The sequence below is a fragment of the Epargyreus clarus genome, unplaced genomic scaffold (genome assembly GCF_041222505.1).
Source record: "Epargyreus clarus isolate Ecla_fem2 unplaced genomic scaffold, WU_Ecla_fem_2.2 ptg000010l, whole genome shotgun sequence".
Lineage (NCBI taxonomy): Eukaryota > Metazoa > Arthropoda > Insecta > Lepidoptera > Hesperiidae > Epargyreus > Epargyreus clarus.
In genome coordinates, this window is record NW_027332218.1 from 6,889,571 (window position 1) to 6,998,350 (window position 108,780).

The 108,780-nt window shown below is 35.8% G+C and overlaps 1 long non-coding RNA gene across 1 annotated transcript; it reads right to left on the minus strand.

The window, feature by feature from the left end:
• Window positions 1–36,220: 36,220 nt before the first annotated feature.
• LOC140745423 (uncharacterized) lies at window positions 36,221–99,968 on the minus strand. The gene is made up of 3 exons (XR_012102664.1): window positions 99,678–99,968; window positions 94,991–95,097; window positions 36,221–36,514 (listed from the first exon to the last, which is right to left on the minus strand). It is a non-coding gene; the product is annotated as an uncharacterized LOC140745423 (long non-coding RNA).
• Window positions 99,969–108,780: the final 8,812 nt, after the last annotated feature.

The following is a 108,780-nucleotide window of genomic DNA, read 5'->3' on the forward strand; positions in this document are numbered from 1 at the left end:
TTCAGTATTTGATGACCTGCGTTGTTATTGAGGGTATTGATTTGCTAAACGGGTTCCGGGTTTGATTCTCGGTTAGGTAGACACGTGTTATGGCTCTTATGTATGATTTTGTATCTTTATATTCATAGATAATCCTTGAGAGGTGCAAATACCTTGTATATCATAAATTGAAGGTCGTAGAACGCTTAGGGGTTTGATTCCGGAGGCACCATCGCCACACCTGTTTCTGCTTAATAAAAAAAATTCTAAACGCTACTATGTTCAGTTTGAAAGGTGTGGAATAGAAGATACAATTATCCGGCGCGTTCCAGCTTAATTCCCAGAGGAAGCAATGTATCTGTAACCGACCTCAGAGTAAAATCTAGTCTTATCTGAGGTTGATGACAGACAGTTGATGACAGATGAGAGACAGTTGGAGATACCCACTTACTATGAGGTAGACTGCATGATTATTTTCTACATCAAACACATAAGAAACTAAATAATAAGGAGTGACATTATCTGACATAGGTATTCTGTGAAAGGGACACACTTTTAAAAATAAAGTACGAAATTTGAATATTCAATTTACTATTCTACGCCAAAATAAAAACTAAGTGAAAAGTTATTATGAGTCATGAATTAAAAACTTGTAGATCTCTTGAAAACACATTTAGATTTCTTAAAAAACTTGTAGATTTCTTAAAAAACTTTCGAAGTTCCCAAACAACTTAGATTAAATAAAATCTTCGAGAATGCTCGTGATTTTGTCAATTTCAAGTTCATACTAAATTTGCGTACGCTTCTCGGGAGTTGTGTGAAAATTGACAAATAAAATGTAAAATTATTAGTATGAAAATTGTTATAATATAGATCTACGAGATTTTGCCCGCGACTTCGCTCGCGTTATGAAGTAATATTTTCATCCCCTATTTTATCCCATTGGGGGTAAAATTGATCAAAATCCTTTCTTAGCGGATGCCTACGTCATAACATCTACCTGTATGCCAAATTTCAGCCTGATCCGTCCAGTGGTTTGGGCTGTGCGTTGATAGATCACTATGTCAGTCAGTCACCTTTGAGTTATATATATTTAGATTAAATAAACATTCACTTGTTGCCGTAAATGTAGGTTTTAATAATTAGGGCCAATCAAATTCCAAATTAGTGGGTCCTTAATAACTTTGTACAAAAATTTCGTTAAGGCTAACCTAACCTAACCGGTTTAAACCTGTAAATACATACTACAGTAATATAGTAGTATAGTAGTTTTGAAGGCGGTAGAACCCTTTGTGGTTCGACTCCGGCGGCACCACTGCCACACCTATTTCTACCTAATGACAACAGTGTTAAGTGCTGCTTGTGTTCTGGTTTGAAGGGTATGGTAAGGGAGACATACTTTTCCGAGGATTACATACTCGTCCTCAGGAGTAGCGGCGCATCTGCGGCCGACCTCGGGTAGGACTATCTAATCCTATCTGAGGTTGATTACAGATTTCCATGGGCGGCAGTAGCCACTTACCATCAGGTGGACTGCATGCTCGTCTGATACTCCTATATTATAAAAAAAAAAATATTTTTACATCTTACCCATTAGCGGATTAGCAGTATTATTTATATGAATATTTAAAGACCTTTTATGGTATACTTAACAAAATTTCATCAAGAGAAAAATAATATTTCCCGAGCGAAATATTCATAAAGCTATGAATAAACCTTTTTCATTCAGATCTGAACAATGCAACACGTTCCGAATTCGGTAGTTTCTGAACAAAACACGTGGACGTCTATGTAGATTCCATACTTCTAAGAGCCCGTATCCACTTGTCGGGTAGGACTCGGCAAAATATCGGATGTTCTAGTGGCTAAATATTTTTACAAGGCTCCTTTACATGTCTCCGCTTTTTGTCGGTTTCGCCAGATATTGTCGGATGCAACTACCAATCAGAAGTCGTGTTGGGTATCGCTCGAGCAGGATCTATGTCGCTGTTCACACTCGTCGGGTGTCGGGTGCCGCAAACTTTTCCATTCAATCTATAATCTTTGTCAACGTTCGTCACGTTAAGTAGCTTTTAGCTTTGCATTGGTGGTCCAGGATTAAAATGCGAAGCAAGCCATACAATACATATAGAAATAAATAATTAATAAGGAAAACATCAAAAGGAATCCTATACGCCCGGGATTGTGCAAAAAAGTTCACAAAATCTGTGAACTATGACCCAAGTCCTAAATCAAGGGTTGGCAATATTTTAGCGACGTGGGTTATATAGTCACTTATAAAATCAAAATATCTTCAAAAATAAATAATAGGGTTTATGAAGGTCCGTAGGTCGCAAAGAGAGTCTGTATCAAGACTCTTGGGTCGCGAGGAGTGTTCCTGGCCTCATATCCCTTAGTTTGCTGACTGTCCGCCTAAACCTATTTCACTCTGAGAGAAAATCCATACCCAGTAATCGTACAATCAATGGTTGATATGACTAGTATGAATGATCCGATATCCGAAGTACGGATCCGGCACTCAACGAGTGTATAGGGGCCGTTAAGTGGCTCTATTGTGGCATTGTGCACGCGCGCATGCAATGCGTCGGAACTGTGCATTGGTACTTTCAATTGGCTTTCAACTATAAATAGGTTTGCGCATGGCATTTTGCAAATGTACATGTAAATTGGTTGCCTGCATGCGCAATTGTTGCATTCAGATACAATTCAATAAGGTAGGTTTTATTTGTATATGTAAAATAGTTACTCGTAATAGCCGTGAGGTAAAATTTATAGAGATACTTATCAGGCTTACATTACTTACATTTGTGACTGGTTTTAGGTAGAAAGTGTCCCATACGGTTGAAGACATCAAATGAGCATGCAGTCCACCTGAAGGTAAGGTTCTGTCATGGACATGGCATTACCACTCCTAAGGACTAGAATTAGGCTAGAAATAGGTATAGAATTTCAGAAACCTGTACACTTTTATTAACATATCCATTCTCATTAAATAGTTGAAATAATTCTCATTTGCACATGTCTTCCGGTTCAATTCCCAAGTAGGCAAAAACTATTAATTGTTTGTCTATGATACTTACAACACGAAATCACAATGTTAGTTACTTTACTCCTTCCAAACGGCTCTACCGATTTTCACCAAATTTTTATGCATATTCAGTAGGTCTGAGAATCGGCTACTATCTATTTTTTATACCCCGAAGTGATAAGGGTTGTTCACCCTTAACATTTTTTTTATTTATATGGCAACACAACTTTTGCCGGGTTAGATACTAATGTTATAAATGTTTCAAAAACATTATCGAAAAAGCATATTAAACTATGTTCCTTACTTATACTTTATGATACACGTGTTAATATGAAACTTAAGAACATTGCACGTGAAGGCACGTAATAGGACTCTTAATAATGTCAGGAACAACACCGGCGCCCGTTATTTTCTTAGATAGATTACATTCTGTGTGTAAGAGCAAGGCTTTACCTAGCTTAAATCATTAGTAATTTATGAAGTATATTCTATTGAAATGAACAGGCAATGATAGCCTAGTGGTTAAGAAACCCGGCCTCTCGATCGAGGGGTCCGAGGTTCAAATCCCAGGCACCTCTGATTTTTCAAAGTTATGTGCGTATTAGAAATTAATTATCACTTGCTAAACGGTGAAGGAAAACATCGCGAGGAAACCTGCATACCTGAGAGATTTATAAAAAAAATAATCTCAAAGGTATGTGAAGTCTACCAATACACACTTGGCCAGCGCGGTGGACTATGGCCTAATCCTTCTCATTCTGAGAGGAGACCCGTGCCCAGCAGTGGGACAGTAATGGGTTGATGATGATGATGATGATGATGATGATGATTCTATTGAAATACGCTAAAATAAGCTTAAAATATAAAAGGATATGTTATGTTTATTTTAATCGAGGAGAATCTTTTGTGACTTGATTCCGGTAGCAACGTGGGCAAACCTACTTCCACTTTATAACAGCAGTTTTAAGCGCTGCTGTTTCTGGCTTGAAGAGAAAGGAATGGAGACGTTTCAACTAATTCCTCAGCGGTAGGGATGCATCTGTGGCTGACCCCAGGTAGGACTTCAACCTTATCAGGGGTGGATTATATCCATCGGCGGCTGTAGTCACTTACTGGTGGGCTGTAAGCTCCTATATTAAAAAAAACGGTTCACGTTAAACAACTTAAACAATTTTTCATAAAAAATGCATAGTCCAATGATATACAAAACAACTTAATTAAAAAATCTATCTAATTTAATAGAAATATTTTTAACGACGCAGTAATTATAGAATTTCAATTAAGACAAATGAATTCGTATATTAAGATTCCAAAAATACGTGTACACTCATATAACAGCAAAGTCTGAGTCTATTCTCGACTTTATTCTGTGAGATAAAACTTTTAATGACTTGGTTCACCTGCTGAGTTTTTAGGTTTCAAGAAATTGGAGTTTTACTAACTTTTTTGATAGCGGCAAGGACAAGTTGTTATAAAGGATGATAACAGCGATTACTTTGTTATAGGTTTTTGCTTCTTTCTAAGAGATTACGTGGAATAGGTAATCAAAGTATGAAAATGGAAAGTCTGGAGAGAATGGCAGTCTAGATGGATCCATTAGCTTTTAATAACAGAACTTCTCACTTTTAATAGTAAAAATATATTTTTATATACATAAAAATAGATTTTGACCATCATAGAAAAAATGTTATTGTCTTTGATGTTCGTACCAATAGCCTATGTGGTAAAAATATTGCTTTCAGGCAAGACAGATGAACCTGAGCAGACTGAAAATATTGATTAAAATTAAGTTCATCTCTTTCTTTTTTTCATTTAATTTTCAAAATAAACTTTAATAAAAATTTAAAGAAATTATGTGTAAATAAATGTAATACCTTACGCTAAACGACACATTACATAAACCCAATAATAAAACCTTTGTATAAAACCTTCCCGATTTACTTCCTGTAACACAACAAAAAGGTCTCCGTCATTTCCGTCCCAAGAATTATTTATAAAATAAATAGCGGTGAACGCTTTAAATCCGAAAAGCGATTAAAATGATCAAAGAAGCGGTCTGATTGATCGATACTCAGTAGAGTCTGTGATTAATTAGGGACCCCCATTAACTCTGCACTGAAATGCATTTTGTCTTAGAGCGTTGTCGCTTAAGCTTGGATTGTTATATATTTTTGAAATATAACGTTTGTAAAAAGTAGTAGAAGAACTAAAAGTAGAGACGAACGAAAGGTACTCGTAGCGAAAGTAGGAGAGACGTATAAGTGACGTTTTCGTAGCAAACGCTACACTTGCTACGGTCTATAATAGCTTAAACTCATTTTATGTATTTTTGATCAATAGATTTTTTTAAAGAAGTAATAAGAGAACTAAGAGTAGCAGTAAAAGAGGCATATAAAAGTACTCGTAGCAACTGCTACGCTCGCTACGCTCTACAATCGCTTAAGTTTAGATCTTTATTATATTCTGTACCTAAAGGATTCTATGTAAGTAATAGAAAAACTAAACCTAGAAGTAGGAGAGACGTAATAAAAGTATTCGTAGCGAGGACTAAGCTCGCTACGGTCTACTGGTGTTACTAACCCGCGTAGCACAGCGGTCATATTCGTAGAGGCCTCGGAATTGAATTTTTAGCTCGGCAGATGCGTTCAAATAATTTTTAACTGAGTTAACAATCAATAAACAAAAGTAAATATTATTGTACATGAAATACATTCTGATCTATTTTCTTGAATCAAGGAGGTCAAAAAAAGTGTTGAAAGATATTTAGCGTTCGCGTACCTTAAAATTCGATAAAAACGTTCGTGTCACATTTTTCTTGGATACCAAAACAGATCTATAAATATACCTCGCTAAATAGTCAATTAGTTTCCCGCCCACTAACTTCCCTATCCCTTCGTCGTGACTTATTGGAACAATTACTTTTTTCCGTCACTAAGCCTTACCGTCATTTTATTAAGTGTCGTCGACAGTGACGAATTTGCGACGTGGAGAGGCTCGTGATTTACAGAATCCGACGGAACGACTAACAAGTAAGTAGACAGTTACATCAGAACCTTTGCTGTCAGTCTCTCAAACGACTAGTGTCTAACGTTTAACGGAATTTTATCCTGGATCCTTCAAAGGCATCTGGGGTAAAATTAATGGTTGTGAATTTAAGACTTGTTTTAACGCTGATCTCAGAGTAATCGTTAGTATAGAGTGCGACTATACATTAACCTACAGTGTAAGCCTAGCGGTTAGAGCTGCTTCTAAATTTGGGGTGGTTGTTTCAAAGGTCTTCAGAGGCACTTATGATATGTTAAAGATTTTTGCGTTCTAAAAATAATTATCACTTGCTTAATGGGTGACGATGGGTATGGTGATGGGTGGGTGGTGGGGATGGGTGAAATCATTGCAATATGGTAGAAACATACATAAACATAAATACATATAAGCCCAATGTTTTGTGTTACCTTATCTGTTGAAAATTAAATCACACTAGCATCATAGTGAAATCTCGCGATGTTCCGATAGATAGTTGTAACTCAAATAAACTACCAACTCATTTCACTAAGTTGACATTAATCTTACACATAACTCTGTAATTCGCGGCAATAGGCACGTATTACAGGCACTTGTTTAATTACAGGCATGGTATGTTATAATATAGGCACTTTCGGGTAGCAGTAAGCAGTGATATCCTAACATAAAAGCTCGTCCTGTCAATCGTGGGGTTACGTGAAATCTCTCGATGTGCCGATAAATAGTTATAACTCAAATAAACTACCAACTTATTTCACTAAGTTGACATTAATCTTACACATAACCCTGTAATTCGCGGCAATAGGCACGCTTTATAGGCACTTAATGGTATGTTATAATACAGGCACTTTCGGGTGTTCAGTCGTTACCGTTCTCCGGTCAGTCGGAAGATTGGAACGGGCAACCAATGTTTCTTATTCGATAGTTTCAAAGACTTGTCGTATTACCAATGATTAGATGTTTCTTCGTCAAAAATGTTTTTGTCAACTCAATTTTTATTTTAACGATTAACATTATCATGCGTTAAGCGGGTTGTAATAAATTTAATTGGACCAAGAGACATAAGCTTATGTGCTTTTCAATTCTGAAGTAAGAATATTTATATCTCACATGTAACGTTAGTTTTATAGGTATTACTAGACATTGTAAGTGATATGTCGATATTACTTTTTATTTTGTTAATAATAAATGGTTTAACGTGAATATTTATTGACCTTGATCCTATAACGTACCGCTATATAATAATAATAATAATAATTACATCATTTATTTAAGACAATTGTAGCACACAGTACATTTTTTATATAAAAATACAAAGATGAAAAATAAAACAAATAAAAATAATCGAAAGAAAGACACAAAATAAACAGATAAATAATAAACACGTAAACAAAACATTTATATAATATGGTTATAATTTCCTAGTGTAATTAAAATAATATGCGCTGCAACAATCGCGAAAGGGAATCAGCATTATGGCATGAGCGGTTAAAACACAGTATGTACCGTACCGTACTTGTATCTATACTTGTATAATGTTGCATTCCCACGTAGATTCTATTTTTAGCCAAATAAATACTCCCACCGCGAAGTAATGAGGGTTGGAATACGAAATAATGGTATTATGCTCGGAATGTTTACTCAAAAAGTAGGAGTCCTGTAGCCATTATACTTGCGTGGGTCGTACGATGGATACATAAAATCTATTGAATGGAAAGTTATTTGTGATTTTCTTTTGTTAAAAACAAGGACACGTTGTTCGTATTCTCAGGTGCTTACTTATTTGATGTTGTCGTAAAATTGTAAAGGTTCTATGGCACTAATAGAGTCGGGAATATGTCCTGAGATAGAAAATGTGTCGACTTCAATACCACTAAAAGTATATGAAAGTGGTGAAGTAGTAAACGATCGGTAGCACTACCATGAGTTTACAAAAGTATTACTCGCTAGCGACTGCGTAAAATAAATGTATGAAAAATTGTACAGCGCCTCTGGTGGTTACTCGTAGAAGTAAAATCCGTAGTGGCGTAACTCGATACGTAAAAAACCTATCGAAATCAAATCGCTAGCGAATGTCATTATGATCTATTGCAATACAAATTCGGTCCCATGAGTCATTAATTTGACAGACGTTGTCAAGAAATACCGTAACGATAGTAGTTATGTTATTCACTAGCAAAATGACAATAGTTTTCTATTTACAATTTCTATAGTGGCGTTTCTATACCAACTCATGGTAGTGCTACTGATGAATAATATAATAGTAACACATACATGACAAACAGTCCCACGGACAAACATAGATTAATTCATATCATCATCAACCCATTACTGTCCCCCTGCTGGGCACTGGTCTCCTCTCAGAGTGAGAAGGATCAGGCCATAGTCCACCGCGCTGGCCAAGTGCGTATTGGTAGACTTCACATACCTTCGAGATTTCTTTTTTTTTATAAATCTCAGGTTTCTTCACGATGTTTTCCTCACCGTTTTCACCGTTTAGCTAGTGATAATTAATTTCTAATATGCACATAACTTTGAAAAATCAGAGGTGCGTGCCTGGGATTTGAACCTCAGACCCCTCGATCGAAAGGCCACGTTTCTTCACCACTAGGCTATCACTGCCTTAATTGATTCATACTTGTAACTGCCTTGATTAATTTATATAGTTATATTTTAATTTCACTCTTGGATAAAGGTCTCCCCTTGGCAAGGGAGGCCAGTAGTTTAAGTCCTATATATAAAATTCTCGTGTCACAATGTTAGTTACCGTACTCCTCCGAAACGGCTTTACCGATTTTCGCCAAATTTTATATGCATATTCAGTAGGTCTGAGAATCGGCTACTATCTATTTTTCATACCCGAAAGTGATAAGGGTTGGTCACCCTTAACATTTTTTTATTTATATGGCAACACAACGTTTGCCGGGTCAGCTAGTGATCACTAAAAACAATTGTCATCTAGGTAAGTCACATATTTTTGCTATGACTGATGACTAACTTTAGTGTGTGTATCAGCATTACAAACTGTACTAGTGCCATCTGTATATTTGTAAATACCTAAAACACCAAAACATCGTCCCAAAAGCAACGTTTTACGCGCAACTCAGTTTCCATAACATTTAATTTCCGTCGAAATAATTTCAAATAAAAATTACTTTTGCAACTTCCATGCATTTTAAACGAATGGTCGCCCATTTTTAAACACACCAGATAATGTGGAGTCTGGTTTTGTAATTTCCTGAAACATCACAACTCATATAAAGAGAATAAACGATTTAATTTAATATTTTGCGAGCGTAGAGTTCAAATAGTGGCAAGGGAAACTGGGAATTTATTACATGTTTTCACTAGGTTTTCGTGGTTTTGGTGAATAAATAGAAATGTAGAACATTTTTGGTAATGGCGTGTACTGTCTCAATGTTTTGTAACGAGTAGTAGGGTTCCGTTTTTTCGAAGATGCGCTTATGTGATATTGATAAGGGTCTTTTTGGTATGGTAAGCTTTAATCTTAATTCCACTCGTTCTGGGGTTCTGGGTCTGGTTCTGGTTCTGGGTCTCGATGCTTAGGTTCCATGACTTGGCGTGGGACTAATCTTTTTTTGGTGGTAATTTAAAACGCCACTTGTGGAAAATCAAATATGTCACTTTCACGGTATATTACCAATCTACTAACTGAGCAAATAATAATCTTCAAGGCATATTCAAAGTAAAGCATAATAAAATAGAAGCTGCACTTCTGGTAACTTGTTTAAGAACAGAAGCAATATTTTCTTAGAAGTGTTAAAGAAAATGTTCGTGCTTTATATAAAAATAGTACAGTGCTTATCCAATTTGCCGCAATTCCCTCGCTGTGAGGCAATCTTACGCGGCAATTTAAGTGATTCTCTATTAACCTGTTGAGCTAGGTAGCCGACTTCAGCTATGTTGCGCAATATTGAATTTTCTCACGAGGTATAATAACTTTAATAAAGGAAAACAAGTTTTATTAAGTAACATTTAAATAAAGGTTATGAAGTTTATTGTTGAAGTCAGAATCATTTATTTTATATTTAACTAGTTTTTTGCCCGTGGCTTCGCCCGCATTTAAAAGAAAATAACATGACATACTAACATACATAAAAATGAAAATTCGTACCTTCATTGGAATGACAGTGGCGCCATCTGGTCAATTGGTCGTACATAATATTTTCATAGATGTATTGACTATGTACCGTCAATATGTTAATAGTGGGAAACAGTTCTCTCAGGGACTCACCACGTCGCAGACTATATGTTGTATTATATAAAAAATCTTTCTGGCAACATTTATTTTAATTTTTGTTGCGTTTAAAACGTATATTTTAACTAAACAATAATAAATAACATTTTTACTTATTTGCTTATGTTAATATTAATATCTAAACCTATTACAGTGTAGGTGTTGTTGCCTTAGCAGCGATAAGTACTAATTAAAGTACATGGTAAGTACATAAAACGCCTACGCTTAGAACGCCTCGTGTGTTACATAATAACTTACACAACCTTGTAAGCTGCTTCTCACTAAAGTAATGTAGTAAGTGCTCCAGAACCGGTAAGAAACAAAGTCGTTTATAGTTATTGGATTACAGTGGCGCGTGTAGTCAATTACCCATCTTACACTCTCAGTCATAAAGTTTACATACCGTGCTTTAATGAACACGAAATGTTACAATGATGCGGTTTCCGCAAACCGGTTTATAGGTGCGGTTAGAGAACTCTTCGTGGAACTCTTTGTGGTTGACTCTGAAGGTACCACTGCCACGCCTATTTCTGTCTAATAACAGCAGAGTATATATAGCAGCACTATATAATAGCAGCAATAAAATTATTCGCTTTTTAAATAATATGTTGATTACAGATAGTACTAATGCCTGGAAAGAAAACTACACCTGTATTGTAGTAGTAGGTTTAGATATTAGTTGTAACTTAAACAAGTATGTATATATTATTAAAGTACGTGGAAAGTACATAATATAATGCCTACGCTATTAGAACGCCTCCTGTATTACATAACTAAGCTTACATAACATTGTAAGCTGCGTCTTACTAAAGTAATGCAGTAAGTGCTCCAGAACCGTTAAGAAACAAAGTCGTTTATAGTTATTGGATTACAGTGGCGCGTGGAGTCAATTACCCATCTTACACTCTCAGTCATAAAGTTTACATACCGTGCTTTTATGAACACGAAATGTTACAATGATGCGGTTTTCACAAACCGGTTTATAGGTGCGGTTAGAGAACTCTTCGTGGAACTCTTTGTGGTTGACTCTGAAGGTACCACTGCCACATTTATTTTTGTCTTATAACAGCAGCGTATATAAAGCAGCACTATATACTAGCAGCAAGAAAGTTATTCCGCTATAGAAGGTCGCTTTTTAAATAATATGTTAATTACAAAATTGTACTAATTCCTGGAAAGAAAACAACACCTGTATTGTAGTAATAGGTTTAGATATTAGTTGTAACTTAAACAAGTATGTATATATTATTAAAGTACGTGGAAAGTACATAATATAACGCCTACGCTATTAGAACGCCTCCTGTATTACGCCTCCTAACTAAGCTTACATAACATTGTAAGCTGCGTCTTACTAAAGTAACGTAGTAAGTGCTCCAGAACCGTTAAGAAACAAAGTCGTTTATAGTTATTGGATTACAGTGGCGCGTGGAGTCAATTACCCATCTTACACTCTCAGTCATAAAGTTTACATACCGTGCTTTTATGAACACGAAACGTTACAATGATGCGGTTTCTACAAACCGGTTTATAGGTGCGGTTAAAGAACTATTCGTGGAACTCTTTGTGGTTGATCCTGGAGGTACCACTGCCACGCCTATTTCTGTCTAATAACAGTAGCGTATATATAACAGGACTAAAATTAACATTTATAATGAAACTTTTCTGTCCGTTGAAACTAAAGCCAAGATTTTCTTGTTATTGTTATTTTTAGCCAGAATTTCAGAACATATTGTATGCCAAGCAAGTGCCAAGTACTAAAAGCTTTGTGAGAGCCTGAACACAATTTTAACTAAATTACTTAATATACAAAACGTAGGAAATATAAATGTGGCTCCCGACGTCAAGTATTTAATTAAATATATGAAAATTGTATGAAATACTTGAGTTAATATTATATAAAATAAGTTTACTATTTAATATTGGTGCATAAATAAATTACGTTCAATTCATATGAGACATTTATAAAATGAATGTTATGAACGAGTTTTGTAAAAGAAGCAAAATAATAATGCTGTCTTCTAGGTTTTTGCTTTTTCTGGATTCACAACACAAGGTTTTGAAAAATGGTAGAAACGATGTACCATCACCTAATATACTCGTGTTTCTATCGTAAATCAGTTATTAAACTTCGGTGGAAAGGTATTTATATATGTCCGGAGACTAACATAATTTGCGGGACATGGCGGTTAAATGCAAAATGATAGGTTGGAAGGGTCAGAAAAAGATTCATTGCTAATCTAACCCCTAATCACGAATTTGAAAGGCCTCGGATACCTATGTCTACCTTAAAGGTAACAGCAGTGTTAAATGCTGCTGTGTTCTGGTTTGCAGAGTGTGGTAAGGGAGACATACTTTTCCGAGGCGTTCCAGCTTAGTCCTCAGGGGTAGTGGCGCATCTGTGGCCGACCTCAGATAGGAATATCTGTCCGGGGTTCATCACATATGTCCATGGGCGGCAGTAGCCACTTGCCATCAGGTGGACTGCATGCTCGTCTGCTACTCCTATATTATAAAAAGTACTGATTGTTCCGTATATATTGACATCCATATGCGTAGGCTTAAATAACCTCCAATACACAAGGCCTGTTAACAGACCCTAGTTTAATATAAAAGCGGGGCGAAAAATGAAAGGAAAGAAAAAGGGCCCCAAGGGCTTTACCCACAAGTAAGTTTTATATAGAAAAGTTTAAAGAAAAGCTTTGTGTCACCGAGAGGCATTGTTGTACCAACTTTTGGGCATATCTACGTTAACAAACATTCAACCTTAGAGTTATAATAAGCATAGAGCCCGTACCGCAAACACTTGTACGAGTTGTAAGAAGATGTGCTATGATTGTTTAAAGTTTGTACGAGTCATAGGCAGATATTATATACTATAGCTGCGTACACTAGTTTAGTTGTGGAAAAAAATAATTATACTTCTAGTATTCACAGCATAATTCACCAGTATTCACCAAGTTCTGTTATAATCCGCGAGGGGCGCTGATTGGAATTGTATGGGCAAATACGTAAACAAATACCAAAACAGTCACATTTGTCAAAACGTAAAAACTCATGGTAAGGGTACAGGATATGTCCTATACCTGTTAGAAATGAGTTGAATAAAGGATGTATATTAATGAAAATGTGCATTTTCACTTGCATGTGAATTATTGTAAGGAAACCTACAGGCTGGGGGCACGTAAGTCTACCAACGGGCACTTGACTAGCCTAAACCCCTCTCACTCTAAGAGACCCGTGCCCAGTAGTAGGGAAGTAATAGGTTGATATCAAAGACAGTTAAAATTAGAACAGCGAAGCAGCTGATTTTATCAGCTTAAACTTAAAATAGGACTTTGTGCGACACTGCGTATACTGATGGTGTTCTCATCTATTTCAATTGTTCATATCCGGAAAAGCTCGCTCTATACTTCATCATTACTCTAAGTATTTATCGCGTAAAATATAATACTAAAGTTTTAAGTATCGGTTATTATAACAAAATAAAATTTAATTTAATAAATCATATTATTATTTTTCATCATTCGTTACTTTGTTGCGGCCTTAGAACGAAAGATGGATTTACTTGTATATTTTGTTTCAATAATTTAATATGTTTTACCAAGTCTGTATTTTCGTAGTATATCCAAATAATTTCAAACAATGTTTATTCTTGAATAAAATTTTATTTATCACCATTTTACTTAAGTCAAGTGGTCTTAATTCGATTTCGATAAAATTTATCAATATGTAACACACAAAAGAAAAACAATTATGTGGTAGTAATGAGCTGGTAAACAGGTAAAAGTGGAATTTATATATATTATTTTTTTCTGCTAAATATTTCCTATTCAATACACCGAATAAATAAAACTTTTTCTAGAATTGACATGAATAGATTGTTGACAAAAGCAGTTCAAGTGCTTAGAAACTTGTTAGCTCTTTCTTAACCTGTACGAACAACCATTATTTCCCATTCCAGTTCTAATTTTTATCTAGTAAGTTTTCTAAGTTTTTATTTACATAAATAGTTTATCCAATTTCTTATACTGGCTATTTTTTACATGATTCCGGAGGGTAATGTTATTCGAGCGCATGTATTTATATCTCATTCCTTGGCACGTCCTACGGCTAGATGACGCTGGATGCATCATTTTGGGAGTGACAGGTTATACTCGTAGGATTTTTAAGCAGTTGGGAATGATTGCGGAGGGTAATGTTATTCGAGCGCATGTATTTATGTCTCATTCCTTCGCACGCCCTACAGCTAGATGACGTTGGATTCATAATTTTGGGAGTGACAGGTTATAGTCGTAGGATTTTTGAGCAGTTGGGAATGATTGCGGAGGGTAATGTTATTTGAGCGCATGTATTTATGTCTCATTCCTTTGCACGCCCTACAGCTAGATGACGTTGGATTCATAATTTTGGGAGTGACAGGTTATACTCGTAGGATTTTTAAGCAGTTGGGAATGTTGCGGAGGGTAATGCTATTCGAGCGCATGTATTTATGTCTCATTCCTTGGCACGCCCTATAGTAAGATGACGCTGGATGCATCATTTTGGGAGTGACAGGTTATACTCGTAGGATTTTTAAGCAGTTGGGAATGATTGCGGAGGGTAATGTAATTCGAGCGCATGTATTTATATGTCTCATTCCTTGGCACGCCCTACGGCTAGATGACGCTGGATGCATCATTTTGGGAGTAACAGGTTATATTTTTAAACAGTTTGATTTTTTGTTTTTATGGGAATCTTTTAGAGATAAAATTGAAAACAGATAATATAATGTCATCATAAGTTTGTGTTGTCCGCGCCAAACTGCTAGTCCGCTCTGAAGTTGTTGCGAGCAGGTGTGATACAATTTGCTATGGCGACGCGATTCATTTCTATGTTCAGAGCGGACTAGCAGTTTTACGCGGACTATACCTGCCGGATGTCCCCTGCACTAAATACTAGTACTGTGATTTAGTCACACGTTACACGGGTATTACCAAAAAAAAATACATTAACTATGAACATTAATAATATACAGTACACAAGACTTGCACAAGACAAGCAGTGATAGCCTAGTGGTTAAGAAACTTCGCCTCTCGATCGAGGGGTCCGAGGTTCAAATCCCAGGCACGCACCTCTGATTTTTCAAAGTTATGTGCGTATTAGAAACTAATTATCACTTGCTAAACGGTGAAGGAAAACATCGTGAGGAAACCTACATACCTGAGAGATTTATAAAAAAAAAAAAAACTCAAAAGGTATGTGAAGTCTACCAATAAGCACTTGGCCAGCGCGGTGGACTATGGCCTAATCCTTCTCATTATGAGAGGAGACCCGTGCCCAGCAGTGGGACAGTAATGGGTTGTTGATGATGATGACACAAGACTTATAATAATAATGGGCTCTATACAAAATTCAAATTAACTGTAGAGTCATTTGAATAATAATCATATGTACTTACTGCACGTTTTGTCCCGATCAGTGTGACCAAGCTTACGTTGGTAACAGGACTGTCCTGATTTATTAACAAGACAATACAATAAAGTTTTCCCTGTTCAACCCCATTTCCCTTTACCTTTCTATAAGATTGAGGAAGCAAAGATCATATCTATCCATCTGAAGCTAGGTCCATTGTCACTCATCGACATCTGTAATCAACTCCATATTGTACAGAGGTACTGAAGCTGATCACAGATGCGTCACTCCTGAGGACTAAGATCTTCTCATATGTAAGTCAGCTGACATCCACACACTTTAAACAAAACTCATACAGCTTCACGCTAGAAATAGGTTTAGCGGTAGTATGAACCCCGGTCGAACTATACTGTTTCTACCAACTAACAAATAAAATAAAAAAAAAACATAACCGACTTCTATGTCACTACAAAGTAAAAAATAATTGAAATAAATGTTGGTTTAGTACATATTTCTGAAGTCGGCGCTCAATATATTTCGTTGGATAACGATGTAAACAGCGTGTCTAATAACCTCCTTTTTGAAGTCGGTTAAAAAAAATGTTAATTTTTACTTTTTGTCCTATTTTACTAGTTTTAAGGTAATATGAAAGGAAGCCAGTAAGATGTAAATTCCAGTGAAGTGTTTGATGAAAGTAAATTGTTTAAAGAAAATATTATTTTTGTCCTATTTTACTACTTTTTCCTGGTAACAATAGTCTTGGCTCCCAAGCCACCGCTATTTATGGTATAAAGGTAATTTGAAAGGAAGCCAATTAAGATGTAAATTCCAGTGGAAACGTCTCGGAATGTGAGTGCCATGTTCATGATATTTCCACTTACCTTTTTCTAAAGGACCCACGTATCATTATGGATAACTTGGTACTATATAATCTAAATTTATACTGGGTAATAAGACATTATAGTACCAATTTCGAATTTGTTTTTCAAATAATATTGTGTTTTCATTTGGTAACTGTAGACGAGCTTAAAGGTTCATTTACATCTACCGACGTTCAGACACAGAGCGTATCAGGCGCGTGCCGTGGCAGACAAATGTAGTCTTCTATTAATTTATTTATATCAACTGTAAGGAAATCGGGTAGACACGGGCTGTGCCTGTCAAACTATTTTACAGAAAATAGTTTGTCTGCTACGACCCGTGTCTGACACGTTTAGTAACTGTACCTCTAAAGGCCTTTAAATTTTAATAACCTTTAATTGTATCGTATTTTTGTGAATCCTAGTGAAAATAAAAATAGCTAGCAAATACCTCATTTAGTGTTATTTTTGCAGTAGCAGTCCACCTGATGGTAAGTGCCTACTTCCACCCATGGACATCTGTAATCAACTTCAGATTAGATTACAGACACAGCTGCTCCGCTCCCCTGAGGACTAAGCTGGAATGCCTGGAGTAGTATGTCTCCTTTACCACACCTGTCAAACCTGAATACAGCAGCGCTTAGCACTACTGTTATTATGTGCTCGCTGCTTCATATACGATTTTTTTTATTATGTATAAGTAGCAGACGAGCATGCTGTCTATCTGATGGTAAGTTGCTACTGCCGCTCATTCACATCTATAATCAACTCCAGTGAAGATTAGATTACTACCAGAGATCGACCACAAATGCGCCGCTACCATTGAGGACTAAGCTGGATTGCCTTAGAAAAGTATGTCTCCCTTACCACTTCAAACTTGAACACGATTACGCTTAATACTGTTGTTATTAGGCAGAAACAGGTGTGGTGGTGGTTTCATCGGAGTTGTACCACAGAGGGTTCTAACCTTCAAGATATTCCATGTTAATGTTCGAAGTCAGTCCACGGTTCATTATTCTCAGTGTAGGTATCATTGATCAACATTGCAGTGAATTTATAAAGTTGGTGAGACAGCGAGGCGTTAGTCACGTCACGCGGGGAACATGAATCTGAAGATGATCAATCGAATAGTCATAGACAGAAACCTCAATCAGACTCCTAAATCAAGATCTACAATCTGGAATAACGTGAATAGAAGCGCGCCAAGCTTTGTCTACGATTAATTGTTGGTGTATTTTTTTAGGATATTCGAGACAAACAACGTGTAATTTAAGCAATCAGTTATTTTAGAGTAATGTTATCGTGGAATTGGGACAATTTAATATGTAACGGGTACTCACAATATGCGATTTTTAATTTCTTTTCTGTCGATAAACCCAGTTACATGGATCGTAGTCACGGCGAAACTGCAAATAATTAAAAATCAGAATACAAGTTGAAGGCTTAGAGTAAAGATTTTGTGATTGTAGACAAACTATTTTTCAATTCGGTTTGCGCCCGTTGTCAATAACCAATCTATTTTTCAATAAATATATTATTAAATAAACATGTTTTTATAACCGACTAATTTAAACCAAATATATGAGGCGAATTCGATATGTAATTATTGGTTCATTAGAGATGTATACGTTATTTCTTCCATAGAATTCTACTTTTGAACCTGATAATAAAAAGAGTTACTTAAAAATATTTTTTCTTTGACAATTAATTTATGTTTTTTGTCTTCCAAATCGTAACTCACTTTGATTAAGCGCACTCTATAAATATTTATGACTTATGACCATCATATTTCAGTTGTAACTGTTCAGAGTGATCGATGGTCGCCCTTGGAGTGAGTTTCGAAGAATATGAAACAAGTAGCAATCGGAACTCGCTTACATTTGATAGATTGCTTACAGATCGCCTTTCCGTATTAAGTATACATTCATAGTTACATGTATAGGATATAATAATTAAACTTCTTTGTATATAACAATAAATATCTAACAAGCATGCAGCCCATTTGGTGGTAAATGACCACTCCTGCTCGTGGAAGTGTGTAATAATCTTTAGATTATCTGAGGATACCCATTACTGTCCCACTGCTGGGCATGAGTTTCCACTAAGAATGAATATTAGGCCATAGTCGACCATGCTGCCCTCAGTATTGGTAGACTTCACGTACCTGGGAGATTTTTAAAAAGTTTTTAAATTATGTGAAGTCTACCAAACCGGCTTTGGCCGGTACGGTCAACTATGGCCCAATCCTTCTCATTCTGAGAGGAGACCCGTCCCCAGCCGTGGGACATTGATGGGTTAATGTCAAAGACTCAAAACTAGGTAAGATTGAAATCCTACCTAAAGCCACTTACATACGAATTGCTCCTCCTAATGATCAAGTTTGGAATATCTCGTATGTGTCTTTCTAATTATTTAACTTTGATTATTATTTTTAATTTGTTTCTATTTGCGGTCATATAAATGCTCATGTAAATATTGTAATTTCGTATAATAACCTAGTACTACTGCAAGGAGTGATAGCCTCATGGTTAAGAAACTCGTCCACTCGATCGAGGGGTCCGAGGTTTAAATCCCTGGCGCGCACCTCTGATTTTTCAAAGTTATATGCGTTTTAGAAATTAATTATCACTTGCTTAAAACGGCGAAGGAAAACATCGTGAGGAAACCTGCATACCTGAGAGATTTATAAAAAAAATCTCAAAAGTATGTGAAGTCTATCAATACGCACTTGGCCAGCGCGGTGGACTATGGCCTAATCCTTCTCATTCTGTGAGGAGGCCCGTGCCCAGCAGTGGAATCAATAATGGGTTGTTGCTGACAAGTACCTAATTTTGTACACCCGAATAGGTAGGACATGAGTTTGACCCTGTAGTACCGGGACCAGAATAGGGCTACGGTATCCCTTGCCTGTCGTAAGAGGTGACTAAAAGGGGCTTCCGGGGTTGCGGGCGGCAAGAGTGGGAGCTCAAACTGTCCAGCAAGCGACCCCGGGAAGGACAGCGGTTTGTGTGGTCGCATATCGCTGTAATCACCAGGGGATGTGAGAGGAGCGTAAATTGCTCCTCCCAGGGCAGAGCCCGATAAAAGGGCATCGCGTTAGGTGGATTCCTGTTATGTTCCGTTGGAGATCCCGGAGTTCTCCACCAAACGCTAAGGACGGCCATCGAGGGGGTTTTAGTGCGGTAAAAATCCCACTTAACCCGGCGTCACTTCCATGGCGTCGGGTACCTTTTGAAGGTATCTCCCTCGTCAGCAAAAAAAAAAAAGGTAGGACATGAGTGGCTATATATGCTTTATAGGGAATTGAACCCGGAATTGATCCGCCAGGTAAACGACCTGGCGGATCAATTCACGGTGGTCAAAGTTTGCTAACTTCACTAAGGTCGTCTAAGTTTAACCGACAATTTAGCGTAATTGTAATTGCTACCACAACGTTTATAATGGTGAAGGCCCCATCAAAAGTTTGACAACTAAATAAACTTATAATGTCTGATAGTTAGGCTACTTTGAAACAACTAAATTACTTTCAAATGAGATCAAAGAAAACGAATAGTTTTGATTTTGGTTATTATAAGTGTATGTATATTCACATGTACCATAACGACATAAGAACGACAACTGTTTGGGCGGCTGCATAAGAAAATACATGGTTTTATATACACAGACCACATTTTGTAGTCCAAACCAAGAGTTTTTTTTTTTATAATATAGGAGTAGCAGACGAACATGCAGTCCACCTGATGGTAAGTGGCTCCTGCCGCCCATGGATATCTGTAATCAACCCCAGATAGGATAGATATTCCTACCTGAGGTCGGCCACAGATGCGCCGCTACCCCTGAGGACTAAGCTGGAACGCCTCGGAAAAGTCTGTCTCCCTTACCACACCCTTTAAACCGGAACACAGCAGCGCGTAACACTGCTGTTATTAGGCAGAAATAGGTGTGGCGGTGGTGCGCCGGAGTCGAACCACAAAGGCTTCTACCACCTTCAATACAAGATACAAGAGTGTGGATGGTACTGACACGAGTTCAACTACATTGGGATTTTATCATAAAAACGCCTTATCACAATATCACAACGCACGCAATTATCACAACGCACTATATAATTGGCCAAGTGCAAGTCGAACTATCATAAGTAATCTTCATTTTTTTAATTTATAGTATTTTTTATCTTAATATGATAGAATAGACATAAATGCATTGTGAAAACTCAAACTGTCTAATAATGTAATAATAGACATGGCAAAAAAAAAAACGCCGAAAAATAGCGATTTCTTGTATGACGACCCCCTACTTATTTTCAAACTATTTGTGATGTGGAGCTTAACCGTATTTTATAAGTGTTAGAGTACCATTAAGTTAGTCATAATAAAGACTTCATTAAATCCACTTATTTTTAATATTTTTTATTGTAGTGGCCAATTCTTTTCATAGTGTTTACAAAATTCATGTGTCTAATACGCTTCAAGAGGATTCACTGTGACAGACGGATAGATGGACAGACAGCGAAGTGTAGTAAAAGGGTTTCCTTTTTGCCCTTTGGGTACGGAAACCGAAAAAGTCACAAAAATGCAATTCACGTCCAACCGTTGTACCGACATTTAGTTGCTTCAATGTAGTGTAGTTGTGATACGTGTGAAGCGGCAATAAGTGTATAGTCTGATTCATAATTAGGTGTACAAAATGAAAACAAAGAAATGTCACTGTCAAAATTAACAAGAAACAAAACTTTAACAAACTCAACAAAAAACTAAAACTTTAACAAATATACACAATTTAACAAACGCGTTATGTAAACGAGAAAACATTCGAGTTCGATCACAATCACAAAAATGAATAATATCAACTACGAAACTTAAAAATAACGGCACAAGAAATGTTTTGGATTGTGTTACCATTATCACATTTTAATTTTCTACCATAAACTTTGTTTTTTTAGTATTATTACTGTATGTAACGAAATTGAGGTGATATAAATATTAGAAAACGTGAATTAATCTTAATTTATTTAGATTACAATTTTATTATTGTTGTATTATTTTAATATCGACAAAAATAAGAAACTACCATTTGAAACATATTTTCTTGATAGGTTAACACCTTTGTTTACATTTTGGACACCTAATTATGTATCAGACTATAGTTGACTCATTAAACGTATAACAGTACCTTGTTAAGGCTAACTTTATTGTATGCTAAAGTTCTAAGAATTACAATTGCGGTATAAGTTCGCGGAAAAAATGGAGCCCCGAGTTTAAATTGCACTTAATTATGCAATTTTAGATTTACTTCTTTTTTATACAAGCAAGTAGTCACGCGATCCAACATATGTTACAACAAAACTGGGTATCTTTGAATGAACTTTTTATATTAATTTTATACCTTGAACTTGCAAACGAGCTTGCAATCCATCCGATGGTACGTGGCTATTGCTACAGATCTGACTAGATTCCTATCTGAGTTGGCCATAGATGCGTAGAGTACTAATGTACAATGCTTTGTACGAAGTGTAACACAGCAGCGCTTAACACTGGTGCTATTAGGTGGAAATGGGTGTTGCGATGGTCCGTGGTAAAAATCACACAGGGTTTTTCTTCAGAACGGTTTTTCCCTTACTACGCCTTTAAACCAACACGTAGCAGTGCTTAACAGTGTTGTTATTAGGCGTAGACTATAATACTAATTTCGGTGTTTACTGACTCACTTCGAGCTTCTCGATAGGTGTAGCAGTGGTGCCTGGTCTGAAGTTGAACCCAGTATAGTTGACTACTAAACCATACTGTGAAACAATCAATATTCATCAATTATGAACAAAAGGTTCGAACCTTTTGATTACGTAGCTTCAACTTATATAATGAAGCATAAGACACATGACAGCTTGATAATAATGATATTTCGATGGGAATGACGTAATTCACGTATGTACTTGACTATTGACCTTAACAGTACCCTTAGTATGAGTTTTTACGTTTTTACAAAAAATACTTATTTGGTTACGTATTTGCCTATACAGTTGTAAAAACTCATACTAAGGGTACAGACTAGCTACTTAAAGTTGCTCAATGTTCGACCATTGGCTACTATCGCCTGGGCGATAGTTGTAAAGATGATTCTTCTCGCTTATGGAAAACGGTTACCGCATGCGGAACATATGGCATACTTAAACAGAAATCTCCCGTACCCCGAAAGCGGGTTCTAACGACCAATGAAAATGAGCCATTAAGATATTGAGTAGTTTCCTTAAGTTTGAACGATGGTCGATTATTACATGTTTGATTTTATTCAAAATTTGTCAACAGTTGATTGTCTTTACGATAAGCTACTAAATAGTCGCATAAGCTACTAAATAGTCGTCATCATACAGTCATCAGTCAGTAGGACTACCATGAGTTTACAAAAGTATTACTCGCTAGCGACTGCGTAAAATAAATGTATGAAAAATTGTACAGCGCCTCTGGTGGTTACTCGTAGAACTAAAATCCGTAGTGACGTAACTCGATACGTAAAAAACCTATCAAAATCAAATCGCTAGCGAATGTCATTATGATCTATTGCCATACAAATTCGGTCCCATGAGTCATTAATTTGACAGACGTTGTCAAGAAATACCGTAACGATAGTAGTTATGTTATTCACTAGCAAAATGGCAATAGTTTTCTATTTACCATTTCTATAGTGGCGTTTCTATGCCAACTCATGGTAATGCTACAGTAAAAGTCACATTTTTAAGCATATAGTTGGCAATGGTTAGTCCGCTTAAGCGATTCACGCTTTGGCGTATGTATCGAGGCTGCATCGCGTTTTAGCGACTTGCTAGGTTTGATCACGGAATGGGAAGGATGAGTTTTAGCGATTAAATAATACTGTATTACGTTTTTTGTGTGTTAAAATGAATTGCGACCGGCGTTTAAATGTGTGGGTTAATTACATTATGTTAATTACATTTAACACCGGTCTGACACGCAGAGAGTTCCGGGTTTGATCCCTGGAACTGCTTAGACAGTGAAAAAAATTTGTGAATTCTCCCAATCTGAAAGGATGCCAGCAGTGGTACAGTAATGGGTCGATGACAGACCAACTGATATAGAAATTAACGCATCATCAGGATTTTTCGATAGAAAATAGTTAAAAGCAATTCATATTTCTTCTTATTAAAGTTATGAAAAGTAGACCGTCTGAGTGAGCCTATCGTTAATAAAAAAACTTTTGCTATTTTGGAAGTTATATGAACGTCTGATTACCTCTTCGTTACGCAACTGAACGAACTTCGATTTAGTTCAACTTAGTTTTGATCGGTTGAACCAAAAGCCTACATTAAGGGATAGGTAATGTGTAAATATAGAGGTTTTTAGGGTTCTACATCCAAACGGTACAAACGGAACCCTATTACTACTACTGAAACGTAATAGATAGACACTTCGAATTTTCAGTGTTCGCACACAAACACAAATAATTCGCCAAGTACGAGTCGAACTCGCACATGGAGGCTTCCGTACTACCAAATGTTCATTATTTTAATTCATTTTAAGATTTTCAACAATACTTAGTTATATAACACACAAATAGATGGCGTTGGGGTGACAATGGGACGACGATTATACGTAATCAAAGTATAATAAAATTAAAATAAGTATATTAAAATATATTTTACGGTTCTTATTTGTATTTATTATAATACCAGTTATAGTAGTAAACGTATTATAAAAAATTCAACCGTCTTCCGAGTACAGTTTAACAGTTAGATCGAAATGTGCCGAAAAAATCCGGTTTGTTGTATGGAGACCCCCTTTAATATTCAATTTTATTTTATTTTTAGTATTTGTTGTTATAGCTGCCACCGTTATGCCTCCTCTGTCAAAATTTCATGTGTCTATCTATTACGGTTTAAGCGGTAGAGCCCTGTGACAGACGGACAGACGGACAGACGGACAGACAGCGAAGTCTTAGTAATAGGGTTCCGTTTTTACCCTTTGGGTACGGAACCCTAAAAACAGTGTTTCTATGGCTGCTATGACAGATAATAAAAATAAAAATTAATGAAAATTTGTTTGTACGAAACCCTCCGTGTGCTAGTCCGACTTGCACTTAGCCAATTATTTTATACTTGTAAAACTCGTATTGTTGGGACCAAATGTCCACTTTTGTAAAAAAATATAAAATAAATCAAAACGTCAAATTGTTGCTGTGTCCATTTTATTTCGAACAATGTAAAAAAAACATTACTATTATTTGTAAAACTCAAAAACAAACCAAAGTCTAGACCTTCTTTTAAACATATAAAACTTCCACTAAACACGTATGATCCTAAATGTACAGGAACCAAAATACATAATATTTTTTATCAATAATATATTATTATAGTTATTTTTAATATTTTTCTACTTCTTGATCCCCCACTGCCTCAAGTCTCCCGTCAAAATTAGAAGAGTATTATCATTTTTAAAATGTGTCTTAATAAAATGCCTAGTTTCTTTAATCGCAAGTTAATTCAAAACATTTCATATCTTATAAAAAATATCTTAATAGAATAGAATAGAATTTTCCATAATGGCAAGTTTATTCAAAACTTTTAATATCCACCTTAACACATCAACTCACTAGTTTTCTTTTAAATAGGCCAAGATAACCCACCGTATGTATATTCCCCGCCATTCATTAATCTTCCCGCGCTGACATTCTTGCTCGTTCGCATTACTTCACCTCACATGCTCTTCGCTTCACCTACCTTAACAAATAGTATGTATACTCAGAGTAATAAAATATAGAGCGGGTCTACTTGGGTACGAACATATGCAAAGGTGAGAACATCGAAATAAAAGCGGTCGAGGGCGAATCGTCGTTTAGGTTGAAATAAGTGAGTTTAGTAATTTGTTTTAAATGTAAAAATCGTAATGCTGGTCATATTTTGTTTGAAAACTAGTAGAATAGTCTTTAAATAGGCCAAGATAACCCACCGTATGTATATTCCCCGCCATTCATTAATCTTCCCGCGCTGACATTCTTGCTCGTTCGCATTACTTCACCTCACATGCTCCTCGCTTCACCTACCTTAACGTGAATAGTATGTATACTCAGAGTAATAAAATATAGAGCGAGTCTACTTGGGTACGATCATATGCAAAGGTGAGAACATTTTTTTTTTATAATATAGGAGTAGCAGACGAGCATGCGGTCCACCTGATGGTAAGTGGCTACTACCGCCCATGGACATCTGTAATCAACCCCAGATAGGATTAGGTATCCTACCTGTCGGCCACAGATGCGTCGCTACCCCTGAGGACTAAGCTGGAATGCCTCGGAAAAGTCTGTCTCCCTTACCACACCCTTCAAAATGGAACACAGCAGCGCCTACCACTGCTGTTATTAAGTAGAAATAGGTGTGACGGTGGTGCCGCCGGAGTCGAACCACAGAGAGTTTTACCACCTTCATAAATATATGCGGTATAGCACGAACTATCGTAATTTGCTCGCAAGCAGATTGAGTTAAGCAATTTGTTTGAATATAAATAACGTAAAGCTGGTAACATTTTATTTGACAACTAGTAGAATAATATTATAGCTAGTTTTAAAAAGTTAAGTCCTTTTTATATATAAATACATTTAACGTGTCAGACATAGGCCGTGGCAAACAATCAAGTGAAGTGGATTAGCTAATTCCGTTTAATAGGAAATTGACTTATAAAAAACGTTACATACTCAAGAGTTTATTTAAAACTTTTCATATGCACTCCCACTCTTGCCGCCCGCAACCCCAGTAGTCCTCTTACAGGCAGGGGATACCGTAGCCCCTAGCCCGCACCCTTACCATGAGTTTTTACGTTTTGACAAATATGCCTGTTTTGGTATTTGTTTACGTATTTGCCCATACAATTTCCAAGCAGCGCCTCTAGCGGATTGTATCAGAACTATAGTGTCAGTAACCTAACATTAAATGTCTAAATTGACAAAATGGCGCTTTATGTTTTGTCTCTCTTTTTTGCGAACATGTGAGGTCAAAAAGACTTGAACACTTACTTATTGTTACGTTTACTCAGTCTACTGAAGCAAACGGAACAGTAGCACTACCATGAGTTGGCATAGAAACGCGACTATAGAAATTGTAAATAGAAAACTATTGTTATTTTGCTAGTGAATAACATAACTACTATCGTTACGGTATTTCTTGACAACGTCTGTCAAATTAATGACTCATGGGACCGAATTTGTATGGCAATAGATCATAATGACATTCGCTAGCGATTTGATTTCGATAGGTTTATTACGTATCGAGTTACGCCACTACGGATTTTAGTTCTACGAGTAACCACCAGAGGCGCTGTACAATTTTTCATACATTTATTTTACGCAGTCGCTAGCGAGTAATACTTTTGTAAACTCATGGTAGTGCTACAGAATATTGGATTGAGTAAACGTAACGTAAAATTACGGGATGTTTTGAAAACTCATGTTAAAGGTACTGGTCTCGGAACTACAGAGACAAGATACGAACATCTGTCTTCATATTAATGTGTTTCTAGTATAGACGCACTCTATGTTTATTACTCTATGGTATATTAAAAGTAGCGAGGCGTTATGCAGCATGTTTTTAGCTACAAGTAGGCTGAATTTACCTGGTCGTAATTATACAAAAAGTTCTCTTCCATACTAATTATGAAATGTTTTTTTGGACCTCGGAACAGAGTTTTGTTAAACCAAATGTCATGTGGAGTGGATTTTTAATGAGATGTAGATACTTGCTGGAATACTGGGTGCACTTGAAGGCCTTTTTATGTTGTAATTTGAAGATGGTTTATATAAAGGTGGTAGAATTTGGGTACCACTGTCACATTAATTTCTAACGTGAATCCGTTATTTTCTTTTGGTGTAAGGGTAAGTGCTGGTTTTCATATAAGGCTATCTTAGACTTTAACAGTGCCGATGCATATGTGATTCAGATAGAATCCTTTTTTATATAGAGTTGGAGTTTTTAAAGTAACGTGCGTATTAGAAAATAATTATTGCTTGCTTTAACGGTGAAGGAAAACATCGTGAAGAAACACCTGAGAAATCTTTTAAAATAACAAAGATATGTGAAGTCTACCAATACATGGCCAGCGCAGTGGATTATGGCCTAATCCTTCTCACTCTGAGACCCGTGCCCTGCAGCAGGACAGTAATGGGTTGATAATGATCATGATAAAAGAAAATAAAGAATACGGTTTTCAACAAACCAACATTGAAATAGTAATAAAAAATCTGTAAATTTATAGTGAATGAAGTTGGCATCAGGCAGCGAGGGCATGCGAATGACATTTTTATTTTTCTAGCGCAGAAATAATTGTAATTTACGACCCGAAGAGCGCTGTTAGGCACTAGCGGACTATGAGTGATAGGAGTATCATTACGGCTTCTGTCATCATTGTTGAATTCTGTGCGAGGGCATATGTAAAGATCAGTAATGAAATGGATCATCATCATATAGGTATACAGTTATGTATAACATTGGTATATTACATGTAAATAATAAAAATAGTGCGTAAATAAAGCCTGTGCCACCTACATCGTAGGTAATTTGGACATAATAATAAATTAAATAATATTTATAATATATAATAAATTGTTTCTTTGACAAAATTTCAAAATAATAATATATTCATATATAATTGTAATAAGTGGATGATAATATATATTTTTTCAAGGAAATTGAAAATTTAACGTATCTCAGATCAGATCTCAGAGAAATATTACGTATATTTGTATTAACATAAATGTATTTTTCCGGATGGTTATATTTCAATATGTAACGGTTTGTAAATTTGTATATTTAAAGGCACCGCTATGAACATATGTCGATACGACTCACTTACAATACACAAACATGCATAAAATACACAAACGCCTAAAAATTTTATCACAAACTAGCTGACCCGGCAAACTTTGTACCGCCTTAAAATCTATTTATCAAATATATTTCATATAAAATATAGCCTATGTTACTCGTGGATAATGTAGCTTTCGAGCGGTGAAAGAATTTTTAAAATCGGTCCAGTAGTTTTTGAGCCCATTCATTACAATCAAACAAACAAACAAAGTTTTCCTCTTTATAATATTACTTAGTATAGAAAACATAACTCGTAGGTATGTCTGATTGCTTCAGTATAAAACTAAAAATCTTTAGTGGCCTTTATTAATATTTAATCTAATGTTTTACCTTTTAAAAATAGAAAATTCAATGTTTAGTATGAACAAATTGTCAAATGTCGATCTTTTGGAAGAGAAAAGATTAAATATTAATATGCGTAGGTCACCATCATTTTCACAGAATTATTTAAACCATTCAAATATAATATCAGGCTTTGACTGTATTTGGTATTTACTGTATCTATTCAACCCCTTTGTATCGTCGTATTGTTATCGATTCGAAAATCGTAGGGGCGGCGATTCGAAGAAATTGAACGTCGACGTCTTATAAGGAACTATTACAAAATTAATAACTTCGCCTATCTTGTTATTTATAAGTTTATAATGTCACGGCCATTATTTTAAAGCAACAATTTTAAATAATAGAAGTAGAGAAGTAAAAGCCAGCCGGTGGTTCGACCGGGGAGGTTTTTTTTTTATAATATAGTAGCAGACGAGCATGCACTCCACCTGATGAGTGGCTGCAGCTCATGGAAATCTGTAATCAATCCCAGATAGGATTAGATTCCTACTTGAGGTCGGCCACAGATGCGCCGCTACCCCTTAAGAGACGCTTTTTACACTCACAGCCCCACACTAAGATTCACTGTGTCGTAGCTGCCATGGACACACACTAATACGAATACACAAACACCCAGACCCAGAACAGAAATCTAAATTCATCGTTCAGATATCTGTCTGTATGGGGATCGAACCCGAACCCTCTGCGCTGACCGATATAGTGACCGATCTGCCACGGGGTCGTTATAATAGTATAATGATATAAATTATGCATATTGTAATACACCTCATCATCAACCCAATGTTCTCCCACTGCCGGGCACGGATAAAATGAGAAGGATTAGGCCATAGTCCACCTCGCTGGTTAAGTGGGAAAACTTCTTTTAAGATTAATCAGGCATGCATTCCTCACAACGTTTTTCTTCATAAAAATCAGGGGCGCATGCTTGGGATTTAAACCTCGGACCTCTTGATCAAGCACTACCACTGCTATTTATATAATATAATATATCTAAATATATGAGAATGAATATAACCCTCAAATGTACGAGTAAAGTTCGGTCGTCAAAGTATTGATTATTCATTAAACACATTTTAATAAGCGACATTCAAACTATTCATCGAATCGTTAAACCGCTTACGTGTCCATTAATGACATACTTAATCCTCTATGAGTTAATACTATTTTCAGTTTTCCACTTAAATTTATACATTGACTAACAATTTGTTTGTTAATGATAATGTTTTCATTTAGTTTTACACAAAAGTTTTATAATAACCAGTAGGACTACCATGAGTTTACAAAAGTATTACTCGCTAGCGACTGCGTAAAATAAATGTATGAAAAATTGTACAGCGCCTCTGGTGGTTACTCGTAGAACTAAAATCCGTAGTGACATAACTCGATACGTAAAAAACCTATCGAAATCAAATCGCTAGCGAATGTCATTATGATCTATTGCCATACAAATTCGGTCCCATGAGTCATTAATTTGACAGACGTTGTCAAGAAATACCGTAACGATAGTAGTTATGTTATTCACTAGCAAAATGACAATAGTTTTCTATTTACCATTTCTATAGTGGCGTTTCTATGCCAACTCATGGTAATGCTACAGTGAATGTATAGTGGTTCAATTTTGGCCTCTTTGTCGGCGGGTTTAAGGTTCGATCTCACGCACGCACCTGATTTTTTAAAGTTATATGCGTATTAGAAATTAACCATATTTTGTTATAATGGTGGACGAAAACATTGTGAAACAATCTACTGATGTAAGTCTAAGTAATCTGCCTGTAAGTCCTGAGGTAGAGAGAACCCATACCCAGCAGTAGACAGCATTGGTTGATGAAAAGTCTGACACACAAAAAAAAAATTAAGCAATTGTCAATGACTTCTGAAGTAATTTTCAATGATACTCCAATGCGGTTAAGATGTGATATTCGTCACGGTTGTTTCACATGTTTGTAAACCACATTTAGTTTTCTATTAATTGACCTATTTCTTCAAACAGACAGATAGTTTTCCAAGACATGAAGGCGACACTGGAAATGACCGCTAGCAGTTACTTCGCAAGGACCGATAGGGATTGTATGCAATTGAGATTTATGTGACAGTATCGGGTCAAGGATTTACTGGAGCTGTCATTTGAAAAATAAGAATAAACTCCTCTTGTAGCTAAGATATTTTCGGGAAATGTTTGTAATACAGTCCCAGAAGCGAAGAGGGAATAGTAAAAATATTCATTGCAATGGAGCTATTCATCATTATCAACCCATTTGTCCCACTGCTGGGCATAGTCCACCGCGCTGGCCAAGTGCGTATTGGTAGACTTCACATACCTTTGAGATTTTTTTTTTATCTCTCAGGTATGCAGGTTTCCTCACAATTGTCCCTGTAGTTCCGGGACTAGAATAGGGCTACGGTATCCCCTGCCTGTCGTAAGAGGCGACTAAAAGGGGGCTTCCGGGGTTGCCGGCAGCAAGAGTGGAAGCTCGAACCGTCCGGAGAACGGCGGCATGTGTGGTCGCATGCCGTCGTAAACACCAGGTGTGCGGGAGGAGCGCAAAGTGCTCACCCCAGGGCAGAGCCCGACCGGGGCATCGCGCTCGGAGGACTCCGGTTGTGTTCCATTGGAGATCCCGGAGTTTTCCACCAAGCGCTGAGGACGGCCACCGGGGGGGTTTTAGTGCGGTAAAAATTCCACATAAACCGGCGTCGCTCCACATCGTCGGGTACATTTTGAAGGTTTCCCCCTCGAAAACAAAAAAAAAAGGTTTCCTCACAATGTTTTCCTTCACCGTTTAGCAAGTGATAATTAATTTGTAATACTAACATAACTGTGAAAAATCAGAGGTGAGTGCCAGGGATTTGAACCTCGGACCCCTCGATCGAGAGGCCGGGTTTCTTAACCACTGGGCTATCACTGCCTTTTGGTCTATCACTGCCTTTTATGGAGCTATTAAAGAAACGTTATTTAAGCCTGAGGTAGCCAACGAGAATGAAATCAACGTGATAAAATAGGATCATCAGAACAAAAAGACTTGAACATTTACTTATTGTTACGTTTACTCAGTCTACTGAAGCAAACGGAACAGAATAATCGATTGAGTAAACGTAACGTAAATATGTGGGATGTTTTGAAAACTCATGGTAAGGGTACAGGTGCGTTGCGACTTATAGGGACTAAAATAGTCGACTCATGTAATACATAACTTCTAATGCATAACCAGAACTGCACGTTCAAATTTGTGAGTGGTGGTATTTCGTATTTTTATCCACTCACCCACCCGGCGGCCATCGTCAGCGCTGCATAGAAGAGAAGATTCTGAGATCTCCAGTGGGACATTTGGTGTACTCCGAGAGCGGTGCCTATATCGAGCTCTAGTCAAATATTTACGCTTACCATATCATCTGGTGCTTACGACGAGTTTGACCCTACATACGTCGTCCGTCCCGGGTTCACTGCTTTGATAGTTCGAGCTCTTGTCGCCCGCAACCCCGATATCCCCTTTTTAGTCGCCTTTTACACGTAGGATATCTCAGCTTTATTCTGATCCCAAGAATACAGGAACAACATTATACCTACACGTATTCTCACTTAGAACAAAGAGCGAATGTGAGGTAACATCAATTTACATAAACTAGAATAATGATGTCATTTTAAATTCCAAGTCGTATAAAATCATCTGAATGCCAGGAAAAACCATTTGAGCGAGGTGCCCCGCGGCTTGGCTGGTTACAAATGACGCGTTTTCTTATCTCTACTGGAGCTTTCCTCGACGCTTTCAATGTGAGAGCTTTGGAATTATACAAATGCTCTGTTTTGAATCCGCACAAATATGCCTTATTCGTTATAATTTCGGTTTACACGAAGATATTCTGATAAATTTCTGGCTTTTAATAACAGTGTTGAGCGCTCTTTTGGTTTAGTTAGGTTAGAGGTTAATGTGAAGCATTCTAACTTAGTCCCCAGGATCTAGATCTGTTTCTGAGCACTTATCTAGGACCCCAATCCGACTTGGAAAATATGTCACTTGTTCATCGTCATCAAAAAGCTATAAGTGTGCTAGTTCGAAATTATGAAAACACCCAGACCTCGGTGTGCACGGACGTTCTCGCCACGGACGTGTAAGATGTGGAATGATCTTCCTCCCGAGGTACTCCCGGAGCGCTATGACATGGGGCTCTTCAGAAAAGGTGCAAAAAGAGCTCTCCTTCAAAGCCGGCGTTGGATTGGCGACTCCTCTGTTGTTGCAAATGTCCATAGGCGACGTTAACTACTTTCTATCAGGTAGCACGTCTGCTTTATCGTCAGATTCAAATATATAAAAAAAGACCTAGGGAAAAGTCTAAATGCATTATTCAGATATTTCCTTGACGAAGGATTAAACCCGGCAACTTCCGCGTTTCAGACAAATATTTTACGTACAGTAGCATTACCATGAGTTGGCATAGAAACGCCACTATAGAAATGGTAAATAGAAAACTATTGTCATTTTGCTAGTGAATAACATAACTACTATCGTTACGGTATTTTTTGACAACGTCTGTCAAATTAATGACTCATGGGACCGAATTTGTATGGCAATAGATCATAATGACATTCGCTAGCGATTTGATTTCGATAGGTTTTTTACGTATCGAGTTACGTCACTACGGATTTTAGTTCTACGAGTAACCACCAGAGGCGCTGTACAATTTTTCATAAATTTATTTTACGCAGTCGCTAGCGAGTAATACTTTTGTAAACTCATGGTAGTCCTACAGTTTTGTATTAACCTAATAACATTACCATGAACTGTAATTATTTGTGTGTAGGGGTATATTTTCATTACACTACTTTTTAATTATTTTATGTTAATGAGAGTCTATTACTCTCGGCTTCTCGATCGAGGGGTCCGAGGTTCAAATCCCAGGCACACTTCTGATTTTCAAAGTTATGTACGTATTAGAAATTAATTAGCACTTGCTAAACGGTGAAAGAAAACATCGTGAGGAAACCTGCATACCTGAGAGATTTATAAAAAAAAAAAACTCAAAGGTATGTGATGTCTACCAATACGCACTTGGCCAGCGCGGTGGACTACAGACAAATCCTTCTCATTATGAGAGGAGACCAGTGCCCAGCAGTGGGACAGTAATGGGTTGATGATGATGATGATGAAGAGTCTATTTAATAGCTTGTGAGATTGCTATTAGATTATTATTATATGTTTAGAGAGACTAAGATGTCATAGAATGGGTTGTCACAAAAAAAACAAAGAATGGAGTCGTTATTGCATATCTTATTATATAAAAACCTCTGAGGATTAATGAGTTTACTGACTTCACACTTTGTTTAAAAGTTCAAATTACAGTAATTTTAACTTAATATACATAAATTACGAAACATAATAGCCATCATTTTATAATGCAGTCTCATTCAATTTTCGCGTCGAATAAAACGAACGTGTTCTGTAATTGCACAATTTGCTGTGTAATTTGAAAGGCTAGTTACAGTCACCGTTTGAACAAAGCTTTCAATACATGCCGTTTAATTTCAACAACAGATGCAAAGGCAAATAGATAATAATTTATTTGTGTTAAAAATCTGTGAATGTGAAAATAAAAACGCGATAATAGGTCTTCGCTTCCCAGAATGTTTAAAGGTAGAACACTTTGTACGACTCCGGCGGCACCCCCGCCACACCTATTCCTTAACAGCGACGTTAAGCGCTGCTGTGTTCTGTGAAGGTTGTGGTAAGGGAGACATACTTTTCTGAGGCGTTCCAGCTTAGTCCCCACGGATAGCGGCGCATTTGTGGCCGACCTCAGGTTTTTTTTTTTATATAATATGAGAGTAGCAGACGAGCATGCAGTCCACCTGATGGTAAGTGGCTACTGCCGCCCATGGACATCTGTAATCAACCCCAGATAGGATTAGATATTCCTACCTGAGGTCGGCCACAGATGCGCCGCTACCCCTGAGGACTAAGCTGGAACGCCTCGGAAAAGTCTATCTCCCTTACCACACCCTTCAAACCGGAACACAGCAGCGCCTAACACTGCTGTTATTAGGTAGAAATAGGTGTGGCGGTGGTGCCGCCGGAGTCGAACCACAAAGGGTTCTACCACCTTCAAAAAAGGTAGGAATATCTAATCCTATCTGGGGTTGATTACAGATTTCCATGTAGTAGCGGCAGTAGCCACTTACCATCAGGTGTACTGTATGGTCGTCTGCTACTCCTATATAATAAAAAAAAAAAAAAAACAAAAATCAGATACGCGGTATTCCGATGTGTAATGTGTAAACTAAGCGTTCGCTAAATGAACAAATCATTTAACTGAATGTTATAACGCAGTTCCATCACTACACAAATACATTGGTTGTCAATCCGATCAAAACTCTAAACCCTAAAGCGAATGTTGAGCATTTGATACTGCATAGAATTATTTAAATTTAGAATCGTATGTTGCATTTAATCATGCATTGAACATGAATTTAAATTTGGAATCATAATGTTTTGGATTTGAAATTAGAATCACATTTTGTACTTGATTCTGCATTGAATACTGATTTAAATTTAGAATCGGAATAACAGTTGAATTTTTCCAATAGTTATTACCCGACTGCCAAGGAAGGGTTATGTTTTTCGCGCGTATCTTGTATGTTTGTCTTTCTTTATTTGATCCGATCTAACAAACGGCTGGATGAATTTCAACAATTAAGGTGTCATTATATTTGTCTCTATGACCCGAGTGTCCTTAGATAGGTGTTAGTAAAAAAAAGTCAAAATGGCGGATTTTTGGCGCGAAATAGTAACACATTTAAAAAAAAAAGTTAACTGAACCTATCGAGTAGGGTATCAAATGAAAGGAAATTATACGGAGATTATAAAAACATATTTGTATATATATAAAACAGCAAGGTGACTGACTGACTGACTAACTAAATTACTTTTTCATTTTTCAGAAATCAACGTAAAGCCTAAACCAAGGACCTTACAGTTCTGAAATTTTGCACATAGGTTCTCTATATAGCGTGAATAAGTACTAAGAAAGGCCTTTTGGAAATTCTACCCTTAAGAGGGTAAAATAGGGGAAAACAGTTTTTTTGAAATCCTTTAATTTTGAAGCAACTACTATAAAATTTTGTATTTGGCTTTCTGGATAGGAACAAGGACGCACTTATTTACCCCGCTCCGAAAAATCAACCCCGTAGAGGGTAAAATAAGGGTTAAAAGTTCATTTGAACAATCGTCAATTTTGAAGCAAACACTATGAAATTTTGTATCAGGCTTGTTGGATAAAAATAATGAAATTCTACCACTAACGAGGTAAAATAATGACCAAAAGTTTGATTTACTAAAGTTATATATTTTATAGATCGAAAATGGTGGATTTTTTCGCGAAATAGTAACACGTTTTAAAAAAAGTTAACGAAACCTATCGAGTGGCGTGTCAAAATAAAGGAATTTAAGAGGAGATTACACATACATTATATATATATCTTATATATAAAATTCTCGGGTTAGTTACCGTATTCCTCCGAAACGGCTTCACCGATTTTCACCAAATTTTATATACATATTCAGTAGGTCTGAGAATCGGTCACTATCTATTTTGTTTTTACCCCTAAGTGATAAGGGTTGTTCACCCTTAACATTTTTTTATTATATGGCAACACAACGTTTGCCGGGTCAGCTAGTACATAAATACTCCTATATACACATCGAGATGACTGTCTGACTAAAGTCTGAATGAGTTGCTGTGCCAGAGATCAACGCAAAGGGAAACTGCTGAACTTAAGCGTGCTGGAATTTTAGTGCAGCCTTTTGGTGCAGTCGGGTTTTTGATTTTTTAAATTAATAACTTGTTTCATTGATAGTCATTGATAGTTGTACGTGTAATCCCGAATTACGTGATTTTGAAACCCTTTAGTAAATCGACTGATCTTATTCGACAGACAATCAGACTTAAGTATTTAAATTACCATTTAAAATGTAAATATTGACATCTGAAAGATAAAATTTATTCTAATAAATATTTTTATTATCTGGTGCGTGTACATACAAATGGTCCACCACACTATACTATACCTTAAAACTTCTTAAATAATATATTTTTATGAATCACCGCTTACAAAGCGAGTCGTACTGTTTCCGACCAATATATTATGCAGCTTTCTTTTTTTTTTTTTTGTTTACGAGGGGGAAACCTTCAAAACGTACCCGGAGCCGTGGGAGCGACACAGGGTTATGTCGGATTCTTACCGCACTAAAACCCCCCGGTGGCCGTCCTCAGCGTTGCCAAGAGGACTCCGGGATCTCCTACGGAACGCAACCGGAGTCCTCTGAACGCCTAGGTGAGCTTCAGGACTCACCACACCACATAGGCATCGTGGTGTAATGTGGCCTAAAACCATAATTTAAGGTCTTTGGCTGTTTCGGAAATATAAAAGAGGTCTCTCAAAAAGGCAAAATTTTAGGATTAAACTTCTACCCATTAGCAGAGCTTTTATATATGAGCTCATTACAAGCTTAGTAGTATGGATTGGATGTAATCAGATAAATGTTTATTTGGTAACGAGGTTGCAGTGATCAATGTGGTCATGTTAAACAGTGCGTTATTTGCAACTCTATGTAATTATCCCCACCGAGTTAGTGTACAATTGTTAGTATTTAGATAGACTGTAAGCTCATTATTATTATGCAATGTAGTAACCAACTACAATAAGCTAAACATAAGTGATACGTGGAGGTAATCAACTACAATTGGCTAAAAATAAGTTACACATAGTGGTAACCAATTACAGTCGGCTAAATACAAGTTACACCTAGTTGTGACCAATTACAGTCGGCTAAATACAAGTTACACCTAGTTGTGACCAATTACAGTCGGCTAAATACAAGTTACACCTAGTTGTGACCAATTACAGTCGGCTAAATACAAGTTACACCAAGTTGTGACCAATTACAGCCGGCTAAGCATAAGTTACACCTATTGGTAACCAACTACAATTGGCTAAAAATAAGTAACACATAGTGGTAACTTATACCAGTCGGCTAAATACAAGTTACACCAAGTTGTGACCAATTACAGTCGGCTAAATACAAGTTACACCTAGTTGTTACCAACTACAATTGGCTAAAATAAGTTACACCTATTGGTAACCAACTACAATTGCCTAAAAATAAGTTACACATAGTGGTAACCAATAACAGTCGGCTCAACATAAGTTACATCTAGTGGTAACCAATTACAGTCGGCTAAATACAAGTTACAACTCGCCACCGGAGTCCTCTTAGCGCGTTGTCCCGTCGGGCTCCGTCCAGGTGAGCATGTCGCTCGCCACACCGTCTGTTGTACACGACGGTATGCGACCACACATACCGCCGTCCTTCCCGGGGTTGCTTGCTGGACGGTTCGAGCTCCCACTCTTGCCGCTCGCAACACCGGAAGCCCCTTTTAGTCGCCTCTTACGACAGGCAGGGGATACCGTAGCCCTATTCTGGTCCCGGAACTACAGGGACAATACATAAGCTACACCTAGCGGTAAACATTTACAGTTCGCTAAGCATAAGATACATGTAGTGGTAACTAATTACACCTAGTTTTAACTAAAGTAGGCAATGGGTAATTTGGATCTTTACTGTGATAATACAAACGATAAAAAAATACACTCTTATAGAGAACTGATACCTTATACCTGAGAACTCAATCAAAAACTCAGCATAATGATTATTGCTTGTTCTCGGAAAGATTAGAAATTGAAATTGAAATTTCTAGGAAATGGGCCGACAAATAAAAGACCAAATTTCTATATAATACCTGAAATAATAAGTTAAGAGCCGTGGACTGGATTCCTATTGAAGCAACTGGGGCACGGTTCACAATAGACAAACCTCCTACAATAGAATAGCTGCTTCAGGTATCATCTTTCATTAGGGTGTTGTTCTTTTGCCCCCATTTCTAGAAATTATGGCAAAATTTCAATTTTAGTATTACTTTACTTTGTAAGGTTTAATCAAAGGTTTTAGTAAGAAGCATTTAATGTCATGTTCTGTTTATTATTCTTCTCAGAAAGACTTTTCATATAATACGCATATCATGAGGGTGCAAGTAAAGTAATTGGTCCGCCATATTAGTTCGTCATATTGGACTTAGAATGACGTCACTTCTAAGCATGCATTGTCATGCATACCAAACAATTGTCGCAGCCTATTGTCAGTAACAGTCAATGACTATTGTCGACTGTTGTTGATTGTTGTCGACTGTCTCCAACGAATGTCACGGACTGTTGTCTAAGCGACGACTACTGTACGCTTACCATGAGTTTTTACGATTTGACAAATATGACTGTTTTGGTATTTGTTTACGTATTTGCCCATACAAATTCCAATCAGCGCCCCTAGTGGATTGTAACAGAACTATAGTGTCAGTAACGTCACATTAAATGTCTTAATTGAAAAAATGGCGCTTTATGTTTTGTCTCTCTTTTTTGCGAACATGTGAGGTAGACAAAAATACTTGATCACTTACTTATTGTTACGATTACTCAGTCTACTAAGCAAACGGAACAGAATAATGGATTGAGTAAACGTAACGTAAAATTGTGGGATGTTTTGAAAACTCATGGTAAGGGTACTGTTGATTACGGAAGTAATAAAAGCGATAATAGACAACAACCCTAGCTGACGACAAGTTATTACAATCGCCGATCGTGTAATAGTTATATCTCTGTCTAATAAGCAGAGTTAAGCGCTGCTGTGTTCTGGTTTGAAGCGTGTGGTATGGAGACATACTTTTTCGAGACGTTCCAGCTTAATTGTCATGGGTAGCGGCGAATCTGTGCACGACCTCAGGTAGGAATATCTAATCCTATCTGAAGTTGAATACAGTCCATGGGCGGCAGTAGCCACTAACCATCTGGTGGACGGCATGCATCTGCTACTCCTATATTATAAACAATATTAGTTCATTGTTTGTGTGTACTTAAATATAAAACACCCTAAACTACCCTTATAAATATGTGGTACCAAATCGAACCTTTAATTAACCAAGTAGCGGAATGTTTGACAGTTTAACTAATTTGAATTGTTCCTGTTTTCAGCGTAAAGCCTGATTGACAGCAAGATTGACAGAATCTAAACCCTTTTTTAATTAATCCGACATGGGTATAAACCGCTGCCATTCAAAACACTTTTAGATTTTATAAACCAAAAAATATATTTTTTTTATATGGAAACATTGCTTAAAACACCCTGGAATTTGATTTAGGAGGGGATTGGTCACACCATTGGTGTTGTAAAAAATTGTAGCAAGATTAAACTTGTATGAATAAAGAATAGTAAAATCCTTTGTGGTACGATTTCTAAGGATTGCCATTCTTATTTCAGTCCCACTGCTGGGTACGAGTCTCCTTTCAGAATGAAAGAGGTTTAGGCCATTCAGCGCACTGGCCATATGCGAATTGGTAAACTTCACGCACTGTTAGAATTCTTAAATGAAGTTTCATTTAAGAATTCTCAGGTGTGTAAGTTCTCACAATGCTTTCATTCATCATCGAAAATTATAACTAATTTCTAAAAGGCACATAACTTATTAAATAATAGGAGCCTGGAATTCGAACCTCGGACTTTCTGACTGGGAGGACGTTCAAACCACTAGGCTATCACTACCTTTTATATTGTTACTAGCTAACCCGGCAAACGTTGTGTTGCCATATAAATAAAAAAAAATTAAGGTTGAACAACCCTTATCACTTAGGGGTACGAAAAATAGATAGTAGCTAATTCTCAGACCTACTGAATATACATATAAATTTGGTGAAAATCGGTAAAGCCGTTTCGGAGGAGTACGGTAACTAACATTGTGACACTAGAATTTTATATATAAGATTAATCTGAAAGTCTTATTTTACTTTTAAATCGCATTGAATAATTCACAAAGCTTTTATTATTACCATTAAATTCCCTAGAACAAGTATGCGCTTTTTTAATATTCATACAACAGAATATGAGGTCGCTAAACCTACATATGAGTTGATAAAAACAACGACTCGGAATATCCCAGCCTTAGATGAGTAAAATACATAGATTGATCACTCGTAACAAGAACGTGTAACCAGTTTTGAGAATTGAAATTGTTGCGTCAATAAAGTGTTGCCAAGTCTGCGTTCTAAAATGTCCCTAAAATATTTGTAATACTTATTTATCAATCATGTAAATTACGTTTAGTTATTTATACGTAGATTTTTCTAAAAATATTTTTATAATTGTCAAGAATTCAAACAATAAATGATAAAATCATCCTTTTGTAATTTTAATTTCAAGGCGGTGAAGTATCTTTGTAGTTTACTTATCAAAGATCCCAGCTGATAACTTTTTCAGCTCCAAAGCGCAATATGTTACGCTTTATTTACTGCGGACGATAAATTTACTTTTATGACTGTCTTATTTTCACAAGAAAGGTGAAAGGACCATCGGAGGATCGGAATCTCCCTTTTTATTCGAATTCGTCATCGTCTATAAACAATTTTATTGGATATTGGCGTCCGGAATTTTCCAGAAACCTCGGCTAATGTTGCACAATGACATGTTGACAGATTTTGAAATTTCCTTCTATAATGTAGGCGCGCGTGGCTGCTTTAGACCGAGAACGCACTGTGGTTAAACGCAGACTGAATAAAAACACAAAACGCTAAAACGCATACGAACACGCACTGCGGTTTTCTTTTGGCTTAATTTTATTTCAGTCTCATGATGGATTTCAGGCGAACAGCACGTGTTGTGGGGTTAGTTTCATCACTTGCCCATCGAGACTGAAAAAAACCCAATGTTATTTACAACTATAGATATGTTACCTGCCCACTAAACAACACAAAAAGTGAGCGAAACGTGAGCACATTAATACACAAATGCACGTTTTTCATTTTGCTTACTTGATATTTTATAAGTGACTGAGCTATTGGAACAATGTGATAAAAAAGACAACTAGTGTTTGCGTTTCAAGATTCATTCATACGTAAATATCTACGTAAATTTTGCTTCTCTATCACTACTTGTGTCTATCGTCATGGCGTCCGTTGGTGACGTCACGGTGGAAATTGCTAAGTAAAGTTCAAGGGGTACGGTGATACGTGTAAGGTCTGACGTCATTCTGCGATTAATATTGCAGACAATGTGGCCGTCTGTTGTATTTTACGAGTATACTTTTATTTTATTGAAAATATTATTAATTTTAAAGTATTTTAATAAATTGATTTATTCTTTGTTTAATATTCTCGTCCTGACTGTTATCGTCGAATCAATTATTAATGGCATTAATATTATTATCATCATCAACATTATTGTACTTCTGTTGGGGACAGGTTTCTTCCCAGAATGCAATGTGGAGGACACAAATAGAATATTAGTAGATTTAACACATTTTTGAGGACTTTTCTTAAAGTTGTTGAAGGTCGTAGAGTGGTTAAGTTTTTGAAGGTGGTAGAACCTTATGTGGTTCGACTCCGGTGGCACCACCGCCACACCTATTTCTGCCTAATAACAACAGTGTTAGGCGCTGCTGTGTTCCGTTTTGAAGGGTGTGGTAAGGGAGACATACTTTTCCGAGGCGTTCCAGCTTAGTCCTCAGGGGTAGCGGCGCATCTGTGGCCGACCTCAGGTAGGAATATCTAATCCTATCTGGGGCTGATTACGGATGTCCATGGGTGGCAGTAGCCACTTATCATCAGGTGGACTGCATGTTCGTCTGCTACTTCTATATTATAAAAAAAAAAGTTGTCTCAAGCGTGTTGGTTTCCTCACGACATTTTCGTTTACCGTTAAAGCAAGTCATATATACATTATTTAAAATGCATAACTGATAATTTATTGATATTGGTTATAGATACAGTGCTTGTATTTAAGAGAACCATCCATAAATCCTTCATCGAGTCTCTGCACCACTAAGCAGGACGGAATTTAAATTCCTGTCGTTGAAACCTTTTAAAATCCGTGCTTCTAAAGCAGTTTTAAAACTAACAGTCTATATATCACCCGCGATGCAATGTTTGTAAACGATTATCTTAAACGCTTCTTAAGGCAATTTGTAATATATTATATCAAAAAATATACAATATCAACCTACGATCATGTAGCACTTCTTCAACATTAAAAATCATAGATTTGAATATAAGAAAGCAATGGTATGTTAAGCAAATCTTAGGGTGTAAAATTCGGCCGCCCCTGTACAGGTTCGAGGTTCGAATCCAAGCATGCACTTCTATATTTTCAAAGTTTTGTGCGTATTATAAATTATTATTTGCTTTAACAGTAACAAAATATCGGCCGGAAACCTATAACTGTCAATAGATTAAGCGAAAAACGTCGAAAAATAACGGTTTCTTGTATGGCGATCCTTATTTATTTTCAACTTTTATTTTTATTTTTAGACTTTGTTGTTATAGGGGCTACCCCTATACATACTCTGTATAAATTTCAAGTTTTTTTTTCCATTGCGGTTCATGAGATAGAGCCCTGTGACAGATAGACAGATGGACAGACGGCCAGGCGGACGGACAGCGGAGGCTTAGTAATAGGGTTCCGTATTTTTCCTTTAGTTACGGAACCCTAAAAAAATAACAAGATGGACTCCTCATTTCCCTAATTTGACGTCATTGCAAAAATACGTAGAGTTACATTTCTAGGAAGGAGCTTGAAATATTTATTAAAACTCTCATTGAAGAAGCCTGTACAAATAATTTGTACAAATTTGCTGACATCTAAAGATATTTACTAACCGTAGTTCATCATCCTAAGTAAACACAATTGTAATTACTGTGTACAATAATTTCTGTTGGGAATACACGAGATGTTAAGGAAATGAAGGAAAAATTACCTGAAGTGCGTGGGGGTATACAAGAATTAATTTTACAAAAAGTGCTATAGAACAAGATGTTACTTTAATTTCGTAGATTATTTTTTTATAATACAGAAGTAACGAACAAGCCTTTAGTCTACTTGATGGTGATTGGCTGCTCCCATCCACGAACTTCGTAATCAACTCAGTACCCTTACCAGGAGTTTTTACGTTTCGACAAATATGACTGCCCCTACAAATTCCAATCAGTGCCCCTAGCGGATCGTGTCAGAACTAGGAAATCGTATGGGCCAATACGTAAACAAATACCAAAACAGTCATATTTGTCGAAACGTAAAAACTCCTGGTAAGGGTACAGCACGCACGATTGACTTTTTGAAGTTATGTGTATATTACAAATTAATTAGCACTTGCATTAACCCTAACGATAATTATAGTTTAAAAACTAAAAACCACGCTAAAATCGCACAAGGAAAATCATTAATCCTGATTCCCGACGATTCTGATGAGCAGAATGGAATAAAATTATTAAAATCGTGTATTGTCATCGGTTCTTGATAAATGTTCAAAAAATCGAATTTAGATTCCGTTACATACATACAGGTCAAGCTAATAAAAGCATGGTAAAAACATCGCGAGGACACTTGAGCGATCTTAAAAAAATCTCAAAAGTGAACTCTTCTCACTCTTGGCCAGCGTGGCGGACCATGGCCTAATTCTTCTCACTCTCAGAGCACACACGTGCCCAGCAATGGTATAAGTAAAGGATTAATAATGATGAGTTTATCGAAAACAAATTATACAAATCACTAAAAGTCCATTGAACTCAAAAACAATTGAAAATATTTGCATATTATTGAAATAGGTACACAAAAATTTGCATTACAAAAGATTATTTTCACTGATATTGAAAATAAACACGGGTTGAAAGGGATTTCGTTAATCTGCGCTCGGAAAAGTAGTGTATTTCAATTTCATTTCAATTGGAACAAATTATTTCACTAGACGCTAATAAACTTTTAATGACTACAGAAGTACAATTACAAATTTTATTTGTACTTCCTCTAAATCAATTAATATACAAGAAAAGTTTCTATACGACTGTTTTTATTGAAAATAGTATAATGAACAAGTTATTTTTTGTAGGCTTGTATGATATTGTATATATATATATATACATGGTATATATGATATACTTACCATGGATAGATGAAAGCGTAATATCATCGTAATTACAAAAGGTTTAATTAAATCGGGTTTCTCTGCATTATGGGTAAAGAATAATTCACTAACCCTTATAAGGTAAAAGTACTTATTCAATCAGGAACCAAGCCATTTTATTTTACGAGCGACATATAAAATGAAACGATATTTGACTGAAGACAATCTATTGCACTGAAAATATTTCATCATTATTCAACATATTTTATAAATAAAATAAACGCGAAGAATCGATAACATTTATTTGGGAATACGGTTGAAAATATCTTTTGTGATTGTGACGTATGAATATATCTTAAAATTATTTCTTTCATTATTACCTATATTTTGATAAAATATACGCGAAGAATAGATGACATCTTTTCTTTAATGTGGTTAAAATATCATTCTGGCAAGACTAAAACTTAAAATATTGTACACTCATGCATCAAAACGAATATCAATATTCAATATTAATTTCAAGCTAAATTGTCCTGAAGATGAGCGAAGCTTATACATTGACGTTTTCCTTTTAATTACGTCTATATTACTGACAAGTTAATGAACAAATTAATATAGCCATCTGTTGTATATCGCGGAAATTGCAAGGTAAGGGGAACTTATAACAGCGTGTATGAAGGTTCATCTATGTTGTTTGATAAAATTATAATGAGAAATACGAAATAGGCTCTCAGATTTTTTTGCTTAAAGATCAAATTTTTGTTCCCAGGCAGTATTAGATTAATCTCGGTATTAATGTAAAAAAAAATGCGTATCAAAGATAAAAAATTGAAAATTTCTAGTATGAAGCAATTTTCAAATCTTAGATTGGCAATACACTGGATTGGATTGATTATTAAAAACGGGCGTAAGAAAAAAATACTTACATTACTAGTAAAATAATGCAGTAGTAAAAACCCAGGTGTTTTTATGGTACGACGGGTAGGAAAGGATGGGGTAGAATCAGGTAGTAGACGGGCACCTACCACCGCCACCCGTATTCATAGATTTAAGCAAATTCCGGTTTTTGCTGGAAAGGTATGGAGCCACCACGTCAGTCCTCAAGAGTGGCAACACATTTGTCGCTTTCAGGTGGAATCTATTCCGTATATATATAACTCAAAGGTGACTGACTGACATAGTTATCTATCAACGCACAGCCCAAACCACTAGACGGATCGGGCTGAAATTTGGCATGCAGGTAGATGTTATGACGTAGGCATCCGCTAAGAAAGGATTTTCATCAGTTCTACCTCCAAGGGGATAAAATAGAGGATAAAAATATTACTCCGTAACGCGAGCGAAGCCGCGGGAAAAAGCTCGTTCCATATAAAGTTAGTCACAGATCCAGAGTTAATCCATGAGCGGCAGTGATCACTTACCATCATGTAAGGAAGCTTTAAAACGAGCTAAGATATGTAGGTATCCTAGATTTTGAATGATTATTCAGAAAATTTATTTGTGTACAAAAATATGCCAAATGATAAAATAATTACTATTTATAAATGCAGGCAAGGTAGGCGAATCGGAATAGAAATAAAGCTTATTCTAAAATAATTAGCATGTGACCTTTAAAACTTCCTTGTCTCATTGAAACAATGATAGATTAGGTTAAATTTTGATTAAGGCTGAATTTCAGAATGATGATTGTGATTTTATAATGATAACATTAGATGGTTAAATGAAATGATTATAGGATATATATACATTTCTACAGTTCTTTCATGTATTAGTAATTTATAGAAATACCTAAAGTTATCACCGCCACCACAATTTATACCATTTATTTTAAAACATTCATCATCATCAACTCATTATCGCCGCACTACTGGGCACGGGTTCTCATAATGAGAAGGATGAGGCCATAGTCCACCGCGCTAGCCAAGTGCGTATTCGTAGACTTCACATACGTTTGATTTTTTTATAAATCTCTGTTTCCTCACGATGTATTCCTTCACCGTTTAAGCAAGTGACAATTAATTTCTAATACGCACATAGTTTTGAAAAATCAGAGGAGCGTGCCTGGTATTTGAACCTCGGACCCCTCGATTGAGAGGCCGAGTTTCTTAACCACTAGGCTATCACTGCTTTGCTATCAAAACATTACTATTGTGTAATGTGTCGAAAATAACTGTGTAATAGAAATGTGTCGAAGAAGTGAAAATACACGTAAAAGTACTTAATATTATTTTATAAAAAGTACAAGAGATTTAACATAAAAAAGTAAGATCCTAATATATATCTCATATTTTGTACTGTCAGTCATATTATGTTTTGTTAAAGTTACTTTAGTACTTAATAATTTAAGTTACTATTATGTCGCCAGTTATTTTTTTAGAACTTGGCTTGACACACTCCCGCGTGTCTAAATGTGTATCATGTTTGATACCCATATATTCTATGGCATGTAAGAACGAAGTTTCAAATGCCATACGTTATGATGGTGTCAATGCTATATTTAGCATACTTAATGTGACCACACGTACGGGCTTTAATGGGACTGTCCCGTTTTTAGCTTCTTTGTTCTCGTGTCCCAAAAACAGTGGGAAAATGCTCTGTTTAACTAAAACTGAAACATTCTCGATTAGTTAGTGATACAGAAAAGTTATATACAGGAGGATCTTTTTTAATGTCAAGTGGCGGAAGTATCCATTTTAGAGACTTTTAGTCTTCACAATTTTTTTTTCGTCAACTAATTCCTTATCGGGAGAGTCGCGAAACTAGTAGGTACGTTACTTAAATAAAATGTATATAAAAAGTACATTTTCAATTTTTTACCCAAAATCTATCGCTAACACACCAAAGGTTTTAAAGTTAAATAAAAATTGTCAATATAACTATTTTATCAAAATTTACGTCATTCTAGGCAATAGGAATTGCCCTAGATTACCGATATACCTATAGCTGGCTTATTTTAATATGTTTAGTCTGTTCCAAGCGCCATCCTAAATCAAATTGTTGTTGAATATTCATGAAGTGAAGAAGTTTGAAGGCCGTAAAGCACTGTTAAGTAGATTTTCATTGCAAACCACTTGAAGAAACCTACTTGAGATGTTAAATCCAGGTCAAGCAAATAAATAGCTACTTTAAACAAATAAATAAACAACAATGTTAGTAATTGGTGTTGATAATGTAATCATGAAGCTTTATGAAGTACGCTACTTAAGGCGGTATCGGAATCTTCCATTATTATTAATGGATAGGTCAAATCTTTTGTCTAACGAAGATGGTCATTTGACAATTTTTGCATACTAAAAGTTGTAAAATTTCTGTCATTGGTTACCTTGAGTTAATAACAATATTTTTACAGAAAACTTCTGAGTAACATAATTTACTCGGCATATTTAAATAAAGTATGCTAATGTTCGCACCATATTGTCATGCTTGGTAGACAATGTATGTAATTTTAGAACCCTTTGTGTTTCAATTCCGGCGGCACCACCGCTACACCTCTTTCTACCTAATAGCAGCAGTTTTAGGCAGTGCTGTCTTCCGTTTTGAAGGGTGTGGTAAGGGAGACAGACTTTTCCGAGGCGTTCCAGCTTAGTCCCCAAGGGTAGCGGCGCATCTGTGGCCGGCCTCAGGTAGGAGTATCTAATCCTATCTGGGGTTGATTACAGATGTTCATGGGCGGCAGTAGCCACTTACCATCAGGTGGTGGTTCGGTTTGCACCATTTTTATTCCACATCTTGCACGTCCGTGGCAAGATGCCACGGACGTGCAAGATGTGGAATAAACTTCCTTCTGAGGTATTCTCGGAGCGTGTCATTTACAATTATAAGTCAAATCAAACGACACATCATAATAATATGTTAAAAGCCGTTAAGCCGTTTGGTCCGTATGACGCTACAAAGAATGAGATATAAGTACATCCATACAATAAATAAATATTATCCTACGTAGTCGAGTAAAAGGGCCACATTAAGGAACATTAATTTAGAGAATTGATAAAGCTTCGCAATTTCGCGTGTATGTACCATATGTACTATTTTTTGGTTGAATGTAACAAAAGAAAATTAATCTCAACTAACACGCAAAGAGGAAATAAAGAAATATTCAAGACAACCTCCAGATACAAAAGATAATTTGTCGAACAAAAAAAGGAAAGTAATTATTCTGAAATAGGCAATACGTTTTTAGGGTTCCATACGCGAAAAGTAAAAACGGAACCCTATTATAATATTAAGACTCTGTTGTATGTCCGTCTGTTACAGGACTATCTCGGGAAACGGTAAAAATAGACACTTGAAATTTTCTCAGAATATGTATAATTGTGGTCGCTATAACAACAAATACTAAAAATAAAAAATCTTAAAAAATAAATGGGTGTCGTCATAAAGAAACCGCTATTATCCGATGTTTTTCGCTTTATCTACTGAACCGTAATAGACAGTTAAAACTTCCACAATGCATTCGCTTCTTTGGCTGCTAGAACAAATTAACAATTACTAAAAATAAAAAAACAAATTAAAATTTTGTGGCACGGAACCCTTCGTCTGCGAGTTCGATTTGCACTTGGCCATTTTTTTAATTCGTAGCTATAATTGAAATTGCCGAGTGTGAGCCGCTCGTAGATGGTCTACGTAAGCGCTACGAATGTGCTACGTAATTAGCGTTACGACGATATATGAATGGGTTTTCTTGTTAGAATTTCTTTAAATATTTATAGAGGAATGTTAAGAGGTTTCATAAAACGGATGCTATTCCATTGCTGGGAATTGTATATAAATTAAAAATAATAATAAACATAAATTTACATAATGTTGAAATTATTATTACAATCATCAAGGAATTGATATTCCACTGCATAGGTCTACTCTTAGAATGAGAAGGATTCTCATAAGAGTGTTTCACATAGGACAAGTAATTAAAACTAAAATTGTGGTAAGGAAGACATATTTCTCTTAACGTTCCAACTTAGTTCTCTTGGGAAGCTACGCATCTGTGACCAACCTTAGGCAGAAAACTCATCTTATATGGGCTTGACCACAGACTTTCATGGTCCACTGTAGCCATTTACCATCAGATGGACCGAATACTCGTCTGCTAATACTTTTGCAAGGCGTTTCAGCTTAGTCCTCAGGGGTAGCGGTGCATCTGTGGCCGACCTCAGGTAGGAATAACTAATCTGATCTGAGGTTGATTACAGATGTCCATGGGCGGCAGTAGCCACTTACCATCAGGTGGACTGAATATTCGTTTGCTACTTCTATATTACAAAAAAAATGTGAGCCGTCACGGGACGCCTGGCAGATGTGAAACATCGACATTATTTTGTAAAAGTAATATGCAGAAAAGAACATATTGTGATAGGAACTAAATATGTCGTAATGATAAAATAAAATATTACGATTTTTTTCCAGATAACGATGACTATTTATTGAATAAACATTTATTTTCATTAAATAGAAAAATTTAAGAATTTATTTCAAATCGTGACTACTTAATTCGTTTAATCGCATTAATTTAAGCGCACGGCATGCGTCGCCACGCTAGAAATCGGATTTACGTGCGGCTATAGATGTTTCACATCAAAAATGTAATTTATGAAGTGTCGCCATTTTTATGTCACTATACAGTATTACTCATTTATTAGGTCGCTTATTTTCATAAATCAAAGCTCGAAATTGCAATTAATCATATCTCAAATGTATTCTTATTGTGAACGTGAATTATTGATGATATCAGGTTTTCTGTTATTTTGTGGAGCAACGAGTTTTGTGATAAAAGATGAATGACATTTTCATAGAAGCTTGCTTTTGTTAGTGAGTTTATATGCTTTGTGTATATTTTGATAATAAACGCTTTCTACACTCACAGCCCCACACTAGGATTCCCTGTATCGTGGGTGCCATGAACACACACAAAGACGAATTCCCAAACACCCAGACCCAGAACAGATATCACAATTCATCATTCAGATATCTGTCTGGTCGGGGATCAATCCCGGAAACCTGTGCACGTCAGACCGGTATGGTGACCGCTCCGCCGCGCGGGTCGTTGATAACCCGTGATATTTTTGGTGATTACACTGGCAACGTTTATAAAGTAATTCATAGATATATACTATATGAACTTCGCGTAGGTACTTAAAATTTACTTAAAATCAATACTATTAATAAATAGCCTAGTGGTTAAGAAACGCGACCTCTTGATCGAGAGGTCCGAGGTTCAAATCCCAGGCACGCACCTCTGATTTAACAAAGTTATGTGCGTATTAGAAGTTAATTATCACTTGCTTAAACGGTGAAGGAAAACATCGTGAGGAAACCTGCATACCTGAGAATTCTTAAAAAAAAAAAAAAAAAGTTTTCGAAGGTATGTGAAGTCTACCAACACGCACTTGGCCAGCGCGGTGGACTATGGCCTATCCTTCTCATTCTGAGAGGAGACCCGTGCCCAGCAGTGGGACAATAATGGGTTGATGATGAATACTATTAATACTACTTAAGTACTAGTGTGAAGCAAAAATTTATTCAGTTGTTAGAGAGTCGAGATTATATTTTTAAAAGGCATATCAATTTGTAAATTATTTGTTGGTTGCATAAAAAACAATATACTAGTGTTAGTATTTTGCTCACGAATACTCAAAGTATAAAACCACGACAACCTACTAATTTTCATAAATGCATTAAATTAATTAATTAATTACTACTACTAATAATGAAATTATTTAACATTAATTGTATACCTGACAAGGTGGAATATAGCGCACTATATGTAACTTTTTAATGCCTGTGTTTTAATACCTGTATTCACAAATAAAGAGTTTTGATTTGATTTGATTTGAATTGATTTAATTAAAATTTGGGAGACTATTTGAAATGTAGAACTTTTAGTATAGGTTCAGGTTAAAATTGTTCCAGAAAGGATCCATTAAATTTCAAATTTATTTTTAAAGAAACTTCCTCTGAAAATTATCAATTCAATAAGTCATAAACAAATGACTTTTTCAACTCCAAACTCTTTGTAGTGCTGTTACAAAGGATATTTTGTATAAATGAATTTGGTATAAAAATATTGGAATTGTACCTAGAAGGACCAAATTTAATTATAGTGTGAACTATGACGTCACAACTCACATGTTAATAAATAAGAATTTTATTGTTATTCTTCAAAAGTATACTTATTATTCATCCCCACATCTCCACTTACACCACAGACTAGAATAAAACTTACAAAAGTAAAATACCTAACTTGATTTCAGCTTGGAATTACATTTTCAATTTTCTGTCTGACACCTACACAATTTCCATTTCATTGCTGAGTCTGGATCTGTCTCCGTAATTAGAGTTCTGGGGACCTGGAGACTTGGTACTTTTAATACTAATAATGTTCTATTCTAATAACATTTGTTTCTTTCTTTTATTTTTCTGTTTTTCTCACTCTGGAAATAAAATGAAAAATATATACGTGTTCAGTTGGAGGACTGTCAGAAATGAGGTTCATTAATCTTGGACCTGGAGACTGGTACTTTTAATACTAATAATGTTCTATTCTAATAACATCTGTTTCTTTCTTTTATTTTTCTGTTTTTTTAACTCTGGAAATAAAATGAAGAATATACGTGTTCAGTTGGAGGAATGTTTATTAATCTTTGTTGTTAAATTGCAATGATGAGACAATCGTAATGTAACGTGTAATTTAAAACAAAAACACCTAAAAAACTATTTTAAATATTTTCACGCACTAAGTGTTTCTTAAAGAAGAAACGTTAATTTAAATTATTTAAAGCTAATCCTCAAGCAAGTATCTATGGGCACTTAAGATAAAACTTAAATCCTATCTGGGGTTGATTTTTTATATACTACTTACAGGAGTAGCAGACGAGCATACAGTCCACCTAGTCGGCTACTGTCGCCCATGGACGTCTGCAATGAAGCCCAAATAAGACTAAATTCCTGTTTGAGGACGGCTACAGACATACCGCTACTATCGAGGACTAAGCTGGAATGCCTCAGAAAACTGTCTTTCGCAGACCCTCATAGCTCTGCTGTTATCAGATCGAAATAAGTTTGACGGTGGTGCCACTGCGAACCACAGAGGGTTCTACCAACTTCAGATTAGTATTCTTTTTTACTATTCACATTTACTTTATTATAAAAACGCTGAACAATATCCTTTGTTTAACGACTTATAAAGACTAGAAAAAGACTTACAAAAGTAGTAATATTTCACTTAATTTCAGCTTGAAACCACATATTTAATTTGACTGCATGTTCGTTTCCTCCTCGTATATTATAAAAACGCTGAACAATATCCATTGTTTAACGTTGAGGGCGTTTATTTGAAAGTGACTAAAACATTGAGCGTCGTGCTTCCTGATTGGAGCACGCGTTGTTTGAATAGCTCTGTACACTTCACGCTCGCTCGCGCTGGCTTTCAATGAAACAGCTGGATATACCAAGTGAAGGAACGGTGTAAATTTAAATGAGGATTATCGAACCATATCCATATTAGTTATTCTGTTTTTAATACATATATATTATTGCCCCGCTTTGAAATGTTACTGATTTTAAATAGTATAAAAAACAAGAATAATAAAAATAAATGTAAATTCGAGATTTTTCGTAGCGCTTGCGAGTAAAACGCTATTTAGACGTGACTGTACTATAAGCAAGATATTTTTAATTTATGAATTAGGCATCTACAAATTATTAAATATTAGCTAGACCGGTCTTGATTTATAATATAAATTATGACGTCACATATTAATAAATTAGCATTGTGTGGTTATTATTCAAGAGTGTATCTTTATATTTTCCCATATTACGACTTATAAAGACTAGAAAAAGACTTACAAAAGTAGAAATATTTCACTTAATTTCAGCTTGAAACCACATATTTAATTTGACTGCATGTTCGTTTCCTACTTGTTTATTATAAAAACGCTGAACAATATCCATTGTTTAACGTTAACACGTTCCCTGCGGCACAGATTTTTCTGTACTTTCCATTACTGCGTTACGAGTTGTTTTAAACCTCGTCCTATATCCGACATTGTGGCGGCACGAGGCGTGTTAAATCCCACCGCCCGAAGGAGACTAAAATCCTTTTTTTGGCGCCAAATAAGACAAAATCGACGGCTTTTGTCTTGATTATTATTAACAATGAGTTGATTAACCTAAAACTGCTGCCGCCCTTGGTTAAATTCGTTACTTTAGATTCTATGGGTAAAATAAAATGTGGGTCTAATGCACCTCGGACCGCACTGAAAAATGGCAGGTTTCCATATAATTTAGTGATGGGAAAATAAATATCGATTTTATTTTATTGTTTTTATTTATCAACGTTATGGACAGAATGAATACAAAAAGGGGAAAAGTTATGGATGTTTTTCATTGAAACATTTCAGACAATAAGGTTTTTTGCAAACAGTGCATTCCGTGAGATTTTTTTTTTGGTTTTTTTGTCTGCCTCACGACATGTCAAGAATGTGCGGAGTTTTTCGTAGCATCCGACACATCTCTTCTTCTTTGGACCCTTATCGAGATGATGTGCTTTCTTTGCAGTGGATTCTGAAAAGTAGGAGCGAGTAGATTAGGGTAAAGAGTAATCGGAATACTCGGTAACGATTTTGCCTACGTTTCCTATATCAATAATGTAGCTACTTAACTTTTGTTTGAACCATAACAGGAAACGTATTTATCTATAATATAATTTCTTACTATACGGATATACGCCTAGCCTGCCAAGTCTCACTACTGGACTTTCACCTAGACAGAGTATATTTGTGACTTACCTGTTTTTGAAATATCTTCCTGTATTCTGATTCTGGTTCAGATTTTTCAACCGGTTTTTCTTCATCTTCCTCCATGATCAACTTTTTTCGGCAACGTTTCGACATGATAATTTTCAACATAAAGACAGCGGTCCTACTTCGTCGCTACGCAGCCTCGACTGCGTTGCACAACACTAACCACGTGAAGCTAGCGTGGGGTGCAGTACGAGGTGCGTGGGGAAACGTGGCGTTCCCAACCTCGTTCCGCACTGTGTTAGCATTATTATTTGTTCAGTGCGGTACGAGGTCTAACAAACCCGACATTAGGTTGGTGTACCATAGAACTAGGAATCAGTAGCACATCACAAACATATAGTTATCACTCTCCTACACTGAACCAGACGGAAGTTATGCCTCTCGCACCACAGAGAAGTTAAAGTTTTTTCTTACCGCTATAACGACCAGACATGGACGAGGTGTTTTAAGCCGCGTTCCGCAGCTAACGTGTTAAGGGCGTTTATTTGAAAGTGACTAAAACATTGAGCGTCATGCTTCCTGATTGGAGCACGCGTTGTTTGAATAGCTCTGTAAACTTCACGCTCGCTCGCGCTGGCTTTCAATGGAACAGCTGGATATAGGAAGTGAGGTAACGGTGTAAATTTAAATGAGGATTATCGAACCATATCCATATAAGTTATTCTGTTTTTAATACATATATATTATTGCCCCGCTTGGAAACGTTACTGATTTTAAATAGTATAAAAAACAAGAATAATAAAAATAAATGTAAATTCGAGATTTTTCGTAGCGCTTGCGAGTAAAACGCTATTTAGACGTGACTGTACTATAAGCACGATATTTTTAATTTATGAATTAGGCATCTACAAATTATTAAATATTAGCTAGACCGGTCTTGATTTATAATATAAATTATGACGTCACATATTAATAAATTAGCATTGTGTGGTTATTATTCAAGAGTGTATATTTATATTTTCCCATATTACGACTTATAAAGACTAGAAAAAGACTTACAAAAGTAGAAATATTTCACTTAATTTCAGCTTGAAACCACATATTTAATTTGACTGCATGTTCGTTTCCTACTTGTATATTATAAAAACGCTGAACAATATCCATTGTTTAACGCTAAGGGCGTTTATTTGAAAGTGACTAAAACATTGAGCGTCGTGCTTCCTGATTGGAGCACGCGTTGTTTGAATAGCTCTGTACACTTCACGCTCGCTCGCGCTGGCTTTCAATGGAACAGCTGGATATACGAAGTGAAGTAACGGTGTAAATTTAAATGAGGATTATCGAACCATATCCATATTAGTTATTATGTTTTTTAACATACAAATTTGTATAAACATTTTTTAAATATACTATTGCCCCGCTTAGAAATGTTACTGATTTTAATAGTATAAAAAACAAGAATAATAAAAATAAATTTAAATTCGAGATTTTTCGTAGCGCTTGCGAGTAAAACGCTTCATTTAGACGTGACTGTACTATAAGAACGATATTTTTAATTTATGAATTATGCACCTGAAAATTATTAAATATTAGCTAGACCGGTCTTGATTTATAATATAAATTATGACGTCACATATTAATAAATTAGCATTGTGTGGTTATTATTCAAGAGTGTATCTTTATATTTTCCCATATTACGACTTATAAAGACTAGAAAAAGACTTACAAAAGTAGAAATATTTCACTTAATTTCAGCTTGAAACCACATATTTAATTTGACTGCATGTTCGTTTCCTACTTGTATATTATAAAAACGCTGAACAATATCCATTGTTTAACGCTAAGGGCGTTTATTTGAAAGTGACTAAAACATTGAGCGTCGTGCTTCCTGATTGGAGCACGCGTTGTTTGAATAGCTCTGTAAACTTCACGCTCACTCGCGCTGGCTTTCAATGAAACTGTTGGATATACGAAGTGAAGTAACGGTGTACATTTAAATGAGGATTATCGACGCATATTGTAATATCAACCTCTAGTATTTGAAAAAAAACCATTGGCGATCCTGTGGCTTGTGTTTGGATTTGTCGATCTGAAGTTTTTCTGATTCTTGAATGTAGTAGTAGACTTTAAACATACGTGAATGTTTTTAAAAATAATGCTCGAGTGCTATTCCTCTAGCAAGTGATAAGTAATTTCTAAATACACACATAACATTAAAAGTTAGAGGAGTCTGGGATTGGAACCTGGGAACCTAATTGATGTAGGCATTACATAATGATTATCACTTGCTTTGGGTATAGGAATGTGAATACCGATAAAAGATCCATATATGGTCAAGGTCATACTCAATTTCCCCTGTTGAAGTAGAAATGTCCAAGCTATATTCTTACATATACTCGTAATATATGGGGAGATTGGTAGACTTTATACATCTTTATAAACATTTCTTTTTACAAAGACCTAAGTAAATGCAAGGGATTTACATAGATTACTTCATATTTCCCTTCATCGTTAGAACAAGTGATAAACATTTTTAAACGTGAATTATTTATTTATTATAAATCACATGACGTCATTATTGAAATCATGTCTAATATTACGTACGTTTATTAACAAGTACGTTTTGTCCGTACTGTCATGTTGTCCAGTTTACAAATTTGATGCTTGCGACACGATATAATCCCATCCGTCCATGTCGCTGTCACTAGCCGCTGCATACGACAAGGAATTATGTAATCATGCTCCCTCCTAACATACATACATGATATAACCCGAAGAACATATTATATATATATGTGAAGTATATTATGCGTGAGAGAAACACGCCTATATTGCTTATACGAAGTATTCTTAGTTCTCAAGGGTAAAAACGTATCATGGCCGACCAATCCTATCTGGGGTTAATTATGTGTCCACGTGCGGCACCATGGTAAGAGTATCTTATCATGAGAAGGATTAGGCCATAGTCCACCGCGCTGGTCAAGTGCGTATTGGTAGACTTCATATACCTTTCAGTTTATTTTTTAAATTTCTCAGGTATGCAAAAAAGTAAGTCTCAGGTAGGAAAAAGTCGTGAGGAAACCTTCACGACTTTTTGTGAGGACACCTTCACGACTCTTTCCTTCACCGTTAAAGCAAGTGATAAGTAATTTGTAATCGGCATGTAACTTTGAAAAATTAGATGCGTGCCTGGGATTTGAATCTCGGACCCCTCGATCGGGAGGCCGAGATTCAACCACTAGGCTATCACTGCTTCACATAATATGTATATTGTATGTATGTATGAAAAGTGTGAGGTACGGGTGAGATACTTACTTATAGATGAGGTATTCTTAGTTCTCAAGGCAGCGTATCATGGCCGACCTCAGAATTCTAATCCTATCTGGGGTTAATTATAGGTGTCCAAGGCAGTAGCTTATCATTGGTTGGATTATACGCTCTTTTGCTACGTCTATACTATAAAATGTATAAGTATTGTAGAATGTATAGTTATAAGTCATCATCAACCCGTTACTGTCCTACTGTTGGGCCCGGGTCTCCTCTAATAATGAGAAGGATTTGGCCATAGTCCACCGCACTGGCCAAGTGCTTATTGGTAGACTTATAATACCTGTGAGATTTTTTTTTATAATTTTCTCAGATAAGTATACAGGTTTCTTCACGATCTTTTTCTTTACCGTTTAGCAAGTGATAATTAACTTCTAATACGCATATGACTTTGAAAAATCTGAGGTGCATGCCTGGGATTTGAACCTCGGACTCCTCGATCGAGAGACCGAGTTTCTTAACCACTAGGCTATCACTAGGTTTAAGTATATGAGACTATTAAAATAATATATATATATATATATATATATATATATATATATATAAAGTAAATATATAAACTAAAGATACACTTAGATTGATCCTCACAGGGATAGTTTTCAGGTGTCGATTTTACTTTCACTGGCCATTGGATAGATTGGATTGAATAGAACTATTATGTACTACTATTACTTAAATTTTTGATTTATAGAAGCGGTATAGAGCTGGTGTATCCGGGTTTGATTAGACATGCATTTAACCTTCGGTTGGCCTCCTGGGCTATTTTAGATTTAAAATAAATATACATGGGAAGTCGCTACTTACATAACCATGTACTATTTTTTTACTTAAATTGAGGTATTACTTTAATAGGGTGACGACCCGCGTGGCGGAGCGGTCACCATGCCGGTCTAACGCGCAGAGGGTCCCGGGTTCGATCCCCGGCCAGACAGATTTCTAAATCATGAATTTAGATTTGTGTTTCTGGGTCTGGGTGTTTGTGTATTTGCCTCTGTGTGTATCCATAGCACCCACGATACAGGGAATCCTAGTGTGGGGCTGTGAGTGTATAAAGCGTTTAGCGTTTAGCGTTTAATCAAACCTAATCATGGTCTATACAGTTTTATCAACTACAATAGAATAATAGAGCTACTTAACCACCCTTTATATCTTGAAAATGAAATCTCTCGCACAGAAGTAGTTCTTCGTTGGAGTGCAACAAATAAGATTCAAGTATCCACAAGTTCTCAACAACGGTCTCTGGAAAATAAGCTGGGTTTCTTTAATTTTCCTAAGCGGTTATATTCAAGAGTGTCCTCCAATTACCTCTGTATTCTTATTTCTTTTGTGGATAAAATTGTATTCTAAATATACAGTGTTCGAGACAGTTTATGAAGGTGGTAAGACACTTTGTGGTTCGACTCCGGTGCCACACATATTTCTGTGTATAGTAGCAGTGTTAAGCTGCTGTGTTCTGGTTTGAAGGGTGTGGTAAGGGAGACATACTTTTTCGAGGCGTCCCAGCTTAGTCCACAGGGGCAACGGCGCATCTGTGGTCGATCTCCCGCAGGAATATGTCCTGTCTGGGGTTGATTACAGATTTCTATGGGTGGTAGTAGCCACTTACCATCAGGTGGACTGCATGCTCCTCTGAAACTCTTATGTCATAAAAAATCTAATACTAATTTTAACTAATATTATAAATGCGAATGTGAGTTTGTTTGTTTGCCTCTCACGCCTTAACTACATAACAGATTGTCATGAAATTTTGTACACACGTTATCAGGGATTCAGATAAAGATATAGGGTACCTGTTATCCCGAAAGATAGTACCGTTCCCGAGGGATAGATAAAACCTCTGACCGCGAGAGTCGCGGGTATAAGCTAGTTACTTAATAGACCAGATGGCGGCAACGATCAGAAAGGTTAATTTTAATTAGTTCCAGTTTAGTATTCCTTTCTAGAAATTATTGAAATTGACGGGTCTGTTTTTAATTTTCAAGTTAAGTTAATAAGCTTATTTGCTGTGGTATAAAGAGAATATTCTTGTTTTTCGTTTGAGTCAGAGAAAACCAAATCCGGCGGCACCACCGCCACACCTATTTCTACCTTTTTTTTTTTACGAGGGGGAAACCTTCAAAAGGTACCCGACGACGTGGAAGCGACGCCGGGTTACACTAAAACCCCCCCGGTGGTCGTCCTCAACGCTTGTTGGAGAACTCCGGGATCTCCGAGGGAACACAACCGGAGTCCTCCAAGCGCAATGCCCCGATCGGGCTCTACCCTGGGGGAGCACTTTTGGCTCCTCCCACACCATCTGGTGTTTACCACGGTATGCGACCACACATACCGTCGTCCTTCCCGGGGTTGCTTGCTGGACGGTCCGAGCTCCCACTCTTGCCACCCGCAACCCCGGAAGCCCCCTTTTAGTCGCCTCTTACGACAGGCAGGGGATACCGTAGCCCTATTCTATTCCCGAGACTACAGGGACAACACCAATTTCTACCTAATAACAGCAGTGTTAGGCGCTGCTATGTTCCGGTTTGAAGGGAGGTGAGGAAGGGAGGTGTAAGGGAGACAGACTTTTCCGAGGCGTTCCAGCTTAGTCCTCAGGGGTAGCGGCGAATTTGTGGCCGACCTCAGGTAGGAATATCTAATCCTATCTGGGGTTGATTACAGATGTCCATGGGCGGCAGTAGCCACTTACCATCAGTCCTATATTATAAAAAAGGGAATTCTAGTGTAGGGCTGTGAGTGTAGAAAGCGTGAAATATTTTCCGTCAATAACATAAGACTGATGGAAATATTTTTAAAGCTAACATAAACAATGCAATTGTAAAATCTTGGAAGTGCAATGGAGGGAAGGTCATGGTTTGTCTCAAAATGTTTGAAGCTTTCTTTCAAAATTTCCAATGCTTTTATTCAAATTGAAGTGGTTTTCTGTGATTTGAAAATAATTCTCTTTTTCATATCTTACGCTTATTTGCACGATACAAAATGCGTGCGTATACTATGCACGTATGTAAAAACTTTTTAACACGCTTTTATTAGCTTGGGTTGTATGTATGTATGTACGAAGGTATGTAAGTAACAAGTAACGGAATCTTTGAACCCGATTTCTATCCACTTTGAACGTTCAGTTGAATTCAAAATTTTAAAGAATTGTTGAAAAACCGATGCAATACAAGATTTAGAGCTTAGATATAGCGTGATTTTTAATTTAGAAAACAATAATGTTATTTGATAAAATATTATGTATAACATCGGTGTACGTAATTTTGCACCACTCTAATAATACTATGTATTTTTCTAAATGAGCTAAAAAGTACTCATAACTTCAAAAATATTTTTGTACGAGTTTAAAGCTGCTGATAAAATGTGCATAGATGTATTTTTATATATAGAAGACTATATAGAAAGTAACGAAAATATATTCTATAATCTTGTGGCAACTTTCTAAAGCTCATCACGAGATGGCGCTAGATGTACTCTGAATCGCGCTATCAAGATTTTCTAAGCAACTGTACCCTTATCATGAGTTTTTACGTTTTGACAAATATGACTGTTTTGGTATTTGTTTCCGTATTGGCCTATACAATTTTCAAGTTCTGACACAATCCGCTACGGGCTGATTGGAAATAGTATGGGCAAATACGTAAACAAATACCAAAACAGTCATATTTGTCAAAACGTAAAACTCATGGTAAGGGTACTGAAGACTATTACAAATGTGTTGCTACTCCTAAAGATTAAGATAGCCACTCATACATAAGTCAGACAGTGTTCAAGTCCTTTCACCAAAACGCAAGAATAGTTTCACGCTATAAATACGAGTATATGATTTTCAAATATAAATCCTTACTAGTCCTTACTAATATTATAAACGCGAAAGTAACTCTGTCTGTTTGTCTGTCTGTCTATCTGTCTGTCTGTATGTCTCTTCTTCACGCCTAAACCACTGAATCCATTTTAATGAAATTCTGTACAAAGATAGTCTGAGACCCTAGAATGGACATAGGATAGTTTTTATCCCGGTAATCCCACAGGAACTAGGGATAACGATCTTAGATCGATTAATCGGAAAATCAATAGTTTGAACCAAAAAATCGATTATTTTAATCGATCTTCTACATGTCATATTATTTATTTAATATGCGGGCGAAGCCGCGGGCACTACTAGTACAAAATAAAAAGAACAAGCCTAATTTACAAGAATCGTAAGACATAATGTAAAATAACTGGGAATGACTACTTCATTATACTCCAATGAGTCCCTCATTAATTCAGAAACCGCCACTGTAAAGGGCAAAGTGCAAACGGCCTTTCTAAGTAACGAAATTTGAATGTTTTCATCACGCTATAACGAAATAATTTGATTATCTTTTGCTCATTTTAATTTGTTTTGTTTGGCGACCCGCGACGCGGTGGTCATTTTGTCAGCAGAGAATTTTGATTTGATTCTCGGGTAAAATGATAACGGGGATGCTGTCCACCTGATGCTGTGGGGATTGTCGCCCATTTTTACTGTAATCAATCCTAAATAAGATCAGATTACTACCAGCGGTTGGCCATAGGTCTACGACGTAACGCCTCGTATGAGTTTGTCTCCCTTATAACACCCTTCAAGCCGGAAAACAGCAACGCCTACTACTCAAACCACTGGAGTCAAACCACAAAGGGTTGTACGTCTTCAATACTACCACTATAATATTATTATAACAAGTGTATTTGCCTAATTCCACCAAATAATCCTGAAATCAGCAGTCATCATAAATTAATTAAATTATTTTCGATTTTTTAAACAAATATTAAAACGATTATCGTAATTGTGTAACCTTGGAGAAGTTAAAGGATTTTTCTTTTAAAGATTAGTTAGTAGAAATTATTTATATCTGGACTAAATCCTTAATCTTAAACCTAATTATAAAGTGAAGCGATTATATATTTTGGATAGTAAATAAGTAGGCTTAAGGTTGGTAATCCAAGTTACTGGGGAAAGAAAAACGATCCTTGATCCTTTTGGGTTGAAGGTCGGTGTATAATGAGTCCCCGAGGGCAGTGTGAGGTGAATTCTTTTGCGAAAATTCACAGAATCATTGGTCTTCGGAGGCCCACTGTAATGGTATACCCAGCAATTTAACAAGTTCGGAAAAGTGTTAATTTCAGCAAATTGTTTGGCTTTTTTGTGATAGTAGGAGACTGGTCACGAAATCTATAGAATATTAAGTGACGATTGTAACTCATGGACTTTTGTTGCTAATGTATATTTTTATAAAAGTAGTAGAAGCAGGTGGTCCATTTGATGGGAGGAAACTGCTGCAAATGGACATCTATCATCAACCCTAGATAGGATTAGGGTCTTACTTGAGGTTACTCGACCGTCCCTGACTCTTGCTGGTGGTGGGTAGCGATCGGCGACTAGGTTTGTCGCTAATGTACGAGTATATGATATAATAGTAGATAAATATAGATATAAAATAAAATAAATAGATATACCTATGAGCTTTGGGCTATAACTTATACATGTACTTTGACAATCCCTATAAGGTAGATAAATTTATTTTCAAAAAAGTAGATCTTTTAATTTTTACGTATATTTTGTCATATTATTTAATTTTTACGCTAATTTTAATAAATGCTGCCTAATTCGATATAGGTACATAAACAATACCGCTTGGGTTCATATAATCGCTCGCTGTCAGAAACCGGAATTAATCCGGACACACCGTTAATCTCAATTAAACTTATTGAAAACTAACCAACGGTTGGTATAATTACAAACCGTCTCGTATTGTTTAAGCTGATATTGTTCATGTTTAAGAATTGATGAACTAACAATATAATATCGAGAGTAGTGGAATGAAGTTATTTAGTGCCTTTCTTTTGTTTTTTTTATTTTTTTTTATTTACGAGGGGGAAACCTTCAAAAGGTACCCGGCGCCGTGGGAGCGACGCAGGTTTATGTGGGATTTTTACCGCACTAAACCCCCCCCCAGTGGCCGTCCTCGGCGCTGCGTAGAGGGCTCCGGGATCTCCAAAGGAACGCAACCGGAGTCCTCTTAGTTCCCCGTCGGGCTCTGCCCAGGTGAGCTTGACGCTCCCCACGCCGTCTGGTGCGTACGACGGTATGCGACCACACATACCGCCGCCCTTAGTTATTTAGTTATTTAGTGGCTTAGTGAATTATAATAAAAAACACGACAATTTAAATATATAGCACTATAAATATTCATCATAATCAACCCAATACTATTCCACTGCTGGGCACGGGTCTCCTCTCAGAATGAGAAGGATTAGGCCATAGTCCACCGCGCTGGCCAAGTGCGTGTTGGTAGACTTCACATACTATTGAAAAACATTTTTTTTTAGAATTTTCAGGTATGCAGGTTTCCTCACGATGTTTTCCTTCGCTGTTTAAGCAAATGATAATTAATTTGTAATAAGCACATAACTTTGAAAAATCAGAGGTGTGCCTGGGATTTGAACTTCGGACCAATCGTTTAAGAGGCCGACTTTCTTAACTACTAGGCTATGACTGCTTATATCACTATAAATATGTCTACTACTAGGGTATCACTATAAATATACCACTACCAAAATTTAGTCGACTCTAACGACACCTGATAATATAATACGAGTATGTTGTTTAATGTTTAAGCGGTTTGTGCTACAAAGCGTGCTCGAAAAACATTACTCTCCATAATTTTAGATTATTTAAATTATATAGATTTTTAAATAGAGAGAAGCTGCACTAAGTAGCTTATAGAATCTAAGAAATACCAAAAAACATTCCTTAATTCTTCGGTGAAACGTATCTTATAATATTAGATTATATTATGTACTTTGGTTTATTCCTATAACAATAATTATTAAATGAGTATAAAGCCCCTGATTTTCTATACAAAAGCATGTAATGAAATTATTTTGGGAACAGATAAATTACCCTTTCTTCCGTTATACATGGTTATATGCGGCTAATCTCCGTTTCAATACGTCATCTATACCTCACTAATAAAGGTCGAAACAGACGTACGACAAAATAGAGACAATAAATCGCATTTACCGAGTTTCAAGTTCTCAATATTGCAATATTAAATTTATAGAAAAAATACGTTTATAATTTTACAACCCCACACTAGAATTCCCTATGTCGTGTATGCAATAGACACATACATAGACAGATACGAACAGAACAGAAATCTAAATTAATTATTTAGTTATTATTTGTCTGGTCGAGCATCAAACTTCAGGTTTGATGCTCGGCCAGACAAATGGGCAGTCTGCGTGTCAGAACCGTATGATGACCGCTTCGCCACGCGGGTTATTATGTGTAGAACGATAGGTTAACAATTTGCGTCAGTTTAAATTTATTAACCTATCTGAAATTGGCTACAGGTGTGTTACTATCCCTAGACTAAGTTGTAACGCTTCGTATAAACACTCTCGAGCGAAGGTAAGGTAGAGCATCTACATCATCGATATAAATTGATATCAACTTTTATCAACATAAAAGCTATATCATCGTACGATATAGCTTTTATGTTGATATTTAGATATATTAAGACACGATACGATATAACGACTAATATCGTAAGACGCGCGTGTGGATTAACATTAAAGGTTTGTCGATTTGAGATATCTCCGGCGTCCCGAGAAAATTAGGGTATAATCAACAGATATGTATGTATGTACATAGCTTTGTATTTCAGTTAGGTTACATGTATCTTATTTATGTTATTATTATGATATTGAACATTTACAATGTTATTTAAGTGTTAAGCAAAAAATATGAAGACATGTTATTTTTGTACAAATAACATACTTTATCACTTTTATACATAACTATTCACATGAACAATTTTAATATAATTTTGCATCCTCATCAAGCCACGATCGTCCTAAGTCCGAAATAAGAGTAAAAGAGCAAAATATACATTAGCTAAAGCCATTAATAAGTGAACTTTGACGTACCTTTATATGAGTTTGAAAGGTAGAATTATACTAATTTAAAGGTAGAATTCGACCTCGGAGGTACCACCGCCGTATTATTACTGCCTAATAACGACATTGCTCAGTGTTCAGATCAGAAGGGTGTAATATGGGGGACATACTCATCCGAGGCGTTCCTGTTGACAACTTCAGGTAGGAATATAATCTTATCTGGGGTAGATTATAGATGTCTATGAGCGATAGTAGCCACTAATTTTAAGACGGAACGTATTCTACTACTATATTATAAGAAATATAAGAAAAGAAACTACGAGTAGTTTTACCCGCGGCTTTGCTTACGGTAAGGAGTTTTTTTTTATCAATTTATTTATCGGAAACGGTACTTTTATCGAGATAAAAGGTACTCTATACCCTTTTCTGGACCTCTGACAACGTGTGTATAAATGTCAGTTATATAAGTACGACTAGTTAAGGTATGAAATTGTGGCAACAAACTCACATTCTCATTTGTAATATCAGTTATAATGTAGAACTGTAGGTGTCTGTAGATAATGCAAATAATGTTTATTTATCTTTCTAACACCATTTTCGTAGAATTAACTGTGATGTCGAAGCATAAACAGGCACTTAGTCCCAGTGAAACCGCTACAAAGCAATAAAATACAGAAGTAGGCACTGAGTGAGATACGATTATTGTCTTGTTCGTGTAGCACAAATAAAATTTGATATCTTTTATCGGTTAGGTACGGACGATATCTTTTATAACGGGCGTTTTGACCGACTGCGGATATATGTGTGTGTTTGATGTAGGTGGTAGAACCCCCCCCCCCCTTTTGTCCCGGCAAGTGTGGTCGCATGCCGTCGTAAGCACCAGGTGTGCGGGAGGAGCGTAAAGTTCTCCCCCCAGGGCAGAGCCTGACCGGGGCATCGCGCTCGGAGGACTCCGGTTGTGTTCCATTGGAGATCCCGGAGTTCTCCACCAAGCGCTGAGGACGGCCACCGGGGGGGTTTTAGTGCGGTAGAAATCCCACATAACCCGGCGTCGCTCTCACGTCGTCGGGTACCTTTTGAAGGATTCCCCCTCGAAAAAAAAAAGGTGGCACCACCACCTATTTCTACCAAATAACAGCAGTATTAAGCGGTGTTGTAGAAGATGGCACTGAGTGAGATAAGATTATTGTCTTGTTCGTGTAGCACAAATAAAATGTGATATCTTTTATCGAGTACGGTACGGACGATATATTTTATAATGGGCTTTTTTACCAACTGCTTATATGTGTGTGTATGTGTGTATGTATATTATGTACCAATGTATGATGAACATTGTAGAACTCTTTGTGGTTCAACTCCGGTGGCACCACCGTCACGCCAATTTATACCTAATAACAGCAGTGTTAAGTACTGCTATGTTCTGATTTGAAGGGTGTGGTAAAGGAGACATACTTTTTTGAGGTATTCCGGGTTGGTCCTCAGGCAGTAGAGGGACACATTGGTGGCCGAACTCAGGTAGGAATCTAATTTTATCTGGGGATGATCACAGATGTTCACTGGCGGTAGTAGCTACTTACATATGGTGGTGTCGTCGGGGTCGAAAATAAAGGATTCTATCACCTTTAACCTTACTTCTGTTACTATTAGTTTATTTCAAGGTAGTAACGCCTACCTATATTCTAAACTATATGAAACTAGTGTTCTTATAGGTCCTAGGCGTTTCCTCATTATCTCTCATCTGAAATGTAACTTTGTAAGCTCCTGAGATAAGGGTTTAAAAGCTTATTTAATATGTACAAGGGTCTTAGCAAGTTTTTGTTTCCCTCATTTCTTAATGAGGCTTGGGGTAGTCTTATCCAGTAAATTGGAGCTAAAAATAGACTTGGTGTTAATTATAAATGCTTGTCTGCTATGTATGTACATTATGTGAGATAAAAAATAGTAATTAGACAAGTACGAGTCAAACTCGCACATGGAGTGTTCCGTACCACTAAATGTACATTTTCTTTTCATTTTAGGGGTTATTTATTTTGTTACTTTGCCAGATATTATAGTCAAATTTACACTGTCTCCCTATTACGGTCCAATACATAACAAAAAAGCAGCAGTGATAGCCTAGTGGTTAAGAAACTCGGCCTCTCGATCGAGGGGTCCGAGGTTGAAATCCTAGGCACGCACCTCTGATTTTTCGAAGTTATGTGCGTATTAGAAATTAATTATCACTTGCTAAACGGTGAAGGAAAACATCGAGAGGAAACCTGCATACCTGAGAGATTTATAAAAAAAAAATCTCAAAGGTATGTGAAGTCTACCAATACGCACTTGGCCAGTGCGGTGGCCTATGGCCTAATCCTTCTCATTATGAGAGGAGACCCGTGCCCAGCAGTGGGACAGTAATGGGTTGATGATGATGATGATGAAGATAATAAAAAAATACCGGTAACTTTTATGGGGGATAATCCTTCTTATTCTGAGAAAAGACCAGCAGTGGGACAGTAATGGGTTTCTATCAAAAATTGGGTGGGGTAATTGTTATCATAATTATTACAAGTTATTATTCATCTCACATTAATTGTGATTGGGATTGAAATTGAGCGGTATAGTAATATTCCAAAATTGGAAAAAATATATCTCAGGGAATATTCATGATAATACGACGATAATCTATCTCACAGGCAGTCAAAGATTACAAACTTCTTATATATTGCGTTAAAAACAAATCCTTATCACAAAGTAATACAATACCACAATAAATTAGATTATGTAAATAATGATCCCAAACAAAAACGCTAAAGTGCAAAAAAATAAAATCTGAAGCGTGTAGTTGAATCAAAAAAGCGAAGAAAAATGATTAATTAGCCAGCGTTAGTCAGAGAAATGATGGATCCATTAATTACAAGCAAAACCAAGGCTGGGCGATTTTTACATTTTTTGAATATATTACAAACAAGGATATTGAAAGAAAATTTATAAAGGCAGTGATAGCCTAGTGGTTAAGAAACTCGGCCTCTCGTACGAGGAGTCCGAGGTTCAAGTCCCAGGAACGTCTGATTTTTTAAAATTATGTGCGTATTAGAAATTAATTATCACTTGCATAAACAGTAAAAATTGATAATCTTTTACAGTGCTTTAGGAACAAAGAAAGTTAAAGACAGTGAAGGTATTCCGAATAAGGTTCTTGTGCTTTCGATTATTACTTCTTTGTTCTTCGATACTGTGTTTGAACCCGCATGGCATCAAGGACAATACCCTGACACGCTATACGATCCGGGTTCGATGACAGACCAAACAGATATATAATAGTATACGATTTATTTTCTAGGTCTAGGTGTTTTCGCATATGAATATGTTCACGACAAGTGAGAGTCCCACGAAATAAAAAAAAACCCGTTTGTGCTATAAGTGTATAAAAGTTATTTCTGTAACTAAAAAGTGAAAATACCTAAGACTTTTTAATTATTATTTGTTGTAACATTGGATTACCTACTGTAGATTTTTTAACCTTGAAAGCGTGTTGCTTTTTTAACTTTGAAAGCGTCACTGTTGAAACTTGTCTTTTCCCGTAAATGTAAGAGATAGCGGCAAAAGTACTCGAAAGTATCTGGAATACACTCTAGAAATTTCTTAAACATCTAGCAATTCTCGCCAGTCTACTAAACTGGGCAGACAATCTTTATTTGCAATTGGCTAATAAAATTAGTTTTATAGGTACAAAAGTGCTTGTTCCTGTAGTTCCGGGACTAGAATAGGGCTACGGTAGCCCCTGCCTGTCGTAAGAGGCGACTAAAAGGGGCTTCCGGGGTAGTCGGCGGCAAGATTGGGAGCTCGAACCGCCCGTCCAGCGACCCTGGAAGGACGGCGGTATGTGTGGCCGCATGCCGTTGTACACACCAGAGGATGTGGCGAGCTTATGCTCATCTGGGAGGAGTCCGATGGGGCAACGCGCTTAGAGGACTCCGGTTGCGTTCCCTGGAGATCCCGGAGCCCTCAACGCAGCGCCGAGGATGGCCACCGGGGGGGTTTTAGTGCGGTAATAATCCCCCATAGCCCCGTGTCGCCCCACGGCATAGGGTACCTTTTGAAGGGTTCCCCCTCGTAAACAAAAGAAAAAAAAAGGTACAAAAGTTCTGATATTTAATCAGCATTGGTACAAAAGTGCTAATATTTAATCAGCATTTTTGTACCAATGTTATTTTGGTCGTATACGTTATTACTATGTTCTTTGATCCCAAAATTTCGATTCCAAATGGATTTTTTTATCGGACATCCATTATTATATACGGAGCCACCAATGATTATGTTACCTTTGACGGATTGGAGACATTCGGGTTTCTACAGGTAAATTGAACATATAGATATAATATGACGTCATATCTCTCTATGTTCTTCCTGTCTGGGATATTTTATGATAAAGAATAAACAGTAATATATGAATATAAATATAATAGCGATCTTTCTTGTGGAAATAAACGAATGTTGTTGTTCTGTAAATAAACATTTTATTCTGTAAATCATATTCTATGTACAATAATAAAACTTAAATGATATAAATGAATAAATAAATAAACAAACCTGTAAACAGAGAAACGACATTTAACGTTTTTATTAAAATATTTTTGACGTGACAACGTCTTAAATTAGGTTGCGGCTGGGAGTCACTTATGAAAAAGTGTAACGCCCGGTAACGTTACGATGAGTCACCGAACGAGAGAGAGGCCCGCCGAATGCCTTGCGTCTCTCTCCCACTCAACTATGATCGGTCTGCCGCGCGCGCAGCACTAGAGAATTAGGCGCATTGAATCGGCGCATGCTTGTGTCTCTGTCTTTGTCTTTCTCGAACGTTCTTGGCGTTGGAAAAACAAGAAAGCGTCACAATACAAGTTCACACGTGTGGTTAAAGTATCGTCAGCTGTGTCTGTAGTGAAAATATGGAGTGCTTAGATTCGTCATTTATCATTTACAACAACTACAACAATAAAGGTAAATAATTGTACACTGATATTTCATTATCGTAAACTATGATTGATTGATTAATTGTTAGATTGACACAAAAGTTGAGAAACTGAGTTTATAGGTTATGTCATACTATTGATAAATGTTGATAGTGTTAAGTAAATTATTAGTTTAAAATTAATTAATTAATTAATTAATTTCTTTTGAAAAATGCAACCGTGTCATCAGTATTTTCTTATGACGTTGTCACGTTCAACTATCGTTAGTAAACCGACTTTACAGACAACCGATTTTATATTTTAAATTTATGTGACTTTGAATTAAACGTCGCAAATAAATAAACAATAATAAAATAATACATAGAGAAAAAAAACTTTTTCTTTACATTAATATAAAGCAATGATAGCTTAGTGGTTGAAACTCGACCTCTCAATCGAGAAGTCCGAAGATCAAATCCCTGGCACCTCTGATTTTTTAAAGTTATGTGCGTATTAGAAATTAATTATCCCTTGCTTCAAAACGGCCAAAGAACACATCGTGAAGAAATCTGCATACCTTTATAAATAACAATAAAAAATCTTAAAGGTATGTGTTTTCTATTAATACGCACGGCCTAATCCTTCTCATTCTGAGAGGAGACCCGTGCCTAGCAGTAGGACAGTAATGTACCACCAAGATCGATCACAGATGTGTTGCTACCCACGAGGGATCAGTTAAAATGCTTTGACTAAATGATCTCCCTTGTCACACCTTTAAAATCAAAACATAATATCACTACACTGCTACGAGTATTATAAGGCGGACCGTGTGACTGATTTTTAGGAATTTTAAAATTAATTAATTATTTCTATAATATAGGAGTAGCAAACGAGCATGCAGTCCACCTGATGGTAAATGGTTACCGCCCATGGACATCTGTAATCAACCCCAGATTGGATTAGATATTCCTACCTGAGGTCGGCCACAGACGCGCCGCTACCCCTGACGATTAAGCTGGAACGCCTCGGAAATATCTGTCTCCCTTACCAGACCCTTCAAAACGAAAATCAGCAGCGCCTAACACTGCTGTTATTAGGTAGAAATAGGTGTGGCGGTGGTGCCGCCGGAGTCGAACCACAAAGGGTTCTACCACCTTCAAAAGTAAAAAAGTTGTAAGTCTGTATAAGGTCACAGATTAATAATTAGTTACTATGTAAATCAAATACTATTTCTAAATGTACTTCTATTAGTTTATTTTAAAAGCAAGCATAAGTCAATTACGTAGCTAATTGCGGTAGTTTCCAGTCCTAACCTATTTAGCTCGCAAGAACAATTAAGCTGTAATTGTTTACACTGAAAAGCAGAAATACTTAGGTGTTATGGTAGTGACTTAGACTGGGCTAACCACAATAAGTTTACTACTTTAGGGATGGGTGGTACAGAGTAACTTTAAAAGCCTAACCAGCCTAATCTACGGTTAAGCAAATCATAGGTTAGTTACTGTTATGTCCCTGTAGTACCGGGACCAGAATAGGGCTACGGTGTCCACTGCCTGTCGTAAGAGGCGACTAAAAGGGGGCTTCCGGGGTTGCCGGCAGCAAGAGTGGGAGCTCAAACCGCCCGGCCAGCGACTCCGGGACGGCGGTATGTGTGGTCGCATATCGCTGTAATCACGAGGGGATGTGAGAGGAGCGTAAATTGCTCCCCCCAGGGCTGAGCCCGATAGAAGGGCATCGCGTTAGGAGGACTCCGGTTGCGTTCCGTTGAAGATCCCGGAGTCCTCTACGCAGTGCCGAGGACGGCCACCGGGGGTTTTATTGCGGTAAGAGTCCCACATAACCGTATGTCGCTCCCACGGCACCGGGTACCTTTTGAAGGTTTCCCCCTCGTTAAAAATAAAAGGTTAAGTACTATTAACATGACGTCATAACTAACACTTAACATTTATTACCGAATAATAATAAGTAGTGGATTTACTGTATTACTGTATTACTACTACTTATTTGAATGTATTTCGTATAAACAAAAACATGGCTCCATAGCTTATATTATTACGAAATAACCGTATAATTATGCCTAACGATTATTATTCCGTTATTAATAATTAGTCTATCCAATGTCTTGTCAATATCTAATTATTATTCTTACTACTAATTACTTCATACTAGAAATTGACATATTTTGATCATTGATGGGTAAGATTTGGATAGATCGAGTGTTAATAACGGCCGTATACATTTTGTATTCATGCAAATATCGTATTCAAAAAGGCAGATAATAACAGAAAGGTACGGAAGTAACACCAAGTCGCTTCAGGCAATACATATTCATGATACACACACATATTGGATCATAGAGGATCAATAACGGATGTCAGTCGACATTTTTGTTAATATAGTACACCCTTTATAATATAGGACCCCTAGTAAATATAGTATTCAAAAGGGGAGAGAATTACAGAAAAGTAGGGAAAGTAACACCAAGTCGCTTCAGGTAATACATATTGATGATTATTGATTGGATCATAGAGGATCAATAACGGATGTCAGTCAACATTTTTGTTAATATAGTACACCCTTTATAATATAGGACCCCAAGTAAATATAGTATTCAAAAGGGGAGAGAATACCAGAAAAGTACGGAAAGTAACACCAAGTCGTTTCAGGTAATTGTTGCATAAACCGCCGGTTAGGTGTTTACGGCCATGAAACATGAATAAAGAAACGCTCACTGAGTGCTTGTGCAAACTTCTTTGCTACTTTGGAAACTTCGTTTTTCTTGCGCTAGGGATGGCGTGGATTCGTAAAAAATCGATTTTTAAAGTCGATGTCGAAGTTTGGAGTATTGATTTTCTTGGACTAAAGATGGCGGTTCTCTTCCTAGAAATCGATATATAATATCGATATCGAAGTTGGAAGTATTGATCTCCAAATTATCGATGACTAAAGGATAGATTCCTTTAAAATCGATTTTACAATTTATTTAAATTTTTGTGTTGTTATGACAGGAATTCGAATGTTGATTATCGTTTAGGTGAGATCATTCCATTGTATCGATGTTTTACATTGTGATACACACACATATTGAATAGATAGAGGATCAATAACGGATGTCAGTCGACATTTTTATTAATATAGTACACCCTTTATAATGTAGGACTCCTAGTAAATATGTATAGTATTCAAAAGGGGAGAGAATAACAGAAAAGTACGGAAAGTAACACCAAGTCGTTTCAGGTAATTGTTGCATAAACCGCCGGTTAGGTGTTTACGGCTATGAAACATGAATAAAGAAACGCTCACTGAGTGCTTGTGCAAACTTCTTTGCTACTTCGGAAACTTCGTTTTTCTTGTGCTAGGGATGCCGATGATTCTTAAAAAATCGATTTTTAAAATCGATATTGCTATCGAAGTTTGAATTTTTGTATTTTCTGCACTAGAGGTTACTATTAGGCTTCTAGCCGTTCTTTCCCAAAGAGTCGATATTTAAAATCGATATCCAAGCTTAAAAGTTGAAATATATTGATCTCCAAATTATCAAATACTGAAGGATAGATTTCTTTAAAATCGATTTTCAATTTACTTAATTTTTGTGTTGTTATGACAAGAATTCGAATGTTGATTATCGTTTAGGTGAAATCACTCCATTGTACCGACTAAAATATCGATATTTTTGGTCCATAAAGTCGATTTTTTGGTTAATAGATTTCGGATCACATCCCTACTCTGCACGCTTTTGCTAAGTGCAGACTTACCTGTGGATTATAGTCCGTAGTGGGAAAGGCCTTAGCTCCTTACGAGATATAAAGGTTGTGAATTTATTATTTGTCACTTACATAAACGTTTGCGAATTTGTCATTTTTCTGCAAACTTTGACGCAAAGCTTCTTTAGATGCACTTACTAGGTTGAATGTGAGTGCAACGGAAATTTTGTAATATTTCAAAATTATACTCATTTTATGAAAACACGGATAAATAGTTTTTCGTACTGTTCTTAGAATACCCTTTTTATCCATTCGTATATCATGGTGCAAAAAATATTTAATTGTTCAGCCACATTGAATTTTGAATAACGTCATTAATGTAATCATGCATTGTTGTTGTAATTGGATTGCATTGCAAGATTTGACCTCACATAATGCTCACATACGAACTAATAAGGCAACTTAAATGAAAAAAAAAATTATAGAAAATTGGTAGAGCGCACAAATACAGCGTATTCTGTTGTTCAACTTACAACGCAAACAACAAAGCCGGTGTTAACGCGTTGAATATACTCCACCATCACCATTATTAGACCACGACCACATTGTCAAGAAGTTCTGCAGAGAGACTACTGTACCCTGAATAATTTACTGCCTAATTGTTCCCGTTCCTAGTATAAATATCTTGGTAGCATGAGCATACTTACTTCTCTGTAATATGTCGCATAAATCTACAAGTGTGCTTTCTCGAAATTAAACCAACACTATGCTAGTCGACTAGCATAATATTAAACGTCGTCGCCAGTGTATTAATGTTCTACTACTTGGCTTGATTTTCCGCTCATAGATACAGGGCAAAATATTAGAAGTTAACGACAATACAATACGAAAAGTATGCTGAAAAAATTTTATGGGTATAGGTCCTCTTAAAATTAGAAAATATTTTTTTCTTTTTTTTATAATATAAGTGTAGCGACAGGCAGTCCACCTGATGGTAAGTGGCTACTGCCGCCCATAGACAACTGTAATCAACCCCAGATAAGATTAGATTCCTACCTAAGGTCGCCCACAAATGCGCTGCTACCCCTGAGGACTAATTTAGAATGCCTCGGATAAGTATGTCACCCTTGCCACAACATTCAAACTAGAATGCAGCAGCGTTTAATTCTGCTGTTATTAGGCAGATGTGACGGTGGAGCAGAGTCGAACCACAAAGGGTCCTACCACAAACGATAATTAACTTTACGGACATAACTTAGTAAATCAGGTGTTTATTTCTTGGATTCGAACCTCGGACCTTGAGAGATCACTAGCCTATTATTGCTTAAATATTGAACGTACCATACATAAAATACAATTTGGGACGATAAATCCTTGTCTAAAATATTGCAAGGAAATACGTTGTCTTTGATATTTCCCGGAAAATATGTTATTCTTACTGGCAACCACATATATCATTTGAAATTGATGTATTTGCAGAGGCGTTCTTTACAAAGGAAATTTCTTGTATTACAAAGTAATTTTACGACTAGTTTCATTTCAGAAAAACAAAATATTTAGAGACCTCGCAAACTAGAGTTATTATAGCGCAAATTATAGCACGCTAGTAAGCTAGATACGAGCAATAGCAAGAAGTGATAGAGCAGTCTGCGATTTGATTGCTAGATAGGTATTTGAAAAAAAAAATCACTGGAAGAAGAAAAATAGTCAAGAAACCTACACGACTGAGATTAATTTAGAAAAAAATGTGTGAAGTCCAATTCACAGTGAAACACTAATGAGTTGATGACAAAATATAGATATATTGGCTTCAAGTGGGCTCGGGTTCGGGTATTGATATCTAAATGATGAATTTAGATTTCTGTTTCTGGGTCTGGGTGTTTGTGTATTTGTTTATGTGTGTGTCAATGGCACCCACGACACAGGGAACCCTAGTGTGGGGCTGGGAGTGTAGAAAGCGTTATTTCAATCAATTATTTCAGCTACGAAACTTTAATGAACAAAGTTTGATAATCTGAAATCTGGAAAAAACGAATACGATAAAATTGCCGGTAGCAACGTTTACTGAGTGACTAGACAACGTTCGTTTTAAGAAAGTAGGTCATCATTCCGGAAATTAAGCGACTGTTGCAAATGATGGATGCCTTGCAATAGATCGGGTTTTAGGTTTTCTAAAGGTAACTGACTACCGTCTTTCGCTTTTCAGAATCGGATAAAGATAGAAAATTCACGAATATAAAATGCTTTTGCCACTGTGGAAAGCTAACCAGCAAGATATTCAAAATAGATTAATAGAAATTTTCTAGACGTAGGTTTGTGTTTAAGAGATCTTCATCAGTTTTCATTTAAGCGAGATTGCAACACAATACGAAGCTCTAATAAATAGCGTTATGTACCGGCATAATCGCCTAATCTAATCCCCTAATCGCTACGAAATGTGGCAAATATCCCCGAAAATCAACAAAGGCATCACTGAATATCAACGCAAAAACCTTGATTAAATTTGACACAAACCAAATAGATTCCATAATGGATTTAGAATAGCCTCTAATTCAAAATTTAAATTATAGAAGAATTGGAAGAAAAGGAAGCTTTGAAATGGACCCCGTCTAGTCATCCGTTCTCCGCACGAAAACATCGCCGTCCGGCCGAAATTTGGTTGCAATTACGCGCATGAATCGGCTGGCAACTCATTTTGGGTCGTCGTCTAGCACAAACCGGACTTTAACGTGAAGCTGAATGCAGCTCAAATTACGCGGCCCACAGCTCAGAAAATTAAATTCATTTAGCATCAACTTTTGGCGTCAATTATCGAAGTATTGGTTACAACACTTTTTATAGCTCATTCCTGAATTAGATTTTCCTAGACACATCTGTAATTCTTTAGGCAGAATCTTTATAAATTTGTGTTTACTCACTTTAAGATTCACTGTGTCGGCAAAATTGTAAATTATCATTTACAAACAAGTTTCCATTTACAAAAAAAATGGTACAAAATCAGCAAAAAACAATAAAGGCGCAACTTCATCGATTGATCAAGTTCTGAGATAAATCAAATAGGTTTCAAAATGGAATAGAACGAGCCCGAATTCTGAATTCAAAATAGTTACGAAGCATTAAAAGATAATGAAAAGAAAAGGTAGCTTCGAAATGGACCCCGTCTAGTCATCCGTTCTCAGTACGAAAACATCGCCAACCGGCCGAAATTTGGTTGCAATTACGCGCATGAATCGGCTGGCAACTCATTTTGGGTCGTCGTCTAGCACAAACCGGACTTTAACGTGAAGCTGAATGCAGCTCAAATTACGCGGCCCACAACTCAGAAAATTAAAGTCATTTGGTCTTACTCTTATAGTAATTATGGCTCAAGTATTTATTGTAAACGTTTGAGCCCACTGCTGAACATGAGCTTTCCTTAAAACTGAATAAACTTGGAGCATGGAGCTCGCGGCCCTAATGCGGATGAGTGAAGAGAGGTATGAATTAGTGGCTAACTCTTGTTTAATATTTTCATAGCACGTAGAGACCCTGTGATAAGTTTTAAGGAATGCTATCAAATAATAACAATCGAGTCCGGCAGCTAAGTGTGTCCTTCAAAGGACGAAGGCGCTCATGATTTTGCCAACTTCGGGATTTAATTCCGGATGCACCACCACTATACCCAGTTCTGCCTAATAACTGCAGTGTTAAGGGATGCAGTATCCTGATTTAAGGGATAAAGGAAAAATGCTTAAATAAGACTCTCCTACTTAGGCCTCAGATAATCGAAATTCGAAAAAAAGAAAATAAAAAGAAAAAAGAAAGAAAGAAATTGTTCGCATGCTACCCATTTACATCAGCAATACTGATGAAATGCCCATTTATTATTTAATCATATTCAAATTGGCTTTTAATAAAATGCCTTCGCTTGAATAATCATTTCGGATTTAATTTGGCAAAAACAATGAGACACGGCATTTAAATTTGGACATTTATTCATATCCCGTTAAAAGAATTTGTCACATTTTTTAATTTTCCCCCCGTTGAGGGTGACATTCAAATTTGCGAGGTGGGATATTATTTTTTAGGTTGACAAAGATAATGTATATGTGTTACATATAAATATGTTGTTAGATCTGTTTTGACGTACCCATGTACATTGTCCATATGTATGATAGGACGGATGAAGTTTTACCCTCAGCGTGATTAGAGGAAGAATAAAATAAGAACTTTCACTCTAAGTGATGGAAATAAGGATTATTTGCAAAAAGTCATGTTTTAGACCCCATTATAGATTTTCAGTTTCAGACTTTTGTTAGATGAGGGTCACAAAACTAAATTTTATGTAATCTCATCTCACATAAATCACAAAATGTTAAGACAAAGCTATACATTTAACAGCAAGATAGTTTTTGGGTATTTGTAGAATTCATAAAACGACTTCTGTTAATTACGAAAACAACATACAACACATCTCACAAATACAAAGGAGACTACACGTTATACCTTGAACTTCTTCTATTTTTTTAAATCAATCGCAAATCAAGACTGTCCTACAAAATGCAGATCGGTAAGCTATTTCATTCAACGCAAATGTCGTTATACATATTCAAACGGGCTCAAAACAAGGCAATCAAGAGAGCGCAATTTATAAAGGGCTGTATAAATCACAAATGCTTCGCGCGCTCACTAGGGATGGTGATTGTTCACGAAAAATGATTTTTAAATCGATTCTAATCAAGAGAATCGAAAGAAAAATATCGATCGTCGACTGATTTTATTGTTGACTTAAAATCTATAAAAAATAAGATGTTAAAATGAAACTATTATTATGAAAACAAAAAAACTAGACGGCTGTCACTCCCACAATTTAGACGAATCCAACGACACTTTATTATGTTAAAATCCCATTTGCTTCGGCTTTAAGGCTTGCGCAAAAATGAGACATACATAACATAAAACATTACACTCGGCAGTCGGGTAAAATTCAGTAAATAAATAATAAATCAGTTACAAAGGCACTTGCAACAAAAAAACGGATGTCGATGTTTTATATCCGAGACGGACGCTTTGGACCAATGCCAAACAAAAGTCGATTACTCGGTTAGTCGATCTCAGATTGCCATCCCTATCACAAATTCTTCGCGCGCTTGGCTTCGAGCGAGGGAATTTGTAAAAACTCGATTAAGCGCAATTCCTATATAAGTCGCGGTTCCGTGTAACAGGTATGAAATTCCATTTTTAAATTTAAATTCTTTTTATGTTTGTAAATGTGGATTCGCATAAACGAATAAGCTGACATAAGTCGGCTTTACACCTATTTTATCGTGGGTAAAATTAAAAAGATTTTTTAAATGATTCTTTAAATTTTTTATTCAAATATTTCGAATTAAATCGTTCTTTTCATTAATGTAAGTATATGAGAGAGACTAAAAGGTTTTTCAGTTTCATTTTAGATACATATGGACACCAATAACAGTTTGATTTGCAGAGACTTGATAATTTCGGATGGCTAAAAATTATAGAATTTTTTTGAGATGATAAATTATTTTACAGACGGTTTTGATGTAATTTATTTTTAATTTAAGTTCATTAAACTTACAATCCGTCAAGCTATTTAGGCTATAGTAGTCAACGAATACGACAAACATACGCTCAAAATCATTATCTTCCGGTCATGTAACAAAGAACCTAGCTAGATAGTTATGGATAAAAGTAAACCTTCAAGACTTTAACTAATTATGTTACAGTACATATCAGAAACATGCAAGTAATTATTATTAATTTCATAATAAACAACAAAGCCACAAAGTTTTATGTTTCCGGAGCAATATGTAGTACAGTAACGGAGAACGGGGTTACGGTTTTTAATGGAACCCTGAAACCGTTTATGGTTTACCCCGTTTTATGTGGCAGTTATAGCTTTTTCCACTCGAACGGAAATTAAAATTGGCTTCCTACATTGAAATTTGTTGGGGTATTAAATTTATTGATTTATATATTACATATTAGGGTCTTCGTGTCGTCTATTCGCCTTATTTTTAAGTTATTTTCAACCCTTCTTTATAATACTTTACGGCCCTACCAACCTCGCATTCGCTTAATATTCCATAATCTCAATTTATTACATCGATATTACTTTATATATTATTATATGTTCAAATAATTATAGTTCAAAAAACTAAAAAACACGCTTTTATGATAAAATCAACTAAAAAGTAGAAAATAATTTTCAATCTAAGAATCAATTAAGGAACAGTAAATAGTATAATTGTGGAAAAAGTGTGGGGTGCTTTTCGAACCTGATAAATGGAGCACCCCACACTTTTTCCACAATTATACTATTTACTGTTCCTTAATTGATTCTTAGATTGAAAATTATTTTCTACTTTTTAGTTGATTTTATCATAAAAGCGTGTTTTTTAGTTTTTTGAACTATAATTATTTATTAATTTTTAGTATTTCTCGTTATAGCGACCACCATTATTCATCGTTTGTAAAAAAATCAAGTGTCTATCTATTACGATTTAAGAGACCGCAGAGGGTTTCGTTTTAACCTTTGAGTACGGAATCCTAAAAATCATTCTACAAGAGGGCATTATAGATATGTTTCAGAACATTTGAGTTATAGGGAAATAACATTATTATTTTCTAAACTAAAAATCACGATATATAAATTACGCCTATTGAAACTAAATAGCAATAATTATTATTTGCAATCTAAAGTTGCGATGAACTTTGCTAAAGGTGATTGAAAAACCTCGCCTCGAAAATCGTTAATCCTGAGGATGTTGATAAGGACAATGGTACAAAACTATTAATGTTTAAAATATTGAATTGTCATCGGTCCTTAATAAGTATGCCAAATTTCGAGTAAATCCGACGTTTTGAAGGGGGTTAAAATCATGTTCAAAGATTCCGTTACATACTAACATACCAACATACATACGTCTGAAGCTAATAAAAGCGTGTTAAAAAGCAGAAACGTAAAGTTAAAGGTTGAAAGAACAAAAAGTAGTTTTATGCCGTAGAAACCAAGTTGTAATCGAGTTACACAAGTTCTAAGACATACAAGTATTTATTTGACTAATGTATTAGTCTAATTGTTTACTCTGTCTTACATTTATCTTAACTAGCACAAAGTAAACGCACTTCAAAGTAATCCCAAGTATAATTGTCCTCTTGAAACACTTTGTAACATGAAAGCTACTAAAGTACGCTCGATCGCTAACTTCTGTACCCTTACCATGAGTTTTCAAAAAATCCCACAATTTTACGTTACGTTTACTCTATCCATTATTCTGTTCCGTTTGCTACTGCCGCCGTTCCGTTAGTACTTTTGTCTACCTCACATGTTCGCAAAAAAGAGACACAAAACATAAAGCGCCATTTTGTCAATTTAGACATTTAATGTTACGTTACTGTCACTATAATTCTGATACAATCCACAAGGGGCGCTGATTGGAAATTGTATAGGCAAATACGTAAACAAATACCAATACAGTCATATTTGTCAAAACGTAAAAACTCATGGTAAGGGTACTGAACTAATTGCCGGTAAGTTTCACAAAAGAATACTATTGTTCTCGATTTCAAGCCAATCCACAAACAGTTTGTTTGTTTCTTGTTAGTTTCGTATGGGGTTTCAGTCGCTGTAATGTTATTGATGAATTTGAGGGGAAAGTTTTTTTGTTTTGGTGTAGAAACGCTATAGCAGGCGTGTTTAGTGAAACTTTTGTTGAATTTGTAAATATACATTTGGAAGGTATAACCCTTTGTGGTTCGACTCCAGCGGCATCACCGCCACACGTATTTCTGCCTCATAACAGCAGTGTTAAACGCTGCTGTGCTCTGGTTTGAAGGGTGTGGTAAGGGAGACATACTTTTCCGAGGCGTTCCATCTTAGTCCTCAGCACATAAAAACAGAATCTTTACTTATAATTTATTGAATTTGTAAATATAACTAACACGACAAAATCCTTTTTGGTTCGACACCGGAGGCATCACCAGCATACCTAATTCTACCTTACGTAAGGATTTTTTGTTTGAACGATGTGGTAATGGAGATACATTTCTAGAAGGCTTATAACTTAAGCTTCAGGGATAGTACCGGGATTAATAATGGAATGCTATTGAGCGGAAGTGTTTTATTTATTTATTTATTTTATTAAATTTACCAACGGTTGAAACATTGTACATATTTTATATTAAGTCTAGTTACGATGCAAGCAATAAATGTATGACCACTTAGAGGTAACATCACATGTATTACAGATGTAAACGTGTTAATGAAAATAAAATAACAAGATTTATATATCAAAAAATAAAACAACACAAAAAAGAGAAAAAGAAAATAGTACAAGTAAATTAAACACTAATTATAATTTAGATACAGCCTTCCTAAATGCAGCTAGACACATATTATTAATGTGGATGTCCGTGGATTCACTACGCTTCTTATACAGTATTGACAGTCTTGCAATAGGAGAGTTTGATCCCAATTTAGTTTTACAATGAGGTACGAAGAGTTGAATCGGTTTGCGAGGCATGTTGACGGGTATTCTAAAGGAGAGCTTAGAAAGAAGACACGGACAGTATATCTGAGAATTTATTACTTTGTATAAGAAGATAAGATCTGATTCATCTCTCCGAATATCCAAGCTCGACATATTGAAGTGATCTAGTGACGTTTTACCATTCGTAAGGTTACAAATTTCACAATTTCTAAACGCAACAAATTATTTAAATATTGAAAGTTTGTTTCAGTTTCATCTTAATGTATGAAAACCGTACATGTACGACGTACGTAAATTATTTACTTTCTCAGTAGGAAAAATTGGAAAGATTTCGATAACCAACTTTTAAGGAAAAGGAATAAACTTTGCTAACAACTTCGTAAACTTTGATGTTACTGATGTTCATATTAAAACTCTTTATTATAATTTAAATTGAAATAAACCCTTGGCGTGATATAAGGGATCGAAATTTATGTAAGGTTGTTTTATTTTATGTGGAAGTGGTATTTAAAATTACTTAAATCTAATGCTTAAATTTCGGATTGGTATCTCAACGCATATAATGAATTTTTACCCGACGGCGGAGGGTAATGTTTTCTGGAGCGGATGTATATATGAACTAGCTGACCCGGCTATTTATCGAATATATTTCATATAAAATATAGCCTATGTTACTCGTGGATAATGTAGCTTTTGAATGGTGAAAGAATTTTTAAAATCGGTCCAGTAGTTTTTGAGCCTATTCATTACAATCAAACAAATAAACAAAGTTTTCCTCTTTATAATATTAGTATAGATGAATATCTCATGTTTTGCACCCTAAACGACTTGACGGACTACCATAATTTTACAGTGTCGCAGGATTGGTCTAAATTGTGAGAGTGACATAATTATGCTATATTTTTAAGTAGTGGTGTACTTTGGCAATTATCCCTTCTGATGGTGAAGGATAAAATCAGGAAGAAATCGATAAGAAAGAGAATTATCTTGTGTTTTCAGTCACTGTTAGGGTTCCGTGCCCAAAAGGTAAAAAAGGAACCATTTTGAGAGACATGTGCCCAGTGGTATGTCAATGATAGGTTGACGGCGACATCAATGCCATAGGCAGCTTAATAAACATAACTTATAAATCACCCTTATTTTTGAGTCGAGGGTTAAAGAGGAAACTACGCCCGGAATTTCCTTCGTTTTCGTCCAAAATAAATCTATGTAAAACAGTTATATTATCCAAGTCTAGCCCATGTTGAAATATCTAAGAAAACAGTGTAAACAGTCGATGCGGCGGGACTGTCAGATACAGTTGCCTAAATAAAAGAAATATATTACCATCATAAATTATCTATATAAATGGGTCGCCTTGACTGTCCAAAATAATGTTAATCGAGTCTCTGTTTCAGACAGGGATTCCGGGTTATTTATATTTGGTTCTATAATGTATTTAATAGTATAAGTTACGTTATGTTTTGAAGGTGGTAGAACCCTTTGTGGTTCGACTCTGGCGTCACCACCGCCACACCTATTTCTGCCTAATAACAGCAGTGTTAGGCGCTGCTGTGTTCCGTTTTGGAGGGTGTGGTAAGGGAGACATACTTTTCCGAGGCGTTCCAGCTTAGTCCTCAGGGGTAGCGGCGCATCTGTGGCTGAACACAGGTAGGAATATCTAATCCTATCTGGGGTTATTACAGGTGTCCATGGGCGGCAGTAGCCACTTACCATCAGGTGGACTGCATGCTCGTCTGTTACTCCTATATTATAAAAAAAACATTGTTGACCCACTTACAGCTACGAGTTCCAAATTAAATGATAATTGGCCAAGTGTAAATCGAACTGACACTCGAAGGGTTCTGTACCACCATAATTTTCATATAATTTAATTTTTAGTATGGCAGCCATTGAAGTTGATACATTGTAAAAATTGAAACTGCTAAAAACATAGAAAAATAGCGGTTTCCTGTAGGGCGACAGTCATTTATTTTTAACGTTTTATTATTTATAGTATTTGTTTTAGCGGCCACCCTTATACATACTCTGTAAATAAGTGTAAAGCTCTGTATTACAGCCTTGTGACAGACGGACAGACAGCGGAGGCTTAGTAATATGGTTCTGTTTTTACACTTTGGGTACGGAACCCTAGAAACAAATCGGATTTCACTTTTTTGTACATTTTTTGGACTAAAACAAAACCGCAAACCCAAATGTCACATAAGCTATCTAAAACTACATATCTACATATTTCTCTATCAATATCATCAATATCGAAATTGAAACCTCAGAAAATAACGCAAAATTATTTGCCGTCTACTCGTATATACAACTGATAATTTTTTTCTGATATCATGCGGTGCTAGGCTCGGCCTTTGATATTGAATAAATCACAATTTATGAGCGACTGTTCTGTCCTTGGCAATGTCGCAAAATTACGGTCAATATATCGTGTACTATGCTAACATTATTGCGAATATTTTTTATGCAAGGGTGAATCTTAAGTTATAATTGGAATAATATTGTTTATTATTTTTGCAATAAAGAAATAGAAGGAGAATATGATAAGTTTTTTTATAATATAGGAGTAGCAGGCGAGCATACAGTCCACTGATGGTAAGTGGCTAATGCCGCCCATGGACATCTGTAATCAACCCCAGATAGGATTAGATTCCTAACTGAGGTTGAACACAGATGCGCCGCTATCCCTAAGGACTAAGCTGGAACGTCTCGGAAAAGTATGTCTCCTTTACCATATCCTTCAAACCAGAACACAGCAGCGCTTAACACTGCTGTTATTAGGCAGGAATGGTGAAGAGGTGTGGCACTGCCACAAGAGTGGTGGCACCACCGGAGTTGAACAATAAAGAATTTTAACGGGGAGGTAGGACTGTAATCTATTCTAAGGTTGTTACAGTTAAGTCCATGGTGGGCACTAGCCTTACTATCAGATGGACTACATATTCGTTTGTTTCTTATATGTTAAAAATATATACCTAATTTTCTATAAATTCACAATTACACTTTAAACATGTAGATAGATGTAGATATAACATGTTGTAGAGTTCATTGACTCCAATGAATTTAGAATAATATGATTTTTAGGCACAAAACTCAGGTACGAATGTTTATCAAGAGTTCTCAGTTATTTTATTTATCAAAACCTACTTTATACGAAAACAAGTTAAGGGCCGTTCGGCTAAGTACAAATACAAATTATATGATACCCAACCCTACCTGAAGTTAGCGATCCCTGTCAAACAAATAGTAAGCAAAACTAGTAAAAAACTTTCAGCTATCTGCTTGGGTATTTGGGTTTTTTCCAATTAGACATGAAAGTAAAAGTAGAATGAACTCTTAAAGATTTTAATTAAAAAAATTGGCCAAGAGCGAATCGAACTCGCACCCGGAGGGTTCCCTACGACCAATTTTTTTATTCAGTATTTGTGGTTATAGCGGCCACCATTACAAATCCTTTGTAAATATTTCATCTATTACGATTCAGGAGATAGAGCCCTGTGACAGACGGGAAGACGGACAGGCAGCGGAAGCTTAGTTATAGAATTCTGTTTTTAATCTTTGGAAACGGAACCCTAATGTCGTCCCGCGTGGCGGAGCGATCAACGTAACGGTCTGATGCATAGGTTCGGGTTCCATCCAAATATAAATATCTAAATAATTAATTTATATTTCTGTTCTAGGTTTGTGTGTGTTCCAACATCCACGACATAGAAAACAACGTAGTGTGGGGATTTGAGTGTTGAAAGCGTAATTAAGAATATGTTAGTGTCTATTACTAAGAAAGAAGTGATTTGCCTTATTCAAATGGTAATATAAATGGTGTTATTTGATGTTAAATCGCCGTCTTTAATCCCTCATTTAATTTGCAAAATAATTGTAAAAATCATGTCGTCGAAGAAAACATCAGCATTTCAAAAAACATGTACAATCTTTTTAGCCCTCCGGAAATAAATCAGACAAATGTTGTAGGCTGCGGTAAAACCCTTCAACACCCTTAAAACCCACTCTGATTATTCAAACGAAGTTACAATCTGTTTACAGTTAACACAAAGCGAGCTACTGTCTGTACAAAGCTTTGTGCCAGTTCACTTTTTGCTTCTATTCAACATGCTAGATTATTTCCTCTTTTAGTTCCTAGGTACGTTGTTAGTGGCTGTATTTTGTGAAGCCCTAAGTAATGAGGTATCAGCTACTTTCTTCAATAATTGCGAGTATTTTATTTTTTACTTTGATGACCCGCGTGGGGAAGCGAACACTATACCAATTTGACATGTACAGGGTCCAATCACTGGCCAGACAAATATATAAATGATGAATTTAGATGTCGGTGATAGGACTTGGTTTTGTGTAATCATCTTTCTATATGTGCATGGTGCTCATAATACAAAAAAAAAATCGTTAGTAGGTTTAATAAAAAATAAGGTGCCCATTACTTCAAGAAAGAGGCGTGCCTTGATCAAAAGAAGGTGATTTAATGATAACTGGATTCCTTTCATTTCATTTGCAAAATCATGTAAGAAAAATCATCAGCATTTTATAGTATTTTCAAAACATGTAAAATATTTCCAAATAGTAAAATATACATGACGATTGTTAGACGCTGCGGTGAAACCCTTGGAGACCCTTAAAACCCACTCTGATTATTCAAACGAAGTTACAATCTGTTTACAGTTAACACAAAGCGAGCTGCTGTCCGTACAAAGCTTTATTTATGCTTCACTTTTTGCTTCTAGTCAACATGCTAGATTATTTCCTCTTTTAGTTCCTAGGTACGTTATTAGTGACTGTCTTTTGTGAGGTTCTAAATTATAAGAACTTGTCCCTGTAGTTATAGGATCACTATAGGGCTACAGTATCTACCTGTCGTAATAAGTGCGTAAAGGGAGCTTCCGTGGTTACGAGTGACAAGAGTGGGAGCTCGAAATACGCGGCAATCAACCCTAGGAATAACGGCGGTACGGTGGTCGCCTACCCAAGTACACACGTGGTGAGGCGAGCGTTATACCTTAGCAGAGTCTAACTGTTCAATGCTCTCAGAGAATTCCAGTTGTGTTCCTTAAAAATATCGGAGATTTTAATTTCACTCGGTTTATGCCGTGTGCAAGATCACAAGCGAAATTAAATAGAGTTATTGAAAAGATTTGAGTCTTAGTAACCGTATCGATTTGCGATTCTACGACACACTAAAGAACTCGATAAAGTCAAAACAACACCCACGGAGTAACAAACATTATATGAAGTGAAAATAAAACCTTGTGCTTAGCTTAGGAAATTAGGAAAAAATTAAACCACTTGAAATCCTTACTAATATTATAAATCCGAAAGTAACTCTGTCTGTCTGTCTGTCTATCTGTCTGTCTATCTATCTGTCTGTCTGTCTGTCTGTCTGGTTGTCTCTTCTTCACGCCTAAACCACTGAACCGATTTTAATGAAATTTTGTACAAAGATAGTCTAAAACCCGAGAAAGGACATAGGATATTTTTTATCCCGGAAATCCCACGGGAACGAGGGATGGCGATCTAAGATCGATTAATCGGAGAATCGATCTTTTGGACCAAAAAGTCGATTATTTTAATTTAGTAAGGATTGAATTGTAAACTATGCATTTGTTCAGTGATGATCTTTAGCAAAGTTGTTGTCCATGAGCCCACGAAAGTTTCAGAGTTGGTACGACCAATTTTCGCCAGATGGTGCCACTGTCGTATGTATGTTAGTATGTCATATTATTTTCTTTTAAGCGCGGGGGAAGCCGCGGGCAAAAACTAGTATTACCTAAATTGAACAGATTGAGCCTTTGAGCTTTGAAAATAGATAACCAAAGTGATTTTTTAAAGTAGAGCAGGCGAATCTTGCTTATATGTTATTCATATAGCAATTTGCCGATACTATAATATACAGATACTTACTAATATAGCCTAGTATCGGAGATCAATTTGCTTAATAATATTCCCTCAAGTATCTATAAACGACAGCTTCACTCATAAGTCTTCAACAATTGAGTATTATCTAAATGGATATTACTTGAACGCAAGAACGCAATTTCTAGGGTCTAGGCATTTTATTGCCAACTTTATTACTTCGCACTAGTATATTGGTGAAGGTAAAGCCTCGATTTACTACACCTTGTAAGTAAAATCTTTATATCTACACGCATACAAGTCTAACATCTAGTCTAGATTGACAACGATATAGGTGTGTCTAAGTTTCTGCCTACAAATATTATTTTAGATATATAATCTTTCCGATGTTTTCTTTCAGTATTAAATTAAGTGATAAATAATTAATTTTTGACACACGTACATATTAATTCAAAGCATTTTTGTATAACAGAAGTAGCAGACGAGCATGCAGTCCACATGTAAGTGAATACTGCCGTGACATCTCTAATCATTTTGAATCTCACAGAAAAAAAGTTCAAACATGTCGTTAAACAAACGCTATGTAAAAAAGCGTACTATAAACTAAGTGATTATTTGACTGACAAAACGGTGTGGTCTGAAGTAGTTCCAGCTTCACATGTACCATTAGGTTAAGTTTAACATTGTAAAATCCATTTTTTTAAAAGATGTGTGTTATGAAGTTTCTTTCGCCGCTTCTTCTCCATAACGAAACACCTTGTGAAGTGGTGGTAGTTTGACATTCAAAAAGTGCTCTGTAAAGAACCTATTTTGAATAAAAAAAAATGATTTGATTTGATTTGATTTGAATCAACCCCATATAGCATTGGATCCTACCTGAGGTCGGTCACAGTCACTACTCTTGAGGACTAAGTTGGAATGCCTTGGTAAAGTATCTCCCTTACCACACCTACCCTTACCACTCAACAATAAAGGAGATCACCAGGTCAGAATACATATCTATAGATTGAGAGGCTGAATTTGAAACCACGTGATTATCACTGCTTTTTCTGAAACATTATTATAATTAAACAAGCATCATAATACAAAAAAGAAATAAAGTCTCTCAGTATTTCACATTATCACATTTACATACTATTACAACCTAAAACTCTTAAATATAATGGTGGAAATAAAATTCCCTCATTATACAGTTTGTTCCACGTCCAAACCATTATAATAAAGCGTTGAGATTTCAAGTTAGATCTTCGTGAATTATAATCTACCTAAGACTGACATCGGAAGGTATTTTAGGAGTTCAGAGCGAAATTTTGGTACCTGGAAAGTTATGAGGAAGGTTGGGACAATTGTAATTTGGAACTCGAGTAAAAGATTATATTCCTGTATGAATTTTCGTGTAGCCCCGCGGCCTTTAGGGGTAAATTAGTGATGTTCTCTTTTCGAAAATATCGATTTTCGACGTTATTTTTTTGAATCGACGTCTGATCGATTCAAAAAAATAATATCGATAATTTGAAGACTGGTTTTGTGAAATCGATCTTCGAAAAGATTAATTTTATTGCTGTTCTGGGAATTTTTTTTCGAAAATAAAGTCCTCTAATCCGACTTCTGTATCACACAGAAATTTGTATCAGTAAAATAACAAACTTTTTTTTATTTTCGAACTGATCGACATATTTAGTCGAAAAATCAATTAATTGCATAATATCGCTTTTACACACAAGGCCCGCAATAGGATTTTTCATGTGTATGTGTGCCAAGAACAGTTGAACTCATAAAAGCCAAATACACAAACATCTAGGCCTAAAAACGTAAATTCTTCAGATAACTGTCTGACCGGAGACCAAACCCGAAACCTCGCGTGTTAGGTTCGTACCCCTCCACCGCAGGTCGTCGTACTACCGTAGCTAATAAACGGTATCTTAGAAAATACAAAGGAGCGAGATTTAACAAAAAATATCGCCAAGCGCCGGTAATCCTCAGTTCTTCTGTCGGAAAGATTAATAACTTCGTTTGAATGGAAGTTTTATTGCAAAGAAACGTTCTATCGACACGTATAAGAGGAGAATTAATCAAGTTGTCTATTTTGATTTCAACGGTAATGGAAGCTTAGTCGAGTAGAAAAATGCTCGAGAAATCAAGAATACTATTAATAACGTTGACTGAGAATTTATGCATGATTTTTAAAATGAAGTAGTATTTTTTGAACCATTTAGCAGGCAAATATCTAGATGATGAATATAGATTTCTATTCTGGGTCTGGGTGTTTGTGCTCGTCTATGTATGTGTCCGAATGATAGGTAATTTCTAATACGCTCATAACTAAGTAAAATTAGAGGTGCACAATTGGCATTCGAACCGTTGAGTTTCAAAAAATGAAGAATTTCAAGTAAGTAACAATTATTTTTAGTGAATATATTTTTTATATCTAAAACTTGGTCAGTTTGCAAGATTCTCTATAACTTATGTTTATTATGCATAATTATATTTAGTTATGTATCCAAATGTGGTGACATAATAATGTTTACGTATTAGTATTGTATGAGGAGTCTTAGAACGTTCATATTGACAGAATAAGCATTAATTTACACATCTTATAACTCAAGACAATTTTCCCGTCTTATTTGTTTAACACAGTCTACGTCTTCGTATTTGGGATATCTAGATATGTTTGCGATTGTTGATTGCGAAACTACAGTTTGTATTCTAGTCAAGATTGTCCGAATACGCCGTATCAATCAATCAATGTGGTTCATAGGAGAAGCCTCTTATGCCCGTTCGATCGATAATTGACAATGTCTAGTATGAAAAAATTGTCAAATATCTATCTTTGGTATAACATTGGATAGATTATTAATGGACGTTCATATAAATCAGATTTAGTTTTTCCGAAATATAATTATAATTAATAAATAAATAAATAAATAAATAAAAAAAAATGTAGTTTTTGGATCATTTACGAATGAAGCGATATTTTCTTCTTTTCCTTCGATTTTGTGTTGTTGTCGGCATTGTTTTGCGTAAATTACATCATGACAATCGGAGACATAATGGGGAAGCAGTCATTTTACATATGTCAGCCATTTAATGGCTCTTTTGGTGGTGAGATATCTATACTTAATTGTGATATTAACCTATGCGTTTACATTTAGATCTTGAAACTCGTACTGGGAGCTTAAGGGTCGTAAAGTGGGTTAACATGACACTTAACCTAATCTTTCTCCCAAGAAATCCGCTACCTTATTACCGCAATTATATTAAAGTTACTAGATAGAATTTTCTTAAGTTTTTAAGTCTGTCTTTGGTCTTTTCACTGTATATCCCAAGGACATCTGAAATCAACCCCAGATAGGGTTAGACCTGAGATCGGCCACAGGTGCGCCGCTATCCCTGAGGACTAAGCTGGAACGCCTCGGAAAAGTATATCTCTCTTACTACAGCCTTCAAACCAGAACACAACAGCGTTGTTATAAGGTAGAAATAGGTGTGACGGTGGTGCTGGAGTCGAACGCCAAAGTGTCTCATTACCTTCTACCACTTTAGGCGTTGCACCTGAAGACTAAGTCAGAACGCATCAAATAAGCCGTCTACTAAACCCGTCAAACACGTCAGATCGCACTGAACACTGTTACTGATTATGCATATATCATGGATATGTTATAACAACATGTCCATGATATATGCATAATTTGTTGAACGTTATCAACAGTTTGATTCCGCATGCAGTGTTGGATTGCCCCAATAACACCGTATCACTTGCTTGGTTTACGGGGTACGATACAGCAATCAATTGGTAGAATGCCTGAGCATCCGAGCAGAGGGAATTTACTCATGAATTCTGCCCTATAGCAGATTGTACGTCAATCAATAACTTTGTTATCATGATTGCGTTTCACGAATGTGACATGGTTAATGCAATGTTACTTATCAATGCGTTCGATACAAAGATAGTAAATATATAGGGATGTATGTAGTTGAATGTCTTTGGTATTATAGGGAATTGTACTTCCATCAAATAACTTTGTTATTATGATTGCGTTTCACGAAATTAACATGTTTAATGCAATGTTACTTAATTTGTACGTAATTAAGTAAAATGTATGAATGATGAAACCGGAAAATAGGCACTAGATATCTCAACGTCGCAAACATATAACGTATTTTTTTTGCGAATAAACACTTTACGATTTTATTAGGTCATAATAAGATAAAAAATATAATTTATGATGAATAAAAAAAACATATTGATATTGGTTCATTTTAATACATCTTTGAACTTAATCGAGATTTAAGAAAGTTACTTTTGTAGAAGTAATTGGTAACTTTGATTTCCATTATTATTTCGAAAGAAGTCAACCAATCCGAACAATGTATTCTTTTCTAAAACTTCTATGTATAAGTTTTCTTTTAAAAATATTTCACACTACACAAAGCGTCCAATCACTTATGCTACAAGAATTGGACTCAATCTCTCAGACAGTTTCGATTCGGATAAGACGGGACTATTTAGGAGGCGGATAAAGTATTTTGTGCACTGTCACCGAGTGAGAGAAGTTATCTAAATCGCGAGATAGTTCTCTTTTTGCTACTTTAAACCGTTTGAACTACACAATCGCTAAAGCAAACATAATAATGATACATTGACAGTAGCATTATTATTCTGTCATATAGTGTAATGATTAACAGCGAACATGCTTGTAAATAATTGGCCAAGTGCAAGTCGTGTGACCGTGTGTTGGCCTGTGACAGACGGACACACAGCATAGGCTTACTGTTAGGGTTTCTTTTTTAGGGTTTCGAAACATTCGGCTAAGAAACATTTGTCACAGGGCTCTAACTTCTGAACCGTAATAGATATAGATACTTGACCAATTTTTATTACGTTTTAGGTGCAAAACCTTAAAAAATAATTTGCTATCTCATTCTAATAAAACTAAAGGACGTGTGCTGATAATAGTAACTACTGGATAGAGTTTGGCTAAAAGCAGCGATATTCTTCAAATGCCGTAATATTCCGTCGCTCGTCACTATACCGTACACAGTATGACATCCAAACAGTGCCTATGAAATGGGAATCGCTTGTCAAGGCACCGAATAAATGTACGCACCGACATTGACAAATCCTAGGTACTCTAGATGAAACGTGGATTTCAATAAAATAAAACAACTGCCAACTCGAAATTGCGTCTGGGAAAAACGTTTCTCACTGTTTTGTTCAAATCCTAAGGGCTTTAATATATGAGCGACAACTTCGCACCAGTGCCAGACGGCGACAGGTGGTGATAGTTGACGACTGTCGCTGATGACAGTCGCCAAATTACACCGTAAATCACACCTATTTCTGCCTAATAACAGCAGTGTGAGGCGCTGCTGTGTTTGACTTGTGGGAAGGGAGACATACTTCTCTGAGACGTTCCAGCTTACTCCTCAGGGGTAGCGGCGCATCCGTGGCCGACCTCAGGTAGGAATATCATATCTGGGGTTGATTCCAGATGTCCATGGGCGGCAGTGGCTACTTACGCTCGTCGCATGCTCGTCTGCTACTCCTATATTACTGCCGACTATCATCAACTTTCAGTCGCCGACGTCGACGGTCATCAGCGTCGACTGTTGCTCGTGTATTGGATTACTATCGGTCGAAGGTTACCTCCATAATGGTGAATTTTATAGGCTTTAGAAATCTACATACTCTAGAGACAGCAATCTATCAATGGAGAAAAGTAATTGACAATGAACGATGACTGTATCAGGAAACATTTTTGTTCAATGATTTTATTGTATTTTTTATTGTCTATGTTGTAATGTTGTTGGTATTTTTAGATAAATAAGAGATTTATCTAAATACTCAAGTAGATTAGTCCAAACACTTGAAATGTTATGTGGTCATAATGGATCTATATGGCTATTTGTATCTCTAAATAAAACAGAATTAATATCAGAAGGCGATCTTCTAATTAGGCAGACATACATATATGTTGTTGTCGGGGCATTGCTGTAGACCATCTGCGGTTTTCCGGTTTTAAATAAGTCCAGTTTTACTCCCAAAAATTTTTATTAATGTGTGAGAGACACTGTCTGCTTAAAATCAGGTGGATTGCACATTCCGTTAATTACAAAGAAAAAACTGAAAATTCAGTGAAAGCGACAAAAAGTTAATGAAAAGTTCAAATAGAAAAGATGGAATACGCTTTTTTAAACGTAATTAATAAAGTTTTAAATTTGCCTCATTAAACATAATTTGGTATGAAATTTCAGAGTAGGACATAATTAGAAATTAAACGAACTTACCTAAGTGAAGTTCCAATTTCAATTGTACGAACTGCATAGTCTCGAAATGATAATGTTGACTTGTAGTACACCGCCAGTCGTCAGCCTTGTGTCACGTATATTCAGAGCTAAAAACCTAGAATTCAAATAATTTAAAACAATATCCAACCTACTTATAGCGCCCCCTACCGGTAAATGTCATTAAGTTTAGAGATCCTGGGGTCAAGATGTAAGTTCATTAGCTCGATTATTTTACAACATAGATGATATTATGGGTAATACTTATCGTATATAAGTATGGGTGGGTGGGTTATAATATCATTTCGAGACTATGCAGTTCGTACAATTGAAATTGGAACTTCACTTAGGTAAGTTCGTTTAATTTCTAATTGTACTTCACTGCATAGTCTCTTCAATGATAATGTTGACTTGTAGATGTTTAGAGATTTGTAAAATAACGAGCCTATTAAACAAGATACAAAAACATTTAAATCCTATTATTTTTAAAATTCCTAAATTCCTAATTTAATATATCTATTTAAATATTAATTACAGTTATCAAGTATACGTTTGATGTAACGTCTCTACTACAAAATTGAACTTAGATCTGATCCATTCAGCTATCCTTCTAAGAGGGTCTTAACTGACACTCATATGTTTAGACGTCAGCGTAGCAGCGTGGTAAAGCGTGCTCTCTAATGGTATGTATTGTAAAAAATGATATATCAATGCCATCATCCTCCGTGGTTGGTAAAATCTAGAAACTGTCGTCTGGGAGGTCACTGTATTATAAGATTACATAAAAGAAATAAACTTATTCTTGTAACTCTCAAGTGTTACTAGGCCTATCTAGGTAATTTTTTTTTAAGGATGTGCTGGGCAAATACTATGATTACTATGAAATAATGGTAATACTAGATTGTTTGAACACTGGTTATAGTAAGGTTTAAATTCATGTGGCAATTTAATATACAATATCTTCTGCCAAGCAATTTGGTTAATATACAATAATGTTATTATTATGTTTATGTATACTTTTTAGAAGTCTCGACTCAGATGTAGGCGAATCGGTAGTAATAATGGCATTCACGGGCTTACACCAAGTGAACGTCATAATATATACGATATCTATTGTTTTTATATATTACTTATATATATATATTACTCATATATTATTATTGTTTTTTTTTTTTTTTTTTTTACTATATGAGTAATTACAATAACCAAAAAAAGTAAATAGTATTTATTCTTCATCTCCACTAAATAATATATAATATTTTACACTTAACTCGCTAAAAATATTTATACATCAGATGTAACTATCCCAACTAATAGCATACTTGGGATATGGAGGATGGAAAACCTAAATATGCTTTTTAAGAACAAAAATAATTCTAGATATATATATATCAAAATGAAAAGAATATTGTAACCAGTCTACAGATAGATCTAGTTATTTACACTGTTTAGGCCAAAATATTACAAGCACCAGCATCACGTTTTCATTATTGCGTCTAACATTGCTTGTAGAGCAACAAAATCTTGAGATTCGTGTATAGAAACGAAACGCTCCTCGAGGAAGCGAGTAACATACAGGGTAAAGCGTTGACGAAAAACAAATGGATCTAGAGATTTTTTTTTTTTTTTTTTTTTTAAATTCACATGAGACCCAAAATGCAACCCTTCCAAAACGAAAGGTTTATTTATTTTTATTTATTATTATTATTATTTTTTAATACTATTTTTTAGGACTGTCTGGACCAGTCTGATACTACCACAAACTCCCCAACCGTTCAGAGATAATCTTTAACAACAATTATTTTATTAGAAATAAAATGAATATTTCCATTTAAATAGTATAACCTTAGTCATGACATGTAAGTCATACTTCTTGTAGGTTTCCTAGTAAATAAATCTATTTAAAAACCTTCAAAGTGTTAATTCGCAATGTATAATCTTGATTTAGTGATAGCAAATTCATTCTGAAATTATTGAATGTATTAGGGAAATAAAAACATTTTTTGGGTATTCAATAAATCCAATATGTGCCTTGATATTACGGTTAAATGTGGGTATTAAACACCATGCTGTTTCTATATGAAATAACTGTGGAGTTGCCTACACGTATTAGGGTTTCACCGTGTTGAAGATGATTATTGAAAAAATATCTTTAAGCACAAGTAACGCTGCATTTAACTTTAAATAGTTGATCGGATTTGTTATTTAAATCAAATAACAAAAATACCGAGAATAATGACCATATGTTACATAACTGATTGTGTCCCGATAATAAAAATAATATGACAACTACCACCTGTAATTATATCTATCTGTAAGAGGGATAGTATTTTGATAAACATTATTAAAATTGTTATATATATATACATATCTTTGCATTTATAATAATTTTTATTTTTTAATATTATTATTATATATATTTTTTTATTTTATTTTATTTTATTTTTTTTATTTTTATTTCACCCTTGTGTTGATTTTTAATATTTTATCTAATGGTAAAGCAATTTGATTTTTTATTTATTTATTCCTTGTATAATACAATGAACAACCTTAACAGTTGTATTATTTCCAATTATCAAACTATCTTTTAAGTAACCAATAAATCCTAAAGAATGATATAGCTTATTATGTCTATGATCCTAAATTACTAAGTGTCGTTATTGTTCCTTGTCCAATATTATGACATTTCAAATAGGAACTATGTTATATAAATATATAACTGACACAATGTCCCTAGATCTTAATCAGTTATGTATGGTCTTGTATCTTTTAAAAGGTTAGTAAAAACATAAATATAGTGTTCTGCTCAAACCAAAGGAAAGAACTTGAAATGCATAGAATTTCCATCTAACCATAGACATGTAAACACTGTTTAAGGTAATCATGAATTAGTATCCAAATATGCATTCTTGAAAACAATAGTAAGTAGTGAGTGGAATGCCAGGCTTTATTTAAAGCTCAAGATTAAGACCAAGATATTCAATATAAACCAACATCACCATCATCAGGTGTTGGTAAAGTAAAAATATTGTAAAAAATTGGTTAAGAGTAAACAATATGTTACCACTGATGTGAGAAGTCTTTCTACACACATACCGAGTATATTTTGAAAAAAAAATCTTCATTCCTTGAGAATAATGAGTTTAAGTGTTTATACAAATAGACTCTTAAAGCTAACCACTTGCAAAACTTGGGTCAATAGTTATTTGTTACAACTGGTCTTTAAAAATATAATTATAATCGACCACATTATTAACCACTCACCTAAAAATCTGTTGTGATTGAAGATTTATTCCAAAGGAAACTTCGATCAAGCCTTTCTGTGATACAGGTATTTGTGCATGAGGCTTGTTGTAAGTCAGATAATGACCCTATTTGGTATGAGTATCTCAAACTTTTGGATGAAGTTTATCATAGGATGAAGTGTAAATATCTTCGTCATATTTGTTATTATAAAATATTGTACTATATATATATGAATTGAACAATCATTGTTTCTTAAACCATTTTTCCAATCATTTGTTCCAGTACTTGTACTATGAAATTTCTTCTTATTATTTATTATACATAATAAATGACCAGCACCAGTAATAAGATAATTGATAGCAAATTATCTTTATAAAGGCAAATAATTTAAAATTATTAAGAAACAATCATGTCAAATGCTCGAGAGCAGTAAGCATTCGCCTGATGTGGCATGGCTTTTGACTCTTTACAGCTACAATAGTAACTGTGACTTGTGCAACTTTTAAAGTCTAATCATGTGTTATCCGTCCCACAGTTTCCTAGAGGCTAGTGTTCTTCCTTTAAACTATTTTTTCCTTTAGTCTATCTATCACCATCTAGATAGATAGATAGTTCCTTTAGTAAATTACTCTTTAATATGCTGATCTACCTAGATACCAAATTCTTATGAATGGTTAAACCAAATTTAGGTTCTTCTAGAGTATTACAAAAGGATATAAATTGTCATCTCTATATCCTGTATCATGTACATTATTAATCTGAATGATTCTTCAATAAAATGTTCATTCATTAAAATCATTACACCCAATTGATGGTAATAGTTGTGTCTATCTACTGATTATTAGTATTTTGTTATATGGGTTATTTACCCGATGTGAAGGACATCATACCCTATTAGAATGGGTGAATATCCGTTGTATCCGTCTACTTAATAGTAGTATCTTATTATAGTTGTTATATAGGTAAATATCCAATATGTAAGGGTCCCTTATTTGAACGAATGAATATCCATTAGGTATATTCTACTCAATAGTAGATTATTTTATGTGAGTAAATACTCAATATAAACAGGTTAGTACCCATGAACGGGGCTAAATAGCACCCTATTTCTTGTAATGTAGGTAAATATCCAATATGTAAGGGTCATAACCTTATTTGAACGGGTGAATACCTATTAGGTATATTCTACTCAATAGTAGATTCTTTTATGTGAGTAAATACTCAGTATAAACGGGTTAGTACCCATGCACGGGGCTAAATAGCACCCTATTTCTATGTTCATAGCTTTATATAAGCGAGATTTATATAAGGATTTAAATAAGCGAGATCACCTAAATAGGTGACAAGCTTAGTTAATGAACATAAGACGTCAAATTCCTTGCTACAGAACAATATGGTAATCTAAAAATCCTTTGCTTGGAAAAATATATATGTAAAAATTTACCTTGTCATTCCTCATTAATATATAAGATTATCATCTTATCTTTAATAAATGAAAATAATACATTTTCAATTTGCGACTGCATTCGTAATGGCCGCCTAGTACAAGTCTTCAGAATAATTTCGTCAAAATTCTTTATTTTCCATTGTAACTTTTCTGCACAATATATCACACCTACGTCTTTTATAAATTATTAATTGAAATATTTGTTATAAATTAACAATTTTTACGATAAATTACTTATTTTATTTCTTATTTTGAAAAATCATAAATGAACACAGGCTGCACGAAAAACGATAATGACATTTACCGGTAGGGGGCGCTATAAGTAGGTTGGATATTGTTTTAAATTATTTGAATTCTAGGTTTTTAGCTCTGAATATACGTGACACAAGGCTGACGACTGGCGGTGTACTACAAGTCAACATTATCATTGAAGAGACTATGCAGTGAAGTACAATTATCTCTCTGGCATTGAGTCGCCCAAAAGTGTCTTTTTTAAAAAGGGTTATTAGAACATCGTGTTGACGTTATCATTTCTAGGTTTAAGTAATTATTTCGGCGTTATAATGAGCAATTCATTTTCTTAATCATTTTGTAGGCAAGAGGTATATTAAGCTAAATTGATAATGATATTTTTACGCTATTCTTCAAGTTTAATTAATACCTAACTAACGTGTTCTGTAATAACTAAGTTTATTTTTAAATATAGGAGTAGCAGACCAGTATGCAGACTATGTGATTATACGCGGTTATTTTTGCTTGCAAGTTAAGAGACTTCACACATCTTTGAAAAAAAATACATCACGCTCAGGCATATAAGATTTCTTAAAATATTTACCGTTAAAGTGTGTGATGATTAATTTCTAAGCTCGCTAAATCAATCATTTTCTCATTATTAAAATATAATCTTATTGACTTTCAAAAAGTGACTTTGCAATCCTACTTTGTAATAAATATGATTGACTTTGACTTTGATTTTGACATCACATATAGTGCGAAGCCTAAAATATGTAAATTCAAAATGAAATTCAAATTCAACTAAAGACAAATATATGTAATTTCACATCGCATTTATATAACAGTTCATTATACTCGTAGATTTAAATTGTCATTTCGAAATATTCTTTTCAGTATTTCAGTATGAACGCTCTGGTAGTCTCCCAAAATTGATTTTACTGTCAATACGCCATTGGCATTATTCTTCCCCTACTTGACTTTCCTCGGAATCTTTTATGCTCTGAGAATTGTATAAAATATTTTCAATACCTACTTTACAGTCGAATTTATTTTCTAAATTCCCATTTTTTATTATCGTAAAGCTATTACCGTCCCATTGTTGGGCACGGGTTTCCTTTCAAAGTGATAGAGGTTTCAGGCATAGTCTACCGCCATTTCTCCCTAATAACAACAATGTTAAGCGCTGCTGTGTTCTGGTTTGAGGGGTGTGGTAAAGAAGTCATACTTTTCCGAGGCTTTCCAGCTTGGTCCTCAGCGCATCGTTGGCCGATCTAAGGTAGGAATCTATAATCCTATCTCTATTCTAATCTATCTCTAATCTCTAATTGATTACAGATGTCCATGGGCGGCAGTAGCCTCTTACCATCAGGTGGACTGCATGTTCGCCTGCTATTCCTATATTTAAAAACAAGTAACATTATGTATAGTTGAATGGCAACGAATGGAGGAGGCTTTAACCGCCTTAGGCGGTCCTTAAGACTTACCTATATTAGAATTCTTATAAGTAAATATTATATAGATAAAATATTAAATATTGTATTCATAGACATAGATTAATAATAATAATAATATATCATAATTAAATCAAATGAAATTAATTGGGTATTAAATGAATTAAATTAAATAAATTAAAATTATATTAAATCGCTATTTGTAAATATTTTATTAAAACTAAATAGACTAAGATGACATGTTTTGTAAGAATTAAGGAATCAATAAAAGCTTTATTTATTATTTATTTATTTATAACATTATGTTAAATAAATAGATGGCAGATTAATATAAAAAAAATCTAGCGCTAGTGTCAATAAATCTCGAAGTTTTTGGAAGCCATGTGCGTAAAATGGCTCCACACTTCTCATATTACTGTGATTTAATGAAAATCGGAAGTCAGCAGAATACGCGAGGATATAACAATAAAAGAAAGTGTCGTTAGGTATTATGTCGCTGTCGCCATTTTATTTTGTAATTTTATCAAAAACAACCTTATTTTTGTCTTTTTGTTCTTTGCTACGGTCTATATTACGATACTTAAGAGTTAGGTGTGGAAAGGGTATAAAAATTAACTTTCCAGCTTTAGGTAAGATGTAGAGACCCTAGATTTACACAGATCGTAGTCTTTTTTCTAGTTATTTAGATTATTTAATTGATAAAATTTTCGTCTGTTATCCGTTCATTTGTCTGTCTGTATGTCTGTGTGTTTGTTCTGGGTAATCTTCAGAATATTCTTCTTTTTAAACGCGGGTGAAACCACAGAACGAATTTCGTTATGAATACGTAACATTCTGTTCACATTGCATTTTGCAAATTCAAGCTCCTGCAGTTCGTGTTCGTAAAATGCTTATGAATTTCGGTTGAAAACATTTCTGCTGATATTACGACCAAATACCAAACGCTAGTTGAATACCGAATAGGATTATTATCTAGAATGTAAGCTTTATCTACGTAAGAATTGACTAAACAAATAAATAAAATTAAATTTTATGTTTGTAATATCAAAATAACAGCTTTTTACTAATTGCTAACTTCCCAGAATTTGATCCTTATAAGCAACACAATCAGATAGTAGAATAATATAGAGGGTGTATTTTTCTCAAAATGAACTCGTTCGATTCCCCGCTAGGCAAAAAGTTATTTTTAAAAAGTAATGATGCACTTTTAGTTTTTATCAAAATCAGCCTCGTAACTCCTTTCAGCATTTTTCGCTAATCCTTATAGTTTCGGATTTGGTCCTGAAAGCCGGATTGAAAAATTCACCCGGTATACAGTATTTATAACAAATAATCATTTTTTTAATTTTCCATCTGCTATCCGTCCGTCTGTCTGTCTGTTTGTTCTGGGTAATCTTCAGAATAATCTTCTTTATAAACACTGAAACCACAGAACGCGTTTCGTTATGAATACGTAACATTCAGTTCACATTGCATTTTGCAAATTCAAGCTACTGCAGTTCGTGTTCGTAAAATGCTTATGAATTTCGGTCGAAAACATTTCTGCTGATATTACGACCAAATACCAAACGCTAGTTGAATACTGAATAGCATTATTATCTAGAATGTAAGCTTTATCTACGTAAGAATTGACTAAACAAATAAATAAAATTAAATTTTATGTTTGTTATATCAAAATAACAGCTTTTTACTAATTGTATATGAAAGTATATACAGACTTTATAACAAATAATCATTTTTTTAATTTTCCATCTGCTATCCGTCCGTCTGTCTGTCTGTTTGTTCTGGGTAATCTTCAGAATATTCTTCTTTATAAACACTGAAACCACAGAACGCGTTTCGTTATGAATACGTAACATTCAGTTCACATTGCATTTTGCAAATTCAAGCTACTGCAGTTCGTGTTCGTAAAATGCTTATGAATTTCGGTCGAAAACATTTCTGCTGATATTACGACCAAATACCAAACGCTAGTTGAATACCGAATAGGATTATTATCTAGAATGTAAGCTTTATCTACATATTAATTGACTAAACAAATAAATAAAATTAAATTTTATGTTTGTAATATCAAAATAACAGCTTTTTACTAATTGTATATGAAAGTATATACAGACTTTATAACAAATAATCATTTTTTTAATTTTCCATCTGCTATCCGTCCGTCTGTCTGTCTGTTTGTTCGGGTAATCTTCAGAATGTTCTTCTTTTTAAACACTGACACCACAGAACGCGTTTCGTTATGAATACGTAACATTCAGTTCACATTGCATTTTGAAAATTCAAGCTACTGCAGTTCGTGTTCGTAAAATGCTTATGAATTTCGGTCGAAAACATTTCTGCTGATATTACGACCAAATACCGAACGCTAGTTGAATACTGAATAGCATTATTATCTAGAATGTAAGCTTTATCGACGTAAGAATTGAATAGAATAGAATTAATGTTACAATTACATTTCGCTGGCATGTGAATGGCTGAGGAAATTGCAGCGTTTGGTTATTATATAACTATTTTATAGCAGCTAATAATAGTTATTTCATACTGGCTATTGTTTGCGATTTCGCTTACATTATGAAGCTTCAAGCAATACAGTGAATGTATTTCTGGGATAAATTCTAATATTTCCTTTTCTTTGTAAATTGATAGCCTAGTAGTTAAGAAAATTGGCCTCTTGATCGAGGGGTCCGAGGTTCAAATCCCAGGCACGCACCTCTGATTTTTCAAAATGATGTGCGTTTTATAAATTAATGATCACTTGCTTAAACGGCGAAGGAAAACATAGCGTGGAATATTCCGTCTTTAACCTATAATTCCGACTTGTGGGTATTTACTGTTCATATTATGGAAAATCATTTTATTTCCCCTCCGTACCGCAAGCCACCGAGTAAATAGTGATTACGACGGGGTTCAATATTAGTTGCTATTCTCCATAGACAACGTTCTATGTGTAAGACTTGCTTATGTGTTACACATACACTAGAAGGAGGGTGCTCCGCCACGCGGGTCCTCTATGTAGGTACTTATAAGTGTGAATAAAGTAAAAATGTGACATGAATTAAAGGTGGTAGAACCCTTTGTGGTTCGACTCCGGCGGCACCACCGCCACACCTATTTCTACCTAATAGCAGTGTTAGGCGCTGCTGTGTTCCGGTTTGAAGGGTGTGGTAAGGGAGACAGACTTTTCCGAGGCGTCCCAGCTTAGTCCTCAGGGGTAGCGGCGCATCTGTGACCGACCTCAGGTAGGTATATCTAATTCTGTCCCTGTAGTTCCGGGATTAGAATAGGGCTACGGTATCCCCTGCCTGTCGTAAGAGGCGACTAAAAGGGGGCTTCCGGGGTTGCCGGCGGCAAAAGTGGGAGCTCGAGCCGTCCGGAGAGCAACCCCGGGAAGAACGGCGGCATGTGTGGTCGCATGCCGTCGTAAACACCAGGTGTGCGGGAGGAGCGTAAAGTGCTCCCCCCAGGGCAGAGCCCGACCGGGGCATCGCGCTCGGAGGACTCCGATTGTGTTCCATCGGAGATCCCGGAGTTCTCCACCAAGCGCTGAGGACGGCCACCGGGGGGGTTTTAGTGCGGTAAAAATCCCACATAACCCGGCGTCGCTCCCACGTCGTCGGGTACCTTTTGAAGGTTTCCCCCTCGAAAACAAAAAAAAAAGGTATATCTAATTCTATCTGGGGTTGATTACATATGTCCATGAGCGGCAGTAGCCACTTACCATCAGGTGTACTGCATGCTCGTCTGCTACTCCTATATTATAAAAAAAAAGTTATAGTTTGCGTAAAACTCCTAGTCAGCTCTGAATATAGAAATGAATTGCGTCGCCATAGCAAATTGTATGACTACATTGCTCGCAACAACTTTAGCATTTTGGCGCGGACTATACCTAACAACAGTTATCAATAAAAGTATCTATGTCTAAAATGACCTATCCATCTTAGAAAAGACTCGTTCGTAGTACTAGTGTGAACGTATCCTTAATGCAAGCACTATTGATTCAATTGATTAAATATTACTGCATTGCAAACCTAGTTTGTGGCTTTGACTATAATTCTTGATGTACTTGGGCTTATTATCGTTAAATATGTATTATAATAATGTTGATCTATATGTATTAAAATGTATGTTTCTCTGTATGTCCTTTTAAGAATCGTAAACTATGCATTTGATAATTTGATGATCTTTAGCAAAGTTATTTTGCATGAACCCACGAAGGTTTCCGAGTTGTTACGACCAATTTTCGACAGATGACGCCACTGTCATTCCAATGAAGGTATAAATTTTCAATTATATGTATGTCATGTTTTTTTTAAACCCGAGCGAAGCCGCGGCCAGTACTAGAAATCTATAATTTTGATAAACACTATCGTAATCCGAATAAATGTTTCTTTCTTTCTTTCTTTGATTTATCTAGCAATTTTCTTTGGCTTTTTTTACGAAGCCGTTTATACTAGCAATGATTTAAACGATCGCTCAGTAGCTTAAACGACCAAATTGCCTACGCAACTATCGCTTAGGTACTTGACAATATCTTATGGGCAATCACCCTAAGTATTGTATAAAATACCTATATTTTATACCGCCCTATTTGAGCTACAAATAGGTTTGTTATCTTAGATACTATAAACCCTTTCAATCAACCCTTAATCGCTCTATATTTAGAAAATATATTTTAAACTATTCCATTAAAAAAATGGAGATGTTTTATTTTTATCTCCCACATTTGTCACTGCTTTTTATAATTATAAAGGTTAACCTGATCTGACCTTTGTAAGATACGTTACAAAATCCATTCAAAGTATTATTAGCCCACTTCATGAAAATTATAAATCGGGAATTTTACTTCATGTACATAGGCCAAAGTTCAAATTAATTGACCTATTATGTTATTTTATTTGAATGAACTGGTATTGTTTTGGAAACTTTAGCATTGGTAACAAGGTGGTAGAACCCTTTGTGGTTCGACTCCGGCGGCACCACCGCCACACCTATTTCTACCTAATAACAGCAGTGTTAGGCGCTGCTGTGTTCCGGTTTGAAGGGTGTGGTAAGGGAGACAGACTTTTCCGAGGCGTTCCAGCTTAGTCCTCAGGGGTAGCGGCGCATCTGTGGCCGACCTCAGGTAGGAATATCTAATCCTATATGAGATTGATTACAGATGTCCATGGGCGGCAGTAGCCACTTACCATCAGGTGGACTGCATGCTCGTCTTCTACTCCTATATTATAAAAAAAAAAAATTGTTAGAACAATATGTTCAACTTATTTTCGTAGTCATAGTTTGAGTATCTATTGAAATTGTGGTATTAATAGACGTTTACATATTTAAATTGAATAACTAATGATGTTGATGCTACTATTACCAATCTAAAAAAGTATTTTTATATATATTTGAACGAATAACATGAAACTAATGTAAAGTTTCTATTTCAGCGTTATTTTATTGGTGAGTTTTAGGAACGTAAACTGCGACGTCAACTAATTCTCAAAAGCATTTTGAGTAGCCTAAAATAACAACCTCAGTCACGGGTTTGTTCACTGACGTAACGAACTAGTTTAACAACTTGAGAATAAATCATTTTCCATCGATTGGGACGAGGCCATTAAACTAAAAAAACGCTTTCTACACTCACAGACCCACACTAGGATTCCCTATATCGTGGGTGCTATGGACACACACAGAGACAAATACACAAACACCCAGACCCAGAAACAGAATTCTAAATTCATCATTTAGAAATCTGTCTGGCCGGGGATCGAACCCGGGACCCTCTACGCGTCAGACCGGCATGGTGACCGCACCGCCACGCGGGTCGTCATATACTATACTATACTATACTATACTATACTATACTATACTATACTATACTATACTATACTATACTATACTATACTATACTATACTATACTATACTAAACTATAGTTAAATGGCTACTTCTGTCACTTAGGCATATATAGTCCGCGCCAAACTTCTAGTCCGCTCTAAAGTTTTTGCACGCTGGTTAGTTAGCATATACTCCGTAACCTAAGGGCATGTTATTGCAGCTACACTACTTACTACACTACTTTTACTTAGCTACACTACTTAGGCAAATATAGTGCGAGCCAAACTTCTAGTCCGCTCTGAAGTTGTTGCACTGGTTTAGTTAGCATATACTCCGTAACCTAAGGGCATCTTAATGCAGCTGTGTACCCGTGGGCGAGATCCAGCACGGGAGGTTGCCGGGGGTCCCACGCTGTCTTCGTCCCGCTAATATCTGCAATTTGCTAATGAGACGCGACTCGTTTCTATATTCGGAGCGGACTAGCAGTTTGGCGCGGACTATACTAGCTATTAAATAAATCATAGCTCTTGCTTAATAATATAATCGTATGTATGTTTTCCTTCGCCGTTAAGGTAAGTATTAATTCATGTCTAATACGCACATATCTGAAAAATCAGGGGTGCGTGCCTGGGATTTGAACCTCGGACTCCTCGAGGCCGAGTTTCTTAACCACTAGGCTATCACTGCTTTAGCACAAGCTGATAAATATTAGTTTAGTCCGCCCCAAACTGTTAATCCGTCCTGAAGTTGGTGCGAGCAGGTGTAGTCATACAATTTGCTATTACGACGCGATTAATTTCTATGTTCAGAGCGGACTAGCAGTTTTAAGCTATACATGTATAATTTACGTGATGTAAGAACGTACGTTGCATTAGTGTTAAGTGCAAAAGTGATTAACAACAACAAAGTTTTGCACCGTTAGCGTTACTTCCTGGACTTTGTTGCAAAGTTTACAGGGTTATGTATAGAAATTTACTCGACTACCGCATGAGACGTACTTCGAGTGGATATGTATATTTTTTGCACACCCTGCAGTCTACATAACTTGATGAATTACATATTTTAATATGAAGTGTCGTTAGATTGGCCTTCGTTTCAGAAAGTTAATTTATTTTATAGATCACTAGTAGAGGCCGCGGCTTCGCCCGCGTCTTAAAAAAATAACATTGAAAATTTGTACTTTCATTAGAATGAAAGTGGCACCATCTGTCAAAAATTGGTCGGTTTGCGAGTTGGCAACTCGCAAAGCTTCGCGGGCTCATGCACAACAGCTTTGCTAAAGATTATCATGATCAAATGCATAGTTTACGAAAAAGAAATAATAATTCAATTTAAAACCTGCTTTAAGTTATCTAACTTAATTGTCTGTCTAGATAAATTATTATATTCGTAGTATCAGCCTTAATTAAGGCTTAAGCTTAAGATTAGATAAAGCTAATATTAAATGAATTAAATCCAAATTCTTTACATGGTTTCAGTAAAGAATATTGAAAGTCCAATTTTTAGCCTTTGACTAAAGGTAGCTTCAACTTTGTCCCAAGTTAGTCACGTTGTAGTGGATCTAGAAAACAACTTGTTATTTGATTT